This window comes from Podarcis gaigeae, assembly GCF_964106915.1.
Source record: "Podarcis gaigeae genome assembly, chromosome: 17".
NCBI lineage: Eukaryota > Metazoa > Chordata > Lepidosauria > Squamata > Lacertidae > Podarcis > Podarcis gaigeae.
In genome coordinates, this window is record NC_139694.1 from 31,038,236 (window position 1) to 31,181,719 (window position 143,484).

The 143,484-nt window shown below is 44.1% G+C and overlaps 4 protein-coding genes and 2 pseudogenes across 20 annotated transcripts in view; 3 read left to right on the forward strand and 3 right to left on the reverse strand.

Annotated features, from left to right (window-relative positions):
• Positions 1-510: 510 nt before the first annotated feature.
• Positions 511-15,446, reverse strand: LOC310835100 (protein HIDE1). The gene is made up of 8 exons (XM_083719847.1): positions 14,628-15,446; positions 11,791-12,114; positions 9,531-9,584; positions 9,188-9,280; positions 6,599-6,623; positions 5,860-5,903; positions 4,912-4,949; positions 511-4,613 (listed from the first exon to the last, which is right to left on the reverse strand). The coding sequence occupies exons 1-8, from the start codon at positions 14,674-14,676 to the stop codon at positions 4,491-4,493; spliced, it is 750 nt and encodes a 249-aa protein (XP_083575973.1). The 5' UTR covers positions 14,677-15,446; the 3' UTR covers positions 511-4,490.
• Positions 15,447-16,423: 977 nt separating this feature from the next.
• Positions 16,424-22,040, forward strand: TMED1 (transmembrane p24 trafficking protein 1). Its single transcript, XM_083719897.1, has 4 exons — positions 16,424-16,712; positions 17,740-17,837; positions 18,250-18,433; positions 20,145-22,040. Exons 1-4 carry the CDS (start codon positions 16,524-16,526, stop codon positions 20,361-20,363), a joined length of 690 nt encoding a protein of 229 aa, XP_083576023.1. The 5' UTR covers positions 16,424-16,523; the 3' UTR covers positions 20,364-22,040.
• Positions 22,041-25,659: 3,619 nt separating this feature from the next.
• DNM2 (dynamin 2) lies at positions 25,660-85,972 on the reverse strand. Of its 14 annotated transcripts, none has more exons than XM_083718746.1 (21): positions 85,658-85,971; positions 71,638-71,711; positions 69,995-70,144; positions 69,402-69,605; positions 68,759-68,857; positions 67,457-67,617; positions 66,319-66,461; positions 65,051-65,186; positions 62,961-63,028; positions 61,671-61,809; positions 58,283-58,369; positions 57,894-57,964; positions 53,270-53,321; positions 46,397-46,510; positions 39,059-39,168; positions 36,970-37,081; positions 35,991-36,155; positions 34,814-35,049; positions 34,124-34,378; positions 31,482-31,552; positions 25,660-27,832 (listed from the first exon to the last, which is right to left on the reverse strand). In XM_083718746.1, the coding sequence occupies exons 1-20, from the start codon at positions 85,816-85,818 to the stop codon at positions 31,519-31,521; spliced, it is 2,571 nt and encodes an 856-aa protein (XP_083574872.1). In that variant the 5' UTR covers positions 85,819-85,971; the 3' UTR covers positions 25,660-27,832; positions 31,482-31,518. The 14 variants fall into 14 exon arrangements, with proteins under 14 accessions (XP_083574872.1, XP_083574876.1, XP_083574871.1 ...); XM_083718750.1 differs by lacking the exon at positions 31,482-31,552 and adding an exon at positions 52,593-52,604; XM_083718745.1 differs by having other exon boundaries at positions 25,660-27,829; positions 53,258-53,321.
• Positions 85,973-94,040: 8,068 nt separating this feature from the next.
• Positions 94,041-105,549, forward strand: QTRT1 (queuine tRNA-ribosyltransferase catalytic subunit 1). Its single transcript, XM_083719476.1, has 10 exons — positions 94,041-94,412; positions 97,875-97,943; positions 98,614-98,752; positions 99,735-99,813; positions 100,406-100,521; positions 101,578-101,716; positions 102,267-102,342; positions 102,568-102,677; positions 104,548-104,632; positions 104,929-105,549. The coding sequence occupies exons 1-10, from the start codon at positions 94,194-94,196 to the stop codon at positions 105,079-105,081; spliced, it is 1,185 nt and encodes a 394-aa protein (XP_083575602.1). The 5' UTR covers positions 94,041-94,193; the 3' UTR covers positions 105,082-105,549.
• Positions 105,550-119,882: 14,333 nt separating this feature from the next.
• On the forward strand, positions 119,883-131,415 carry LOC310834942 (beta-1,3-galactosyltransferase 1 pseudogene; annotated as a pseudogene). Its single transcript, XR_014568624.1, has 2 exons — positions 119,883-120,164; positions 129,854-131,415. The product of XR_014568624.1 is annotated as a beta-1,3-galactosyltransferase 1 pseudogene (transcript).
• A 9,649-nt stretch (positions 131,416-141,064) lies between these two features.
• LOC310834959 (beta-1,3-galactosyltransferase 2 pseudogene) overlaps positions 141,065-143,484 on the reverse strand; it is a 6,038-nt pseudogene continuing 3,618 nt past the window's right edge. For both annotated transcript variants that reach the window (XR_014568625.1, XR_014568627.1), the window contains one exon: positions 141,065-143,069. The product of XR_014568625.1 is annotated as a beta-1,3-galactosyltransferase 2 pseudogene (transcript). The remainder of the gene's footprint in view (positions 143,070-143,484) is intronic.

Sequence of the window (143,484 nt, forward strand, 5' to 3'; positions counted from 1 at the left end):
GTAGATAAAATGGGAACAGCAAAAAACATAGAAAAGAAAACAACTATCATAAAAAAAGCTTTTAATCATTAATAAAATTAAAATCATATATAAATATAAAAAACTAGTCAAGCAAGTAGGAGCGCAGAAGAGGTTTCTTTCCCTTACAGTGCTTTTCAAATAAACTGCACTGCCATAAAGAAGTGGTGGCAGCAGCCAGGGGATTGAATAATAATAATAATAATAATAATAATAATAATAATAATAATATTTTCTTATTTACATGCCGCGCTTCTTGCCACAGCCACTCTAGGCGGCTCCCAACAGAATATTACAAACACAATGACACATTAAACAATAAAAACTTCCCTAAACAAGTTCTTTTGAGAAGTCTTGTCATTGACTAATCTCCAAGTTCAGAGGCCATATAAGGCAGATGCGCAAGGGACCGCTTTGCGTTTTGGTTTTCTTAATGTAATTATTCTATGCACTCTATAATAACAATAATAAAGTTCAACAAAAAAGATAGACAAAGATGTTATGTATGTATGTATGTATGTATGTATTTACTTACTGACTGACAAGGTCCACACTCCCCCCCCCCCCCCCGAAGAAGCTTAACAGAACGCAGAGGCAACAGGGGAGCTTTTCCCTCTAGAAGGAAGGGTGGGACAATCAAAATTTAAAAACAGTGTTGCCAGGAAGCTAAAACCAACCCCTTCTGACATGCTGCTTTGCCTGTATGCAATAGTCCCCTCCTCCTTGCCCCTGCAAGGAAGTGCTCACAAACATACAAATCTCCCACTGAAGTGGTACAGTTCCTGCGCAGCTTCATTCTGCAAAGTGGTTGATGTGGCCACCAAAGCTTCAAGGAGATGTTTGTAGCAGGACAAAGGAACCAAGTATGGTGTGAACAGAAATAAAGTTACACTGTGTGGAGGAGAGCAGTTCTGGAAATAGAGCAGAGAACTGAGAGCAGCAGCTGTTCTGAGACCAGGGAGGTTGAAGTCTGAATTGCCCAGTGTTGAGAAATATTGGTCATTCTCCATTAAACTCACTTCCTGTTGCATCATAGTTTGCAGCGCCAGAGCGGGGAAATCTGTAGTGGCTTAGAATGTGAGACATGGACTCATGGTTCAAATCCCAACTGCAATAAAACTCCCAGGGCAACCCTGACCAAGTCAGTTATCTCTCAGCCTAACCTGCCTCACAAGGCTGTTGTGAGAGGGGAAGCAGTATGCGTGCCACTTTGAGTTCTTTGGAGGAAGGGTAGGGTAAAAATAAAGGAAATAACAAGTAAAAGGGGATTGAGCCCATTTATCTGTGCAAATTAACTGACCAGCATCATTCTTGGTATCTGTCTCCATTCGTGGCCCTCACTTAGGCTTAATTTCAAGATAATTCCTCCTTGCACCATGAGCCCTGAAAGCCAAAATATAGGTAAATGGTAAAGGTATGGTAAAGGACCCCTGGATGGTTAAGTCCAGTCAAAGGCGACTATGGGGTTGTGGCACTCATCTCGCTTTCAGGCCGAGGGAGCCGGTGTTTGTCCACAGACAGCTTTCCAGGTCATGTGGCCAGCATGACTGAACCACTTCTGGTGCAACGGGACACCGTGATGGAAAGCAGCACAGAAACGCTGTTTACCTTCCCACCAAAGTGGTACCTGTTTATCTACTTGCACCGGCGTGCTTTCGAACTGCTAGGTTGGCAGGACCTGGGACAGAGCAATGGGAGCTCACCCCGTCACAGGGATTTGAACCGCTGACCTTCCAATCAGCAAGCCCAAGAGGCTCAGTGGTTTAGACCACAGCGCCACCCACATCCTGAAATACCAACTTATAACACCATAAAAAGGTAAAGGGACCCCTGACAGTTAAGTCCAGTTGCGAACGACGCTGGGGTTGCGGCGTTTGTCCGCTCCGCAGACAGTTTTTCTGGGTCATGTGGCCAGCATGACTAAGCCGCTTCTGGCAAAACCAGAGCAGTGCACGGAAACGCTGTTTACCTTCCCGCCAGAGTGGTATCTATTTATCTACTTGCACTTTTTGGCGTGCTTTTGAACTGCTAGGTTGGCAGGAGCAGGGACCGAGCTCACCCCATTGCGGGGATTTGAACCTTTTGATCAGCAAACCCTAGGCTTAGTGGTTTAGACCACAGCGCCACTCACATCCCATTATAACACCATAGTCACTCCTTAATGAGCTGGTACATTCCTTGCAGTGGTCAGTAGACTTTCCTCAAACATAGCTGCTTAAATAGAAAGGCTCAGTGTAACACACAGATGAGCTCAACTTTCTTTTTGGGGTGTTTTTGTGCGTTAGAATATGCTTCTCATTTTCACTGAGACAGAAAACGACTTCAAGAGATTATGCTGAAGCCAAATACATCTGCCAAGCTGCTTGGTCCATCTTCTACCCCAATACAGGTTAAAAAAGTAGGTTTTATGCTGGAAAGGGAATCTAAGATGCAGAGGAAGGAGCAGCACAGCTGAAGAATGCAGGGTCACCGCTGCTGTTGTCACCAGAGCCCAGAGCCCCCGTTCTTGGCATCAGATGTCCTAGACCTCGCTCACTTCCTAGCAAGGCAAACAAACAGAAGTTTAAATCCAGAAACACTCCAAAAGAATGGCACCTTCTATCTGGATTCAAAACTGGATGCTGCAGACTGCAAACTGGGAAAGAGAGGAATCTCCATGGTCCCTGCAGCCCAGATTTTGTGGAGCCCAGATTTTGCTTTAGGATGCTGCAATGTTGCGCTGCATCCTGAATTTTTTTTGCAGTTAGGTGTGTATGCCTCTCCATGTGACTCTCTCAAGAAGTGCGTGCTGTCTGAGAACATTTGCATTTATTTATTTAATATCCCACCCTTACTCCCAGAGGGGCCCTGGGCCCATCTAGCCCAGAGGCCAGCTGAATTAAGCCAAAGGCCCATCTAGCCCAGAACTCTTTTCACAGTGGCCAACCAGGTGCATACAGGAATCCTGCAAGCCAAATCTGCTCACAAGAGTACTCTCTCCAACTACAATTGCCAGCAACTGGCATTCAGAGGTGGGCTGCCTCCGATAGTGGAAGTAGAACACCGCAGTGGCGGCTGGTGAAAGGTAAAAAGGTAAAGGACCCCTGGATGGTTAAGTCCAGTCAAAGGCGACTATGGGTTTTGCGGTGCTCATCTCGCTTTCAGGCCGAGGGAGCTGGCGTTTGTCCACAGACAGCTTTCTGGGTCATGTGGCCAGCATGACTAAACCGCTTCTGGCGCAATGGGACACCGTGACGGAAACCAGAGTGCATGGAAACGCCGTTTACCTTCCCACCACAGCAGTACCTATTTATCTACTTGCACTGGCGTGCTTTCGAGCTGCTAGGTTGGCAGGAGCAACTGATAGCCACACCTTCCACAAATTTGTCCCCAGAGTTCCTTAGCCACTGCTGGCATTTCCTGTGTGCAGGGTGCACGAGGGTGGCCTTGGGTCCCCAGGGGCTGAGGGACTACAACTCCCATAACCCCTAGCTACCAGGACTAGGGAGGATGGGAGTTGTAGTCCAACAAAGTCTGGGGACCCAAGATTGAGAAAGGCTGCAGTAGGGTATGGCAGCAGATTGGCAGTAGGGGAAAGCATACTCTCCAACATTTTCTCACCCAAATCCAGAGCATACCCCACCCTGCTGCCACCCCACCCCATCCGCTGTAGTCACCCCACCCCACAGCGGTGTTCATGTTGTTGCCTGCTGAGGGAAGGCAACTGACTAATTTACATGTATGCAAGTGAAGGATCAGTAGTAACCATCTTAGCTGAACCAAAAGAGCAGCCTGCCTGATGGACCAGTTTCCCTGGCAAAGGAACAGTTGGAAAATATTATGCAAGCCACTGCAGATACCAGTTTCTTCTCAGCAAGAGCTTATGCCACAACAGATATGTTCATTAGTCTTTAAGGTGCCCCCAGAATGCACTATTGCTTTTGATCCTGGAAAGTTATTCTCAATTTCCCAGTGTTTTTAGAAGGCAAAGCAAAACACTTGGTTGCAGGCACTTAAAGAAAGTCTGAGGATATGCGATACAAATGCTGCTGTTTTCAGCAGAATAAAATAAAAACTGTTCTTTTTGTCTCAAACATGCAAATATGCAGGCAATTGCATTATTTTTGAAGGTTAAGTCACCCAGTTTTTATTCATCTCCTTCCAGTCTTGCCACAGCCCCAGAGCTGAAGAACTCTCAAAGTTCATCCTTATTGTTCCTACTTTTCCCAAATCAGGAATTCCAGAAATGGATGGAATCGGCAACATCTTCCCCACCTCCACATGACCCAAGTTCCGAATGTGTGATTGGCAGTGGAAGAGAACTTAGAAAGGCGAAGATGGAACTTTGTGATGGCAGGGACCAGGAGACTCTGGCCAAAAACACTCGATGAACTCTGTTTCTGTTGATGATCTGAGAGGAACAACTTGCAGGTTATGGATGTCAGGGAGGAAGATTATCAGAGAGATCCTGAGCCGTGTGATCAAGTGAAAGGTCATTCTGATCCTCTAAAAGTACAAAAATCTGGCTTTTCCACAGAGCAGCGGGATGAAAGTCTTGTACTTGTAGGTGATGAGATCCAAGCACCGTTGTTCTCTATAGTTTCCTGGTCCGTTTTCTTGCGAGATAAAAATGCCAAGATGGAGATAAATTAAGGAGACAAAAAAGACTAGAATGGGAAGAGCTAAACCATGGGAATGAGCTTTACATAACAGCCAAATCACCATTAAATTTCTCTCTCTCGTGATACATTGGATGCCATAACATATATCCTTGCTACCCAGCTCTTTTTGTGACTGCCTTAGGGTTATTCCTAGCAATGGAGAGACTGCTTTATAATAGCCCACAGAACTCTCTGATCTCAATTCCTAAAAGCAACTAGATTCCAACTTCTGGCTCCCGTGTTAACAACTTACCATTGTAATAGTGTACATGGAGTTATCAAAGGATGTCTCTGCGGAAGAAGCAGCGTGAACAAGGTTACTTGATAACTGAATAAACTTTCGTTACACAAATGTCATAACATCTAAAAGCAACCAAACAACACATTGATCATGTGGGATCGCACAGAATCAAGGAAGTTATGGTATGTAGTGGTAAGATTATCAACACCAACTCTAATTCTTTTTCATTGAACTGATGGGTGTAATCTTTGTTTTTTCAGTGAAAAAAAAAGGAAAGGGGGTGGAAAGCATTCAATACAAATGAATTTAAAAGTTATTCTGCTACTTTACTTTCTGTCCCTCCTTTCTCTCTGGACCTTTCCACTCACTGTCAGCACAGCAACATAACATAGGAACAAGGTTTCTCTTACAGTAGTCTAGAGATACCAATAATAGGAATGGAACACAGTATGTAATATGCCTGCATCTCCCCCTGTTTGTAGAGTATGGTTTTGGGCTGGAGAGAATTTGTTTTGCTAAGGCAAAGCTTTCTTTTTTCTGGGCATTGGGCCACCAACATGAGCAGTAGTCCTTTCCTCCTCTGTTCCTGGCTTTGTCTGCTTTTAACTGGGCCAGACTCATTTTTCACCTGTATTTCTTCAGTTCCTGATGTAAATAATACGTTGCCAATGATAAGCAAACCATCACTTGCAAAATCTGGGTTGTGATGCGAAGTGAATGGGCTCCTCTCTTTTGCATGCCAATGAATATAAAGTTGCAGAGCCCTGCTCAGGGATAAGAGCACAACCGATATCCTTGACCCCATTGCTGGGTCTTGTCCTAAGCTCAGCATTCAGGTGGTATTTGTGACCACTGATCTCTCTCGGCTGATGCTTCACCTGCCTCTGATACACAAATGCAAACAGAAGCAGCCACGGAAAATGTGCAGTCACACGTCCTTGGCACTTACATTTAACATACCTGTGGCGGGGTAGCTTGTTTCTGTCCAGCAGGAGTCCAGTACCCTAAGCAAATAAAAATATATATAACTAACGGGAATATCTTGCAATTCTGCAGTTCTTGTTAGCTCTCCCAAAGAAAGCTGCCTACATCAGTTTACCGCCAGGCTAATTTATCCTAATTTATCAGGTTTGATTTATCCTTTCAGGCACAGGGACAAGACCCCGTTTCCTGGGTCTGTTGTATAGACAAGTAGATTTCAACTAGAGTAAGCTCTGCCCTCTGCTGCATGGAGTGTGGTGATCGCTATAAGCAAGGCTGCTTGTTCGCCCTTCACCCTTTCTAGGACAAGCATCTAATATAACCCCTTTGTGTTCCGTGTTGCTTTTCTATTGTGCCTGGATAGCTCAGCTGGTTAGAGCATGGTGCTGATAATGCCAAGGTTGCAGGTTCAATCCCTGGACAGCTGCATATTCCTGCATTGCAGGGGGCTGGACTAGATGATCCTCGGCGTCCCTTCCAACTCTACAATTCTTTGATCGTCAGCCCTTAGCTGGGGAAAACTTTCTTCAAAGCAAGCCCCTCAGGAGAAACATCCACAAGGGGAAAAGCTACTCTCTGCCTCTGCCCAGATAACTCCATACTCTAGCCAGGCACAGGTCTGCTCCGCTGCACCCCCCGACTTTCAGGACACATCGGAAATATTTCACCTTGACCAAAGTTTTTTGAAACTGTATAAATGGGGGTGAGCCCCTCTCACCTTTGCTTCTTTCTTCTCTCTTTAACTAGTAAAATGGGAAGAAACAAGAGGGAAGTATCAGAAAAGGAAATGCAGTCGTGTCATTATTAGGCACTCTGAGGGTACAAAGTCCCTACTGCTTGTGTCCAGTTGAGGGCTGCAATTTTAACAACAACAACAACAACTTTATATGCTCCCCCCCCCATCTGACTGGGTTGTCCCAGCCACTCTGGGCAGCTCCAAACAAAAAATAGTAAAAGTACAACACAACATCACACACTAAAAACTTCCCTGAACAGGGCTGCCTTCAGATGACTTTAAAAAATCATGTAGCTGTTTATCTGTTTGACATCAGCTGAGAGGGCATTCCACAGAGTGGGTGCAACCACCCCAAAGGCCCTCTGCCTGGTTCCCTGTAACTCCGCTTCTTGCAGTGAGGGAACCGTCAGAAGGCCCTCAGAGCTGGACCTCAGTGTCCGGGCTGGACAGTGGGGGTGGAGATGCATGCCATGCTTATGGCATACGTCACCCAGCTTGTGACCCTCTAGGAGTTATAAACTTCCTGCCTTTTACCCCCATGCATAACAATGGCTTTTCTTACCGCCCTGCAGATACCTGGGCATACATTGCTCTGTCCTTGCGGGCCCCTTCATAGCCAGCTCTAGGCCTTATTCCTAACAGAGATCCGGGAGTTTCAAGAGCATGCACCCAACGAGAGGGGTTGTTGATGCGTGCAGCAGCCACGCTTCCCTGCCATCTGCACACGTTTTGGCAATCCACTTCACACACTGGCCAGATGTGGAAATGGCAAGGTGTGGGGATGGGGGCATTTTTACCTTGACAAGGATTAACTAACCGGAAACATAGCTGTCAACTTTTCCCTTTTCTTGCGAGGAATCCTATTCAGAATAAGGAAATTTCCCTTAAAAAAAAAAAGGGAAATGTTGACAGCTATGAACCGGAACTGGGTCAGCAATGTGAATACTAAGGTGAAACTACTCAGAGGTGGCGTGTGGTGAAATTTTTCATAGGAGAACAGATAGGGCCTCAGGCACCAGGGGGAGAAATGTCACACAGGTGAGCATCTTTCTGGGCTTGGGAAGGAGGAGCCACGCCTCTGACAGGATGCTGAAGACCTCCTGCCTCCTTCCCAAAATCAGTCAGGCTGTGGGAAGGTGGCAGGAGGGCTCTTGGACCCTGTCTGGAGCATCATGCCTCCCTCCCTAAGCAAGGTAGAAGCTTCCCAGGCTTTGGGAAGGAAGCACCAGACTTTAAGACTTAAATACTCTAATTTACCAGGAACATTTGGGGGACTGGCCTAGTCTGCCATGTTCACCGACTGCGCACCACCGCTAGTAAGAAAATGTACCTAGTGTTTCCTACAACACCATAGGACCCTTTAGCATTTATGAGGCATTGCTTTCCATAATCAGCTGGAAGTGGCTTTAAAATGGTGTTTCTACATGGCAATTAATAATATAACTTTATTATTTAGTAATGCTTAGCCCCATGGCCAGAATACTGCCATAATATTTACTCAGAAGTAAGTCCCATTCAGCAAAGGTCCTCTTCAGTTTCCCCTTTAACTAGAAGCTTCCTCTTTGCGTCTTCTGTCCCTATATTAGCCCCGTTCAGCTAAATTGTTCCTTAGTCAGTTCCTGTTCGCTGCTGGAGTGGGGGCTAATTACTGGTCTCCTCTCTGCAGCTAAAGTTTTTTTTAAATTGAAATTTGTTTTTAATTGAAACAAATATGGGGAAAATGCACAATAAAGAAAAAAGGATGCAAAAATAAGTATTCACATATTTTACACACATACACAGACATGGTAGCAGTGTTGGTCCATAAGAAAAAAACCTCAGAAATTTATAGTTGGATGATATCTTTATTAGGACCAACCAAAATGTCACAATCTTGTGGCAAGCTTTTAATCAGGAGAGATATTACAGGAAGCAAGGGATGAGGAGGATGATACTAGTATTCATTTTCTTTTTAAACACACAGTTGCAATTAGATGAAACAGTGTTTTTTTTTTAAAAAGGAGTTATTTATTTGGCTGCAAAGAGGAAACCAGTAATTAAAATATTCTGCCTCTCTGCATAAAAACAGTACGGTAACTGATTAATTCAAGGCGAATCTCACAGTGAATGGGAAGGAACTAACTACAGAGGTTACAAGGAGGAAACTTCTAATTAAAGACACAGTAGCCCTAGAAAGCCATAATAGTGCTGTTCCTGCTCATATTGTATATTACTAAAGAAAATTGGTCTGCAATGGGCTGATAATGATGTCATCTGGATTCTCCATTTAAGAAAGTAATTACCTTTCAGAGCAGAGAGAATATAAATCTTTCAGATATTTTACAGCTAAAGCTTGTCTAGTAGTATAACCCCCTTATCCAGATTTCCATCAGTGTCGCATATCGTGCACTCACGGTTAGGGACTGTTTTGGCAAAATCTTTGTCGTCAAGTAATATACCAAGAGGCCACAAAGTGAAACAGGGTCTGTAAGAAAGTCCTAGAGGTTTCCAACCTAGGCTAGGCATCATCCTTATTGGCCAGTGCCCTTAAACAGGAAGATTAGACATATTCATTTTCTGAATTCCACATACAGCGTCTCAATGCAACTGCAGCCACCAGCAGGATCACAGCCAGGAGCAGTACTCCAACTACACTCAGGACAACGGGGAGAACCCAGAAAGGACCTGGAAATGGAGGCAGCAAGTCAGCTACAGTTAATGCAAGAGAACAAAGCAAGAAAATACAAATCTACTTTTCTGGAGTGTGGATCAGTGTGTGTGTGTATTTGTCCTCTTTCTCTCCCCTATCCTGACCCAGGTAAGCTCCAAAAGGCCTTTCGGCTGCACTTCCGTGCATCTTTCCCCAAACATTTCCCCAGCAGCCCTCTGACACGTTTCCCAAACGCTCACTGCTTATCTTCCCTTTAGCGCCTACCTTTTGAATCAGATCTTGGCTGAGCTGTTGGAGGGAAAGTGGTCAAGCTGGATGCTGAAACAAAAAAGAAAAAGAAGAGATGACCGGGCAGCTTTTCCTTTTTGAGAGGAATGTATAAAATGTAAAAGAAATATTGGTTTGCTAAAATTAGTCGTCTCCCCACCCCTACAAGAGCCAAACAGGGTCTCCAGGGAAAGAAAAAAAGGTGCTTCCAGATAATTAAAAGATCCAATTTTTCTGTTGGCACATTTGGTACATCAGCTTCTACATATTCTGGCTTTTTTTCAGTCTTGGATTGCAATGATCTCAGGCAGGCAAGCAAGCCCTGATAAGAAGTAATGAGTCTCCAGCAGTTTTATGTATGTTTATTTACAAAAAAACACATCCAGAGCACGGCTTCTCACCTGCTCACATTGACGATAGTTGGTCAGTCTGAATCTTTGCTCCTCCCACAGCAGGAAGGAAGCCAAACTCCCGTCCTTCCCCTCTTGCCCTTCTGTTGTCTTCTGATCTTATTTTTCACTTGACTTTCACTTGATACACTCAGTCCTCTGCTTATCTGCTGATTGCCTAGCAACACTCTGGCTGCCTCTTAATTCTCCCGCTTCTTGAGAGCTAACAGTGTCTTCTTCTGGAAGCGGGAGTCAAACTGCCCCTTCTCGGCTCTGTCAGCCAGCTCTCATCTGCAGAGTCTGTCTCTCTCTCTCTCACTTAGCTCAATTTCTGAGCCTGACTCTTCCCCTGCGCTGTGGTGAGCCACGTTCCTGACATGGGTATTGATTGCTATTCCACTGCGCATGAGTCACACCAGTGGGCAGAGCTTGACAGAATGTCTCCAGGTTGCGTTTTCCTGCCCATCCTCAAAGTCAGTCCACCATGGACCTGCACTACCAATTAAAATTTATACAAAATTTATACATACACTGCTGTGGTGCAACGGTTAAAGTGTTGATCTAGGACCCATTCAGCCACAAAGCTCACTGGGTTTCATAGATCAATTTAATCTTTCATTATGGCTTGTTTGTGTTTCCTTTCTGTCCCATCACCTTCCAGGGAGAGAAATCATGATCCTCAGCATACTATCTAGACTGCCCAGCACTTCTAAGAATACCAGGCCAGGGTTTGTATGTTTTTAAGAGGAGGGCTTAGGAAATGAATCAGTGGTGGTCCCTTTTAGTGCTCCAACAGGTTTCCAAGTTTGTCAGCTGCTAATTGCAGGCCCTGACCAATATTGTGAAAACCCTGCCAGAGCAAGGGATATCCCTACCAAGGTATAGCTCAGTTGGTTGAGCATGAGACTCTTAATCTCTGGGTCATGGTTTTGAGACCATGAGTGAAAGATTCCTGCATTGCAGGGGGTTGGACTAGGTGACACTTATGGTCCCTTCCAACTCCATGAGTCTGTGATTCTGTGAACATATTCCCAACCCTTTCCCTATAGCAATGGTTCTCGAAGGTTGTGGCACGCAACACTGATGTGGCAGAAGAGGATGGCAAGTGTGGTGGGAAAGATTCCAGGATAATCAAAGAAGCATTTTAACACTTCAGTGCAGTGTAGTAACCAGGCATGTCCAAAAGTCTGTTTCGGGGGCTGGTCGGTTTAATCCGGCCTACCTATCGAGGTTATTTCCTGGGATAACATTGTAAAAAACCTCAACAAGTTCAATCCTAAAAGCACAACTTTGGTTGGCCCTCACGGCCCTTCACTTCATCAAATCTGGCTCTTTTTGAAAAAAGTTTGGACACCACTGGAACATATTTTTTATTATTTTAGTTGTGTTCTATGTTATAAATCAAGCATTGCTAGGAATTGTGTGCCCCCCCCCAGTGTATTTCATTCATATATATATTTGTTGTGGTGCGAGCAAATTTTTATTTTGAAAGTGTGACCCAGGGCGGGGGGGAAGTTTGGGAACCTCTGCCCTAGAATCCAAAAGTCAAGACTCTCACCATACTATGTAGATCAGGGTTTTCCAACCTTTTAATGCCGATGATACATTTTAGACATGCATCATTCAGTTTTCCTAGCAAACCGGAGGTTAAACTAACCCCTTTCCAGCCCCAGGAGGAGCACAGGAAGTGTTCACACAACACACCTAAACACTGCAGCTGACACACTAACATGTCAGTGTCACGACACACAGTTTGGAAAGCTCTGGTATAGCCTCTACAATGGGGCATGATGTGGATCATGGCTTGCAAGCGGTGCGGGTGCGACCAATCCCCCAAAAGGAGCTCATCTAGCTTTGGTAGCACTCACCTTCCACTGTAATCTCAAGGAGGTTGCTAAACTCAGACGGTTTCAATGCACTTCCATTGTAGATGCCAAACTGGCACTTGTACTGCCCTCCGTCACTGCGAGTGATGTTCTCCAGAAGGAAAATAACTTGGTGCTGTGCTTCTGCGGCATGCACAACCTGCAGCGGCTCCCCGTGGCTCACCTTGAACAAATAAAACAAGGCATCCTTGTACTGCCTGGGTGCCAAACAAGCAATCTTAATGGAGTCTCCTTCGTTGAGTATGTCGGAAAGCACATCCAGAAAAATAAGTGGAGAGGGAAGAAGGCTGGAAGCCACCAAAGAGCCTGAAACAGCACAATGGAAAGAGTGAGGTTTCAATAATAATAATAATAATAATAATAATAATAATAATAATAATAATGCAGTTTCATCAGTAACGAGGTGGTACTTTCAAAAGGCACAGCCAAGTGATTGTACGAATAGGAATCTGCTGAAGCAATGCTAGTCTTTCCTACAGCAGATGTGGTATAGATGTTCACCTTGTCTTGATCAGTTTTTGTGAGCTCTCAAATCATGAAAAAAAAACAACAAAAAACAGGCATAAGTATTATGGTCAAATTTTCAGAAAATTCAGAGTTGGTGTTCTTAGACTGGGTGGGTGGAGTGTTCTTTGGGTGCTTTCAGACTGGCTGTCTAGTTAAGGTTGTTTCCACCTTGGGCATTTACTGTGGAATAACCAGCCTTTTAAGAGGACATAACTTAATGATCAAAACACCCTGCCCCAATATTTTTCCTGTCAAGCTTCTGTTGTCACCCTGCTTCCAAGCTCAGAAAACCCAAAATTCATGTATCGATACAAACCTCCTTCTTTTCCCTTCTTGTTCAAATTATTTCACTTTATCTGTCCACTGAAAATTTTCAATAAAATATAAATGTTTGGAATTGCCTGCCACTCATGCCTTTTTCCTGCCCTTTGCTCTGAATGCTGTAACTTCCCCTTTCCAACAATTACTACATCAGAGGGGCCTGTTCTTGCCCTCCTTTTCTGCTCAGGTCTTCAAGTGAGAGAAGCAGTACAGCAAACCAATAGACCCCACCTGGAGTCCTGCGTCCAGTTCTGGCCACCACAATTTAAGCAGGATATTATCATGCTGGAATGTGTGCAGAGGAGGGCAACCAAGATGATGAAGGGCCTGGAAACCAAGCCTTATGAGAAACGGTTGAGGGAGTGGGTATGTTTAGCCTGGATAAGAGAAGACTGAGAGAAAAGAGGACAGCCATCTTCAAGGGCTGTCACGTGGAGGATGGAGCAAGCTTGTTTTCTCCTGCTCCAGATGGTAAGACTGGAACCAATAGCTTCAAGTTACAAGAAAGGGAATTCTGACCAAATATCAGGAAGAACTTTCTGGCGGTAAGAGCTGTCCGACAGCGGAAGGTGGTGGCCTCTCCTTCATGGGAGGTTTTTAAGGACAGTTTGGATGGCCATCTGTCAGGGATGCTTTAGCTGAGATTCCTGCATTACAGGGGGTTGGAATAGATGACCCAGAGAGCCTAGGGCTTGCCAATCAGAAGGTTGGCGGTTCTAATCCCCATGACGGGGTGAGCTCCCGTTGCTCGGTCCCTGCTCCTGCCAACCTAGCAGTTCGAAAGCACGTCAAAGCACAAGTAGATAAATAGGTACCACTCCGGCGGGAAGGTAAACAGCATTTCTGTGAGCTGTTCTGGTTCGCCAGAAGCGGCTTAGTCATGCTGACCACATGACCTAGAAGCTGTACGCTGGCTCCCTCGGCCAATAAAGCGAGATGAGCGCCGCAACCCCAGAGTCGTTCGCGACTGGACCTAACAGTCAGGGGTACCTTTACCTTTAGGGTCCCTTCCAATTCTACAAATATATGATTCTAACCATTCTATAATGTAACTGCACAGCAGAATCCATTCAGCTCCGCCACAAAATTGGCTACATATGATGTTGTTGGGCTCCTGGAGGCCAATTCATATTTCTTCCCCTTACGTTGCGAATGCCGCAGAGCAAAATTCACACTATGCTTGCAAGCTTCTCAGCTTCTGAATTGAGCAGTGAACCTACTTTGCCCTTCTTGTGCTTCTAACGTCGTTTTAAGAACCTATCCAAATTTTGGCCTATGGGAAAAGCTTTCCCTAAGGCTTTTTAATATTTATAAAATGCTTTAGTTATTTAGAAAGCTTTTTAACAATAAAAGAAAAAGTACTGATGTTTTGCATTAATGCTTGGGCAAAACATCATCATCAAAATTATCATCAAAATTATATAAACAGGAATCAGCTGTAATATATAAACAAGAATCATATGAAAAATGATAGAGATGGTGATGTTTGGTTTTGTGCTCTTGCACACACACCTTACAAAATTCCATGAAAGTGTGCAACAGGGCACTATCCCAAACTGAATATTATAGAACGCTATCAAAAATTCCAGCCTGCTTTGTTTATTTATGACCGCTTTCCTTGTCAGATATGAATTTGTTATTTAGGCCACAATTGTGATTACCCGTGTTTTCGCAAAGCCTCATTCCCTCTTCTAATCTTTTTTTTTATTTTCAATTGAGCATTGCAGGCTGTTTAACAACAAATAATATTTCCTCACCTTCAGCCCTCCTCTTTGTAACAGGTCTTCTTAGAATCCCATCCAATGGTTTAGTAAGGCCGAAGCCTACTCGAAGAGTCAACATCTCAGTGTAACATTGACAGTAAGTTGCCTACCGTACAAGCTAACACCTGGTTAGTTTTCCCTCCCTTCATTTTTTCCCCTCTCCCTTTGGGGTAGCTGTCAGAAAGTCCTTGCACAAAAGAAGGCATTAAAAAATAGCAGAAAACATACCAGCTAGCAGAAGAAAGAGAATTTTCAGATCCATGGTTTTGTGGAGCATTTTGTATCTTTTGTAAACAGAGATGGAAAAAGCCAACTGTTCATTGCAAATTCCTTGCAAGATGTGAAAGAACAAAAAAAGAGAAGGCAATTTGCTTAATGTGGAGTTTCGCCACCTAAGGAGGAAATTGCAATCTGTCCAAAGTTACAAGACCTTTCAACTTCCTGTTGCGAATATGACTTTATTGTTTCCCTCTCAAATCCATTGCCATAACAAATGCACAATCACTGGTTGCTTTGTAACTACTGTAAGAGCTTCCCTATTGTAAAGAGTGTCCTGTCTAGCCCTGCAGAACCCAGAGTGCTCCCCATGACAATGAAACAGGGTGCCATGGGCAGAGATCCAGCACTGTTTAGAATACGCAACTATACCTCCCACGTGGCATTAATGACAGGATTTGTAAGCCAAAAGACAATGGGAAGGCTTTCCCTATTTGCCTCCCTTACAGCAGAGGAATATTTCAGGTCATTGGGAGAGTCAAAATGACTTCAGGATGGCTCTCCTGTACTATTTCAGACACATGGGTTATATATTTAGATATGTGTGCATTTATGAATATTTGTGTGGGTTAAACCACAGAGCCTAGGACTTCCCGATCAGAAGGTTGGCGGTTTGAATCCCCGTGACAGGGTGAGCTGCTGTTGTTCAGTCCCAGCTCCTGCCAACCTAGCAGTTCAAAAGCACGCCAGTTCAAGTAGATAAATAGGTACCGCTCTGGGAGGAAGGTAAATGGCGTTTCCGTGCACTGCTCTGGTTTGGCAGAAGCGGCTTAGTCATGTGGCCACATGACCCGGCAGCTGTACGCTGGCTCCCTTGGACAATAAAGCGAGATGAGCGCCACAACCCCAGAGTCATCCGCAACGGGACCTAACAGTCAGGGGTACCTTTACCTTTATTCTGTATTGGAGACCTTTGAATTCTTCTAACACCTAGAACCAAGGAGATAAGTAACTATCTGAAGGCAGCCCTGTATAGGGAAGTTGTTTTAATGTTTTATTATGTCTTTATATATGTTGGAAGCCACTCATAGAATGGCTGGAGCAGGCCAGTCAGATGGTTGGGTTATAACAACAATGTATAGAGTAAGAGAACAAGGAGAACACACATTTAAAAAAGATTGGAAAATGTTTATTGAATATATGGGTGAAAATTGTGCACATTTAAAAACGCTGGCATCATTCAAGATAAATTCAACAGTGTAGATAAGTTTTGATGGATGTAAGAATGGAATACTGAATGGTTTAGTTTATGTAAAATATGCAGGGATTTATGGTATGTAAATTGAACCACGGAAAGAGAAGAAGGGAAGTCATTGATTTAAGGTTGTTTATATGAATATTCTAAAATGTAAAACAGAAAAAAATAAAAATTTAGCAAAGAAAGAAAGAGAAAGAAAGGAAGAAAAGAACGCCCCTATTCAATGTTGGAGGATATGCCTGAGGACAAGACCCCTTGTCGGGTCTCTTGCGCCCATGGCCAGTCAGGGGAACCAATTCTGCAATGGGCCAAGGACCCCGGAAATATTTTTGTAAGAGGATGGGCTCCATGCAGCGGATAACACGAGCCACGCTGCCTCCTTTACGCGCGGCTTTCTGCCCGCCGAGTTTGTCCGATCAGCCGCTTCGGCTTGCCCTGAGAAAGACAAAGCGATGGACAAATCGAATAAGGAATAAGCAGAAGGGAGGGAGAAAGAAAAATGCGGCCCCGGGCCCCGTCGGAGCGCGAGGCTGCAGCTGCTCTGTGCGCGCCCTCCGGCGCCGGCGTCCCGCCCGAGCGCGGCCGCCTCTTCCTCTCCAAGGAGGCGGCCCGGCCCCGCTCTCCTTCCGGCGCCAGGAAGGACCCCGACGATGGCGGCGGCCGCGGCCCTTGCGCTCGGGCTGCCGCTGCTGCTCCTGGGGGCGCCCCGAGGGGTCCCCGGCCAGGCCCACCCGCCGCCGCCGCAGGACGCCGAGTTCACCTTCCTGCTGCCGGCCGGGCGCCGGGAGTGCTTCTACCAGGGCGCGCCGGGCAACGGCTCCATGGAGCTGGAGTACCAGGTGAGGCTGGGTAGGGGTCCACAATCCGGCCCCCAAAACCAGGCGCATGGGGATTGGAGGGGGGCAACCGGCCCTCTTCTTCCTGCTCAGCCCCTGGTGCTGGTGGCAGAGGGGAGCGGGGGGGTAGACTGCCCCCGAAGGTGGAGTTCCCCCTTGGCTACCGCGACGGAGGCTGTGCGCGCACAGCGCTGCCCTTTGCTCCGCATCCAGGAGGACGTTAGTCGCGATCCGTATCACTTTCTTAGGAAACGCTGCTTTTGTATGCACTTCCCCTACACGCCCCCCCCCCCGCGCCACCACCAAACCAGCTTTGATCCGAACTGGGTGGGAATGAATGACCTGGCTGCGTTTTAAGCCAGCGGAACCATGGAGCCTTTAAGTATTGCGTTCTGTGTGGATTTATCAGCAGCCAGATGACTCGCATGTTTTTTCTTCTAGTAAAACAAAACCCTGTAACTTTTCGAGACAGTTTGAGCAGCCAATGTATCTGACAGATCCCTCTTAAAAGCCGTTTGCCATTGCCTTGCCAAGTTTTTATTGTTTCCTTAACTTAACTTTTATTTAAGTTAAGTGATGAATTAATATGTTTAATTTCATAATGTGAAGATCTAAGGATGTTAATGTTTAAGTTAAATTTTATAATAACTGTGATTTGGAAAACCGTTAAAAGGACCTGCAATGAAATTCAACCAAGGGGAAGCGAGGAAATTACTTAACAATGTTAATAAGTGTAATTTTTAATAAGGCTATGATTTATGTTTGTTTGTCTTATGTGTTTGTTGGTTTATAATGTTGTGAAAACTAATTAAAACAAATTCGGAGTTTTTATTGTTTCCTTCCTAGTTGCCCAGCATAGTTACCCTCAGAACAGTCTTGCAAAGCGGGCTGGGTTTTTAAAAAGTTGCTCAGCTCCAGCAGGTTGCCTGATATTCAAATAAAGATTTGTAGCCATTTGCCACTTCTCATTGGTGGCTTTTCTGGGCATAGTGGCTCTTTCCATCATGCAACTCTTGCTGTTGCCATTTAGGTTATTGGTGGAGCAGGACTGGACGTTGACTTCTCCTTGGAAAGTCCTTCAGGCACATTGCTGGTTGATGAATACCGGAGATCGGATGGGGTTCACACGTGAGTCATGCTGCTTTTATGCTTTGGAGTGAAGGATAATTAAGTGGCACTGAGTGGGGAGGGCCAGAGGGGCAGTGGCTCTGGGTGAATTTTTTTGGGGGTGCATTTTGCTCCTCGCCTCCCTGCCAGCCCTGTGCCACTGCTTGGCTCTGGTGGGCAGTGGGGGTCACTCCCACAGCATATGCGAGGGCTGGAAGTGGGCTCCATTCACCCTCCACGCCCCCCCCCAGGCGCGCATACCCGCTGGGATACTCATGAGAAAGCCATTGCTTGCCCATGGTCCAGGTGCTTTTACAAGTAGCAAAAATATGAAGAATTTGTGTATCTGATTATGATTGTTTAATGCACTTTGGCTAGTCCAGCTTTGCAGGATATATCTGCCTTCATCACCCTCTTTGTTGGTTTCTTTCAGCATTGAGCCTACGGAGGGAGGAGATTACAAGCTGTGCTTCGACAACTCCTTCAGCACTATATCGGAGAAGTTGGTGTTCTTTGAACTGATCTTTGACAGCGCCCAGGAAGATGAGGACTTGAACAATTGGGCAGAAGTGGCCGAACCAGAGGAGATGCTCGACATAAAGATAGAAGACATTAAGGTGGGCAAAGAGGCTACAGGAGAAATGCCTAGTGCTGAGATGTGGTGGAGTTAGGCAGAATAACAGTGGCATTCGATGGGAAAGAGACCAGGATAGCTCCACTCTTCTGCAACTGTGCACAGAGTAACCTTGCCAGACAAAGCAGATGGGGTCAGCTGCTGCCTGGGCTTCCAGGTATTTAGCTGATGCAGGAGGAATGCTCCACAATGGGAGCCTAACAATTAGTTCCTTTCCTGGATCTTCACTCCCCTTTTCCAAATGCCCCATGCCTGATGGGGATGGGTGGGAAAGAGTACCTGCATTTCTGAAGCGCTGGCCAAAGCCCTGCAAATCAACCCAAGTCCTATGTGTGGAATGGATCTTCCCATCATTACTGTCAGTACGTGGCTAGTGGCTTAATAAATTAGGATGTTCACATTTGTGGCTTTGCCCCTAAGAGACCTACCATTTAGGCTTTGCTGAAGAGGTGAACATGGTAATTGACACACTTGTGTGAATTAGTGTCTGTTTGTGTGTGTAACTTTGTATTAATGTAGCATTTTTATATGTAACACTGTAGTTTCGCGATCGTTTTTTAAAAAAATACCTGTTGTGCCTTCAGTTTTTTGTACACCACATAGATACATTTTTGATATATTAAGCAGTATAGAAATTAAATAATCCATCAACTACATAGGTACATAAATTTGAAATAGACTCATGAGTAATTTTGGGTTAATACTAGAGGTAGTTGTTAATCAAAGCCCTTCCACTGTGTTCCAGAAATTGTGTTCAGAAAGCAGCTCCCTGTTGTTTCAAGACCCATTTATTTTATTTTACAACATTACCTATATGGCAGAAATCTTTTCAGCTCCCCAAACCAGAGGGTGACTTGGTTCAAGGAAGGCTCCTGATTAATATTAACAGTGCAAGTTGGTCAACTAGCCAATTTCAAGTCATAAGGTTACAAAGCTGACTTGTTTAACTGAGTAGTATTTGTTTTAAACCAGGAATCTTGGTTTTTGTTGTTTTTTAAAAAAGGTACATCTAACAAAATTCCTCCTCAGCTGCACATCAGGGGAAAATACTGTGTCCAACTCATGGTGCGCAGGGTGTGGTCCGAAGGCACATGATGTGCAATCACCCTGCTGAAGCTAAGCAGCTCTGGGTCTCATTGTTGGTAGTGGCAGTACTTGCCAGGCACTTTGGTACACGTGGACTTTGAGACCAGAAATGCAGACAGCAGGTGTCTTCTTGTTACCGCCTTTGTGGCTTAGTACTCTGGTTAAAGAAGAAAATGAAACTAGCTGTTACTCTTAATAGGTTTTGGCAATCATTGCAAACCTGCATTTTCACTGCTTTGAAACAGTGCAAAGGCAACAGAAGGAGTAATTTTTTAATCCAGCCAGGAAAGGTTTTTCAATATCTTAGAATTATTTGGGTCAGCGTAAAGGGAAGGTACAGATCTGTCAGGAATATCTCTGGGGTTGTGGTACATGAATGCACAGTGATTCTTCATGGCGTTTTAATGGATGTTGAAATACTTGTGCTTAAGTTCTGATGGTCACGACAAAAAATTTTTTGGTTAACAATAATAGACATGGTGCCTGATCATTTGTTAGGTGAAGAATCTGACTCCATGTGATTTGAATTTGGCTACAATGGTTTCCTTTGCCCCAAAACACATCTTTGCTCCAAACACATCTATTCTCCTTTGTTCTCACCATTGTAGGAATCTATTGAAACGATGAAGAGCCGCTTGGAGAGAAGCATTCAGATGCAGGCCCTGCTGCGAGCCTTTGAAGCTCGAGACCGCAATTTACAGGAAAGCAACCTGAGCCGAGTCAACTTCTGGTCAGCTGTCAATCTCTCTGTGCTCCTGGTGGTGTCATTTCTCCAGGTGTACATGTTGAAAAGCCTCTTTGAGGACAAGAGGAGAGTCTGGACGTAGCAGGAGGAGAAATGGCACCCCCTTTTTACCTATACGGGGCAGGTGTCCAGAAGAATGCCAACACCCATATTGCCAAAGCTCAGTACTGTCCCAAGTGTAGCTGCCATTTCTGTCATGAGTCTCTTTACAGAAGGGGTTAAAATATCACAGCCAAGGTAAGGGAGGGATTTGGGGTGGGGACTGAACACCCCCACACCTTGTGCGATGGTGGCAACCTGTCGAAATTGAGAGCAGGATGAGGGAGTGCAAGAATTGGAGTTGTTAGGCAGTACACAACAAGCAAAAACAGCTGTTCTTCATACATTTCAATAGCTCCTCTGTTTACAATGAAGGGCCGGTGCTTCTCAATGTACTACAGCTTGCAGCGGAGTTTGCCTCTTGGCCTTAAAACTTTGATATTCTGCATCAGACGTCATCAACATGTGCCTTAGCAAAAGTCGCTGGTCTGGCTGGAAGCAGCTACGCCCCGGCCACTTTTGCTGTTGAGAGGCTCCTAGCCTCTGCTTTTTCCATGAAATCTCCCTGCCCTAAGAAGCCCCCAATACTTAAGGGCATTAAGAAAACTCTCCTAGTGGAATTGGTAATCTTTACCACCCAGGCTTCTGGGTTTGATTTTCCTCAGGCATGACTACATGAGGAGTATAATCACTGCTAAAGACTCCCATGGTCAGCAATCTGCAAAGGGTGAAAAGGCCTGGTTTTGCACTCATTTGGTGCTAGTGTGTCCCCGATCTAGCATTCCGATTTTCAGCAGAAAGCAAGCAGAATGTGGCGAATTTTATTCCCTTGGGAGGAAATTATTGCCTTTCCAAGACTCTTCAAGTATCTTTAAATGTTAGGAACTGTGAGCAAGTAAACTCCTGATTATAGAAGGCTGACCTGCAGAGCACATGAGCTCTTGAATACATCTGGTGGAATTCTTCTCTGTTTATCTTCTGCTCAGGACTTGAGCACCTTGGGAATTCCTTACTAGATTTAGGATATGAGAAATTTCACAAGTATAACTTGGGCCTAAATTACAAAATGGTGGCAGATTAGTGTTGTGTTCCATGCTGTGATGAAGCACATTTGCATTTCAAGTGGGCACGGGTGGTGCATCTTCTCTTCTTCCCGCCACAGTTACACCAGCAGACTGCTCAGCTCTGATATCAGTAGTGAGACAGGCTGGGAGAGGGCTGTGCAGAACAAGTGGGCAAAGGAAGAATTTAGCACTGCCCTGGCAGTTTACTTTGTGCCCTCACTATAGACATTATTGAGGGACTTCTGAAATACACTCCTGGTACTTTCACTGGAGATTAAAGTTGAACATTCAAGAGTAATAGAAACCCCCAACCCCAAATAGCCTTTCAGATGGGCTGCTGCATTTCACTTCACATTCTTAGTACGTTAAAATTTCCTTGGATGTGGCAGTGCATTAGCCCGAGCTAACTGTTCAACGCTATTCCACTGACTGCTCTTCAGGGCAGGATGCTGCCAGTTCCCATAGCTGCATCCCAGATCAGCTGGTTTCTGGCGGCAAGAAACAGCTGTGTGTGCGCTCACACTATAAAAAGACTTTGTTTGGGCTTCCTGATGTCAGAGAATGCCTGGCATAATGGGAGGCTGCTAGTGTTCACCCCTTTTCTAAGATTGTGTAGGCCATTGTCTTGTGGTTCAATAAATGGTCTTTGAATTGGAGCTTGTCCTCTCCTGAATCTGTCATTGGTCTTGGGTTACAAGAAGATTGGTAACATACTTTTCCTTTTGAGAGTGCTTCTTGTCTAGAGGTAGTAAGCACAGGAAGATGGGCCTGAACCATAGCTGTCAACTTTTCTCTTTTCTTTCGAGGAATCCTATTCGGAATAAGGGAATTTCCCTTAAAAAAAGGGAAGCATTGAAAGCTGTGCCCTGAACCCGTCCCACTTTTCATTTCATTTAAACTGTGATGCCAAATCACTCAGCCCATTTTTATTCTCCTGCCCCAAGCATCTCCGATTCCAAAGCATTTTGATGTCTTGCAGCACACCTACTGGTGGGAACGTCACTACAGGAGCGAATGTCTTATTTTTCTCTCATTCTTCAGGTTGCAATACAAAATCCATAGCATGAAATTTGAACCCTCATGCCACTTAGATACAAAAACCTTCTCTGAGCAGCACCAGCAGGATTGTGAAAGGTGCTTAAAGAGAGCCCCTGTCTCCAACTCTTAATATATGCCACCAATTATTGATGTAACCCGCAAAGAGGCATGAGCAAGGTCACAAGATGATCCCTGTAGCAAGAGAGTTGGGCTCAGATACTTCGCAAGTCAAAACAAGACAAGAAGAAGGTGGGACTGCTGGTCCCAGGCACCCCCCCTCCCAAAATGTCTTGATTTGGAGCTGAAGGACCAAGGAAAAATGTGGAGGCGTGGATGGAAAGTTGCAAGCAAGCACAATTTGACTTCAGGGTATACCTGTTATCAAGTCTCCACTTCTGGTATTTGAACTTTGTGGAGCATGAGCCAGTATATGAGAGCCTTAACTCTCATCTTAAATCAGGTTTTTTAAAATCATCAAATTTACAATTAGCTGACTAAACTATTTTTATAACCAAAAAATTGAATTGTCTCTAAATGGACTTGTATAGTAATAGAATGCTGTGCTGTGATTTACAGCCAAATTAGCGATGCTAACAAGACAGATGCACACAAAACAATCCATAAAAAGTGTAAATAACTTTTTTAAGAGACAGAATTGAAAAACGCATTTGTTGTAAAACAAAAATATGCTACTTAAGAGCTTCTGGAAGTCTGAGACATGCTGCCTGCAACAGTGAAGGTTGAACATAACTTTGTAGCTAGCAGGTAGTTTTGAAATTCATTCTTGAGGTGGACTGATGGTTGTTCATCCTTCGTTATTCTGCTCTTCATTTTTGCGAGAGATAACTCCAGAATTATAATAAAATGCAAGCTTTAAATTTTTTAAAGAAGTATAGTGGAAAATGTGAACATACTTGTAGTTATTCACCATTGCTATATAATGTAATCCTGGACACTGAGATCCAGTGCCGAGGGCCTTCTGGCGGTTCCCTCCCTGCGAGAAGCGAAGTTACAGGGAACCAGGCAGAGGACCTTCTCAGTAGTGGCGCCCGCCCTGTGGAACACCCTCCCATCAGATTTCAAGGAAATAAACCACTATCTGACTTTTAGAAGACATCTGAAGGCAGCCCTGTTTTGGGAAGCTTTTAATATTGGATGAATCATTGTATTTTAATATTTTGCTGGAAGCTGCCCAGAGTGGCTGGGGTAATAATAATAATAATAATAATAATAATAATAATAATAATAATTACTACTATATAATGAAAGTACTATGCATTTTGGTCAAATCTTATAGGTCATGCTAATTAGGTGCTTTATAAAGTATGGCGTATGTACCTTTCCTCAAGAAATGAAGTTGTCACAAGGCTGACAGCATGGATCTCCTTGCAAGTATTTCAGTATGAACGCATTCTTCATTGCTAGTCAACAAGATCTTCTAACTGGTACACTGTTTGTATTGAGACGTCCCCAGGTAGGTGCAATTGCTGAGCATGTAACAGCCCTTCTGAGTGCTTGATCACCGCTGTCCACAAGGTACATTTTTCTATAGGGACTGGCCATGATGAAACTACTATAGCAGGCAGCAGCTGCAAAAAGATGTCCCAATGTGCCCTGCAAAGGCTGTCTGCAAAAGCTTGCTCATTTGTATTTGGTTGTTCCATGATCACTTGTTTTAATTTGAGAGGGAGGAGAGCTATAGGGGTACCTGTCCTCTGGGTGAGGAGGCACTTAAAAACAACTGGGTTAATCCTTTTCTGCGAATGCTGTTCAATTGGTATGTGATCCCTCATGGTCTAGGACACCCTGTGTGACCAGTAATAGAACACATTGCCCCTACTGTAAACAGACTTCATTTACCCTTAGTGATACCAGCACACAGCCAAAACTGCCTGAGTATGAAGCACTGTGACGTTATCACATTGAGCATGATCACTTGAGAAAGGGGCAGGAAACAGCACCTATATGTAAGGAATCAGTGGCTGTAGGTAATCATAAACATATAAGATTAATATATTAGCCATAGCTAAATCTCCTTAAGCCTTATTAATTGGGGTTACCTTTACAGTGGTGCCTCGCAAGACGAAATTAATTCGTTCCGCAAGTTTTTTCGTCTTGCGAAGCACGGTTTCCCATAGGAATGCATTAAAAATCAATGCGTTCCTATGGAAACCGCCTTCAGACCAGGTCCGGGACAGTCTGTCCCCCGACCTCCTCTGAAGGCTTGGGGGGGGGGACAAGGGCTTTTCTTCCCACCCCCAGCATTTTAAAAAACCCCGGGACATCCGCTGTCCCAGGGTTTTTTTAAATGCTGGCGAGCGGGGGGCGAAAGTCTTTGCTCCCCCCCACCTGCCTTCAAAAGCCGTCCGGGACAGCGGAGAAACACGCTGCGTTTCTCCGCTCTCCCGGGAAGGCAGGCAGGGGGGAGCAAAGACTTTTGGCCCCCGCCAGCCTTCAGAAGAGGTCCTGGACCTCTTCTGAAGGCGGGCGGGGGACGAAAGTCTTTGCTCCCCCCCGCCTGCCTTCAAAAGCCGTCCGGGACAGCGGAGAAACATGCTGCGTTTCTCCGCTCTCCCGGGAAGGCAGGCAGGGGGGAGCAAAGACTTTTGCCCCCCACCAGCCTTCAGAAGAGGTCCTGGACCTCTTCTGAAGGCCGGCGGGGGGGCAAAAGTCTTTGCTCCCCCCGCCTGCCTTCAAAAGCCGTCCGTGATAGCGGGAAGCGCTTCCCTGCTATCCCGGACTGCTTTTAAAATGCTGGTGGTGGGGAGCAAAGCCTTTCGGCCCCCGCCGGCCTTCCTGGACCTCTTCTGAAGGCCGGAGGGGGGGAAAGGCTTTGCTCCCCACCGCCAGCATTTAAAAGAGGTCCCCGGAGATTTCCCTATGGGCTTTCTTCTTGCGAAGCAAGCCCATAGGGAAATTCGTCTTGCGAAGTGCCTCAAAAAACGGAAAACCCTTTCGTCTTGCGGGTTTTTCGTCTTGCGAGGCCTTCGTCTTTGCGGGGCACCACTGTAGCTTGTTTTATTGAGATATTGTGCAACTGCCTCCCATCCAAAAGTCAAACTGAACAGGGCCAAACAACCATTTGGGTTTAAGGCTGGTGCATAGAAGTGCCTCAAGGAAACTCAATTTGAGCTTTAGTTTCTTCTGCTCACTACCTCCTGAGTGTAGAAATTTTGAGAACCAATGAAAGACAACACACTCACACACAGAGACCCCAACACCACTGGCTGCCAGAGATTTTCCACCAGCAAAATTTCCCTTTATTTTAGTTTATTAATAGGATACATAATGGAGGCACTTATCTCAAACTGTTGGGATCTTTTTTTTCCATCTAAAGAAGAGGGAGAGAAGGTCCCACAGCCCCTTCACACATGGTAACAGGAAGAGTCAGGAGGAAGCAAATATGAACACAATGAATTAAAAGTAGAGGTCCATGCTACCAAGCAAATGCCAGCTTTCGGAGAAGTGACCAGTGGGCAGTAGGTGGCACGAGGTTATGAAATGCACTGCAAGAGAGGGTCAAAAGTCCATGATAGTGACGTTGGAAGTAGAGGGACATTTATAGGAAGGCAACACTGGTTATTAGGGCAGTCAGCATGTAATTCAAGCAGTAAAGGCACAAAATTAGCACCGTCTATGGAAGTGTCATATCCTCCAGGACACGAAGCAAGGAACTACTGCTGCAGGTAGGCAGAAAGGGAAAAAAACATTTAAGGCAGGTGGTGTATGTGTGGCTGTTCCTTTTATCTTATCTCAGGAAGGGCTGAGGTATCCCTGATAGCCTTGTATAATGAGGGCTGGGCTTAACTGATGATTTCTCTTTTAAAAAAATCTAGAATTTATACAAGTATTAATACAGTCTGTCTTTCATAAGAAATATATACAACCACAGCCCAGGGAGGGCAGAGTGCTTTACTACTGCTGTTGAGAAGGCTCCAGTGTTACTCCAAACTCCAAGGCTCTACAGATGGAGCAACCCAAACACACAAACACCCCACTCCGAAAGACCACAGATGCTAACAAGAGCTTCTGTGGGACCTTGTGGCACAAGTGTCGTAAGATCTATTATGGACACAGTTTGCCATGAAGAATCTGCCTCAGCCTAGAGGCACAGAGGTAAGCTGCAGTGCAGTTGATCTCAAGCACAGGGCATTTCTTTCACGGGACAAAGTCACTCTTCTGATTAGGGAGGGGAAGGCTTTCCAACAGAGACCACAATCCGTGCAGAGGATTACAATCCTGATAAAACACTTCGAAACCCTGGTACACACACACACGCACTTCTCCATATGGACTGGGCAGGTGACAAATGGTCATAGCCAATCAGGGAACAGCCAGTTGGTATTACAGCTCCAAGTGACTAAGACATCCGCCACCTGGATGCCTCCCTGGTATAGGAGGGACCAACAGTCATGCTTATCTAGGTTACAGCTGAGCTGCCTCTGTTTAAGCATGAACACTGGTTGTGCAGAGAGTGGCATGGCATTCAAATCAACTCTATACCTGAGGCTTAAAAGCAACCCAGTGCCACCTTCTTTCCAATTATTCTGCTTGGCAAAATCTTGCTCTAGTTCAGTGAACTTAATTTATAAGCAATTTGCTATCTGCAGTCCCATCATTTTGTTTTGGTTTTTACCCCTTCAAAGTTATAAAATGGAAATAAACTGATCAAATCTTGTATTGAAATTTATAGGGAGAAAGGAAAGGCAATCAAAGTGGGGAGGGGGGGGATTATATATATATATATATTATAATACAAATAAATCCATAGCCGGGTGGGGAGATTGAGGAGTTGGACAAACCCAATTAATGTGAATGGCGAAGGGAGATTCTACGTGTTGAATGCACAAGTGTTGGTGGAAATGCAAACTCGCCACTTTCACACATTCACAGGCAATCCCTTGCCAATCCCTCAACTAGGGGATCCTTTCTGTATTTTCAACAAAGTGCAAAACAACTCCACAAAACAGAATACTCCATGTTCCCATGTGGAATGGGTCTGGTGTGGCCACCAAGAGGAGGGTGAAGAAACTACCCCTCCCCTGCAATTTTCCAGAGAAGATTCAGGTCACCAAATCCCTCCCCAGCCAAGACCCAAGGACAGAGAGGGAACTACTACAAGGAATGCTTGGCCTCTCAGAGCTATTTACAAGTAATCAACCCACAGCACCCATCCCATGGTGGCTGCTACTGGAGGGAAGGAGACAGGAAGGAAGCGGGAAACGGGCCTTGGCTACAGTTGATCACAATTGCAAAGAGCTCTTTTACACAAGAGATTAGGCATGAGTTCTCTCCACAATATAGTTAACAAGCAACAGCTCTCCCTGGTAGTGGTTGTAGTTAATCTAATAAGGAGGGCTCAGCAGGCCTGATAATCGTGGGCCGGTTCGGTGCTGCAGGGGGTCTTCTGCTGTAGAGAGAACAAAACAGATGGAGAGAAATGAATACCGGAAAAGGGAGAACTGGACAGACGTCACTGTGAAATATTGTTAAGTGAAGCTAATGCCCACAACTATCATGCCCACTTCTCTATCCCACTTAAGCTGGGAAATTCTATGCCCAGAATAGTACATTTTGTGGCACATTTAGCCAACAAATATAAGTGGTAGAAGCCATCATTTATCACTATTCTTTAGACAGCTTAGAACCACTCAACCTTCCACTATTTCACCTGTCTGGATAAAAAAGTCTGCCTTTGGTATGACTAGTAGGGGTGACTTGGATAGACACCAAAATCCAATTTGCTTGACTCTGTAGGTGTGGTTCTGGGTGAACATTATGCAGGGTATGTGAGAGACTGGATTGTACAGCTCCTTCAGAGAACAGGTCAGCTCAATAACACAATGTCTAGTACCAGGGCACTGTATTCTGTCTGTCCCTGCCCCCCCCCCCCCAAACACCATATGATGTTGAGACTGCCCAATATACTGATAAAATGTTCAGGGTGTAATCTATTTCTATATTAAAAAATCCTGTGTGAAGATAAACTAAATTCTGCAACAAGAAACACTAACTTCTGCAAAGTGTGTAGATTTCTGTGTAGATTACCGTATTTTTCGTCCCACAGGACGCTCCGTCCCATAGGACGCACCTACTTTGTTGGGGGGAAAATAAAGGGAAAAAAATTTTCCTTTATTTTCCCCCCCAAAACCAGGTCGGGGAACAGTGGGATGGCGGTGCTGCGCCTCCCCGCTGTCCCCCGAGCTTGTGGGGCTGGCCCATGTCTGCCTGGCGCGAGGGGCGCTCTGCTTCAGGGCGCCCCGCGCGTTGGGCGGCAGGCTACAGTCCGCAGCATGGGGAACCCTCTGTTTCAGGGCGCCCCACGCGCCCCCCGGGTGCGCAAGGCTTGCCAACACCAGCGCGGAGCACGGGGCGTCCTCCGAAGGGCGCCCCGTGCTCCGCGCTGCAGGCTGCTGCCCGCAAGCCTTGCGCTCCCGGGGGGAGATCCCCTGGGTGCGCAAGACTTGCCAACACCAGCGCGGAGCACGGGGTGGCCTCCGAAGGGCGCCCCGTGATCCGTGCTGCCGGCTGCCGCCCGCAAGCCTTGCGCTCCCGGGGGGAGATCCCCCGGGTGCGCAAGGCTTGCCGACACCAGCGCGGAGCACGGGGCGTCCTCCGAAGGGCGCCCCGTGCTCCGCGCTGCAGGCTGCTGCCCGCAAGCCTTGCGCTCCCTCCCTCTGGAGGGCGCCCCGTGCTCCGCGCTGCAGGCTGCTGCCCGCAAGCCTTGCGCTCCCGGGGGGAGATCCCCTGGGTGCGCAAGACTTGCCAACACCAGCGCGGAGCACGGGGTGGCCTCCGAAGGGCGCCCCGTGATCCGTGCTGCCGGCTGCCGCCCGCAAGCCTTGCGCTCCCGGGGGGAGATCCCCCGGGTGCGCAAGGCTTGCCGACACCAGCGCGGAGCACGGGGCGTCTTCCGAAGGGCGCCCCATGCTCCGCGCTGCCAGCTGCCGCCCGCAAGCCTTGCGCTCTCGGAGGGAGATCCCCCGGGTGCACAAGGCTGGCCAACACCAGCGCGGAGCACGGGGCGGCCTCCGAAGGGCGTGCTCCGTGCTGCCGGCTTCCACCCGCAAGCCTTGCGCTCACGGGGGGGGGGGAGATCCCCCCGGGTGCGCAAGGCTGGCCAACACCAGCGCGGAGCACGGGGCGGCCTCCGAAGGGTGCCCCGTGCTCCCGGCTTCCGCCCGCAAGCCTTGCGCTCTCGGGGGGAGATCCCCCAGGTGCGCAAGGCTGGCCAACACCAGCGCGGAGCACGGGGCGTCCTCCAAAGGGCGCCCCGTGCTCCCGCCCGCAAGCCTTGCGCTCACGGGGGGGGGGATCCCCCGGGTGCGCAAGGCTTGCCGACACCAGCGCGGAGCACGGGGCGGCCTCCGAAGGGTGCCCCGTGCTCCACGCTGCCGCCCGCAAGCCTTCGGCTCCCGGGGGAGATCCCCGGTGCGCAAGGCTTGCGGACACCTGCGTGGAGCACAGGGCGTCCTCTGGAGGGCGCCCCGTGCTCCGCGCTGCAGGCTGCCGCCCGCAAGCCTTGCGCGCCTGGGGGGAGATCCCCCGGGTGCGCAAGGCTAGCGGACACCTGCGCGAAGCACTGGGCGTCCTCCGGAGGGCGCCCCGTGCTCCGCGCTGCAGGCTGCCGCCCGCAAGCCTTGCGCGCCTGGGGGGAGATCCCCCGGGTGCGCAAGGCTAGCGGACACCTGCGCGAAGCACTGGGCGTCCTCCGGAGGGCGCCCCGTGCTCCGCGCTGCAGGCTGCCGCCCGCAAGCCTTGCGCGCCCGGGGGAACTCCCTCCGGGCGTGCAAGGCTTGCGGATAGCTTCCTGGAGCCTGGAGAGCGAGAGACGTCGGTGCGCACCGACACCTCTCGCTCTCCAGGCTTCAGCGAAAGCCTGCATTCGCCCCATAGGACGCGCACACATATTCCCTTCATTTTTGGAGGGGAAAAAGTGCGTCTTATAGGGCGAAAAATACGGTAGTTTATTCTGCTTCTGCTAACTTTGTGGAGGTGGCTGGCTACACAGGGGGCTACAAGGCTTTCCTCCATCTTTCCTCTCTTTATTTTTTACACATATACACATCTCTGAAGTCGTAAGAGCTAGCAGTTTCAAGATGAAACTTGAAATTCTCAAGCAGCTAAATTCTGCTTCTTTTCTGTTGTTTTGAGAAATAAACACAGAACTGGCTACAGAAACCAGTCTGCTTGCTAGCACTGCTGTCTTAGATGAGTCTCTAATTCAAAACTAGACATATTCCCATAATACACTCCACTAAATCTCATACGAGCTTCGAAATGGAGAATGCTTCCTCCTCTGCAAAGCCTGCAACAGTGAAAGAAAAGAAATTCCACTCAAGGAAGAATATACAGTTTCAAGAAACATGACGACTCTTGAGCACCAAAGGAGAGGAAAAAATGGCGTAAGATTTATATGATCTGAGGTGAAACCAGAGAATATTAAAATGCTCCAGACACAATTTTCAATGATTATTAACCAAGAGATTGAATGAAAAATTAAGATATGAAAACATAGAAACTTTGAATTTGCAAATAAACCTGGCAAACTCTTAGCTTGGCAGTTAAAAACAACCAGAATGACAGGATAACAAATAAAATTAAAATTGGAGAAAAGATAACTGATGACCCAAAGGAAATTAATAGAAGCTTTGTAAATTTTTATAGAGAACTATACAGGGAAGGAACAGAAAATCATGATAAAATCGAAGAATACTTAGGGCAGAACAATTTATCAAAGATCTCAAAGGAGAGACTCAGTCTCTTACATTCTCCTATTTCTGCATTGGAAGTTCAACAGGCAATCAATAAAGCAAAATCAGGGAAGGCCCCGGACCTGGATGGCCTATCCGCAAATTATTATAAAAAGCTAGAAGAGCCGCTATTTGAACCACTGAAGGACACAATGAATGACATAGTAAAGACTGGGAAACTACCAGAATCATGGACAGAAAGCTTTATAACCTTAATTCCCAAGCAGGGAACTGATTTAACAATTGTTTCAAATTATCGGCCAATATCCCTTTTAAATAATGATTATAAATTATTTGCCGACATACTTTCAAAAAGATTAAAGACGATTCTTAAAGACATCATTCACGAAGACCAGGCCGGCTTTCTCCCTGGACGCCTAGTGCAAAATAACATCAGAAATATCATTAACGTGTTGGAATATTTAGAAATCAGAAGTGACAAACCAGCAGTACTAATGCTGGTGGATGCAGAGAAAGCCTTTGACAACATCTCGTGGAGATTTATGAAAAGAATGATGCAACAAATGGAGTCCGGTGAACAGTTTTGTAAAGGAATAGAGGCTATATACTCTGATCAACGGGCCAAGATCATCATCAATGGCAACATTACAGAAGACTGTGTAATAAGAAAAGGGACAAGGCAAGGATGTCCGCTATCCCCGCTAATATTAATTTTGGTAATGGAAGTGTTGAATAAAAAAATAAGGGAAGACAAAAACATAAAAGAAATAACACTAGGAGAGAAAGCTTATAAACGAAAGGCGTTTGCCGATGATCTTATTATTATGACAGAGAATACAAAAGGAAGTTTATTAAAGGTATTATAAATAAATAAGAACTTTGGGCAGGTAGTGGGATTCAAATTAAACCGTTCCAAAACAAAGCTCTTGGTCAATAATATGGATTATGCCGAAAAACATCAATTTATTCTAAGATAACTATGCTAAAACCTGGATTGACATTAAAAGAAATTTAAAAATATGGAGCAGATTAAATTTATCTTTTGTGGGGAGAATATCCACCATTTAAATGAATGTCTTACCAAAACTGCTTTTCCTATTTCAGACAATCCCTGGGATTGGAGTGACAGGCTGCCTCAAAAACTTGCAACGAGACATCTCTACATATTTGGCAGGGGGGAAAGCCCAGGATTACACATAAGCTGTTAACTGATATCAAAGAAAGAGGGGGGATTTTCCCTGCCAGATTTGACATTATATTACAAGGCAGCCTGTCTCTGCTGGATCAGGGAATGGTGTATACTACAGCACACAGGCCTTCTAGACCTGGAAGAACATGACAACTGGTATGGGTGGCATGTCTACTTAGGTTATGATAAAGTTAAGATCCACAAAAAAATTAAATCAAATTATAAGGAAATTTCTCTACGTGGTTTGGGCAAAATACAAAGATCTGGGCAAAGGTTTGGGCAAAATACAAAGATCGAACTCCATGGTGGATATCTCCCTTTGAAGCATTAGCAGTGAAGAAAAAAATATGAAAGGGAATTGGCCAATATACTAAGTATTATTAAAAGAGGAAGAAAACCAGTTGAAACTAAAAAATGTCAAATTAGACAAAAGAAATGGCTTTGCAACAGAACCCTCCAGATTAGAAAAAGAACTGATTAACTCTAAAGTGAAAACTCTTTCCTCATGGAGGAGGAGGTAAAATATATAATGGTCAAGTGGCCCCAAGATTTTGGCTATAGCATCCCAATGAGTGCCTGGGAAAATCTATGGAAGGTTAACATGAAACCACCACATGCTACACCTTGAAAGATAATTTGATGAAGATGCAATTCCGCTGGTATTTGACACCACTAAAACTATCTAAAATGTACAAGGACATGTCAAGTAAATGCTGGAGATATGGGGAAGTGGAAGGCTCAATGTTACCTATGTGATGGACATGTAAGAGAATAAAGGAATTTGGGGAGGTAATTTATAATGAGCTCAAAAGAATGATTAAGGTACCCTTCATAAAAAAAACCTGGAGGCTTTCCTCCTGGGGTTACTAGGCCCAGACATCCCTAAAAATGCGAGAGAAATATTCTTGTATGTCACGGTAGCTGCAAGAATATTAATCGCTATGAATTGGAAAGGACAGAAAATTCCATCAAAGCTGGAGTGGCAAAGTAAACTGTTGGAATACGCAGAGCTGGCAAAAATGACAGAAAAACTAAGAGGTCATACTGATCAAACATTTACTAGGAAATGGGACATGTATAAAAAAATATATCAAGGATTACTGTAATAACATGACGCCAGTGGCAGGTCTAGAATGACTTCTGTAGTATGATGGATAATTATAAGAGAATATTATATTGATGAAAATTAACAAAAGGAAACAAAAATAAACAGTGCGCTAGATAGAGTAAGTGGTAGCTACATAATGGGGTGATGGGAAGTTGCTAGAAACTCAGGAAGAACGTAAGGTGATGTGATGTAACAAATGTTACCATTTTTATTTCTCTTTTCTGGATAAACTTCTGTTTCTTACTTCTTTTTAAACTCAATAAAGCATATAATAAGAAAAGGTGAGAGAAAAATGCAGAAGCAGCTCTTTAGCCCTGAAGGGAAAGGTTACACCTGATCCTGCTTTCACATATTTCCTCTGTTCTAAGGCAGTTGTTTTAAGGCACTTGTACCACGCTAACATATTGCATGGTCCATGTTCCAGTTTTCAGGTCTGAATTCTCCCATTCCATTTTGATAATAGAGAAATTGTTATACAGGGTTAAAGAAATTAAGACTCATAAGCTCTAGAGTCCAGATGCTGCTGCACTCCGGTTCCCATCAGTCCCTGCCATCATGGCAAATTATCAGGGATGATGGGATCTACAGCCCAACAACTGGGCAGCAACAGGTTCATCATCCCAGCTCTAGAGCTGTTGCTACAGTATCTGCTCTAGCAGCAAAGAGAAGAGAACCTGAAGGATGCCTTACCTGGGCACACCTGGAGGGATGCCGGGTGGAACACGTGCTGGTCGTGAAGGAATCAGAGGAGGAGCTGAGAAAGGGTCATTATTAGCAACAAATGCACCTTGCGGTCCAGGGCGTGACGGAATGGGTGGTGCCACAAAAGAGGAAGGGCCTGCGGCTGGCATTGGGATCAAGGGGGGCCCTGGCATAGGGCCCCTCACTGCTGGCGGTCTCCCTGGTGGCAACACAGTCGAAGCAGGCCTGCGCTGTGGTGTCGGGCTGCCAAAGAGAGAAAAAGAAACCACCAGGACGGGGAAGGTAAGTTAGTGTCGTACAATACAGCAAAATGAAGCCAATGCAATCAGGTTCAACCCCAAACCCCATACTCTAAAGTATGAACTGTCTGCTTCACATTCTGTACAAGAGCTATTTTGTACAACCAGCCCCAGAACCAAACAATGTTATATGAAGACCCTGCAGAATGACAACCAAAGATTTAAGGCTACCAACAAGCATAGATCAAGGTTCAAGTTTGTCGTTAAGTATTGAAATCACATTGTTGGTGGGCCAAATACAGGTGCTTGGGCTCTTCCTGGAGTTCTGGCAGCAGGTCACTTGAAACTTCTGGCCTTGCTGGTTTCTATGCTTCCATTCCATGTGCCTAACAAAAAAATAAAGCACACCAGAAGCAGATAACCCACCACCCCAACTCACCTATGCCCACTACTCCCTGACTGCAGCCATGTGTCGTCCACAGGAGGAGGAACCGGTGTGGAAATGGTGCTGGTACTAATGTCTCCAATGATGTTCAAGGCCTCCTTCAGGGCGTGGTACATTCGCAGCATGTCGTCCCTGCGCTGCGCCTGGTCTGCAGACTCCTCCATCAAGCTGTTTTGGTCTGCGGAGGAGTACAGGTAGGCCAGCAGCTCCGAGTGGATGAAATCCTTGGTCTGTGAGGGTGGGGGAAGGAAAGCACAAAAAAGAGGTGACGCTGTCCAAATGCGAAGGGGCTGGAAATGGTATATTCAAGCTGGAGTAACACCGTGAGCCAGACTAGTTTCTTAACCCTGGTCATGAGTTTTACCTGCAGTGGGGTGGCAGGGGGGTGGGGAGACACCCTTGCCTCTGCCACTGCTGTACTGGACTCCACAATGTTTTTATGGGAAGGCATTGTCTAATATTGGCAGATGTTGGAGGTATACTGCCAAAAACAACTTTTTAAAGTGTTATAGCATGGGGATTAACAGCAGGGCAAGTGGACTTTGAAAGCCCTAATGCAGGCATAGGCAAACTCCGGCCCTCCAGATGTTTGGGACTACAATTCCCATCATCCCTGACCACTGGTCCTGTTAGCTAGGGATGATGGGAATTGTAGTCCCAAACATCTGGAGGGCCGGAGTTTGCCTATGCCTGCTCTAATGTTTGCTAAGAGACTTAGACTCAGCCTGGAAGGATAAATCTCCACCATTTATTACACAATGGTCTGACGACCTCACGACTCTGACCCTAGGTATCCACATAAAATTGACATCTATATGAAGATATTTCATATAGATGTCAATTTTATGTGGCTTCCTATTTTGGACATCTAGAGGGCTTATATTAACTTATAAGTTTAACTTAAGATGCATGCACTGCTGGCAAATTTATCCATTATGTGACCCGATGGTGTTCTTCTGTTACTATCAGTATTATTTTTACTTTATATTTATTATTTTATTTCTTAAACAATTCTTCTCCCCCCAATCTTCCTTCCCCTTACATTCTTTGTTAAGTTTGCAAAATAAAATAAAAATTAAAATTAAAATAATAATGGTGCATCAGCAGAGTGGTGGAACAATGTCTGCTTAGCCCCTGACAATAAACAAATAAATATCCAACTGCGACTCACATTGTTTATCATTAGGTGCATTATTGTCTTTGGCATAAGATCCCGGATCGACTTGTTGATGATCCCAACATATGAATCAACAAGATTGCGGATAGTTTCCACTTGGCGCTCTAGCTGAGGATCCATGGAAAAGGTGTTTTCCTGGGATCCCTCTTCATTCTCCACCTGCACAGAAGAAAATTGGACAGCATTAGGTGACCTATGGAAGAATCAGCACAGGGAGAGTACCAGTTCAGGCCCTCAAGTCATTATTGGATCTCTGCATTCCCAAATATCCCAGTAATCATAGCATGGGTTTAGTTTGGACTAACCCAGATCTGCAGTGCTTATTAGCTGACTGACATTTTAATGAGAATTATAAGTGTTCTCTCCCTCCCCTCCCCTGGCAATGAACAATTATTTCCTTATTATTGGGTTTAATTCTTGCACTGTATGGTTTGCTCTTGCTGATACAGCTAAAATCACAGCAGCCTCTTGCGCACCTGACCCAGGACCTCAAAATTTGTGCTTTGAATCAGCTTTCTCTTCCCTAGGCTGAGCATGCCCAGCTACCCTCACAAGTCTTTGGAGATGACCGTTTCCTGTATAGCTTTGGGAGAAGCACAAAGGGATTCCTGCGTTGCTCATTGGACTTTGGGCTCATCCTCTTGAATCCTTCACAGCTCTTACACAGATACTACCTTCCACATCTAGAATGGCACTGCCTTATCCACACAACTTCAGGAGGTGGGTATGGGTGGAAGACAGCTGAAGTTTCTACCAACTTTCTCTCTTTCTAAGAAAACCCTACCAAGACTTTGGACAGCAAACTACCGCCAATCAAAGGTACGGTGCCCAACTTGATGGAACCTCTAACTGGCGAGAGTAGCCAGCCAGAGGCAACAGCAGCTGCTAGGAGATCCTTGGTACAACAGTACCACTACTGGGCCTTCAGCACAACCCCACCCCCCTCTTCCTGCTGAAGGAACAAAATGTTTACTTGGTCTTTCTCAGGGTAAACACCAGCACGGAGGAAGGAGGCCTTCCAGCTGTCCACGTCTTCCTGGGAGTCACATGCAAGCTCAATCTGACGCAGGTCTTTGTACACATTCCTAGTTTAGGGGTGCAGGAGAAAAGAGAGGAGTGGAAGAAGGACAAATGTCATTGGGTTAGTGAAAGAAAGTCCACATCAGGCAACAGGAATCCTGTAATAGGAAGGTTATATATATATTCCTTTATTTTCTAAGTACCTTGAAGTTCTAATCTCTATTGCCACAATAGAATGTGAGACTGTAGGAACACCCAACAGATGGAATAGAGTGCTACTCTACTTAGCCAAATGGTGCCCATAATAGTTGCATGTACAGAGTGAAGTATGGTCTCCATTGGCTTTTTGCTTCCACTTAAATGTCTTGGCACACACTCCAAAGCAGACATGGGGAACCACTTTGGCTAGCAGGCCAGATGCAATTGTGGCCAATCCTCTGCTAGGGACATTTGACAGTTGCAGTTCTGAGCCCTGGCCAAAACTGTGGGCAGCACTAAGTTTCAGCAGCACCACATGCATGCTGTGCTTGAAAACAGAACACTCAAGAGGGCACTCTAAGACTGCCTATTCCTTTGCAAGCATGACTTTACTATCCCACACGTGACACCAGGTGAGTGGCAGGTGGGTGTGCCTAGGAAGAAACAGCCTTGCCGGTCAAATTAGGAGGCCCAACAGGCCTATTGTTGTCTGTGGGCCCAGGATTCCCTAACTGTGCTCAAGACCTTCATCACTTTGCTACTCCTCACCTCCCTTGGTTTACCTTTCTGCTGGACCTAGTAAGAGATGCCTGCCATATCTTTTCTTAAGTAACTTTTTTGACAAATCACATACTGAGCCAAGACAAGGAAGATACTTTACAATATCGTCTTTTAAAGAGCCAAGTCTTTCCGCCGCGATCCAGTCCCTTGAAAAATCCTAGCTCAGGCAGCTCCAACCCCATCACATAATGTGAACAGGAGAGTAAAGTCAAACTCTTTAAGCTTGAATACTTAGCAGGCAATGAGCAAAGACGTTAAAGATAACTGACAACAGTGCAGAAAGTGTCAGTCAATACTTTCTGTGTCAAGATCAAGTCTTTCTGAATAGGATGTGTGCAACAAGCAATTCACCCAAGTACCATCAACCTCTGGTGTACATGTGACCTCAGGACTTGCTAAGTCTGCACAGAACACGCAGCACACTTCTCATGTGTGTCAGAGAGAGAGGGGGAGAGGGAGAGAGAGAGAGAGAGAGAGAGAGAGAGAGAGAGTTTTATGAAATATACAAAGTCTCTCTCCTTCTGTGTGATCATGTCATGAACTGGCAGGATGATGGGGAGGAGAAAGAGGATCTCAGTGATGGGTGTAGCCAGGACTGCAACACACCAGGGCAAGCAGGGGATGGGGAAGAAAGTACTCATAGAGTGATGAAGGATGGCAAGGCGATGGGGGTCAGTGCACAGAAACCAGAGCAGCAGGACCCATCACCAGAGCCAGAGGGACCCCCGTTTCCCTGAACACGACAGGTTCTGAGGCATAGGGAGCAGTAGGAGGGGCACTCTAGGAGGCTGAGGCAGCCAAGGGCTCACAGCCCAGCTCACTAGCTGGCAAGGTGAGGCTCGCAAGCTCTGGGAGGTGTGTGATTCCTCAGCTGGAGTAGGCTTAGAACAGGTGAGGATCACATGCCTCATCAAGCTGCAATCAACATGCAAAGAACAAAAGGGAAGCAGAGCTGAGGTGCTGTGTCTGCCCAACTGCCTATGTTGGTAGACCTTGGCTTGGATGCTCCTGAATCGAGCTTTGGGTTTGATCCTGGGCAGTATCTTGACTGCTGGACTTCAGACTTGGCCTACTTGGATTGACCCTGGACTGCGTTTCTTAACCTTTGGACCTCAGACTTTCCTTGCATGGATTAAACTTCAGACTTGACATACTGACTTGTGGCCAGGCAGGCTAGTGGTTTAGGACAGATCAGCACAGCAATTTTACCAGATTTGAATTCAGCCTAAGGTCCTAAAATGGTTTCTCATGAATCAGAAAGCACTGAGACATACTTCTCTTACCTTTGTTCTGTGTTAAAGATACCAAAGACGTGCTTGTTGGACATGAAGCCTTTTTCCACATCTCTAATTTTTAGGTTGTCCAGAGGGAGCATGTATTTCTTCTCCTTTTCCTATGAGGATAAAGAAGGGAGAAAAGCCCAAAACGTCATAGATGTTGGTTTGTTCTGGCATTCAATAGTCCAGTAAGAAAATCTGATCTTACAATATTTGCTGACATCCAAAATGATGATTAAATGTAAACTGCTTTAGATTTGGCATGGCCACACCAGGCTTCAAGCTTCTAATTGAGGCCTAAAGAGTCTGGTTCAAAGTTCACACACTGTGCTCATATAAACCCTTAATAAGGGATTCCATCCACAAGTATGTTAACCCAGCATGCTTCATTCCATCATTAAATAACATTAGAAATGTTATTTAAAAGTCAGAGCTAGTCTCTTTTTTATAAGGCTCTTGCTACTGCCACTTACTGCAATCAGTTCTTGCTTGTTTTAAGTGTATAAATGTTAGAGTTCTGTCGTTCAAACATTTACTAGAAAAAGGACAGGGCTTTGCCAGTGGAAATCTATTGCAACCCCACATCCGCCATACAGGACTTTGGGAAGGAAGAGGTAGCAAAGAATAGACTTGAAAAAGCAAAAAGCAGGCTCCCTCAATCTTTTTGCTGTAGAACCCTGCTTTAACAAGTTGCAGGCTAGCACTGGTGAGGGGCCCCCATATGAGTCACACAGAGCAGCCTCTCTGCAAAAACCCCACATCTGGAATTGTTTATAGCTCCAGATGCTGCCTGCCTGCCTGCCTCCCTCCCTCCATGCACACGCAGAATCCCAAAAGTGACGTTTTCCTTTATACAGAGGCCACAAACCTCACACCCGCCCCCCCCTATGATTTCCTGAACAGCCCCAACCATTTTCCAGACTGGATTCAGCCGCAGACTTTGCCACGTCAGAGGAGACAAAGTAGGTTTTTTCCCCTGGAACTGCTCTACTTAACAAACCCTACAAAAGGAGAACAAAACGGGATTACATGGAAGAGAAGCTTCTGGATTCCAGCCCCGCCTGCCCAGTGTTCAGACTACCTGTTCAGGAAGCTATAAAGGTGTACAGTAGTCTGCACATTGGTTAGACTGGGTTTGGATAAGCATCACTTCAGGGGTGTTGGCTGTTCAGGTAAGCTTCTACTTTGGGGAAGAGACTTTATTCTGAGTTTTGCTGCTACTGAGATTCCAGACCTATAAAGAAGCTAGCTAATCGTGCATAAAGGGTTTATGTCCTCCTTCGACAGTCACAAGACAGGATGACTTGAGAGTCGGGCTTTAAATGCAGCTTGCGTTGATAACTAAACAAACTTCTTAATCCCCTGCTTATTTCAGGAATGTGTGCTTTAAAGATGAATTTTCTAGGGAAGTGGACAGATACAAATTCAACGAGCAGTTTAGTTTCCCAGGCTTTGTCTCTGCTGGAGAGCTTTGTTCATGCTGGGCCTGCCGGTTGTCACCTTCCAGACAAGAACTCTCCCAGAGAGGATTCTCACCCAGTAAATGGTTTGCCAGTGATTTGGAAGAGGGTTATTAAAAATTTATTATTATTTTTGTTTGCTCAACCTGTTTTACTTTTTATTTTAGGGAAACAGCCTCTGCTTGTGCAGCACCCCTGTTGAAGGTAATATCTGCCTGCAGCCTTGCTTGGAAGTTAAATGAGATATGGGTCTGGCTAGCTTTGAGGCGTGGGTGGCTGTGGACTGTGAGCACAAAAGAATACCTTGGCAGGGGAACAAAACGGCTCAAGAAATACATGTCTGTTTTGTACTGCAGTAGTTCAACTGAGCTTGCTGCCACCAGGTATTCAAAAGCACCAAGTTCTACCAGGCAAGCGGTCTTTAAAACTTGAAATATTCTCCCCAAGGGTAGGCTGCAATAGCAGAAAAGAACAAAATTGCAGGGGTGGAAATACTGACTTGCTTCCAAATGAGAATCCATTTCTAAAGACTGCATGTACACTAGTTGCAGTTAAACAAAAGCTAAGTATGGGCACCAAAACAAAAGACCGCCACACTTCTCCTTGTAATGTCTGCTCCTTGTAATGTCTGCCTTAAGATGCAGCCAGCTCTACACAAACTCATGAGGTTTATTGTTCTCAAGGAAAGATTGGGGGGGGGGCGGTTATTCCAAACACACCAACTTTTGCTGAGATTTGCTGAATGTAGCTGAACTCACGGTTGGCTGCTTTAAATATATAGCTTGCCTGTCAGTGATCAGTGCTCACATTGGCATTCTTTAAGATCCCTGACAAAAGAGAGCCAAAGCAAACCTTGTATTTAAGAAATGTATTAAAAATGCTTTATAGTTAAAATGTGTAAATGAATTCTTTCATATTTTTAAGTGGCAATACCACAATAGGTTCCACTGATCAATCTTCATTCCAGAAGACGCACCGTTGAATATTATCAATGTCACACCTAAGCAGTCAGACTATTAATTAATTTTCCAGGATTGAGAAACCTCTGGTTTGAAAAGAAAAGTTGAGATGTTTACAAATTCACTCATGCATCAAAACACACAGAAATTCTAAGTTAAGGTGTCCACCTTAACTTCTGCGCCACATAAGCTGTAAATATGTCCCACTCTCACACTTATTGTGCTAGCTCATGACTTATCTTCCATGCACCCCACACTTTCCTTTGGTTTTTCAGCCCCAGTCTTTTCCTCTGCAGCTCAAGGGAACACCAAAGCTCATGATACCATGGGGGCCATGGCCACTAAACCACCTGCATTCCCTATAAGTATTCATTTGAGTTCCAGGAAATTGTCTATGTTGGGCCTATGTGATGGGCTGCGTGTCACAGCATGGGGTGGGGTGGATGTGACACAAGACACCAGGATGACAGAAGAGTCTCCTAATGAATCAATGGTCAGTCCCCAGGGCAATCTGCAGGCAAAGAAGTGCCCACCTGGCAGACTAAGGCTTCTCTTCCCAGAAAGAGAACAAAAAGCATAGCCATATCTCAGGATCCAATGGGATGATGGGGCAGGAGGCTCTAGAGGCAATCAGAGAAGGGAGAATGTGGGCTGCTGCCAACCTGAGTGGAGCAACAGCCACAAGAGAGACCCAGAGTGGGGGAAATAAGTATGGGTCAGCAAAGTAAGTCTAACATACACATATCATGCCAGAGACCCCAATTAGTTCACATGCCTATTCCTGACACGGCATGCCACAATGCAAGGGAAGCAGCCCGTGCCCATGTTTCTCGCAGAACAACAGCTTATGCCCTGTTGCAGAGCACACCACCAGAGTTCTGGGCCACTGAATGGTGACAAGGGGGAAGATTGGTACATGTTAGCAGTGGACGGCTGCAAATGGGAGGGGTGGGGTAACAAGGGAGATGAAGAACACATGGAGGGGGACCTAAAATTGGGTGAAGTAGGCTATTGGGACAAATATCTGTATCACGAGAAGGCACACAAGCCAGCAAGCAAAAGGGGAAGGTTAAGCTCCACTTGTTGCTTTTACTTTTGGTTAAACATGCATAAGATTTGCAAATATTTCCTTAAGCTTTAGAGCACAGAGGCTGGCAGTCAGAATTAAAAGTTTAGCACTTCCAAACACGGACATACCACTGAGCCCATCTCCACTGCTGCCCCAATCTGCAGAAGAAGAAGAAAAGGATTGGGGCTGAAAGACCAAAGGGAAGTGGGTGAAAGCACAACACTGTATGTGAGACTGTAGAATATGTTCGCTATTTACACGGCACAGAAGATAAGGCGAGTGCTCTAACTTCGAATTTCCAAGCAGGTCTAAGAAAACCCCCGCACAAAAAATAAACAAATACATTTTTAGGCAAGCTCCTTCCGTCTTAATAAGGGGGTAGTTATCTGTTTTTTTCATGCCTCCAGAGTCTGCATTTCTCCAGCTAGGTACTCAGAAGGGCAGCTATGTTGGATGTTGCAGTACATTTGCTGATAGTTGAAGCTGACATGAAGTTTGAAAAAATTACAGAATGATACTTTGGGCTTCTATGTCCCCAGCTGAAGCAAGCCATCTAGCAGGGAATTTCCAAACTACAAAGGCTCATGTATGCACCAAGAGCAGGACGCGAACCGTTTAAAAGCAAATCAGAGAGTTCAGTAGTTAGGAAAAAGAAAACAAACCACCAAGGCAGATAGACTGGGTGAGGGGGGAGAACTCCTGCTTAACCAAATTGCCAAAAGCACTAAAATTTTAAAGCTGGCACATCAGTGGTAATCTACAATAACCAAGATGCAGAAAAAAAGCAAAAACGTAGCTACCTAGCAATTTTTAAAAATATCAACCTTTGTTTAACTGCACTACTCTGTTCTAGAGGATTTGGAGAGAGGTAGCCATGTCTATTGTTGCAAGAATAAAGAACAAAGTGCTCTTTGTCCATTTCTTCTCAGGTAGAGGCTAAGTCGCTGTCTGTATTTTTCTACATTTCATTTCCATCTCACCTCCCTGTATAGAATTCCCCTAAATCATATATGTATACTCAATATAACACTTCAAGCATCTGATGAAGTGAACTGTAGCTCACAAAAGCATATACCATAAATGTTTTACGCTTTAGAGTGCAACAAGATACTTCTTCTTCATCTCAGGCCACAGAAGGTGGAAAGAGGGTCCAGCAAGATGCTGCCAGAGAGTTGTTTACAAAGGTGATATAATTGCAGTCCAAGATTCCTTGAACTCAAACAACATGCCTCCAATGGTATATAGATCCCACAATCCCAATACAGTCGTACTGCAGAAGTTGAATAGAATCAGTTCCGGAAGTCCGTTTGACTTCCAAAAACGTGGCTTCTGATTGGCTACAGGAAGCTCCTGCAGCCAATCAGAAGCCACAGAAGCCCCGCCGGACGTTCGGCTTCCAAAAGAAAGTTTGAAAACCAGAACACTCACTTCCGGTTTTTGATCATTCAGGAGCTGGAACATTCCACTCCCAAGGTATTTGGGAGCTGAGGTACGAATGTATTTGCATCAACCTGGCCTACTAAATTGACTTCCACCAGAGCCTGCAATGTCACTTACCTGACTCTGGGTCCAACTGCACACAAGAAGTACCTGACAGTGCCCTAATTATGGGATGCTCTCTCCCTACAATCTTGCCTGGTGCACTCATTGTTTATATTAAGTAAAATGGAAGGTCTGTCATCAAGATATGCAAGGAATATGTAGATGTAGAGTTTAAATATTGAAAAGACCTGGCATGGAGATGGAGTGCACATGATTATCCCTGCCAGCAAAGACCAGCCCACCCAGTGTCAGGGATGGAAGGCAGGCTTTACTGAGGCTTCCAAGATATCCCAAATTGCAACTATTTTGCTTTCCGTAATATGACACTAGGGAAAGCTAAGAGATGCACTCGGGGATACCTTTGGAATATGGGATGGCCCCTACTCTCTACTCGAGTCACCTCCCGTTCATAAAGCATAATTCCAATTTGTAACACCCAGTGTTGAGTTTTGTTTCCAAGAAACCAAACTGTGAGGCACACACAACTGAGGGGGGGCAAGGATGGGGGGGGCAGTGCATCTCAACGTGCATACATATGTATCTGAAAGAGGAAGTGGTGTGGGCTTTTCTGAGTGAAGTGACTCCCTTCCCTCTTTTGCTTCTTTAATGACAAATGAACAGCCTCCATTCTGAATTCTGAGTGTTTCTTCCTGTTTGTGCCCGCTTCCATGGCTCAAATGGGTAGGGCATTTTGTTTTTATTTTCAAAAGTACTCTGCATGTTTATCAACTCAAATAATTTACTAGCGGAGGTGGTTTTGTGACTGACATAGGGGCCAAACAACCGACACTGTGCAAATCCACCTTCTGCTGAAAATCAGGAAGTTTTCCCCAAGCTTGAATGCATCCCTTCTTCCTTACTTGGGATCTAGCATTGGTAGAAAGAAACAGAAAGGAAAGCATTCCCTGAATCTGTGTCTGGAGGATGGTAGATGGAAAAGAAACAAAAAAATATATGGCCTCCCCCAAAGCTAAGAAAGATGAAGTTAGGCTTGCCATACTTCAGGGATTTTGGGGTCTTCCTAAAAAAAGTTCAACAACTTTGCGAGTGTCAGGAATTTTACTTTTTGAAATATGGCAACCCTAGATGAAGGAAATAGTCATGAAATGCACAACCTCTTTCCCTGCACCAAAACTAAGCAGGGACAAAGGGAGGCAAAGCATTCCTTCCTGTAGTCTGTGGCTCTCCAGTCTGGGTAGGGAATTCCAGAAAGCGTATCCTGTTGCCACTTTTTACAAAACAAGGCTCTTCAGCCACTAAATAGCTATGTGGGGGAAAAAACTGGCAGTAGAACCATGAGAAAAAAGGATCACTTGCTAGAGATTCTCCCTTCTGCACAAGTCATAACACACAAGCCAGTCCTATATGGAATCTGGTTGTGATAAACTTGGAGCCAAGACTCCTGGAACTTATTGCCAGCATCAAGGAAGACACTTCCTTGTTTCAAAATTGGTTCTCCTAACGGATAGGAAACAAATGTTGTAATGTGGATCACTCCTCTTTAAGAGTTCTAGCCAGCCAGTCATATCCTCTTTCACAATGCTGCACTACATTTCAACCACCCACATTCCTCAGTCAATTGGTATTTGCTGGCCACTGAACATGCTTAGTCCTCATTGGGCTGGGGAACCCCCCCCCCATTTTTTCCTGAATACTTTTTTAAAAAAAAACTTCTAACTTTGGAATTTCCCCAAGCCTGCTGATACCTACCCACTAGCTGCCCTTTTGGCAATGTAACTCACATACACCAGATAATGATAATGATCATCAGTTTAATTAATTTAATAATCTTCAGTTAATGATAACTTCATTTTCATCAGTCTCCCCCTATTCAGCCAACCTTTGCCCTGAGCTCAGTGGAGAAGGTAAAGGAGGTGAAAAGGAAAGTTAGCAGAGAGTTGGGAAGGGGAAGAGGGCAGAGGAGGCAAATGGACAGGTGGGAAGGAAGGGACAGGGGCAGAAAGGGAAGGACAACATATTTTCCTCCTCACCACCATTACAATGCATTGCAGCTCTTCCTTTGTCTCTGTGATCACACCCTTGATATATTATCGTGGTCCACACAAACCCTTGCCCACAGCAGCTCATGCCATAAACATGGACTGCTGCAAGGCACTTTGCTGTTAGGTTGTTAACAGAACAAGGCTTGTGCATGTGGGGAGTCATGGCATCCTTGCTGGTAAGTGGGCAGTTTTAGAGGTGTAGACAATACCCCATATTTCCATGTGTGTGATTTCAAGGACTCAATCTGAGTATCTACAACGCCACCCAGGTGACTTCTCACTGCGACAATATTGCATGAATAATTACCCACCTCTTCATCCTTGTACCAAGACAAACTTTCCGCCGTCAGGACGAACCAATACTCCTTGGAGCCTCCTTTCATGATGCTAATGTTGTTGATAGTCAGCCAGCCTCGCCGGATGACCTGGAGGAAATCAAGGAGTAGGTGAGGAAGGAAGAACAGGTTACAGGCTATCTTGGGGAACGTAAGATGGATGGGATTGCTTTATGTTCAAGAGATTTGGTGCAATGGCTTAAGATTCTAGCCCTCGTGGCAATCAGCAGGGGAGGAAGGCCTGCTTCCAAAGTTAGCAGCTTGGAGGGCCCAGTGGAGGATGATGGGTTCTGAAGATTCCCACCTACAGCATTACTGTTACACTTGGACTTTGATTGCCTCTGAAATAGCAGCCTGGCTCATGATTGCAAAATTCCACCGTGTGATCAATGTTAAGCAATGAACCATTCTCACCAATATGCAACCCTAAAGCACCCATTGACACTTAGTGTACCCAAAATTAAATCTAGAGAATGCTAGATACAAGTGATAAACCCGTAAAGCAGAATTTTAAACATGCCATGACTAGCGCTCTGCAGCAGCAGGTAAAATCAGGAAAGGAACTCTGTGTAGCAGTCCAATACTCACTGACAGATGAACGGGTATTGCCAGAAATAAAAACAGGACAGGAGCTCCTTCTCTTTACAGCAAAAACATTGCTTATAGATGTCTATGAGGTCCCTCATAAATATATAATGCTATAGTACATGGCAGTGAAACCCATCAGCTTATAGCTGCTTATAGCATTCACAAGAACCCCCTGAAAAGATGCAGGCAGGAGCCAGAGTACGTTGGTGGCAACCCTCAGGTATCCATGTCTGCAACTTACAAAGCAGCCACAGATCTAGTGAAACTTAATAGGATGAAAAAGGAGTCTCCTGAACAAAGCTACACTGATTTGTGCAGGCCACAACTCTGCTTGCAGCTAGTTGTTTCCAACCACCTTTACTCCTATTTGCAAGGAACCACTCAGTTACTCAGTTTGTCTTGCATTTCACACTAATGACATACTCTCAGTTTGCCTGAAGGGGCAGCTCCCCACCTGATGAAGTCACACCAGTCTCACAGGTGACTCCACCAGAGCTACAAAGAAAATGTTTTGGAGCCAGTTCTTTGCTACAGCCTGGCTAACCAAAAAGTCACAAAATGAAAATGTAAATGAGGTTAAGGGTTGAAATGGCAGTACTGATGCTCGTCTGCCTCTTGGTGGGATAATTTGTCCTCAAGACATTAGGCTCTAGGATGACGGCATTCCTTTATCCTGAAGGAAGCTCCAAGGCTTGGCTTTTCCAATTGGGCAACAACAAAAAATGTTTATGTTAATTAGTTACATTTGCATCCTATCCTCTCTCTAAAGTAGCGGTTTTCATTTAGTGTTGAAGGGAGTTCTGAAGTTTTTCAGAAGCTTTCCCTGATGAAAAGTGATGAACAGTGGTAGACAAACTACTTTGAAAGGCAGCTTGCCCATCACTTCCAGTCTTTCCTGCAATGGACAGCCAGACAAAGCATGCTTCAATAGCAACGAGGAAACCTAATAGGCCTATGATCTCTGTGCAAACACATAGCTAGGTGGTCTACTAGTAGATCTGAACCATTTACGGTACATCAGCAGTTTTCTGATTTCCAGTAGTTTTCACTATAATAAACAACAAACTTTTAGAAGACATCTGAAGGCAGCCATGTATAGGAAAGCTTTTAATGTTTGATGATTTACTGTGTTTTCATTTGTTGGAAGCCACCCAGCATTTTAATATCACCATCATCAACAACATCAACAACAACTACTACTACTACTACTATAGTAAGCAAAACTGCAAGTAAAAGTATCATTGGCATGGCTGGAAATCTCTCTCAGCCTCTATGTTCTTTTACCTAGAGCTGTTTGAACTGGCTTTAATACTATATTTTTATATTGCTGTGATCTGCACTGGGACCTTATAGTGAAGGGAATGTAAGAAATCAAATAAATAATAATGCAACATACATGTATTAACTGGTTGCTTTTAAATATGTCTTTGTGCAGCTCTGCTAGGACAGTGTTAGAGTAGTGTGTCAGAACCCTTGATCTGTTGTAACTCAGAGGCAGACAATGCAAGCTGTCCCAGTGAATGACTCACAGGGTGTAGTAGACAATTTGCTTCACCCACTGAGTCACTATTATGTATCAAACTCCAACTGCTCACTAGCTGCTACTCTGAACCTGAGCTCTGATTGGCAGACTACTGGGCTTCAGTAAAAAAGTAACAGTAGATCCCACAAGCCCACCCTTGCCTAGTATGTACCCTAGAATCTTCCATAGCACACTGGATCTCCTCAGACAAATGATGTAGAAAGGATGCCCTGGAGAAAGGAAGTCTGAAAACCACTGCTCTGAAGAGCTCAGAATAAAAGTATCCTGCAAACTCATTAAGTCAATACTTGCCCAAAGAGTACCATATTTTAAACAGTTGTTAACTTGAGTGAGTACTTCCACATTGGAATGTACTAGTCTAGCCACTGTGCCACGCTAGGAATTCTAATTGCCTGGCACAAGCCAAAAGCAACACCCAGCGTTGCCTGTGAGGCATCCCATAATCTGCCCAACAATCAAATCCCCAATGCTGGAAGGATTTTAGCCCTTCCACTGAATATGTTGGTAACAAGTCATTGAGCTCATTATAAATTTACTGGAATAAAAGCCAGCAAAGCAATTGGCGAGCCAGTCCCAGGTCCGGGGTCTAGCCCCCTGTTCAGCCCTGAGTTTCTACACCTCTGTTCACTAAGAGTGGCCAGGATCAATTCACTTCATAGGGCTTGCAAAGTATTAAGGATGAACCACTTGCCCTCAGAACTATGCTTTGAACATCTGAGTAGCTGTGTACATTTAAGCAAAGAAACAATCATTTACAGCCAAGCAACTGGACAGAACCGCTCTTAATTTCATGTGGGAATAGCCAAGACCTGTAGATTTTTTATGGTGGTCGATGGGCTGCTGAGAATATCCTGCAAGACTCACCAAGCCTGCAATAACCTTAAGCACGCTAGATAGTTCAACAAGCTGCTTTAATTTAAACCCAACACAAAACAGATGAGTTTTACTTTTTCTCTCTGCTAGGATGAAAAGTATCTCTTTAGGATACCTGATCAATACCCCACCTCCTGTGTGGGCCTTTGGAGGAAAGACACAGCAACAAACACACTTTGCTCTGTCATTTATTCATTTTTATGTCTGAACTATACTTTTCCTTTCAGAAGGAAAGCAAAACAGCAAAACATGTAAAACGTTTTCTACCCAAGTTAATACCACCATAAATATTAGTAATGAGCAGACTGGAAAGGAAGTAAGTCTATACGTTAAATCATTTAAATATAGCCAGGCTAAAGTATACTTTGGAGAAAGAGAGCAAACCTAATGGTGATGATTCAACTGTTAGATACGAAAGCTACAGATGTTAGAGGCAGGATTGCTGAGCAGCTCTGGAAAGGGACAGAGAATTTGGCTTGGCCTGTGCTTAAGTTTTCAAAACCAGCACTGAAAAAGCATGAGGGCAAAGAAATACATATCAATCAGGCATCCTCATCTTTTCAGACCTGCTCAGCTTCTTGCTAACATAAATACCAAGGCGGCAGACACACAGAAGGAGTGGAGCACTGGTGGGCATGGGCTGTTGCAAACTGTATTTTAATTCAAATTAACTTGGCAGAGAAATGGAAGGTGTTGTCAAGTCCAGACATAGGAAAAGGGAGTCAGGTCAGATTTCCTCTCTGTGAAGCATTTCTCTTAATTAAAAAGATTGAGGATCAGAAGTCAGTCACATTTTAAATACAATTAGCTTTTAAAAGAATGGAGGCAAAGAGTGGCCAGAAGGCAGTAGAGAAGGAGAGAGACCTTGAGACAAATGTGGAAGAAGAAACCAAAGAGCCCAAAAAAGACACACAGGGCTGTAACTGAGTTTGAGGAGCCCGTCAAGGGGCAACAGCCCAAGGGAAGCCAATTCTGCTGCCAATTTGAAAAAAGAGACTTGTCTAAATTGGTGTTTTTAAAGAGCTATGTTGAGTTAGAGGATAAGTTGGGGGCAAAAAGTGCACAGCAGGGCAAGTTTTGGGCAGTTTGGACAAAAAAAATGTTCCTGGAATCAATCTCCTTATTCTTTAGCCTGCTATTTTACCACCCCCACCCAGACAGGCCTACAAGAAGCTGAGGAAAGAAGTACATAATGTTAATTTAAAGCTCCAAACTGCCTCTCAAACGCAGGAGGATGAGTTCGATCCAAAGTGTTGCCTGAAAAGTAAGTTTCACCTTCTACTTTTAGTAAAATCAAACACAGCCCAGCCAGTCAGATCTCCACCTTCGTCTTACTGAAGCACAAACCACATTTTCAAAGCCAGGGATTGAAGATTGGGAATTGAAGACCAGGGATTGCATTGGAATTGGAGACATGGCAAATATGCAGACCCTCAGGAGGTATTATGGCAGTGTTTCTCAAACTCTTGCTAGGTTTGCCAAATTAAAATTTGGAGTGTAAGAGTAAGAATTAACTGCCTTCAAAGGAGCCCATCTAGAATGAGTTACTGTTCACAGGTTGCTTCCTGGTCAGAAACTGTAGCTCATGCAAGCACATGGGCAGCATTCTCCAGGGAAGGTTGATTTGAGTTCATATGAACCTCTAATTACTTTCAGCACACTATTTGAGAATTACTGTTCTGAGGTCTGCAGTTATCCTTAGAATATCATGAAAATGGATGCGTCAGCACTTTCAGACTCTTTGAAACACAGGATATAATGATGAGAACTGACAGGATGCCCGGGATTCCAGGGGAATGCTATGCCACTGATTTTAAACTCTCTCAGCATTCTAGTCCACTGGATCAGAATATGGAATTGAGAGGAGATTCCTTGCCCAGTAGAAATAGCACTTGAATAGGAAACCTCCCATACCTCCGATCTGAGCAAAGTTAACACATATGCATCAATGCTAGCATATGTGTCACATATGTACAATAGTACATAGTGCAATATTCTTGCACCAAGTACATGTGAAAATTATTTCCAGGACAGCATGAGAGGAGGAGCACCTCTGCATCTGTTTTATTAAGAATTGTTCTTCTCACTTACACCCAAAAGTTTCTGGCGATTCCATTTTCTTGTAGAGTAAGCAATGTAACCATTTGATTTCCAACTCCAAGATTCCCATCCACAACACATCCTTCAGGGACTATGAGTTCAAAGGGCTGTATCAGTTTGTTTAATCATGGAGCAACCGATCCACCCACATTTCTTAGAATCTAGTGCACTTAAAGGAAAAGCATAGAGCAACACTGGTCTCACCAGACAAGGGAAAGGGCCACGTAGTAATGATAGGGCAAACAAATCTCTCTGTGCCTCAATAATTATAGAGAAGGCAGCAGCAGCTGAGATTTTAGATGGAGATATGAACACATCAAGATGAAAACTAACATGGAATACGTTTGTGACAATTGCCGACCAAGCTGGGTGTATGGATGTAGAACATGGTACAATACATGATGCTGGCCGCTTGAGTCTCACCAGGTAGGAAGAACACAAGGTCTCAAGGGAGAAAATAACCAGGAATGCTAGCAGACGGAGCAGAAGCTCAGAATGCTGCAGTTACCAGTCAAGGTTCACTGGCACCTTTATCCTTCCATTGCGCTCTGTTAGTATGGTGGGTGTCATACCAAAGTCTGGCAGCCTCATGATTACTTTTATAGCTAAGACTCACAAGTCTCAGTTGCTTGAGTGTCACTGGACTCCAGCTTAGTGGATCTCCCTTCAGCCGTATATGTCAGCTTGAGGAAAAGGCATGAAGATGGGATATTAAATAAGGACAATGTCTCACCTGATTTCTGATCCAAGGAGGGTTGGGGCTAAAATCAAACCTCCTCAGGCTAAAATGAAGGGTTCAGAAAGCTACCATTTCTACTTACAGTTTCATTCATTGCCCACTTGGTAAGTCCAAGAATTCAACAGTAGCAACTAAATTTAGAAAGATGGTTCCCATGCCTGGATCTCCTGGAATGCCATTTGAAGTTACTTGCTTTTCTGTACAATTAAGTGCACTTTGTTTGAGGCAAAGAGGTTACCCAACTTGGGGGCCTTTACTTTTGCTGGGCAAGGAAGTCTCCATCACCAAAGTTTACATATCAGTCACTAGCACATTATACAGGTACTTACCAGTATCTCACCCTTTACAGGTTGGCAAAATTAGTGGTGCAGGTAAAATAAGGAAAAGCAGGATGAGGGGACAGAACAGTGAAGAAAATCAAATAATGAGAGTAGAAGGGGAAGGGAGAAGCAGGAAGCACAAAAATGGTTGGAAAAAAGGGAAAGCAGAAAAAAACAGTAAAAGAAAAAAGTTACATGCAATTAATTATAATTGTTCAGTGTTAATGTTCCATTACAGTCTTTCCAAACAAGAATTAACATACACAGATACATTATATAGAGACTAACTTTATGCACCAATTTTGTTTCCAGTCCTTTGCTCAAGTCTTGCTGCTCAGAAACAAAGGGGACTTAAGACTGAAAATGTTCCTTTATCGTTTCATTCTTCTGCCTTGAAGTTTCTCTCTTCTACTTGTGTTCATATTGGCATAGATTTGTAGTCACAACTGAAGGATAAGTGATTTATTTTGGTGGAGGCACTGTACTTTCTGCACCTTGTGGCCAGCTCCAAGTCCTTTTCTGTCTTCAAATGACATAAGGCAAGGGTGGCACCTCTTTTTATAAAACTATGCCATGCTCACAAGCCTGTTCAACTCTGTGCAACTACATAGTGTGCCCAACAGGCTGGACTTAGTATGCTGACACTATGTTCTACTTGGCTAAAGGAAGGAAACATGCATCAGTACCTGATTTGGGATTGCTCTTTTCTTATTTGCTTGGGTGCTCCTTTGCTGTGCGCTGAAAGAAAAGAGATGGTTTTACATTAAACATGCCTACTGGGTGTGAAAAAAGGTAAACTTGCATGTTAGATACACAGAATCACCAACACATTCATTCCTGTTCAAGTCAAGCAAAATTAGAGATGCAGATAGGGGAAAGTTTTCTTGAAGGAGAAAGTTTACCAACAATGGAGCTGAAGTGATACATGCCATACGACAGATTTTTCCACCACAAAGACACTCTATACATTCACAGCGGTTCTGAAACATCCCACTTCAGATCTAAACCAGAGGGAGACAGGGCCTTGAACCTGTGACTGCACACTACAGAGGCAAAAGACTTTAGGGAGGAAGTGGAAGACACTGCCTACTCCAGGCCCCAATGAATCTTTTCTTGAAAGAACCTGCCTGGTAGCATATGGGGAGAACACCCTAGTGTTTCAATCAATGGGATGTTAGACTGTCTTGCGGGATTGTCAATTTTCACAACTAATTAGTGGAATAATTCTGGGGTCCTCTGCTGGCTGGATGCAGCTTGCCTCCTACCAGTTACATGCACATGTACACAGAACATGCACATTTACTATGTGTCCCAAGGCTAGCCACTCATGTTGATATATCTTACTAGCCAACCATTACTATGCCTCTCTCCCCTCCCTAGTTGACTCAGACATGCAAAAGGCTTAGGAAAGGGAAAGGCTATTTCTGGATTGTGCCACCCAGAAAAACAAAATAATCTCTTCCACTCTTTTGAATTTCTTCTCAAAAGAAATTCCTCCTGTTGCATACTTTGTCTAATCTGCAGCACAAATGAAATTTCAAGTGAGAGGACCTACACACTACCGGCCACTCTGCTTGCCAGAGGGTGAGGGGCACTTGCCATTGGAGAGCAGATTTATGGGAACACGTCTCCACTGACCAATCCTCACCACAGTCTTCATACAGCCCCTTCAACAACTTCTCCAAAGGGTTAGGCAAGCTACACTCTAGACCTAATAAGGATAAACTCTCACAGGCAGATACGCACCCAGCCACCATGCGCTGCTCAGTGTAACAGCTGGGGAGATTTGGGAGAGGTTTGAGGCATCCAGAGGGAAGAGCAAGGTGAGTCAAAGAGAGAGAGAAACGTGAGATGAAGGAAAAAGAAGGAACTGTAAATTAAGTGTGAAAGGATACATAAATAGACTGCACACAAATTACACGAGAGGGAGAGAGAGAGAGATGGGGAATGGAAGGAGTATGTGAACAGGACACTATGCCTGAGCTGCTTGCTGGGCTGATGCCAAACAGCATTTCTTAAAATGCATTTACAGTGTTTCTAAGTCATCCAATAACAGAAGCTCTAAGAGCAGCATTACAGAATAAAAGGGAAACAAGTGGTAACGGTTCTGGGACCTCCTACTGAGATCATTTGGTCTTGATGTCTTGAAAATTCTGTTGACAGGCCCCTACAAAAAATATCAGGGGTACTTCATATATTACATTTATAAAATGAACTTATCAAAGGCTTTATGTGAAAAGAGAAAAAGTAGTATTTTATCTTACATTCATAATAATGTTACAAATGTGTTTAAAACACATGCTTGAAAGCTGGCACGTGAGTACAGGTTGTCCTAATTTTTGCACTAAGCATCATATATAGAAGTGTCCATTCTGTGCAGAGGCTGTGGGTGTGCACACTGCAATAAGTTTCTGAATCTTAAAGAACAAGCAGGTTTTTTAGCAGCTAGAACTACAGTGGTGAGCTTGAGGAACAGGAAAAGACTGACAAAGGCATCTAGTGGAGATTTCTAGGGATATAGTGGGAAAGGTCTCAATCCCATGATGGCTGTTCCTGTAATGGTGTAGGAAATTATAACCCTAAGGCACAAGGGCACCACACTGAAGAAATTAAACGCCATCCCACATAAATGTAGCCATAACTTTGTGTAACCCTAGGATATTTCTTGGGAGTCACTCATGGAAGATCTGATCATTTACAAGTACATCATTAAAGGTATACATAATTTGTAAATGGTATGTGCTGTTTTGTTACGAAGGCTATGAATACAAAGATATCTAGACAGACCACTATAAAGAAATCAGGAGTCAGCTAGAAGAATGGCACTGAGAAACAATCAAAAGATACTGGATCCTAGGATTTAGGTAAGCAGTAACTTCATGACCATCAAAACAGCTTTTTAAGAAACATTGACACCTCCAAGACAAGTAGAACTATAGGGAGAGACTACTAATCATTTCTAGGTGATATAATCTGCAGGAACATATTGGTCATTTCCCTAGTTGGTGAGGCTCATTTGACAACAAAATGGTTGTAAAGTAATGTTCACAATGGATACTGGCATTTTGATTTGGGATGATTCATTTATTAGACGTAATGCTATCAACACACTTACGTTCTCAACTAGTGGGAAAGTTATGAATGAGAATTTAAAAGACTAAAATGTATCACTAGGAAGGTCTGATTCTTTGGGGAGCTGGAGTTTATAATTGCTTTAAACAGGATCAATCCAAACATCCTGTATATTAGAAAGCACATAAACCTGTCAAAACTAGATGCCAACATGTCTAAAGAGTCAAGGAGGCTAGAAAAAGCAAGACACTTCCTTTAAAAACTGGAAGTGTCTGTCCAATCACAGAGGAAAAAGAGGCACAGGGGAACCAAATGTAAATGTACAATGAGGCAAGCCATGAAGAAACAAGTAAGATCTAATGGAAAAAAGCAGAAGCAGAAAGCTAACTAGAAAGGGTGTGCAACAGCTGGATAAAAATAGTACTGGGGAAAGTCAGGGTAACTGCAGACAACTGATATATATTGTCATCAGTGTTGAAGGGTACCCACCCTTGAGTCCTTTATCTAAAGACCTGTATGCATCAGAGGTGACAAGCTGAAAATTTTTAAAAAGTAATCACCAGAACCCAAGGGGCTTCTGAACTGGCTGCTGCATGTTGAAGTCCAGATTGTACTTCTAAGTCAAGCGTGCTTTCCACATGGGGAAAAATATGCACTCCCTTTTGCCATATTTAAATTCTGCAACCATTATTTTTGAATTTGAAAGCCTAAGATAAGATTACTGTGCTATATGAAGGGACTGCAATTGCTTACTTCAAACTTCATCACAGCAGTGATGGCAGACACCCTGAAAACAATGCATCAGTCCTCCATCATCTTCCATAACTCCCTATGTCCCTCAGAGCACCATGCAAAGTGTTTTTATCCTACAAAGCCCTGGAGCCCTACATGCCTACAAGCAATTCTCCTTTCCTATGTCCCAACACAACTTACAGTAGCTCACATGAGGTTACCCTCAATATTATTAGTGCAGAACGTCAGGCTACTCAATACACAGAGGTATCCCCATAGGCTGCATTGCACACTTTCCTGGGAGACTTGCCAAATAGTATTTCTGAAGTGGCGTAAGACCTTCCTATTTTGGCTGGCTTTTGCTAGTTAGACATGTCTTTGTGATAGGGCAGGTTAAAGTCGTTGTAAGTGATAAAGATCTAATAATTGTTTTCATTTAACTGGCTTTTTTTTTTTAAAAAAAGCACCCAAGTTGCTTGCTCCGAAAATAGGTCACAAAGGAAAGCCAAAAATAAGTTTTGTCCCTCCCTCTCTCACACACACATATCTCACTCATTGTTAACTTTTCATCAAGCATTTGATATTAAAGTTCATTAATGTCTCCAAAATGCAAGTTTGATCTCAACCACACATGACTAGTTTCAGCTTCTAGTTATTTGATTTCGGTTAACCCAAGTCATGAGATCTGTACTACCAGGCAGTCATCCAATCACAAGATGCTCTCTTCTGCTTGGCCCAAAAAAATTCTCCTCATTTCCTACATCAGCAGTACTATTTGGGCCATATCATGTTTCCCAGTGGCCTGATTCACATGCAATGTTAAACCATAATTAATACAGAAGCACCCATAAACCATAATTAATACAGATGCATAATTTAATTCAAACCCTGGTGGGAGAGAGCTGGAGAGTCCTCATGGCTCATGAGGAGACCCTCCCCAGAGCCCAGAGCCAGTGAGAGTGGAGGAAGCCCCAAAGAGATTGGAGGCACAGCAGGGCTTTGTTTACGCTGCTCAGCTTCCCTGCCTAACAGCTGATGCGAGTGGTAGCACAGAAGCAGCCAATTTCCTACACATCCTCCAGCCAGCCCCATAGATTCAATTCTAGTTGTGGATGTTTTGGGATATAGTAATTGTCATAAGGATAGGAGAGAGAGCAACAGAGAGGGAGCCTGAAGGGTGTTTAGAGAGTGCTCTCCAGTTACGCGATTTTCTCTTACGCACGTGGGGATTCAGAACAGAACCCCTGCTTAAGGGGTGGGGGCAACTCTAGTTAACTATGATTTGCAATGAATGAGCAGTGTACTAACGCATGCTGCTTTGCTTCTTCTTGACTCAATGCTAGGAACAACAAACTACAAGCTTGCTATTCACTAAGCAGTGACTTAGAATTGTATGTAACTCCACACTGCCCATTCACATTAGACCGTAGTTAAACATTTAACTGCAGTTTACTGTGACATGCGAGCCAAGCATCTCTTGGTGTTTATTTGGTAGCAGATACTCACTTGGCAAATCCAATGAAGTCTTCATGGTTAGTGTTGATGTAGGACAGCTCTATGTCAATCAGCAGGAGAATCTGGAAAGAAGACAAAACCTGCTCAGCTGCATGACAACATCATGAGAAAGAGCCCATTTAGACTACTCTTCTGCACACTGAAGCCTGTGAAAAGGACCTCGCCTTGATTATCTTCTTATGCATAGCCACACAAGAGCTTGGTACTTTCTGCACTGCTATAACAAGCAATTCCAGCTCAATGGAAACCCTGAGAAAGCTGAGCAAAGAAGGGGTTCACTTTGCTGTGATTGTCAGTTGAAAAAGTCATTGTAGATTCCAATTCTGCTATTCTCAGTCAGCCCAGAGGTTATTTGGTGAGTAAACAAAAAACCTGCTCACCTGGTCCTTAGTTTTCCCTTCTCGTTCTCTGATGTATGTTGTAACAATTCTCTCTGTTTCTTCTCGAAGCCTAGGGTAAGAACCAAGCTGAGGACAAGCAGAGAAGAGATCAGATCACTGCAGTCTTAAGCATCAATTATAGACACACATATAGAGAGCAGAAGAGAAGAGGCTGGGCTATTTCTCAATTTTACCACTGGGACAGGTCTAAAGCACAAAGTAAGAGGGATTTGGGATGGGTTTTCTTTTGCCAGTTCAATAAAGATACAAAACGTTTTTCTGGGTGTTTGATGTGCACCCTATGCTCCCCATGGCTTTTGTCTGGGAAACAGCCCAAGACCTCTGTGGAGTTTAGCAGAAGGAACACATGAGACTGGCTTCTTAGTGCCACAGGAAAAAGAACGAGAGCTGCCTACCCACAAGTCACTGTGGAAGGTGGTGATTACATATTACCAAGATACTCTTAGAACAGATAAATGCCAGAGCTCTTTTCATGCTTCAGCACTGAAACAAGCTTCTTTTGGCACAGAGCAGCTGAAAAACGTAGCCATGTATTACAGGAAGTGCTCCTGAGATTTAGCTACTTTTCAAAGCATGTTCGACTACAGCTGCTACGGTCCAAGCAACACCAGTGCAATGTCTCTGTAGGACCCTGCTGTGAAGCCAAACTGGACAATTCAACAGTCTGATGGGCATTCCTCAGAGAGGATGCAGCTGCCCCCCCAATTATTATTATTATTTATATTTGTATACAATTAAGTGATTTCTACTGAGATGTAAACTGCTTTGAGATTTCTTGAAACATAAAAGCAGTATTCAAATAAAGAAAAAAGAATGGCAGCTGCTGTGGCTCTGGCTCTGCTCAGGCACAGACTGCCCTCACTGAAAGCTTCAAACTTCCTTTTAGCTGGGCACCGCAAGTAGCCATATTCCAGGTGACAGGGAGATGGGGAGGGGAAATAAAAGAGTAGAGACTCATTACCTTCTCTGCACACTTTTTAATGACCATGGCCAGCTCTGAGACCACCAGATCAACACACTTCAAACTGGGCTCTTTGAGCTTTATAATCTGTTTTTTCACTATGGCTTCAAAAGCCATGTCAGGTGTGAAGAGCCCCGTCCTGCACCATGCAGAAAGCGCGAACAGAAAGGAGAGATTCCGAAGAAAAGCAGGAAAATAAAAAAAAGTGACAGAGAGGGGAAGAAAGAGATTCAAAAGGTTAGTAATGTGCAAAGGAAAAAGCAGCAGCACTTCCTCAGGAAGATCCTTCTTGCATTGCCAAACTCTTGACAAGGAACTACTCCCTTCCAGGAGCTGAGCTGCTCAGCAGGCTTCAAATTAGCTTCAAGTATTTCTGCAAAGGGACTATGTCCTGCCTGCCCCTTGCAGTATGAGTGTGCTTGGCAAAGTGGATAAAAACCTGTTTTTTTAAATGGCTCCCCAAAACTGAAAAAACAGGTCATGCTTGCTTCTTACTGTGCCCTGTTTGATTCTAGAGTATGAATGGCTAATCTATGGCAAGGATGCCGCAAGTAATTTGTTGCACTCCTAAAGTGAGGCAGAAAGGCCTCAGGGTAAGGCTGTGTCAAGTCAGGTATGCCCTGCCCACCTCTAGTGCTACTCTGCAGCCTGCTCGCCATCATGTTTGACTACAATCAAAACTCTCTCGGGCATGGGTTTGGGGGGCTACAGAATGACAGAACACAACTGGAGTGATCCCATTTGTGGCAAACTTGGCAAAAAGGTTGGCTACCATTGCACTAGAGTCTTCCATGTTCCGAAACAGTACTTGGGAGGCATCTGTTGGCAGATGGAAGGAGGGAGAAGAGCTGTATACTTACAGTATTTGGTGATGGTTGCTATTTTCAATTAACAAGTTATTGACCTCGCAACCTGATATAATTAGCACTTCTACTGAAGCTTTGAGCCTAAGATGCTAGAATTCCACACTGTGACTGTTGTAGTCAACTTGTGCCTGGAATGGGAATACTAGGAATGGGGCTCACATGAATCAATGTTCCTCCATACATAAAAACAGTATCTCTACTAACGTGTCAGGAAAACTGAAAGCCTAGCACCCTTCTCTCTAACATGCTACTTCTCTATAAGGGGAAAATGTTCTGTAATAAGGAGCATTCCATCATCTGAAGTGGTACAGTCAACAAAGACTGGTCATATCCATAAGAATGAGGCCTGCCCCAGCAATCAGCATTTAACCTTTCTTTTCTGATTCACTGGCTCATTTCGCCTGCAAGGAATGGTATTTCCCCTGGCAAGTGACCCTCAGGTCTTGATGGTGTCCAAAATTGCTCCGTTTCACAGTTCTGCCACTTCCCTGCCCCCAGCTTCATCAGTTGCTGTTCAGACTAGGAGCACTTCTTTGGGGAATGACTCCTGTACAAAATCCTTTGGAATCTGAATTCAAGAAAGCTGCCCAAACTCTACTCAGATACCTTGTGGGCCAGAAGACAGATTCTGCTGCATCAGGATAGTCGGGATTTGAAGGACCTTGGAGAGCAAGTGCTGGCTTCTTCACATAACAACAAAGGCACACAACTCCTTTGTCAGAAATGGACCCGGAGTCCTACAGCATACACCACTGTAACAAGCAAGCAATGTAAACCGCTCTTAAGAGCAGCACTTTCGCTACTCTGCTGAAGATCAAAATTCTTGTCCAGAGGGCACACAATTAGGCAGCATGATCCTGGAGCCTCAGTTTGTACACCCTGCTGTCGATTTCAGCAAATTAAGCAGGGGAGAAGCTAGCTCTTTGACAGGTCAGTTTTTCAATATGCATGTAGATGGGACAACCACACTGAAACAGTGAAATGAATTCCCAACAGATGGCCTTTAGACTGGAAATGGTTCATTATGCCAATCAGTGCATTTGAAGCTAATTTGCTCAAACAGCAGCATGACCTTCTAACAGCCATGACTTTGCAAAAAACCTGAGGGAGCGGTTTAAATGGCAGATCAAGAAGCCATGCACTTAGAGAAAGGCCAAGATCCAAGAAGAATCTACCCACAGACCTAGCCAACCTCCAGAGAGCTAACAGCAGCTTCTATTTGCAGGCAGAGGATAAAAGCAGGAGAAGCTTAAAGCACAGACCAATCCTGCTTGCAGTGAGCCACAATTTCAAGACTGCAATCTGGACCATGTTGTAAGACAGTTTAACATTTTTGTAAAAGCCTATGAAACTTGATAGTCTCCCCTGCAGAGTAAACCCCAATCCCATCTTAACACCAGCCAATTAGGATTTTAGAAGATGCTTGTAGCTCTTCCTGGAGGTTGTGTTAGGCAAGTTGAGCAGATTAGAACAGTGCAGTTTTGGCAGGTTTTCCCAGCCCACTCAGTAAGGGCTAGGCTGCCTCCAGCTAGTTCAATACCTTACTGGTACACTGTCTAAATGTATTGATTAACTCCTGAATAACCAGGTCGACACATTTCAGACAAGGCTCTTTCAGCTTCACCAACTGTTTTTTCACAATGGCCTCAAATGCCAAGTCTGGTGTGAACAGCCCCGTCCTAGTCATCCACACGCAGGAGAAAGGAAGGCAATGGCAGAGAAGAAAAACAAGGAGGGGGAAGAGAACAGGTTTAAAGACTGTCAACATTCTAGAACACAATTCCCTCCCACAACTATTAAAACCTTCCCTACATCCAGCCCTCTCCCATTTAAATAATAAAGTTCAAAAGGTAGAATAAGGGCATCAGAAAATGAAAAAAATGTTGATAAGACAAAAGAGGGGAATGAACTCTAGTCTTTGCTACAGAAAGACACTTTTGCAAACTGAATTCTAAACTGTAGGTGTTTACAGAGGGTTTCTTCTTTCTAAGAAGCTTTGTATTCTAGATCAAAATATGAGACAGGAGGCAGATAGGCAAGAAAGGAAATCGCGAGGATATGGGTTTTAGGGAAAATAACACACACACCCCAGATAATAATTAAGAAACCAAGGGCCTTGACAAGAAAAAGGACAGAATAAAAGCTGGCCAGGGCAAAGACATTACAGATAAAGGATAGTGGGAGGGGGAAGGAGATAAACAGAAGTTGATTACACTTGAAGCAATGGATCTTGAGTGCTATTGCCCCAAAAGGATAGTGTCTAAATGGAACTGTTCATTCCTCAACAGAACTACAGAAACTCCTAGCCTATACACCCTCTCCTGAGCCCATTTCATATGGGCATTAAAAGCCTTTGGTCCTAACAAGAGTTCAAGTTTGTCTCCCATTGCTGCATCTATAAACAAAATGAAATAAAGGGTGCTGAAACTGGAGGAGAGGGGAAGAAAAAGCCACCAATCAGAAATGCTGTGCTGTTTTGTCTGACAGATGAGCTGTGCTAGAAGTATTTGCAAATGGATGTATAGCCCTGGACTTTCGCTTTCATTGCCTCTCACTCAAATTCCTCCAAGCAGAGGAAGGGTCCTCCCTTTAGGCTTGGTAAAGTACCAGGCACAGTGACAGGGTGATCATCATTCTGTTTCCTTTCATCTTCTCGGTGACATTCTTTGTTTTGACTTGGGCAGAACGGGAACCACCATCAGTAGAAGGCATCTCAGACCAAATACCAGCTTGCCTTAGCATCCCAGATAGTTATCATTACATACTGTTTATCAGTGGAGAACAAGATAACACTGTGCTGCATTGAATCAGCTGCTGTTCCTATACTTGCCTTACACCATGGATGTTTTTGATTGCATAGCTGATTTCTCGTCTCAAATCCTTCTCATCAAACTCCATCTAGAAGACAAAAAGCCCCCAATGCTAAAGCTGGTAAAAACGGGTGAAACAAAATTGCTGGTTGATCACAAAGAGGGGCCTCCTTTCTTCTTCAGATGCTTGCTCCTTAGAGAAGCCATACTTACCAAACATCTTAAAGAGAACTTATGCAAAGATCCAGCATACAAATTATGTAGTAGCCAAGAACAGCATACTTGCCAAAGACCATTCTCCTCAATACAAGGAGTGCATTCTGGATCATGCATCCCCTGTGATTCAACCCCAAGGGCAAGCTTTGTCTTGGTCTAGTGCAAGTAGAGCCCCTGAATTTCACCCTGGGACAAAACTGACATCTGTGTGAACTGTCAATTGACTACTCACTGGTAAACAGAACACTCTGTCAACTGATGGATTGTGGGTGGGCAGGGTACTTAACATTTCCAGGAACTTACTGTTTTTTAACCTTAAGATTGCTATTCCTGCTAGTGTCTGTTGTTACATTTTTCCTACTACAGGGAGTAGTCAACTGTTCTCCAAACCTCAAACCTACAGGCAAGACAAGGCCATTTAACACACACCAGTAGTGACCGCCAGCACCAGAGCAGCTAAGCAACAGTTCTTGAAACCCTCTCCTGTTTGTAATGGCAGTTTTCACTGTGAAACTTGAACTGTATTTTGTGCTGTTTTATTTTGTTGTTCACATTGTATTGCTTTGAAAGTTTTGGGTGCCGACTAAGATGCCGACTAAAGCATCAGTTTTTCAGCAGAAATGTGCTGACATCAGAGCTGGTAATAGAGATGTAACACACTACAGCAGCCTTCAGGCTGGTACCCTCCAGGTGTTGTGGGCACCAGCCCACAAATACACAAAGCAACATAATATAATAACAAAAATCAACACATCATAGCAGATACACAACAATATACAGTGGTGCCCCGCAAGACGAATGCCTCACAAGACGAAAAACTTGCTAGATGAAAGGGTTTTTCGAGGTGCTTTGCAAGACGAATTTCCCTAAGGGGTTGCTTTGCAAGACAAAAACGTCTTGCGAGTTCTTGCGAGTTTTCCCCCTTCTTTTTCCTTTTTCTAAGTCGCTAAGCCGCTAATAGCCGTGCTTCGCAAGACAAAAAAACCGCAAGACAAAGAGACTCGCGGAACGAATTAATTTCGTCTTGCAAGGCACCACTGTAAAGTAATAGCTGAAATCTTTTTTCTGTTAGATGTGCTTTGGAAATAACACTCTGGCCAGGAGCAGGTCAACAGGCTATGTAAGTAAAACTAAACTTGCCTCTTGTTATCTTTTAAACATTGAGAATGGAGAAGAGGGCATTTGTTTGCCTTAGTACACCTCAAGGTCAGTACCAAATGGTCAGCTAACAAATGTGGGTGCAAAGTTAAGAGATTTTAACCTTAAGGACTGCCTTTTGCCATAAGACAAGGTATGTTCAGTAAGCCCCATTATGTGTCCTACACTTGAATGAAATAGGTCTGCAGGTGCATGATGCATGGCCTTCTTCCATATTGTTCTGTAAGGATAAAACTGCTTCTATGGGATGGGACCCCAATTGTGCCTCTTTAACTTTGGATGATTAGACAAGATCTTCCAAAGGGGTCTGGATCATCAGCCCAAAGCAGACACTTGTGGCTTTGCTCTTTCCTAGCAAGCAACAGAACACTGCTAAGAGGGGGAAATGTGTCTTACTGATTGTCAGCAGGGGGTTGAAAATACAAAGCACTCTCATATGCACAGTTATAGCCTGCATAAACACCAATACTTAATCACCAAACTCACAAACTGCACAAAGTAAACTTTAAAAAGGCTACAGATGAGAATACTTTTTTCAGAGAAAAGAAAGGTCCAACTGTCACCAACAGCAATCAGTCAGTCTCAAGAGAGGGATGACTCTTCCCCCAGGAGAGGTGGCAGAAGGGTTAAGGGGATCCTGACTGATCCTTCCAGCAGGGGGCATTGTCCCTATCAGGAATGTCCTCCAACAGCAGCTCGCAAATCACCCCAGGACATAAAATCCCATGTCTTTTACCTTGACAAGTTCAAAAGGGAACCTTTCGTGGAAGATGCGGTTTATTCGGGCTCCGCCTGATAGTTCTAACGTGTCTACTTGGTCCCCAGAGCCTTCAATCCGCTTCTCAAAGTCCACAGCAAACTGCTGTACCATCCTATGCAGATATAAATTTAAAACCAAGTTTATATAATGCCACAGTCTGTTGAGTGAGCAGAAGCCATTATCAGCCAATCAGGAATGTAGAGTGAAAGGTAACACTTTTTACTAGATCAACTTCTTTTGGCATGAACGTATGAAATCTAATTCTTTGCCAGGAAGCTTTCAAAAAACACATACTGTGGTATCTCTGGGTGCAAACGGGATCCTTTCCGGAGCCCCATTCGCATCCTGAAGAGAATGCAAGCAAGTCTGCGTGTGTGCGGGTTGTGATTTGCCGCTTCTGCGCATGACGTCATTTTGAACGTCTGCGCATGCGCGAGCAGCGAAACCTGGAAGTAACGCATTGCCACGGAGCGCAACCTGAAAACACTCAACCTGAAGCAACTTTAACCCGAGGTATGACTGTAGTAGGAGATGACTTTATTTGGTACACTACTTCGGCACACACTACGCTATCACTATCACAACAATAAAACTTTTTACGCTGACATCTGAAAACTGCTTAGAAAAATCAAAACATGCAGTTAGGCTGAAAAACAATAGATTTGATCATAATAATTATAAAAATTATAAAATTGTAAGATGTTAAAAATACTCAAACTTTAGCCACCAATCTTGTCAAGGTGATCAAGTTCAAACTATGGACAATGTTTCGAAAAGGATTTGCTGTTCTACAACCATGCTACACAAAAATATTGCTCCACATGCACTTTACGACCAAATGTGGAATGTAAAAGAATGCAAAAGTCACATTTAATTTGTGCATCCTATACATCCAGAAGGATGCTCTCTAGTATGCATACTTTTTCCCTTATGCAACATTGAAAACTGCAACTTACACATAAATGATGCCGCAGAAGTAAAAAAATGAGCAGAGGAAGCACACTGGATGTTTGCCACAACACAGATATTCAACTAAGTTTTAACCGGGGTAAACTCACTGAAATTAATAAGCATGACTAGTTAGGTCAATTAATTTCAACAGGTCTGCTCTGAGTAAAACTTAGTTGGATACCACCCTACGTTTTCATGCTTCTCAAGATGAAAGCTAGCCTCTGAAAGCACAACACAACAAAGGAAGGAAGCTCCCCTTGTGAGAGGCACAGCTAAATGTAGATTTGACCTACTGGAGCAAGGCTTTCGTTTTCCGCGTAGGGTCATCAGGGCGGAAGTTCTTGTATTCCTCCACTTCTTTTTCAAGGGACAAAAGCTGGCTCTGGAGTTTGCTACGCAGTGATGGCAGAGTCTCCCGGATATGGTTTGTCAATTGCTATGGAAAAAAGAGAGCAATCATTTTATATCAACATCATTATAAGTAGTGTTGCTTAGTGCTGAATAAAAGCAGCTTTCCCTTTCAAGTCAGCTAAGTCGAGGGCTGTCTCTTTAGCTCTTGATCAGGGGTGAGTTGTGGTGTGATGGAACTGTTGTTTTTTGCCAATTATTTTTATTGATTTTCCAAATCATTGCCAAATCAATTCAATTTAATACAATTTTCCAAAACCAGCTTCCCACATATATGATATGTCCAAGATGAATCCCTATTGCTTTTTGTTCTCTCTAGTTAACATCCTCCAGTATTTACCAAAATTCTTATCCATCAGCTGCCCCTTTGTGGTGTGATGGAACTCTAAACTGGAGTAGGCTGTGATTCTTTGGTATATGACCCAAGAATGCCTAAATCCCCATCTCAGCCTAACAAAGCTGCAAGCCCACCACCTAGGTGAACACCTTATCCTTCTTTCTAGCACCAAAATCCTTTCTTGGTTGCCCTTGCTGGGGATGAACAAAGTTAAAAGAAAACTTGGCTGCTCCCAGCATAGCCCTTTCAACACTTCCAAAACAGGTACTGGCTTATGGAAATCATCTACAGGTCTTTTCCTGCTACAACAAGTTTAATCCATATTCATTTGGAATAATTCCACGGAGAAAACTGTGTATGATGGGAGATTAGCAGGACTACATACTTATTTCATGTCAGCAACAAGCTGATACCTGAAAAATAAATAAGCTAAAAACCAAAGACCCTTATTTCTGCTCTCCCCTGTTTTTTTCCCAAATGTTTAAACCAGCTATAAAATGAAGAATAGCAGATTATTATTTTTTCGGTAAGAAAAAGTGAGGGGGGAGAATCACATTTGGGGTGAGAGGTACCAGCCACCTTCCTCCATACTGTAACATCTCCACAAGGTTTATGGGGAAACAGTGATGTTCAGCCAACTTTAAAGAGCCAGGCAAAAGAGCCAGGATGCCAGAGGAACAGCCTACCTGGTTGAGCAGCTTCTGCAAGTGGGGGGTTCCCATGCGGTCTGCCATGTGTCTGTAAGCAGGATGGGAAAGGAAGAACTTGCGCTCAGCTGCCAATGCTGCTCTGATGTCCTTCTTACCATCAATATCCTTCTGGCTCCGGTTCACAACTCCAATGTAGCCTATGAGTGGACAGCTCCATATATTAGTTTTTGCCTTATAGTTTTGCACAGGACCCCAGTACAAATGCAGGGAAAGCAGATAGGACACAACAGGGCAACCCCTGCAGAAAGCCACATAGTTGCAACGGTACAAAAGAAGTGGGGAATCCTAGCTTCTACAACAATCCACACTTAAAATTAAGAAGGGCCTATTGCTCCTATTTTAATTAAAAAGACAAGAAGCCATGAAGTGGGACATTCAACAGCCACTGGCTGGAATTTTTACACTCGGCATAGTTCTTTCCCATGGAACTTGGCCTCACACCCTGATGTCACAAGTTGTCTTCCTTAGTACATGAAAGCACTGTGACTCAGAAATTTACAGAAATCCAAGTGGTACAGCCCAAATAAAAAGGATGAAAATGTGTCTATTTTGCACTGTTTATTTCAAATGCCGAACTGTGATATTGAGCAGTATAGCAAGCATATTTATTGAAGGGGTAATCAAAAACCCACCCTTGTCAGACTCTGAGCTCATACTGGTGAGATGAGTCATCTCCTATTATACAGTATACAGAGATCAAATCTGAACAAAGCTAATCAAGTTAAAAGCTACACAAGAGCCAGAGTAATTCATCAGGATCACAAATTGGCTCTAAATGCACAACACTCAGCTAGGATCATCACTAAGGTCCCTTCTACTGTGCAAACTGGAAGTTTCCAACAAGTATACGAAAATATATGGCTCCAACCACTGACTACTTCCTGCCAAAAGAGTGGGTGGAAGAAAGAATCTGATAACTTCATGTCAAATATACTGGGCTTTGTCATGAAGCTTGGTTGCAGATCATGTCCCATATGCACCCTGCTGACATTTTGCACCCAAAGATGCTAGGAAGAAAAGAAAGCTAATTGCCAGAAGCCCTGTACATCTGGGTGCTTTAGGAATGCTCTGGATGACAAAGGGACAAGATAAACAGCAAGCAGACTTGAAAACTAGCTACTTTCATTTGCTCCTTCATACCCAGAGTGCACATTAAATGCACATTGCATGATGGTTTGGAGCCCAGGTACTTCCTTCCCTCAAGCCTGATTAGCAAACACTCATTTTATTCAAGTCTATGAATCTGACCATCAGTTATAAGTTGTAATAGCTTTCTACCTCTCCGCAAAGGTAAAAGTTTGTTCTCCAGAACATCTCTTGCATCAGTGCCTTCATCCATCAGGTCTAGTTTGGTTATTACCCCAATTGTCCGTAAGCCTGATGGGGAAAAACAGAACGGCTGATCAACAGGTGATCCAAATATTGAGGTGAGAGATTAAACAAGTTCTCAGGAACTATAATACATATTACAATAAATGATAAGCTTAGGATAGCAATTTTGCACATCAGTGTGATTAGGGCTTTCGTACAGCTCTTGATTTCTTTATTTTACTTCATAATGCACAGAACTAATTATTGCCACCAAGGGCATGAATTATTCCATCTTGTCCTGCCCTGCAATTTTAAGTTCCAGTTGTCCTAACCTTATGCTTTCTGCTACTATCATTCTGTTCCCAGGGTCCTCTAGAAAATTCCTTTCAAAGACCAGCATTTTAGCAGAGAAATGTATCTGGCACAGGACCATAGAAAAAGCACATTGGCACTGGACTATTCTACCTAGAATGATTTGGGGCTTCCCAATTATTTTAGCTGAGAAGCTCAGAGTGAGATTTTGGAGACCCTACAGTATTCTGCCATGGAACTGTGTGGAATTTATCAGTGCAACAGGTGAAAGAGAAAAAAAATCGGGATTTTTTTTTACCTTGTGGGTCAACTTCTTTGGCCATTTTGAGAGCATCTGAGTTGGCCAAATCCATGTTGGCTGGAGTCACAGCAAGAATCAGGCTACTCTCTCTGCTGATGAATTGCAAAATCATATCTTTTATCTGGTACTCAATGTCCTGGGGTTGGTCACCGACTGGCACCTTAGTGATACCCGGAAGGTCAATCAAAGTCAGATTCAATACTGAAAAGAAAAGTGAGCACAATGTTAAGAACTTCCTTTTGAGAAGGTCATCAAGTTTTGCTTTGTGACCTCAAGGAACTTTGCCAAAGTCTTTTCATACAAGGATGGAGGGAAGCCATTAGGGAGATCTAGCTAGTTATTCTCACGACAATAAGACCCTAAAGCCTTTTTTAACCATGATAATGCATCTAATGCCTTCACATCCTCCTACAGCTTCATCTATATATAGACTTTTACTCCCAAAGTACCAAAGAAAGATATAGCTTTCCATTTTACTGAATATTTCCAGTCCAGGGTACTTGAGTAGTCCAGTAGCACTCAAATATATGTATTCAGTTCAGTAATATGTGCTTTTAAAATGTTCATCCAGAGCACAAAACCATACCTACCATGTGGTGAATACACCCTCAGGTTAATGGGAACAGGAGAGATGCCTTTATTTGTTCCTGTAACCCTGTCTGTTTCCGCTTCAATCTCCTGTCGGACTTCATCAAAATCTGTAAACTTCTTAGATTTGCAGTGCAAAAATTCTGCATATTCTGAAAGAGAGAAATCACTTTGTCAGATTGGAATTCACACCTCTGGAAAAGCTTTTGAGGGCTCAATCAGGAGCTGTCACCGAAAACCACTTTTAACTATACCAAATGCTTTATACTGCATGCCTGATTTAGTAGGGCTGTACAGCATTGCTCAGCAGTTTCATTTTGTGAGATGAAAATATGAGGGGAGGGGAAGACACACTGTATTTCCAAAATTATGCAAATATCCATTGTCCATTTACCGTGTTGTGTTATGTTACCAAAGTGCTGCTGCTTTGGTCCCAAGGGATGTGCCCAGAGAGGTCTTCCACGGTGCCCACATGGTCCCTTCCCCTTATCCTTTCCCTGCTGAAACTGGGCTTGAAAGAAGCATTATACTGAAGCCCGTACAATAGGCTGTGGAGTGTGCTTGCTTGTGGGATGTGCAAGATGCCCACAGCAATTTGCCCAGTTTGCAAATGTGTGCCCAAAAGCCCCAAATGGTTGGCAACTCCCGGATGGTTGGTCAGATGCTAAAAATCATACTCTCAGGAGAGCCTATCACCACCCCATGGCACATGACGTTCTGCTATCCAATGTGTCTGCCTGCCATAACCATAAGAAAGCTCTTTAAAAACCCGACAGAAAGCCTTCAATAGACCGCCACAGTTGCTCCTGTGCACCTCCACCAAACTAGGCAGTCAGTGCACAGTGCACAAGAAAGGGGAGGCTGCTACAGCTGTGCTGCAAGTTGGTTTTTGCTTAGCACACTGGCTCAGGTAAGTGGTGCCAAGGTGTTGAGTGCAGTTCCTGTGAATGATGAACTGAGCAGCCAACCCTGGGCAGCATGAGGAGAGATGCTATCATAGTCGTGCTATGCACTGTTTGTTGGGCACAGTGACCAACAAACTGTTGTTGCTGTTTGTCTTAGGTCAATCCCTTAGAACAGGGTGGCCCAGGCAGCAGCTTAGTCTTGACTGCTGCATGACATCCCCAGGTTACTTCGTCACCCCACTGCCCCCTAATATTCATTCAGAGGAAGTGCAATCCCATCTAGAATAGGCAAAGTTCCTAATTCTTAGACCTCACTCACAATTTCTGTCTTAGGAAGATTCAATTTCAGCTTATTGGCCCACAAGGGCAGCAGGGCCTTGGTTCAACTTGTACACAGTCTCCCCTCACTCAGATTTAAGAATATAATTCTAATACTCTACAAAACTGATTGATTCATTATCCCTATTTGTTTTACAATCAAGTCAACGTATTCAGAAAAAGCATGTCCATGTTTTTTACCAAAGTATAGTAAATTACTTAATAAAGACACTGGCTTGGAAACATGTTAAGAACATTGAAATATAGTCCCACAAAGACATAAACAATGCTAGTTTACCAGAGCAAATAAAGATTTCTGCATTCTAGAGTAGTCACAGTCAAAGAAGAAACTGCACACGGACATATCAGCATTCACACAAGGACTTGGGTCACTCTTCAAATACAATGAAAAAACCACATACCTGTTTTAGAAAAGATAAGCTGAAGAATGAGGGGACGCCTGGTAACAATTCCAGATCCACGGGGCAGGAAATCTCTGCAGAGTATTTTTACAAGATAATGTTACTTCAATGGCATAAAAAAAGATACTGCAATTATGAGGATTGACAAACAATACTTTTAAAATCCTATTCTGGAACAGCGCACTGTTCCAAAATTATGTCCATAGGATCTAATGGCCACCTTAATGAGAAAGCTGGCACATTTTGTAACAGCATACAAAGGAAGACAATGACAGTTTTATGAAGTAGTCAATGTGGTGTCCTCCATATGTTGGTGAACTACAAGTCCCATAATCATTGAATATCAATCATGCTGGCTGGGGTTGATCAGAAGTGGAGTCCAAAAGTATCTCAAGAACATCAATATGGCCACCCTGATGTATGGGAATGATAATGTTAAATACTGTACAGTTCAACATGTTGTTCATGGTTTCCACTGTTAATGACAGATTGTGCTTAGATTTATATTTTAAATTAGCAAATATTAAGAGTTGGTGCAATTACTGCTGCTTCCTTAACTATATAGCTAGTACATGGAGGCTCAGAAGCATAAAGAGCTTTCTTGGATGAAGCAAGTGGATCTGGGAGGTCTAAATAAGACCTTGAGATATCTGATAGACATGGAAAGACTTTCAGAAGTCTCTGCTAGCAACTGAGAATTCCTAGCAACTTTACCAAATTAGATACATACAGATTTTTAAATGGATGCTGGTACAGAATTTTGGACAAGTCTTCAATCGTTTGTAAACATACAAAAAAGGCAGTAGTGTACAAACATCAGGCTTTCTATTTCCTGCCTTCCTTTTGTGGTATGCAAACTCAATTTTCTCCTGCCACCTCAGCCAACTGGTGTCCCTATATACAGGAGTCAGAGAAATACTTCCCAAACACCTGTGATACTATTAAAACATTATCATAAATCCATCTTTTTTTCCTACACTGGAATTAAGCTCTTAATATGTTAATAAAATAGATTTGATACTCTTGGAGTGGGGGGAGAGACTAAGAATCCATGTGTTTATCAAGAAGTACATGCCCCAAAGCTCTGGAAATGTTTGTCTTCCTAGCTAGCAGAACGCTACTTTCACAATGCTTTGAAAAGAATTTCCCAGTCTTAAAACCTCTTGCTTTTTGGGTAACTACAGCTCAGTTGAAGCCTTCCAAAATCCACACAAACTCAAAACCAGAAGAGGTTTTTAAAAATTCAGGATAAAGAAATAAAAAACATTTGATTTTAGTCATTATTCCCTGCTGGTCTTTTGTTTCCTAGTAAAGCAGTGTTTTTAAATTATGTTGCACCTATTAGCCACCATGCACTTAAGAATGCAGAAAACATAGGCTATAATAGCCCTGTACAAATAAATGAATGCTGAATGGACCACTGCAGTTTCCTTGTTGTTGTTACACCCATGAATTCAGAACACAGAACTGGGTAAGGCCCCATGAAAGCATATTTTGCTCTAGACCCCAAAGTGTTTTGAGACATTTCCCCAAGAGAATAGAATCTCCAATTACAAAAACAAGAACAAAGCACTTGGCAACTTGCCTTGAGAGTCACTCCCAATCCTCTCCCACTGAGTGCATGGTGTCCTATGCAGATCCATTGTGTGAGACTTTGTTACCTAGAAAGACATGTTCCTGTTGCTTTCTAGTCATGCTGATGAGACTACCGTATTCATAGGAAACAGGAACCAAGACTGAAAAGGTTCTATGATGTATGATCTTCATTTGACCATGAGCATTGGATCCTAGTTAGTGAAGGCACTTTTTTAAATGCATCATTTCCTAAAATTACTCGGCAGCAATGAATGGATATAAATGGATATAAATTTGCTCAGTCTGCACATCAAAGTAAGTGCAAAATAAATGCACAAAGCACTCCCACTTAGATCCTCCCCTAGCATGAGCGGGTGCAACAAACCATGAGCCTTGGCTTAGCATTACTTCTGAACTAAGGATCATGGTTTGTTTCATTTCAAACAAAACACAATTGGAAACCCAAGAACAATCATGGTTTGTTTGTAGCAAAACAAACTGTGATTCCCAGATGAAGCACTAGTCATGGGTTGTGTTTTTTTGCTCTATTTACATATTCATGGTAATTAAAGTTTACTGAGACATGAAAGCACAGCCACCATCAAACTGGTGAACTAGAATGGACACAATAATAACAGTTTAAATCAAGGCTGTAATTAATTTCTCAGATGGCTATCCCCAGGAAGCTGATTTTTTCAGGTGCATAGCAATTCAGGCATCCTAAAATTTTATTTAAATCTAAAGGTAAAGGAAGTAAGATGCTACAGAGTTGTCATTTCTCCAAATATTTTCAAGGAATCCAATAAAAAATTCTAAGTAATGCTATATGTTTGAATATAACATTTAAATCACACTAAGTACACCTTACTAATTTCCCCCTTAATATATTTTAGGTTTCTTTATTAAGTGTTTTATTTTAGTATTTTAACATTTGTATGTTTAAGTATGGCTGTGAATTTTTCTCAGTTTTACTATTTTATCGTTTGTAAGCTGCTTTGAGGTCGCTGTTTTTTCAATCAAGCAGTGTATAAAATTTACACTAATCAAAATAAATCTTTAAACATTTACAAGTAAACAGTAATTCAATAAACTTGGTAAATCAGATCTCAATTAATTTGCAGCTACAGAAAAGTTTCCAATTCTTTTCTTCTTCTTCTAGAAATCCAACATAACCAACTTGGTGATGGCTGTGGTAAGTCATCTTCTTGGAAAAACAAACCACAAGCACTGGTTTATAATGTTAAGCTGGCATTCCAGTTCGTTTTCTCCCCACTTGGGAGGGGGAAAGGAACAGGGTGGGCACAATATTAGCATTTGTGTTTGTTCATGATAAACCATAGCCTGGCTTGCCACAAGGTGCAAACCACAATACTATTATACTGACTGGGCAATGTTCCTTTGTCAGTAAATCCCAAGTAATCCAAACTTAAATTAGGTTTTTGTGGAATGTTCTGATAGTTCTTGGTTTCATTCAAGTTAAAAGAAAAATGCTTATTGATGGCCAGGAATGTCTGGCAATGTTTTATTTTTTTTTTATAATATTTATTAAAAAAAAATTAAACAATAGAAAAAAGAAACATACATAATAACATAGTCTTTTCCAACATCTACCTTTCAATCTCATCTTTGGACTTCCTCACATCTCTTGTTCCTGCCTTCTGAACTCATAAATTTTGCTAGCAAATTATTAACTTGTTTCAATTCATATAATATAATTTTCCAATATTAAATCTCAAATTTTAGAATTTAAATCACTCTTTTAGAAACTTAATTATAACATACTATTTATCCAAAATTTGTCTTTTCTTTCAATTGCATTCAGATTTGTATTCCTTATAAGTTTATATGTTTTATTTAATGGTGACAAATGGCTGGGAAATATACAGAGATCTCTCTGGGATGTCTGGAAGAAGAAACCCATCAAAGATTGGAAAAGATGATACACCTCTGCTACCTAAAGGGAGGGGGCTGATGGTGTGTGTAGGTAAGAAATGGAAATTTTGTAAAGGACCCCTGGATGGTTAAATCCAGTCCAATTCAAGTATGGGGTGTGGCGTTCATCTCCACTTTCAAGCTGAGGGAGCCAGCATTTGTCCACAGATAGCTTTCCAGGTTATGTGGCCAGCATAACTAAACTGCTTCTGGCACAACAAGACACTATGACAGAAGCCAGAGCTCACAGATCTGCAGTCTGAAGAACTAGTACCAAGCAGACCCTCCAACGAGCCACCCTGTTATCAGGATATAAAACTTTAGAGCAGCTTTATACAAGCCTTCTCTATGAGAACGACTACATACTTAACTGCAGTCTGCACAGAAATCAATTATTTCAACATTATGTACAGGGAAAAACATCTTAGTTGCTTCAGTCACAACAGTGGTCTTCTTCAGTCACTTGGAAACTCTCAACCAAGGCTCTCATTTAGGTAGATTGGGAAAGCTGCATGGGGGGATGAAAAAAGGAAGACTGTCATCCCTTGCATTCATCTATTTTAGCAGAAGGCAGTACCTTGGTTTTATTTCTTATTTCCACCAAGTGAACCTGCAGAGACTCCCAAAAAGCATAGGGGAAGTTTTTAATGTTTGATGTTTGACTGTTTTTTTAATATTTGTTCGGAGCCACAGAATGACTAGGGCAACCTAGTCAGATGAGTTTCATATAAATAATACAATTATATTATTACTACTACTACTACTATTATTTTTATTATTATTATTATTATCATTATCATCATCATCATTGCCGCTGAGAAAAGGAGACTGGCCAAGTGTGCTTCCAAACTAGAATCAATGAGCCACTGTCTCAACGAGATGTTTCTCTGGGCAACCACAGTGGAGCCCATGGACCAGGTGCCATACTGAAAAGCATCCAACAGAGCATCTGCCACAACAGCAGAAGCAGTTCTTTTTAAAACCATTCTCTGACAGCCTAGGACACATACATCCCTTGTACCAAGCTCCTCTGAAAAAAACCCGAAGTAGTTGTTGCTGTCCTAAAAACATGATTTCCACAACAGTTCACAGTCCTTCTGGTAAAAACTACATCCATTTAAAACAAGAGCAGGCTCAGCACGACTCTCTTAGTCTCAGGGTTGTGGGTTTGAGCCCCACGCTGGGCCAAAAGATTCCTTCATTGAAAGGGGTTGGACTAGGCGCTGTGGAAGGTGGGGCCAGGACAAGAATCTCCCTTCCACCCTACACACTTAAACACATTCATTCATACTCACAAACACCTGTTCTTCCTTCCCCATTCAACTTTAATTGATTGATCTGCTAATTAAAACTTGAAGTCCTACTGGAAACCATTTGATAAAAAGAGACAAGCTTTTAGCAAGCGGACACCAAAGGACATACATTACAAGACAGGAAGTACAACCACAGTGAGTCAGAGAAAGAGGCCCAGAGTCCTCTGTTGCATAATGCCAAAACAATTGAGCCTTACAACATTACTGACAGACAACTTCAATGGAGGTCAAAGGGAAACTTGGTTTGGTCATGAAGGAGAATGCTGAAATACATATGTATTAAACAAAGCTTCAAAGCACATTATGCAGTGGCTTTAACAAGTGGCTATTTCATGGAGATAGAAGGAAGCACGCTGCAAATAAGAAATAAACAAAGCTGTATGTAGCACTGAAGCCAGGCTGTCCCTACAGTAAACACAAATGGCAGTGTTGACAAGCCAAGGGCGTTTCTACCATTGCTTCAGTCCAGGCACTCATATCTCACTCAGAGCACCAAACAGGAGTGTTATCCTATAACAAACTCATTCTCTGAGCCTGGCACCTTACATAGCCAAAAATGTCACCATCCATGCAGATAAGGAAGGTTTCAATACACTTAATGGGCTTAAGAAACCCCAAGACACTCAAAAGCATAAAAGAAACTTGGGGGAGAAAAACAAAAAGTATTGATGGTGGAGAAAAGCAAAAGTTAGGCCCAACAAGGATATAATATACTCAGCGGGCACAGAATGCTTACCGACTGGTGATGGGGACATGCTGGGGGGAGAGAAATGAAAATCAGAAGAGGTGCAATGGAAGAGGACATAGTTGGCTGGCCTCCTAAATGTGTTTGCAATTTGTTGCAGGTTCCACTTATCCCTAGAAAACTTCAGTTGAGCAAACTTGTCAAAAGGTCATTTCCTCACCCAAAGTTCCACTACTGAAATGGCTCCATGAGGCAAGCACATACAAAGCAATTGAATATTTGTAGTGGCACCTTTCAAAATAATTAGGACCACCAGCTAATCTAGCTGTTGTTACCAAAGATTCATTCACATGTTCCCCATAACTGACCCTGGCCATAAACCTTTCTGCAGAATTCTTAATCAGCTGTTGTTTCCAAATACAAAGGCAAGCCCCACACAGTCTGTGTTGCAGTGATCCAAATAAGATGAACCCACGGTGTACATGCCATGATCTGATGCCTCCAAGAACCAACATAGTTGGCATCCCAGCCTCAACCCAGCAAAGTATCTTTAGTCACTACCAAAACCTGGGTACAAAAGTCTGAGAGATTCTAGATGTACCACATACACACCCCAAATCATAAAATTAGAAGGGACCCAGGGGTCATCTAGTCCAATGCAGGCATGATTTGTAGACTCTTGAGAATTCACTACTTCAGGGATCCTTGGTGGGGATTTGTACCCTTCCTAGACAAGAAGACAGACCAGGGAAGCAGTAACCCTCCATGTGACCATGCAGTTTGGTTGAAAGATTACAGCTGATCCCGAGGCACTGGGTGTTGTGATGCAAACAGAACTTGGGCCCAGGTGTCAGACCTGGCTCCAGGAAAGGTGGTAAGACAAAACAGTGGCAGAGACAGCCTGTAGCCAGAAAGACCTGGTCTCCTAGCTATCCTTTTCTTCAGCCAGAGCTAGAAGGTGGCCCACAAATAACCCAGAGATGCCCCACAAACAACCCAGAGATGCATTTGAAATAAAAGCACACATTCTACCCATATAAAAAAACGCTGATTCCTGGACCGTCCACAGGCCAGATTGAGAAAGCGATTGGGCTGGATGTGGCCCCTGGGTTCTTAGTTTTCCTACCCATGGAATAAAATAATACAAAAGAACCATGAAGAGCCAAACTGACTGAAATTGAAACTTAGATTATCCCTACTTACATTGACCTAGGTAAGCTTCTTCAAAGGTTAACCAAAGCTTTGACTCAAATCCCTTGGACCAGGCCCACTGTCTGTTCCTATCCAAGGATGGGCAGAGGCATCTTCTTGTGGTGCACAAATGTGCTGTAGAGGTCTCTGCTGGTGGGCTGTGCATCATTGTGCTCAGCAGGCAGTCACTAGCCATAGTAAAGTCATTCTGGGAAGTACAGTGATACCTCGGGTTAAGTACTTAATTCGTTCCGGAGGTGTACAGTAATGTTTGCCAAAAACTCAAACATTCATCTTTTTTGGAACCATTATTCTGTAACTGTTGATGCTTTACCACAAGTTTATTTCTCTCTCACCTGGTTACTGCTTCTTACTTCTTAGTTTAGCTACCTGGCAATCCTAGCCAAATCATGAAATAGTTTTTATAAGATGATATCACAACACTCTGCAGCCTATCAGGTGTAGGTACATTTGATGTTATGAGAGCTGGCACACTAATTGAAAGAACAGAGCAAGAGTGGCAATGTAAATAAACAGGTGAACTTTCTCATACAAATAGACAAAAGGGAACATCTGGCACTGGCAAAAATGTTCTGAAGGACAGTGATCAGTTTTTCTCAGCCCTAAGAATTCCTGACTAGTCTGCCCTAGCAGCACTTGCCACCCTATCACACACAATTATTGCTTATTATGCAGTTCCATTTCCTAGAGGAAGTGACCAATCCTCTTAAGAAAGGCAGACTTTCAGGAAATCGAACATACGAAGCTGCCTTATGCAGAGTCATACCAATGATGTATCCACGACCTAAGAAACATGAATTACTAACAGCTCTTGTATAGTCACCAAAGCATGAACACAAACACGATTTACAAGTTTTATCTGTAGCAACTAGGCTCTTAAAAGATTACAAATGAAGGTGTCAAGTATTAAGAAGTAATCATCTGCTAAAGCGTTATCAAGTAATAGCACTGCTGACTGTGTACAGCATGAGTGGTTCACTGTTTTCAGCTCAAAGTCACAGTGAAGTTTAGTTAACCCTCTAAAAGCTGCATAGCAGTGTGGATGTGACCAAGTGCAGCACTGCAAATAAAAAGCAAAACTCTCAACTTATGCTTCAAAATCACCTCTTCTTCCTCAGGCATGGCACCACTGCTAGTAGACAAAAGACCTTCATGCAATGCCACCATGTCAGAAAATGACAACATGGTTTTTGCAGGGTACGTTGAGAGGGAAAGAAAGGGATGTCTCATTAGGGAAAGGGTTGGTGAGTCAATGGAAGCAGTTGTAAATTTGCCACCCCTGATTTAAAGAAAATGTGCACTGTCTCAAAATGGCAATTACCATAATTGTACCATTAATCTTATGCCCCAGCCACTAGTTACAGCCTCTGAAAGCATCATTGATTCAATGATTCATCACTGGCCCATGCAACAGGGGCACTTTCTGAACACTGTTATGTAGATATATAAAGATACTGCTTTACATTAGAAATCTATGGACTGCTACACATGCTTCCCGCTTCCACCAAGAACACACCATAAAATCTACTATCTACAGGAGGGGTGGAGGACCTCAGATGTAAGGGCCACATGTGGCCCTCCAGGCCTCTCTATTTGGATCTCAAAAGTCTCCCCAAATCACAGCCATCATTGGCTGGAATGTGTCCTTGAACTCTGAAAATGCCTCTTGTCTGGGTGAAATGTTAGGAGAGTGTGAAGAAGCCTAGAGTAAAAACGATTCACATTTGTTGTTTTGTCTACTTTGGCCTGCCACTATCAGTACATGGCCCTTGGAAGGCTGCCCAGCAGGGAATACGGCCCTGGGCAGAAAAGGGTTCCACCACCTGGTCTACAGCCAAGTCCTAAGGTAAAACTACATAAAGATTTATATTTCTTACCCAGTCAATTAAGTAAAAAAGCAAACCAACAACATCAGTCTGTTATCAAGGAACAATTTTCTACATGATAGACAAAAAGAAAGGAAGTGACGAAACACTTCTCAACAGTAGCTTCCAGATAAAACCATTACAAAACCTGCTGGAAAAAACCTGAGCTCTGACACTTTTAAGATGAAGATTCTACGAAGACATTCTCTTTGAAAATTCAAAACATTTGCTATGTATTTGTTGTCCAATGCATTCAGCATCCAACAACACAAATTACATTCTACAAAATGGAAAAGCTTCATGGAGGCTGAAAGCCAGTTAGTGCACAAGGCCAAGCTTCCCACCCTCCCGGCTACCATTTTACTTTAAACAACCAACCACAGAATAGCAGGGCACTTAAAATACAAAAGAATGATTTTCCATTGTTGACAGTTATATCAACAATGCTACTTACTAGTAATGACCTGCTTCCTGGAATAAGATACTCTTGTTGACCCTATTCAATTGTTTTATTGTGTTTTCCCATTGTTTTTAATTTGTATGTCACAAGCTGTATTGAACTTTTGGGAAAACCTCCAGCAAAATGGTCACTAGCAAGGAGTAATAGGAATAAGAACTTGTGCGGCAAGAATATAAACAAAAAAATGTTACATAAATTTAGCGCACACTTAAAATTGGATTCAGATACGTATGGGGAAAGCACTATAGAGCCCTCAAAGTATCCCGTACCATGTAATAGTCCCTTTATGCAATACATTTTCCCAGATCTCTAACTGTGTTGCATCAGATCAACTGAAAGCAGAAGAGGCTCTCCTGTTTGTCAGCACTCTGACAATGACACCTATTCATGGAAACATCAAAGACAACCCAAGCCTGCAACCATCAGAAATTTCCATAGATACAACATGTGTTATAAACATGCTTAGGTAAAGGATAACCTAAGCTAGCACATACAATAGCTTTAGTAAACTGAAATGTTTTATTGCAGGAGAGGGAAGACATATCTGATTAGATGTACTTTTTCAAATGCAGGTGGGGATTTGAGGCTTTGTTCTACTTCTTTGACTTCATGCTCCACCTTCATGAGTCTGACTGCAGTTTAGTTATTGCAGTTTTTAGCATTGCTGTTGAAATACAGCATTAATAAATGCAATCTCACTCATTAGGCTGCATCCCTCACAACTGTTCACAGAAGAGTACATGTGATGAACTCTGTGATAAAAATTCACACCAAGCTGGTTTTCTAAAGACTCAGGTAGGTTCAGATGCTTGCTCCACATCTTCCAGAAAACCAGATACTGGTCTCATGTCAATATAAAATGTTTTACGTGCAATGATTATGGCAAGGAATTCACTACTGGATCAAAATATACACCCAGGATTATAGCTGTTTAGTCATTGGTAGTGATTGATGTACAGTATATTAGAACACCAATTCCACTGAAAAATGCTTAAAATAGTTTGATCACTGCATTTCCTTATGGGCAAAATGCAGAAGTAGGAGGGCAATGCATGTAATTTTTACAGTATGCTACACTCCATCCATACTAAAGCCAGGTTTCTACACATGCACCTAAATCAAGGCAAACAAGAGTAATTATCATACTTCGAGGACACATTCTAGACAGCAAAACACTCAAGGAAAATGCATAACAGCACTAGTGAGCAGACTGGAGACATGGATTGGGGAGAGAGACGGCCTAGGAGGGAAAGTTCAATCTGGCTAGAGAAGCCTGGAGGACCTGGGTGGAAGTTCCCCACCATCACTTAAGGCTGTTCAAATCAGTGTTCACCAAGCACATTCAGACCAATGTGTGCTCCCTTTTTGTCACAATCACATTTCAGTAACATTTTCTACATATTCAGGTAGGTAGCCATGTTGGTGTGATGCAGTTGAAATAAATAAATAAATAAATAAATAAATAAATAAATAAATAAAGTCCAGTAGCACCTTAGAGACCAACTAAGAAGTGTGCTTGCAGGTATCTGAAGAAGTGTGCATGCACACGGAAAGCTTATACCCAGAACATACTTAGTTGGTCTCTAAGGTGCTACTGGACGTTTTTTTCTCTACATATGAATGGGAGCGAGGGGAAAACAATCCCTGAGATACAGCTCCCTAATCACACTTTAAAGCAATTCCTAAATGGCAAATTGTGAAGACAAAGCAAATGAAAAGCAGCTAAAAAACCCCAAGGCAGAAAAAAATTTAGCATAAAGTTTCAAAGGTAGAATCCTCCAAGGTGTGAGACGGGTTATCTCTGGGTTCTCAGGTAGATACTGCACATTAAAATTAGTTGCAGGACAAAACAAATCACAATCATTACTATTGGTATCATCATATGAGAAGGTATATCTCATCTTATTTGTTACAGAAATGCTATTGAGCAAAAATATACACTATGAATTTGTACATAGAGCTATCAGTCACTAAAATGCAAGCAAAACACCCATTATATGTTGGGCGGGGTAGCAAAGACAAGCATAAAAAACTCTTTCTTAGCATAGGCTGCTCTGCTGCTTATCAAGGGTTAAAAGCAGACTAGTTACAGGTAGGTAGCCGTGTTGGTCTGCCATAGTCGAAACAAAACAAAAATTCCTTCCAGTAGCACCTTAGAGACCAACTAAGTGTGTTTCTTCAGATTTCTGAAGAAGTGTGCATGCACACAAAAGCTCATACCAATAACAAACTTAGTTGGTCTCTAAGATGCTACTGGAAGGAATTTTTTTATTTTGTTTCGACTAAAAGCAGACTGTCATTGTCATTGCTAATCCTCATGTACCATGGAAACATGTTTCAAAGATAAGTAAAAATGTCTAGAGTAGAATATTACAGTGGTACCTCGGGTTAGATACGCTTCAGGTTACAGACTCCGCTAACCCAGAAATAGTACCTCGGGTTAAGAACTTTGGGGGGTTAAGAATGGCAGCGGGAAGCCCCATTAGCTAAAGTGGTGCTTCAGGTTAAGAACAGTTTCAGGTTAAGAATGGACCTCCAGAACAAATTAAGTACTTAACCCGAGGTACCACTGTACATCACAATAGACCTGTTTGTGTTTTGTGGTACATTGAAAATGGTGTTGCTTGCTGCAACAGACTAACAAGTCTATTGCTTAGAGGTGATTTTGTTTAGATCATTTTGTGTAACAGACTGTCTGGCACAGTAGTTTATTTGACAGCACAATGCCATACCATGCCATGCCACATCCATAGGGTGTGCAATTGGCAGTGGATTAATCAATGCTCAGGGACATGGAAGAAGTAATCAGCTGTCAAAAAATTGTTTTTGATGACGTTTTATTTTTCCTATTTCATTTTATATTTTATATTACAGATTACTCTGCTTTTAAGGAAAAGTGGCATATTGAGCAAAGTAATCCTGTTCTTCAAATAACTATCCTATCGACAGAGCTCAGGACAGAACATTTAACCCAATGGCACGGCTCTGTGCAACCTAAGGTACAGAGTATATGGCTTTGCTAAAATATATCCATTACATCCCAGTCCATAGCAGGCTTACTATGTAATGGCTTAGCTAGTGGTTAATAAGATATTGTGCATTTATTTCTGAAATTGTGGATCACTTTTATGTATCTTGCACACAAAAATAAGGAACAGCGTTCATGTTCTGAAGTCCAAATGTATTATACAAGAACAAAAGAGGGAAACTTGTTAGCTATGTGTAAAACTAAGCAACAGCTGAAAGCAAAAGTGTGTCTGCAAGACTTATTGCTAACTGTTCTTTATGGCACAAAAGTGCACAGGTGGAAGGTCGACATAATACTGTGTTACATCCTTATCTGTAAGACCATTACACAGAAAGCAGAAAGACAGGTGTAACCTCCCCCACCCTTGCTAATCATAAGCTGTCTAGCAGCTTGAGATTTTTTACATTTAGCAATACCCGCAAAGAAACCTGGAATCTGATGGGTTTTCATACAAGAGGGGCTGATGTATGTTACAAACCAGGCAAAGATTTCCTAGGAAAGATGCTAAGTTGTAAATTTGTTGCTATTGTTTTTAAAACTTATTTTATTATCTTGTATTTATGTAACCAGCCCTCTGATCCTATGAAGGGCAGGTAAACAATAATAATTACAATGGCAACAAAAGCAGAATCACCGATTGTTCCGCCCATTTCAAGTACCACCCTGCAGTTTATTTTATTATTTTATTTATTAAACTTATATACCACCCTTCATCCAAAGATCAGAGGGCAGTGTGTGTGTATATATTTACAAACACACACACACACACACATATAACATAGTAACAAACAAAAGCAATACCTCCCACCCACAGTTTAAAAGGCCATAGATTGTTTAAATAGCAAGAGGCTTGGTAGAAAAAGAAAGTTTTTGCCCGGCACCTAAAATATGTAACAATGGTGCCAGGCAAGCTTCCTTGGAGACATCATTCCATAAATGGGGAGCCACTGCAAAAAAGGCCCATTCTCGCGTTGGAAGGCACACAAAGAATGGCTTCATGATTGCAGGGTACATGTGGGGAGAGGTGGTCCTTGAGGTATTGCATTCTTGAATCGTTTCAGGCTTCATAGGTCAAAACCAGCACTTTGAATTGGTAAACTAACTGGCAGCCGGTGCAGTTGGGCCAGGATCGATGTAATACTCTCAAACAGTCTTGCCCTGATGAGCAACCTGGCCGCCGATTTCTGCACCAGCTGAAGTTTCCAGACAGTCTTCATTGGCAGCCCTACGTGGGACGCATTGCAGTAATCTAACCTGGAGGTTACCACAGATTAAACGATAGAAGTTAGGCTATCCCTGTCCAGATCCAGGGGCACTGAGACCACCTGAGTCTCAATCGACAGCAAAGGACCCAGAAAACCCCCCGAGCTGTGTACCTGCTCCTTTAGAGAGAGTGTAACCCCATTAAGAGCAGGCAAGCTTCCCCATAGAGGTCACCGGAGCACAGGCGACAGAGTTTACCCGGGACAACCCGGAAAGGTGTGTAGGGCGAAGGGCAGCGCGAGGCCTCGCGGGTCTGACCCCTCCCCACACTCGCCCAGCAGAGCGGGAGGCGAGAAGGCAGGTGGCCCACACGCCGGCCATGGCGCCAGTCGCAAAGCCACCTTTCACGAGGGCCAGTCCCGCGCGCGACCCCTTTCGGCTCCATGGGGCAGAGAGGGGTCTCGGAGCGGGGAAGAGACCCTTTCCTCTCCGCTTCCCCTCACCAGCGGAGAGGGGCTTGTTTTTGGCGGGCGGGCGGCGGCGGCTCTTCCCGGGCCGAGGCCGCCTCTACGGCAACAGCGAGCTGAGGAGAGCGCGAGCCCGGCATTCTCGGAACTCATTTCCGCAAACTGCGCCGCGCGCCGCTGGTCTGCCTTAGGGAGCCTCCCTTGCGCAGTTTGCGTTTCCCTCTCTTCCTCCCCGCAAAGCCCCCCTCCCCCCACACGCACGATTCACTGACTGACTGACCGGCCGACGAAGTTCTCGAGGACGGAGCTCTTGCCCGCGCTCTGGCCGCCCACCACGGCGATCTGCGGCAGGTCGAGGTGGCAGCTCTGCCCGATAGAGCTGAAGGCGTCCTGCAGCTTGTTCACCAGCGGGATGAGCTCCTCCATTCCTCGGTTGCCCATAGCAACGGCCTAAGGTGGGAGGGGGACAGATCCCCTCCTCCTCCCCCCGGCGCGCGCACCTCCCCGCTTCCTCTCACAACCCCAGGCAACAACCACCAAAACTTCCCCCCTCGGATTCTCCTCATCCGGCCTCGGCGAGGCGACGCCCCGCCCCGCCCTATTTCTGCCGGCCATTGCCGGCTATTGCTCGGAGGGCCTGTCATTCATCGGTCAGGACCAATAAGAAAAGCAAAACCGTCGCCCGCGGGCAGTGGTAGGGGCAGCGTTGGCCCGCTCCGCCCATTTCCGGTCGGTGTTCTAACTGGTAGCCTTCCCTGTCATTCGGCGCCCGCCTCTGCTCTCCTCACAACCAATGGTGACCTGAGGAGCTCGGTCCCGCCCCGCAGCTTATTAGTTGCTTTTTTTTTTTACTGGTCACGTTTTCTGTCCATCACGTAAAGAAACAAATAAGCTGTCAAAAGAACCGGGCCACCCGCCTCACTACATTCGCTTTTTATTGGCCAGTGTTTGCGTCACACTCTGTGAATAAGCCAATCGCACCTGTAAAGAGAACTTTTCTTCTTCCTTTTAAGGGGCATGAACAATGAAATGAAATGTGTATTTTTCCACCTCGGTGCTTCTTTCGCCGCTAAACAATTATTGGTCCCTGCTCATATTCATTCATTCATTTTGTAGTAAAATGTATATACCGCTTGAATGAAGAAAACCTCAAAAGCGGATAAAACAATAAAGCCAAGGGGGAAATGTTTTGCAGCCATACTTTAAAACATACAAAAATTAAAATACTAAAACAGATCGAAAGGTACCTCAGCTGACGAGGGCATCTTGCGAGGAATTTGTGCATTTTCATTTGCAATACTTTTTTAAAAAACAGAAAACATGAATTTCCCAGATTTTCTTTTCTTATTTTAAAAAGTATTCTTGTCAATTCAAAATATTCTGTGATTCAGAAAGTTTCCATTCAGCTATGAACATTAAAGGCTGCAATATTGTAGAATAATTGTAGAGAATAATCAGATTCAGTGCAATTCTATTCTTATTTAAAGGTAAAGGGACCCCTGACCATTAGATCCAGTTGTGGCCGACTCTGGGGTTGCACCGCTCATCTCGCTTTATTGGCCGAGGGAGCAGGCGTACAGCTTCCAGGTCATGTGTCCAGCATGACTAAGCTGCTTCTGGTGAACCAGAGCAGCGCACAGAAACGCCGTTTACCTTCCCGCTGGAGCGGTACCTATTTATCTACTTGCACTTTGACGTGATTTCAAACTGTTAGGTTGGCAGGAGCAGGGACCGAGCAAGGGGAGCTCACCGTGTTGCGGGGATTCGAACAGCCGACCTTCTGATCGGCAAGCCCTAGGCTCTGTGGTTTAACCCACAGCGCCACCCGCGTACTCGGTAGTAAATTCCACTGTGTTGCTATTGCTACATACAGTGGTGCCCCGCAAGACGAATGCCTCGCAAGACGAAAAACCCGCAAGACGAAAGGGTTTTCCGTTTTTTGAGGCACTTCGCAAGACGAATTTCCCTATGGGCTTGCTTCGCAAGAAGAAAGCCCATAGGGAAATCTCCGGGGACCTCTTTTAAATGCTGGCGATGGGGAGCAAAGCCTTTCCCCCCCTCCGGCCTTCAGAAGAGGTCCAGGAAGGCCGGCGGGGGCCGAAAGGCTTTGCTCCCCACCACCAGCATTTTAAAAGCAGTCCGGGATAGCAGGGAAGCGCTTCCCGCTATCCTGGATGGCTTTTTAAGGCAGGCGGGGGGAGCAAAGACTTTTGCTCCCCCGCCGGCCTTCAGAAGAGTCCAGGACCTCTTCTGAAGGCGGGCGGGGGTGAAAGTCTTTGCTCCCCCCTGCCTGCCTTCCCGGGAGAGCGGAGAAAAGCAGCGTGTTTCTCCGCTGTCCTGGACGGCTTTTGAAGGCAGACGGGGGGAGCAAAGACCTCTGAAGGCTGGCGGGGGGCAAAAGTCTTTGTCCCCCCCTGCCTGCCTTCCCGGGGGCTTTTAAATCACCCCGGGACAGCGGAGAAGTCCTCCGCTGTCCCGGGGCGATTTTTAAATGCTGGCGGGCGGCAGCGAAGCCTTCGCTGCCGCCCGCCAGCATTTTAAAATGCTGTCCCGGGGTTTTTTAAAATGCTGGGGGTGGGAAGAAAAGCCCTTGTCCCCCCCCCCTCAGCCTTCAGAAGAGGTCGGGGGACAGACTGTCCCGGACCTGGTCTGAAGGCGGTTTCCATAGGAACGCATTAATTGATTTTTAATGCATTCCTATGGGAAACCGTGCTTCGCAAGACGAAAAACTCGCAAGACGAAAAAACTTGCGGAACGAATTAATTTCGTCTTGCGAGGCACCACTGTATTTATTTGCCCCATGTTGGGCAAATAATTCCTACATTGCAGGGGTTGGACCAGATGACGCCCCCCCAGCTTCCTTCCCACTCTACAATTTTTGATTCTGTGTATACCAGGCATGTCCAACTCCCAAAAGACTGCAATCTACTCCCACTATTAAAAAACTGGCAGTGATCTACCAAAAGTTGTTGAGCTTTTTTTGGGGGGCGGAGATCAACCAGGATCACACGGTCGACAGGGATCAACCAGGGACACCACACGATTGCCAGTAGATCATGATCAACCGTTTGGACATGGCTGATATATACCCTTTGTTGTTGTTGTTGTTTAGTCGTTTAGTCGTGTCCGACTCTTCGTGACCCCATGGACCAGAGAACCCCAGGCACCTCTGTCCTCCACTGCCTCCCGCAGTTTGGTCAAACTCATGCTGGTAACCTCGAAAACACTATCGATATATACCCTAACACCTATTAAAAAACATGCAGATAATTACAATAAAAACAGTGTGGCACCAGGGAGTAGGCCTTACTCCTATGTTAGTGTGCATAGGAGTGTACTGTCCACTCAAGTGCTATAGGCACACTCACCAGGAAGTGAGTACTGTGATCAATACTTGATGGCAGCAGGGATGGGGGATAAAATCAAGAGTTCCAAATAAGTGCAGTGCTTCCACTCCTCACGAGCAGTCACAGGTTCAGGCAGTGGCGTAGCGTGGGGGGTGCAGGGGGGCCGGCCGCACCAGGCGCAACATTTGGGGGGGGGCGTGCACTCGCACTCGCAGCTCTCTGCCCCCACCTGGCTCACTCACTCTCTCTCACTGCAGTGCTGGCTGTGTGAATCCAATCCGCCGGGTCGCCGCCCACTGTGGAGGGGGTGGGTGCCAGGCTTGCGGTGCGGAGAGAGAGCGAGAGACTATCTGGGGGAGGGACAGCGCAGTGGCCGCCCAGCGCAGCGCTGAGCGCGGGAGAGAACCACACCGGACCAGACCAGGCAGCAGCAAGAATAAGCTGGCAGCAGCGCAGGTTAGGGGTTAGGGGGCGCAAATTACTTGCCTTGCCCCGGGTGCTGACAACCCACGCTACACCACTGGGTCAGGACCAGGAAAGCATTCCCATCCAGTTGCACTTTAACCCATATGTGTTCCTATGCAACTTGCCACTGAAATAATTTGTTCTATTTTAGTGCTGCAAATTTTGTAACATATTAAAAGTCAGTTTAAAACTGTACAATTCTTACTACAAGCTATCTCAAAATTGCTACTAAACAGTTTCGATTTTTTGCTGTTATTTTACATTTCTCCCTGATACAAAAACTTGTTCTTTAAAAAATGTTACATTACCTAATAAGTTGTCTTATCACTCTGCCTTCATATGGTCACAAGAATCCAATTATCCACAACCTCTGAATTCTCACTTCAGTAATTTAATTTATTCTGTCTGCACCTGCTGTAGGCATATCAGCATTCTTAGGGTATTTTTAATACATATTTTACTGTTCTACAGATCTCCGTCGTTTCTCTAGACCAGTGGTTCCCAATTAGGGGTCCAGGGACAAATGCAATCACACTGGGGCTGCTTCTATCCCCAGGATAACAGGTCTTTTTGCTGCACAATATAGAGGAGAGGAGCAAGGTGTATGTACATTTTTTTATCAGCTGTGGTTTTAGCAATGGTACTGAGATACATGGTCTGCTTCTTCAACATTTCCCTATTAAAAGTTGTTTCTTATCACCACCCTGGCTACCCACCAATATCCTACAGTGCCTTCATAAGATGCTACAATTGAACATTTTCAAAATAATGCACTGCACAGCTGTACCACAGCACGGGGTGGAGGGTAGTGGGATAAAAATATTGAAAGTACTGTACTCTGTCGTACAGTACTTGACAATTGCATGGCAACACAACTATACATCTTTGCTTCTGCATTTATGCATTTTGCAATGGGTCATGCTATAAATGCTTGCCTTTTCCCCTGCTTGCTGATGGCCACAAAATGGAGAATCAGGAATGAGACTGATGGATCCAAGAAGCCACTTCTGCTGGTGAAAGTTTACAGTAAAGGATAGCAAACTTGCAAAAATTTGGACGTTTTATGACCGTGATACTACTGTGAAGCTACAAAATAGTACAAGCAGTAGTACATAGCACAATAACAAAATGTGTATCATCATCACCTTTAAAAAAAATACATGAAAAAAACACAGAACAAACAGGTACAAAATATGGGGCTGGTGTGGTATGTGGAAAATGTGGAACATGTGGAACATATGCATTCTAGTAATGGCTGCAACATCTCAAGTAGATTTATTCAGACTCCTCTTTACAGTATAACATATTATGAACTGAGAAAAGAATGGTCCTGATACAGTGCGAGCAAAGTCCATTTCTTTGCAAGCATTTTGAAATTGAATGAGCAGATGAAAGGGTGCGGATACTTGCTCTCTTGTAAAAACCCCATATAAATATAGTTTTGCTGTGTTCAGTTACTGATTTACTTGTGACTACCTGAGACAAAAGCATTTACATATATCATTTATCAGAATCAACCACAAAACCATTCCCAGTTTCTGTGACAATCTTTTGTAAGTATCATGAGGCATGTGTTTTTGTTTCTTTGATTGATTGTTTGTTTGTTTCTAAAAGTTTGACATCCAATACATGGCAGCACAAAAAGCCTTCAAGCTGAGCATACATTTCTGGCAAATCAAGAAGTTTCCAAGCTTTCTTTTATATTGCTCTGTGTTGACTCTTGTGCAGGGTGCTAAGTGAGCTGAATGCAACCAAGACATTGCGCAAGGAGGACAAGTTCTTTTTTTTTATAATATTTTTTATTAGTTTTATGAAATACAGAAAAAAGAACAAAGAGCATATTATAAAAGCAAAAAAAGAAAGTTACAAGTTTTCTTGTTCTTTTTTCCAAATCTACTGGACTTCCCCGCGTCCTCCCAACCCTGCATTCTCTGTGATACATAACATCTGCAATTTGTTAACTTGTTTCAATACTTATTGTATCTTCCATTTTATCATGTTACCCAATTTCAAATATATTATGACCCAAATCATGTACGTTTTCATTTTAACACAATAAAGTTGTTTCATTATTCTATCTCTGACTTCTTGTACCTTAATTTCCATTTCTTTAATTTAACATTACTGAAGCTAGATTTTCCTAAAAGGTGCGTTTTTTAAGATTCACACAACTTATAATATTTTTCCAAATAGATTTTAAATTTTTTCCAGTCCTCCTCAATTGTTTCTTCTCCCAAGTCTCGGATTCTGCCAGTCATTTCGGCCAGTTCCATGTAGTCCATCAACTGCGTGTGCCATTCCTCCAGTGTGGGTAAATCTTGTGGGTAAAGTTCTGCTTGCGTAATAGAAACTCCCCAGTCACTGGGCACCACCCACACCCACCAAATCTGCCACAAAGTGGGGATGACCCCAGAGCTGATTTTGGGCATGATGCACAGGTGGGATAAATTCCCCTGCACTAGTGGAAGTTGTTACAGTTGCACAGTTATGTTGTTGGATACAGCTGAGTCATTATTTCCTTCTTATTTTCCATTATGTACACTTACCAAGCAGTCCTATATGCCAATTATAATGGGAGTGGAGATGCATAGCTGCTATGCAGATGGAACAGCTACCATATGTATTTCCCACTCGGTCAAGGTGGGTGGGAGAGAGAGAAGAGAAACACACGACACAGAAGTAGTAATACAGTGGTACCTCGGGTTAAGTACTTAATTCGTTCCGGAGGCCTGTACTTAAGCTGAAACTGTTCTTAACCTGAAGCACCACTTTAGCTAATGGGGCCTCCTGCTGCCGCCGCGCTGCCAGAGCACAATTTCTGTTCTCATCCTGAAGCAAAGTTCTTAACCTGAAGCACTATTTTTGGGTTAGCGGAGTCTGTAACCTGAAGCGTATGTAACCTTAAGCGTATGTAACCCTAGGTACCACTGTACAGAGAAACAAACAAACAAAAACACAGAATAGTCACAAAGATGGAGGGGGAAAGTGTTAATGTTCAAAGATCCTAAGGCCGTTCAACAACAACAAAATGAGAAGACAAAATACATCATAAAACAACGAAACAAACCAATAACCCCACCCCCCGACACCATTCCAAGTTTTTGGAAACCAATTCTGTATTACCACAACATCTGCATAACGTTTGACGTACTTTTGTGCACTTTGCTAAAAATTTACCCTCTCCAAAACATTAGGTGAAATCAGTGTTCTTACGTTAAAGCAGCAATGAAATGGATAGCAGAGCAGTTCACTTTCCGTGAAACTGATGTTTTGTTATTTGGGCTTAGCCTTCCTCTGTCTGATATTCAGTTTCATGGGAAAATGACTTGTCTTTTAGCCTCACCTGTCTCCCTTGTGTGGAATAAGGGCTCTGTCACAGTAGTAAATTTTGTAATTGGCCACAGCCCCACAGCAGCCATTTTGTGACTACTGTTGCCTGCATAGCAGCAATGTTGTGGTGTTGCCTACAATTCTTTCTCAAGATTTCAGATGTTCCCACTGTTCAGAAAAGTTTGGGGGGTCCTATTCTACATGTCACTTTCACAAGGTCACTCAGATGGTTGGATTCTTATAAATCAGGGGTGGTGACCTCAGGGCTGGTGAGTGGGGAATGTGGCCCTTCATGCCTCTACTTGGCCCTCGGGACTCTTCCCAGGCACACCTCTCACCAGTCCTGCTTTACACTCTTCTCAAGTGATTTCCCTCCTGTCTGAAATGTAACTCTTGAGTGCCTCTTGCTTGCCTTAGATGAAAAACTGTGCATACAGAACATGGTAATAAAAATTATTATTATTATTATTATTATGAGGGGCACACTCTTAGTTGGATGGCTTGTGTGCTCTATTTTCCAGTTCTCTCTTTGAAAAACAATCCTCTGTTTGAAGAGCTGTTCAGTTTAAGTTTGGTTTAAAGGTAAAGAAGCTTAAACAAGGAGAGCGGAGGCCTTGAAATTGCTCATCACCAGCGGCTAGATGGCAGACTAAGCAGGCATTTTGGCAGACTAAGCAGGCATTTATGTTTGCCATATGTCCTCTTTTTCCAGGACACGTCCTCTTTTTAATGGGTACATAAAATGAGAGTTGTCATAGCGATCCATAGTTAAAAGTAAAAGTCGGCAAATGTGTCCTCTTTCTTGCTGTTCAAAATATAAGTCAGCTGTTCACATCTCCCTCTGAGTTAGTGAGATGTAGGGTATTTCCATGTAAATTATAGTAATGTATCAATATGCGTAAATAAGGAAATTTTATGCAAATTGATTGATTGATTCGATTTCTGTGCCGCTTTTCGTGCTTACAAATTTGCATCCTCTTTTGTCACCTTTGAAAGGGCTGATGCCGTTGTGATTTCATTCTAATTCTTTGTATGGTTTGAGTACAAACCCAGTCAGATGGGCGGGGTATAAATAATAAAATTATTATTACTATTACTATTATTATTGATTATGCATATATTTTTAAACATATAATATAATTAATAAAATCAATTAACTAATAATATAATTTAATAGATTTTAATATTATACTGTATGTTTTAAGCGATTATTATTATAACGATAGTAAGACACACATACACACACATATATATATACTGTACAGTCTATGTTTTTAGCGGTTCTTATTTTTGTTCCTCTTATTTATATGTTTGTATACCACAAATCTTTGCCAATCTAAAGATATCAATCGGGCCTGCTCGTTGTTGTTTTTTGCTGCCCCTGGTTCCTACAGAGTCGCCTCCGCAGTTATCCACCTCTACCCTCTGAGTTTTCGTATCTCTAGGGGCATTAATGCAGGCGCGGCCAATAACGTTCCGGCGTCAAGGGGCGGGCGCTGGAACTAGTCCAATGAACAGCGTCGGGCCCCTCAGAACCGGAGATCCTTTGTATCTCTATAGGTGGACGTCGGGGTATGTAGAAGAGTTAAAAATCCATCCTTTAGCCCCGCCCCTCACAACGCCGCGTCACGTGACAGGCCGCGTTGGCGCGGGGGAGAGGGCGGCTTGGTTGCTATGGCGGCGGCGCCGGCCCTGTCGCTGCGCGTGGTGGCGGAATGCGGGCGAAGCAAGGCCCGCGCGTGCGAGCTGCGGCTGCCGCACGGCTCCGTCAACTGCCCGGTCTTCATGCCAGTCGGTACTCAGGGAACCATGAAGGGCCTCACCGCGACGCAGCTGGACGCGCTCGGGTGCCGCCTGTGCTTGGGGAACACCTACCATCTGGGCATGCGCCCCGTGAGTAAGACGACCCCCCCCAACACCCCCCCCCTCAAACCTTGACCTGCCATTTACAGTGCTACCTTGGGCTACATACGCTTCAGGTTACAGACTCCGCTAACCCAGAAATATTGCTTCAGGTTAAGAACTTTGCTTCAGGATGAGAACAGAAACTGCACAGTGGCGGTGGGGCGGCAGCAGGAGGCCCCATTAGCTAAAGTGGTGCTTCAAGTTAAGAACAGTTTCAGGTTAAGTACGGACCTCCGGAACGAATTAAGTACTTAACCCGAGGTACCACTGTATTTCTACTAAAGACTGCGAAGACGTTTCCTACTCTCAGTGGAATTCTCCTCCCCCCCCATCCTATTTTCAGGGGGGGGACACCCAATATTCAGTTCAATTACAACAACAAGAAAATGTTTATTCGGCTTTACGCCCATCATGAAACACAACAAAACAAATCAAATCAGTTCAATTACAGTGATTGCAGTATTTGGGGGTTTTTTAATTTAAAAAATAGATACTTTTTATTATTTATTTTTATTATTATTGATTGAATTTATATACCGCCCTATACAGTGGTACCTCGGGTTACAGACACTTCAGGTTACAGACTCCGCTAACCCAGAAATAGTACCTCAGGTTAAGAACTTTGCTTCAGGATGAGAACAGAAATTGTGCTCCGGTGGCGCAGTGGCAGCAGGAGGCCCCATTAGCTAAAGTGGTGCTTCAGGTCAAGAACAGTTTCAGGTTAAGAACGGTCCTCCGGAACAAATTAAGTACTTAACCCGAGGTACCACTGTACCCAGAGGTCTCAGGGTGGCTCACAGAAAATATCACAGTACAGTATATAAAATAAAAATAAAAACAATAACCCAATAACACCCTCCCAAAAAAGAGCCACATTTTAAAAGGGTATAGGTTGTCCATCAGGTCAACCAAAGGCCTGGTTAGAAAGCAACGTTTTTGCCTGGCGCCTAAAGGTGTATAATGAAAGCGTTAGATGAACTTCCCTGGGGAGAGCATTCCACAGACAGGGAGCCACTGCAAAAAAGGCCCGTTCTCGTGTTGCCACCCTCTGGACCTCTTGAGAAGGAGGCATATGAAGGAGGGCCTCAGAAGATGATCTCAGGTTCTGGGTAGGTTCATATGGAAAGAGGCCGTCCTTCAGATACTGTGGTCCTGAGCCGTTTATTAGAATTAAGAGTTTCAAAACAAATATTTTGTAAGTGCAAAACACAAGGCCGTAACAGTTGCTGATAATAGAGAATCGTGGAATTGTAGAGTTGGAAGAGACCCCAAGGGTCCTCTATTTCAATCCCCTGCAATACAGGAATCTTAGCTTAATCATACAAGACAGGTGCCAATCCAGTTTCTGCTTAAAAACCTCCAAAGAATGCAAGTCCACTACCCCCTGCAGGAGTCCATTCCACTGTCAACCACTGTTCGGTCAGAATCTCCTTTCTTATAATTTGAAACCACTGGTTTGGGTTTTAGTCTCCAGAGCAGAAGAAAACAAGCTTGCTCTATCTTCCATAGGACAGCCCTTTAGGCGGTTGAAGCTGGTTTTCATAACTCCACTCGGTCTCCACTAAACATACTCCTTCAACCCATCCCCATAAGGCTTGGTTTCCACACCCTGTTTATCATCTTGTTTGCCCTCCTTTGCATACATTCCAGCTTGTCAATATCCTTCTTAAACTGTGGCACCCAGAACTGGACTCAGTACTCCAGATGTAGTCTGGCAAAGGTAGAATAGAAAGGTACTATTACTTCCCTTGATCGTGACACTATACTTCTGTTGATGAAGCCTTACAATAGCATTAGCATTTTTTTCTGTGGCATCACACTTTTGACTCATGTTAAGCTTGTGTTCTACTAAGAGCCTTAGGTCCTTTCAGTACTGGCAAGCCAGGTGTCCCCCATCTTATATTTGTGCAGCAGCTGGTTCTTGTTGCCTAAGTATTGAACCTTACATTTGTCACTATTGAAATTCATTTTATTAGTTGCTATTCTATGCTGTTATAGAAATGATTGGAATGTTTTAAGTTATAAGTAACAAAAGTCGAGGGTCAAATGGGCCGAGATGAATATTTAAAAAGTTACTTGTCCCAGAGATTTACAGCTGCCAGAGGGAAAAGTGGATGTTTTTAAATCTGCAAATGTTTTTGAGCCTGCAAATTCCCACCAGACTGAACAGAGAAGCCTGGAAGTTTTAAGTAGGTTGGCCGTTCCTAAAGCCTGAGAGGTGTTTTTTGTTTGGGAAGTTTTTGGCTTCAGAATCCAAACCAGCCTTGTACATGCCCAGCTTTGATTTGCAATGTTGATATAAACATGGGACTATATTGCAGGGTTGTTGTGAACCATTGAACTTCAGCTCCCCACAGCCTTGCAATAATGCATGAGCATTGGAAATCTGCATAGGTAGGGTTGTTTTTTAGATGTTTAAATTAAAAAGCTTCACACAGAAGAATACTTGGATTAAAAAGAGCATGAATTTCTCTACTGCTGCCTTTTATATGGGGACAGACGTGCTGGTGTCTAGCCACAGCTTTATTGAAGTCTTTTATTTCTATGAGTAGTTATCATTTCTAAGCTATTCCAAATTCAAAAATGGTTTTTATCTGAACCAATAAATCTGGTCAATAGAATCCAACAGGACTGTGAGATACCCTCTCATTTTTTCTTACATCTTTGACACACTCTGTTAATCAGCGGACACAATGCTTCGTTCAATACAGGAATAGCTCTGAGCATGTCTTTCTCTTAGTATTAAGTAATCAGAGCCCCAAAGGACAAACCTTTTGCATAAGCTTGGCCACGGTACCGGTTTTTAAGAAATCTAGTACAGAGTACAGGCCTATACTGAGGGATGTTTGCTGAGGTGGTTCCTGCTCTCCTTGGAAGCCAGGCAAGTGAGATTCCAGGGTTGGAACAAGCCAAAGGATACCCTTTTCTCAGCTCTCTTTTCAGATACTCCTTTTTCACACTCCAGCCAAAAGCAAAACGGAGAAGGTCTTGCAGAACAAATGAGAAGGAAGATAATTAATGTTTACATGGTATTTTAGGTTTTAAAAATACTTCACACACTTGGTCTTATTGTATTCCTTCGACAGCCCTGTTAGGTGATATCTACACATTGCAGATGGGTAGCTACAAAGAGAGAAAGAAAAGCAGATGTGAGATTCCAACCAAGCACTTTCTGTTTCATGGTGTAGTCTGATAGCCAATTTATTGCAGCATCTCTCCTGTATTTTGGTTTGTTCTCCCCTATGTGCCCTTTTGTTGGGAGCATCCTGCTCTGAATATTGCTGCAGGCACAGTGTCTGAATGTTAAGGGTCTGACCTTGTGCTGTTGCTGTTTTTAGCTTGGTCATATGCCAGATTATGAGAGGAAAGTTTTGATGCCTGGCATCAGTGGTGGGGGTCTTTGGCACTAGCTATGTTAGGCACTGATTATAACCTTTTATCCTTCTCTAGGGACCAGAGCTTATCCAAAAAGCCAATGGGCTCCATGGCTTTATGAACTGGTCACGAAACCTGCTCACGGTGAGTATTGAAGGGACTAATTAAAGCACTTGCCACTGGAAAACCAACCATCGTCTGTTGGCAAAAATAAGAAGCCATGGCTAATGAGAGATGGCAGGAATCTAGGCATTGTGGCAGCCGGGGCACATGTCTTACAGAAACACTTCAAGCACTTGGGAGACTCACTGCTCAGTTGAATGTTAGTTTAGAACACGCTCAGTTGAATGTTAGTTTAGAACACGCAAAGCAGATACACTTTCAAACTGAATATTTTCCATAGCTGGAGAGATTGAGAGAAAAGGAATGTTCTTCACTTATTCATTCTTCTAGTGAGCAATATATGCTGCTGCCTGAGCTTCTTGTTGGGAGAAAGCAGTGACTCTTTTTCTGCCACAGATTCTCTGTGTGGTTTTGCACAAATTGTTTTGAACTGTTCACCTCACCAGGAATAGAAGTGAGTGTACCAGTTGCTGCTGGAGTGTTGAAAGGATGTGTTCAAACACAGAAGTTCAGAACACTAAATAACTATAGCTGAAGCACAAATGGTTTTTCTTTAATTCATCCCAATTCTTCTCAGGCCTTTGTAGTCAAATGAATGCCTTGCTCTTCTGGCAATTATGGGAGCAGAGCACCAGAACAGAATAATTTTGCTTATTTCAGGTCTGTTCATAGTGTCACTGTTTTCCTGCAGGATAGCGGTGGGTTCCAGATGGTCTCTCTGGTGGAGCTGTCTAAGGTGACAGAGGAGGGAGTGTGCTTCCGTTCTCCTTATGATGGCAAGGAGATTCTGCTGACTCCAGAGAAATCCATTGAAATACAAAATGCTCTTGGTAACTATTCTGTCTTGCATAATGCCACCTGCTGAATTGACTGGTGCTTCATACTACAGACATTCTTCTCCTGCCACAGCTGTTTCCCTGCTTTGAAATTCCACATAGACATAGAACTTCAGAGGGAGGCAACCAGTCACTCTGGTGGTGACCCTTCTGTTTGAGTTAATGGTGAATCTTCACTGAAGATCTCAAATGAGGCACCAGTGAGATGAAAGCATTTTGTAACCTGAGTAACTTTGGGTAATAATCCACAATGGGCTATTAAAATTCACCTAAAGAGCCCAGAAATCAGAAATCATAAGTAGTAAATAATGAGATGATTCTGAGCGCCTTCTTTAGCTCCATCCTGGCATTTACTACTGGGTGGAGGTCAGAAAGTGGAGCAGGGATCTCAAAAAAACTATTATGGTTAACTTCATCCCAGTTCTATAGAACAGCACCATACCATATCAAGGGTTTTTTTAAAATGCTGTTGGGAGAGAGAGAGGCAGGGAGGCTTTTCAGTTAGCAAAATGTAGAGCCGCTTGTACTGATTTTCAGAATTTTAACATCTACTTAAGACTTTTCTGAAATAGAAGTAGATGAAAAAAGACCCTAAATTCCTGAATTATTTTTAAATTCATTGAAATTAAAAAAACCAATTTGTATGCAATTGGCTTTCCTAAAAGAAAAGTACCTTAGTTTCTTTGAGTATTAAGAAGTGTTTGAGTTTACAGTATTACGAAATTTTCACTAATATCTTAGAGATGCCTGCCTCTGCTCAGTGTTAACTGAGATAAGCTTGCTTATTTTTAGTAAAAGTACAGTGGGACAGCCGGTTGGACAATTGGCTCTATGCTACTTCTGTGTTAAATATTTTAATTAGCCTTTAGGACAAAAATTGAGAGAATGTCTTGTTTTAAATTAATAAATTTGAAATCTGTGGTGTGGACTGATCTCATTTGCTTTTGCTGACATACATTGCATTTTTCTTCCTTAGGCTCTGACATCATGATGCAGTTAGATGATGTGGTCAGCAGCACAGTTAGCGGCCCCCGGGTAGAAGAAGCCATGTTCAGGTTTGCTTTGTGTGTTGTGTCGATCTGCCTGTTCATCCCAACTCAGCTTCTCTGTGCCACTGACTTCTGTGGTGCTTACTCACACAGTCTTTTGGCCTGCCTTGCTTGTCTAGGCATGGAATCTTTGTTTACTACATCTCAATTCTGTATGTTAAGCATGAGCAGATGAAATTATACAAATGTCATATGACTGTAAAAGCTCCTTTGATTTGTTTTAAACACAAACTTCATTCTGCGCTGGTAGAAGTCACCTGAGTTAATGTCAAATTTGTGCTAGGTTAAGCCCTGTATCCCCCTCCCCAAACTCCCCCCAAAATCAGCTCCTGCACTTATCCAAGGATAAGACTACAAGTCCAGATTGTGAGATTTCAAGTCAGCATGGCTCATTGCCTGTCTGCTGAGCTGCCAACTTGGAGTGCATGCTTGAGGGGTGGTAAGAAGCAATGAGCTGTGGTGCCTCCTCTAGAATGACTAATGCTGGACGTTTGATGCACCTACATTTGCAACTCCCTGAGTAACGTAATGTCTGACTGTGGAATGATATGACAAATGCTACCTTTTCTTAACTGACCAGGAGATCTGTCTGTTGCAGGTCCATTCGCTGGCTGGACAGATGTATTGCAGCACATACCAAGCCTGGCCAGCAGAATTTATTTGCTATTATCCAGGGTGGACTGGATCCTTCCCTCCGATCTAAGTGTCTGGAAGGTAATTTTTTTTTTTATGGGCTTTGTCCACAAACAACTTCTGGTCCCAGTTTGAAGCTATTCATATTTGAGGGCAAGACCAAAGAGAGTTTTGCTGAAATTCATATCCACAGGGAGTCTCATGAGGGCAGTCACCTTCTGTTGATCTCAGTTTCCCAGCCCTGAGGTGTTTCAGTTTCTGGCCACAAGTCTACCAATTCAAGAAAAGCTTCAGTCACTGATTGCTAAAGTTGCAAACCAGAGTTGCAGACATTAATTGATCGGCTAATTAGGTAAAGTTTCACTTGCAGTGGTGAAATTTTTACCCAGAGAGATTGTAAATTCATGACAAAATTGCTCACATGCTGTTTAGGCTATTTTGGTTCTGGTGTGATGTTAACAGTAAGAAATGGAAGAGGAAATATTAAATATGGCCTTTCCTCCTAAGAATGATCAGTTGCTTTGTTTATAAAAGCCTAAAAAGACACCAGGGGAATTGCAGAAGGGTTCTTATGTAGTATTCCTTATTCCTATTATAACTTATGTAGTGTTCTAGGAGCCTCAGGCTAGGATAATTTTCTACAAATACAACAATTCCAAGAACCGCTTTTATATTTTCGTCATTCATTTGGAAAAGGAAGAAGATGGTGGATTTGTGGCTTATTTCCCAAGCTGAGAATCTACTATATATTTTGGAAAGTTGTTCTTCTGTTCACTGTACGTTTGGGTACCTTCTCAGACATTGTAACTTGATTTTGCATCATGGTCTTGAGACCAAGGAACAGGTTTTTGTCGATGTTTCGATACAATATGAGACCATTTTGAATCAAGATGGTGGATTGAACTTTTAAAAATGGTACAGAATTCCTGAGCAACACTGGGTTCGAGGTTGCTAGTAAATAAATAGTACTTCAAACATTCACAGCAGCAACTGTGGAGGGGGTGGTCTGTTGGCATTCTTGTCTGAGTTTCCTTAGGATGATGCTTCCCTAGAAGTAGAAGTTCACAATTCTTACAGCTACCTCCCTTTCCCCTCTCTCTGTCTCTCTGTTTCTCTCTTCTCCTCCCTCTCGGCTAGAAATGACTAAACGAGACGTGCCGGGCTTTGCCATTGGGGGCCTGAGTGGTGGCGAGGCCAAAGATCACTTCTGGAGGATGGTAGATCTCAGTACGAATCATCTCCCCAGGAACAAGCCTCGCTATCTCATGGGAGTGGGGTAGGAGCAAGTGACACACTTCAGGCAAAGCATATTGGTGCCTGGGACATAATTGTCCTTTAGACTCCAGCAGGAACATGTCAAAATGGATTTCTGCTGGTAATGTGACCAGCTAGAGGAAACGACCAATTAACATGCACCTGAATGATGCACAATTGCATTCATGGCTCCAAACCTGAAAGTGATCCATAAACATCACTAAACACGTCACTAAAAGGGTGGAACAGGGGTGGGGGCGCTTATATGTGCTCTGCCAACACACTGGGAACTGATCCCCTTTGCAAAATGGTTGTTGCCTGTACTATATTCTCAAACCATTACAACCATCCCTCTTTCTCCTTCAACCAGAATGACTTGACCGTTTCAAGTCAGTCCCCTTGGCAGTTGTGCTCACCCTGACAATTTCTGGGCACAAGCTTACCACGAAAATGTTCCCATCTCTGCCATTAGAAGGCTGCGCATTCTTGATTGGGCCAGGCTGTGTCATAGACGGTGGGTACACTTGCAGCATCTTCATCACCTGATGTGTCTCTCTCCATTTCTCATGAAGTTATGCTACTGACCTGGTGGTGTGTGTGGCTCTGGGCTGCGATATGTTTGACTGTGTCTTCCCTACGAGGACTGCAGTAAGTAGCTGTGTTGGCTGCAGGGGAAACTGGTAGTGGGCCCACTGGCAAGGGGGGGGGGAGGAGGGCCACTTCACTACACGGTGGAAGAACATATAACCTGGGATGGCAGCACTATTCAAAGCAGTGAAGTGTTTTGAAACCCCATCAGTAAAGACTGATGAGTGCTGTTTGTGTTCCCCTGAATCTCCTGGCTGCTGACATTTTTGCACTTTCAACTTCCAGCGCTTTGGTTCAGCCTTGGTCCCCTGGGGCTCCCTGCAGCTGAAGAACAAGCAATATGCCAAGGATTTTCGGCCCATTGATGAGAACTGTGATTGTCCCACATGCCAGAGGTTGGTGAGCTTCAGGGATGGTGGTTGTTTTTTTAAAAAACTCAGATTTGCCCTTTGCAAAGACTGATTCCTTTGTTGGAAGGCAGACCATTTTTCATCTATTGCTGAGGGCCTGAGGTATACTTTTAAAGGTGGAATCAGGGAAGCAGAGTCGTAGAAAATATATCTGTGCTGCAGCTTTCTTGCTGAGTTTTGTCAGTGCAACTCTGAGCAGAGCAATCATCCTCAGGCATTGGGTTGACAGGGATGGGAGGAATGGGTGCGGGAATCACAATATATTGGCCCATGACCAGTTATGTAAGTAAACCAGTACAGCCAATATAAGATTATATCATTTGGGAAGACAGGCGAACTAATGCCAGTGTATTGGAAGAAGCAAAGATCACCAGCGTCAAAACAATGATTCTTCAACATCAACTTCATTGGACTGATCATGTTGTGTGGATGCCTGATTATCATCTTCCAAAGCAACTACTCTATTCCAAACTTAACAGTGGAAAGCGTAATGCTAGTGGTCAACAAAAGAGGTTTAAAGGCACATCTTTAAAAATGTAGTATAAAAACAGACAACTGGGAAACACTGGCTTGTGAGTGCTCCAATTAGTGAACAGCCTTTACCAAAGGTGTCATGGGCTTTGAAGACGTTTGAACTCAGGACAAAAGGGAGAAATATGCTAAGAGGAAGGCATGCTTGGCAAACCCTCATTATGATCAACTCCCACCCGGAAACCTATGTCCCCACTGTGGAAGGATGTGCGGATCCAGAATAAGAAGATACCTCCTCTGATACATTTTAAGAAGTTTGTGTCAGATCCCTTTCATAGCATATACCCAAGATAATAGCATGGACCAATGACATCTGGGCACACCTTAACCACCTTTTAGTGCTTTCAAAGAAGAAAATATTTGAGTATGGTATCTTCGTCTACTTCAGTGTTACTTAACTATGGAAAGAAAGAGAAGCAGTAGTTTTATTCCATGCTCATTCCTGAACACTTCCTGTATCGTAGTTGGGGGATCAGATTAGATCCAGGGCAACTTAAGTTCAGATCCTCACTCAGCTCGGATACATTAATTGTGTTTCTTAGGCCACCCCACAGGGAGGATAAAATGGTCTGGAGAAAATTGGGTAGACCATTCCTGAAGGAGACTGAATAGATAATTGGGCATAATTTGTCTGTACCGTAGAATGCAGAGGCAGCCTAATTTCTAATAGTTGCTATGTTAGAATTATTGCAGAAGTCTCATATGAAGCTGATGAGCTAGATACACTTTCTTGAGACAAGGAGGCTCTGATTGTTCTCAGGGAGGTGAAGGTTGTCAGGGGAAGTGTGAACTGCTCCCTTGCCTCTTTCAAAGGATCTTAACAAGGCTGAGCTAACATTCTCCAGGAGGTTTCTCACATCAAGGCCCTTGCCCATGAGCTTCATGCTACACATATTTGTCTGTCTTTAAAGTACCGTAGGCCTTTTATTGTTCTCTACCTGAGTGTTTCTTTGATTTCTCCCTGGCCTACTCCAATATTTACGTGCCCCCCACTTCTGATGAACTGTTGAATCCAGAAGTACTGCTCAACAATCTCCTTTGTAGACATCAAGGCTTTTATAGAAGAAGGGATTGTGGGACCTAGGAAAACTATCTCCCTAGCACAACAATGCTGGCAGCTATTTCCAAAAGATTAGTGTTCAGAGAGAAATTCCCAGTGCTGCTTTTGTTGTCCTGTGGTAAAGTGGGTAGCTGTTAGCGTTTACTTTGGTAGGAAAGATTTGGTGATTTCCTCTTATTCTTCCTAGCATTGGTGTGTAGATTACCTTCCTTAGGTCTTGGCTCACAAGAGCATTCTCTTGTTCCTTATTTTGTCTCTTGACAGGTACAGCCGAGCGTTCTTGAATGCTCTCTTCCGGAGTGACACAGCTGCCATGCACCATGTTACTGTGCATAATATTGCATACCAGGTTGGTCCATCTTGTGCACCTTTTGTAGCCTTAAGGCTTTCTTCTATTAGGCAGTAAAGCCTGGCACCATTTTTGGTGGTGGGAAAGATTCTCGTAAGACGCTGGGAAAACTAGGCTGTTCGGTAGCTCTTCAGTCTTCAGTCTCGTGAGTTTACAATGTCATCTTTGTTGTATGTTTTCCCCTGTTGATTGTGGTTGGGCCTTCCATGGGACTAGTTGTGCCGACGTTTACATGCATGGTGTTTGAAGCGCATCTGCTAAAGAGATGGCATCTCTGTCTTTCCCCCTCTTTTCAGCTGAACCTGATGCATTCAATCCGGGAGAGTATCATTGAACAGAGGTTCCCACAGTTTGTTCAGGACTTCATGAAGACCATGTATGGCAACATCAGCAGCTACCCACAGTGGGCCATAGATGCCCTGGCCTCTGTTGGAATTATCCTGGAGTGAGAGGGATACAGTTGTCCTGCCAGCATCACCGAGCAAGCAAAATCCAACTTGGAGCCCAGCACCTGTGAACCAGCATGTGTCCCCTGGATCCAGGTCTCTCAATCATTGGTTGCCTTACTTGCATAGCTGTGCCAGTTTTCTTTCCAGAACAGTACTCTAGGTATTTGCAGCACCAAATACCTCTTTCTATTCAATGAGTGCTTGGGAAGAATCAGAGGAGCTGACGGTTTTTATTGCAATGGTCATTCTTGTCTTCATGGTTAAACTGGAGCTACCTTGAAAGTTTCTTATTTTTATATTTTTAGTATGTAAAAAAATCCTATTTTTTATTTGCATTTTTACATGATTTCTCTGAACCGAGAAAATATGTTTGTGGAGCTGGCAGATTGAGCAGAGCTGTCCACATTATGCAGATTCTTGGAGAAGCAATTCCTGTTCTGTGCACAAATAAAAGTCTACAACTGAAAACTGTGTGCATCCTTTAAGTTTTTATTCTCTGTTTGTAGGTGCTTGTTTGTTTGTTTGTTTGTTTGTTTGACAATGAACAGTATTATCTCCTTTCCTAGACTGATGGAGCTGGAACTTGGCAAGGTTGACTAGCCTTGCTTGTGCAGGCACTTCTGAAAGTCCAAGTGTGGCAGTATTAATACCTTACCCCCAGTGTTTCAAATTTTAATCACAGGTGATTTAGGCCATGCTATTATTTAAAACTGCTTTACCTGGGGACATTCTCTGCCATCAGCTGTGCTTTGGGGCCTCAACTGTGTCAGAAGCTTGATCATTCTTCGTTTGTTTCCTACATGTTTTTGTACAACCCAAAATCCGGGTCTCCTTGTTTTGAAAACTGAAGGCAGCTGGATGATTTATGTTAATTCAACTCAATTTTGTTGTTATTGTTGTTGCGACAATCATCATTTTGACCATAACTAAAAAAGAAACATACGTCCTATCCATACTATACAAAAAGTGTATAGATTCACCTTTAAAAGACAGTGTTAACCAATATGTATACATACATATCTTAAAATACAAATGGAAACATGTCAGTTTCTTTATTTCATCGTGGACCGTCTCTTTACAGTCCACCATATTATCTTTAATGAACGTTCTTCTCCGTTTTGGGGCAGGGGCTGCAAATCTTGCAATATTATTTGCCACAAATATGTTAAAGCCAAACAGCAGGGTGACGTATGTACAAATGAGACATTAACAATCAGGTTATCCCCCATTTAATTGTAATGATTAACATATTGTCTATACTAGGAGGTTAATGCGGTCCCATGCCAGCCTGCATAGTGAGACAGCCTGCATTGGGCAGTATATTTTTGGGGTGCTCTTCTAGGATAGCAAATAGCTAATTATTGTCAAGGGGCTAGTATTGGCTTATCACGGGTGGGAAGTGAAACACCATTTGCATTTCCTGCTTAGCCACCAAATACTCCCGGATCATCCAGCCAAGCCACCTTTTGGAGCAGCTCTATTGCTTGGCTTGTGGCTCAGCTTATAAGTGAGTGTGGAGATGATCCCAGGGGAAGTGACGGAGTTTATCCTTGGGAGTGCTGCTGGGCATTTGATTCTGGACCCTAAACGTTAGATGAATGGGAATGTCCAAATTGCAATGGAGATGATTCCATGGTCACTGGCCTTGGCAGATGCTTTCCTTTGCATGCCAGCAGAGGTCAGTAGATGCTGAATTTGTGTTCACTGAAGCCGAGGGTGGCTATGACATGGTCTGCAACAAATTCTACATAGGAGGTATCTTATGGGTTAGTAGTAGTAACTTTGGTCTGTAGGGTCCATAACAAAAGGATATAATCTGAAGCTAGTTTTTTTTTAAAAAAAAGAATTGGGTTATTTATAACAGAATGGGGATATGTGAAAGGAAACCAAGCTTGGGTAATTATAATCCTATAAAACATTTAATAGTAACTTTATTTCAACATAAAAGAGTCTTCTTGTGCAACCTTAAAAACCAAAACAACAAGAAACCTACAATTAATAAAAGAAGATAGTATAAACCCCAGAAAACAGGTGGACCAGCAAATTCTCCGGTGGTGGTGATGATAGAAGACTTCCCAGTAAATTTGAAAAAGGAAATTGAAAAAGAAGCGAAAAAGAAGGAAATACTTAAAATAAAGGATTGGGTGGAGATAATGAGAAGCCAAGAACAAATAAGGGAAGATCTAACAGGAAGTGGAATAACTTGGTTTAACTGTACAGTGGTACCTCGGGTTACATACGCTTCAGGTTACATACACTTCAGGTTACACACTCCGCTAACCCAGAAATAGTGCTTCAGGTTAAGAACTTTGCTTCAGGATGAGAACAGAAATCGGGCTCCGGTGGCACGGTGGCAGCAGGAGGTCCCATTAGCTAAGGTGGTGCTTCAGGTTAAGAACAGTTTCAGGTTAAGAACGGACCTCCGGAACGAATTAAGTACTTAACCCGAGGTTCCACTGTATACAATTGGAGCAATGGACAAAGAAGCGGTTAAAGGGAAACAAGAACTGCAAAGAATATACAAAATTTGAAAAAATGATTATAAAAGGGGGAGATAAAGAAAAAAAATAGTTATAAAAGTGGAAACCAGTGAAATGTATAAAATAGTAGAAATGGAGGATCAAGAAGATCAATTAAAAGAGGTGTGGGAAAAGGAGACAATAAGACAGATAGTCAAAGCTGGGGGAAAATATGGGAGTATCATACACTGAAAATGTCTATAAGAATAAAAGAAAATTATTATAAATTAGTTTGGAGATACCGGTAGTATTTAAAACCAGTCCGATTAAATCAAATGAACAGGAAATATTCCGTGTTATGTTGGAGTGGATGCCAGGAAACCGGGAATTACGTTCACGTGTTGGGGTTGTAAATATGTACAATTTTACTGGCAAAGGGTGTTTAAGGAGATAACGGAAATAACTGAATTAAACCTGACCGAAAGTCCAGAGGTAGCATTATTATCAATTTACAATGGGGTGGAAGATTATGAAGGACTCACTTGCAAATTTATTGACAGCTGCAGGAGTTCTAGCTAGGAAGTGGAAGGGGCAAGGTGAATATAAAATGGGAGAATGGTATAAAGAGGTGTGAGATATAGCTATTAATGATAAATTGACATGTGCCATTAAAGTAAGATGGGGAATACGCAGGAGAAGTGATTTTGAGGAGATATGGAAGGTGTTTGTAGAATTTGTACTGTTAAGACAATGGAATGGTCTCAGCGGGTGGGATGCACATTTTTATTATTGTTACTTGTCAAAACAAAAAATGGAGGGGGGGGGGACGAAAACAATCATTATGGCGTAAGTTTTTGTGACCTTGGCTGCAGTCCAGAACCCCTGCTGTTGTCTGGTGAGGCTTAACAGAGCAGTGGGACAATTCCTGCATCTGCAACCCTCTTGCGCATGGCAGGGGGAGAAAATCGCTATGCCAGCCTGAAGCTGCCACAGAGTCCAAATGGTGACAGTCTGCTGCCCTGCCTCAGGAATCCTCATGTCACAGAAAATTGGGTTTCAGGTGGAGAAATCAAAATTGGAAACAGAATTGTTAGATCCTAAAACTAAGAATTTGTCAAGAATGTATAACTTGCTGTTGAAATGGAATACTCAGGATGAAACGGTGAAATCAGCTATGATCAAATGGGCTCAAGATGTTGGACATAACATTATGATGGCTGACTGGGAACAGTTATGGACCACAGGTATTAAGTTTACGGCATGTAATGCCTTAAGGGAGAATATAATGAAAATGATATACAGGTGGTACATAACACCAGTCAAGCTTGCAAAAATCTACCATTTACCCGATAACAAATGTTGGAAATGTAAAGAGACTGAAGGTACATTCTTTCACCTTTGGTGGACATGCCCAAGGATTAAGACTTTCTGGGAGATGATCTACAATGAAATGAAAAAGGTATTTAAATATACCTTCCTGAAGAAACCAGAGGCCTTTCTCCTGGGCATGGTTGGCCAACTGGTGCCAAAGAAGGATAGAACTTTTTTTATGTATGCAACAACAGCAGCAAGGATACTCATCGCAAAGTATTGGAAGACACAAGATTTACCCACCCGGGAAGAATGGCAGATGAAAGTGATGGACTATATGGAACTGGCGGAGATGACTGGAAGAATCCGAGATCAAGGTGAAGAGTTGGTGGAAGAAGATTGGGAAAAAAATAAAGTTTATCTACAGAAACATTGTAAAATTCAGGAATGTTAGAAGGATGTTGGAATGAAGTAATGCGGTATTAGCAGAAATGATATAAAAGAATAGGTAAAAATTGATTTTTTAATTGTTGAAAGATCAGAATGTAATATTATATTATATTAGGATAAACTAGTAGGATAAAAACCAAGTTGGAAAGGATTTGCTGGAATACTTAAGTGAACTAGAATACAAAAAAGGGAGGTGTGAGGAGGTCAGGGAAATAAGTTAATGAAAGATAAGACATGGAAAGAGGGAAATGTTTTTAACTGCTTTTAATTTTTCTGTATTTTGTATCCTTTTTTTCTTTTTTCTTTTTTCTTTTCTTTTTTCTTTTTGTAACTTTTTTGAAACTTTAATAAATATATATATATATTTTTAAAGGAATCCTCATGCCACGTCTGGTGACGATAACATGCGAGGTGGTCCTGTTTGGATGCTGGGGGCCGTTTTGAATCAAGGCGGCAGACCAAAAGGTCACTTTGGCGTGATGTTGGACATCTTTTGAGAGATCCGTCCCACACTTTGGATATCACCAAATTTGGCCTGAGGGTGGACGGGGGTGCAGCAGTCTTAATCGCTGCTTGGTCTTCAGACCCCATTTGGAAACAAGATGTTGGACGAAAACGTGACTTTATTGTGACGTCACCCAGTATTTGGCATGGTGGGTCCAAAGTTCCAAATTACATCATCCATTTAAAGAACATGCAATATGCTTTGGTTTTTGTGTTCCTGTTGTCAGGGGCCTTTTTCTTTTTGTTTTCAGGACTATGGATAACCAAGGATTTGCTTTATTTCCAGCATGGGATACAGATTGTTGCAAGCCACCCCTAACTCCAAGCGGTGCAAGATACCAGGGGTACAGGCACTTTTCTAGGATTCGTGTTTCCTTTTGGAAATGAGGCACAGTGGATATTGTGGTGTCTTTATGCTATATGGTTTATATATACCACGTGAACCTACAAGGGCTTCACAGCATTAATACCTCACAAGGGTCCTAACTGCAGCCTTGGATTCCAACAGAAATTGGGCATGGCTCTCGCTCGCGCTCTCTCTCTCTCTCTCTCTCTCTCTCTCTCTCTGGCTTCTGGAGATGTGTGCATGCACACGAAAGCTTATACCCAGAACAAACTTAGTTGGTCTCTAAGCGTGGCGCTGTGGGTTAAACCACAGAGCCTAGGACTTGCCGATCAGAAGGTTGGCGGTTCGAATCCCCGTGACGGGGTGAGCTCCTGTTGCTCGGTCCCTGCTCCTGCCAACCTAGCAGTTCAAAAGCACGTCAAAGTGCAAGTAGATAAATACGTACCACTCCGGCGGCAAGGCGTTTCCGTGCACTGCTCTGGTTCGCCAGAAGCGGCTTAGTCATGCTGCCCACATGACCCGGAAGCTGTACGTCTGCTCCCTCAGCCAATAAAGCGAGATGAGCGCCGCAACCCCAGAGTCGGCCACAACTGGACCTAATGGTCAGGGGTCCCTTTACCTCTACCTAAGGTGCTACTGGACAATTTTTTAATTTATTTCAACTGCGTCAGAACAACACGGCTACCTATCTGAATCTGGTTTCCCAGACTTCAGCTTTGCTTCTTGCTCACAGACACACAACTCTCAACTCTGTCTTTTATCTTTCTAACGACCAACAAACTGAGGTGGGGGGGCACCCATCTGCCTTCTGGCACCAAGCCACTTCCTTTATTTACCTTAACAACCCATATTTAGATAGCCATTATCACACCAGGAAGCTAGCTTGTTTATTCCAGGAATTTGGATCCTTCCTTAGATCTTCACTCTTGCTTGACCCAAGAGTTAGAAGGATCTTGGCATATAGCCCAGTCCCCCCCCCCAAACTGGTAGAACTATAGTAAGGACTGAAAGTAAGGGGGCGGGGAGAGATTTGATGTAAAGTTAACTCAGGGGTCAGCAAACTTTTTCAGGAGGGGGCCTGTCCACTGTCTCTCAGACCTTGTGGGGGGTGGACTATATATTTTTTTGGGGTGGGATGAACAAATTCCTATGCCCCACAAATAACCCAGAGATGCATTTTAAATAAAAGGACACATTCTACTCATGTAAAAACACGCTGATTCCTGGACCATCCGTGGGCTGGATTTAGAAGGCGATAGGGACGCGGGTGGCACTGTGGGTTAAACCACAAGCCTAGGACTTGACGATCAGAATGTTGGCGGTTCGAATCCCCGCAATGGGGTGAGCTCCCTTTGCTTGGTCCTTGCTTCTGCCAACCTAGCAGTTTGAAAGCACGCTGAAAAGTGCAAGTAGATAAATAGGTACCGCTCCGGCGGGAAGGTAAACGGCATTTCCATGTGCTGCTCTGGTTCACCAGAAGCGGCTTAGTCATGCTGGCCACATGACCTGGAAGCTGTACGCCGGCTCCCTCGGCCAGTAAAGCGAGATGAACGCTGCAACCCCAGAGTCAACCACGACTGGACCTAATGGTCAGGGGTCCCTTTAGCTTTACCTGGGCCGCATCTGGCCTCTGGGCCTTAGGTTGCCTACCCATGAGTTAACTGTTCTACTGTGGCAGTGTCCCAACTGAAGCAGTGAGTCAAGCTGCTGTGCCAAACTTACTTTTTACAAGACAGCTGTTCCTTGGTTAAGCAATCATTTTGGCCTGACTTCATCTCTGAAATAACCTGGCATAGGTTCAGGTTTATTTTAAATCAAACACGGAGTTTAGGAACGTCACTCACTTTCCCAACTCTTACAGCCTGTGCTGTTTCCTTATTAATATCATTGAAGAATATCAGTGGTTTTGAGATACAGGTAAAGTCTACAAAATGATGTTAGCAGATGACGTAGCACTGCTACTACTGGGCAAATATTTGGAATGCTGCAGTACTCATATAAAATACTTTTGTTCAGCAGCACTTCAATTCCTACAGTTCAAGTAAAGTTCAGCGCTTAGGCAGGAAGAAACAGATGCACAAATATAAGATGGGGGACACCTGGCTTACTAGCAGTAAGTATCTAGGGGTCTTAGTGGACTACAAGCTTAACATGAGTCCACAGTGTGATGCAGCAGCAAAAAAAAAAAAATAAAGCTGAAGTTGCATCAAAGATGCATAGGGTCCCAATCAAATAAAGTAATAATAGCACTCTGTTCTGCCTTGTTCAAACCATGCCTGGAATATTGTGCTCAATTCTAAGCACTACAATTTAAGAAGGATGTTGACAAGCTGGAACGTGTGCAGAGGAGGGTCTAGAAACCAAGCCTTATGAGGAATGGTTGAAGGATTTGGGTATGTTTAGTCTGAAAAACAGGAGACTGAGAGGATAGATTATAGGCACCTTCAAATATCTAAAAGGCTGTCACATGGAGGGTGGAGCAAGCTTGTTTTCTCCTGCTCTGGAGGGCAGGACCCGAACCCATGGCTTCAAGTTACAAGAAAGGAGATTGCGCCGGAACATCAGAAATAGCTTTCTGACAGTGAGAGCTGTTTGACAGTGGAAAGGTTGTAGACTCTCTTTCATTGGAGGTTTTCAAGCAGAGGTTGGCTATCCATCTGTTGAGATCAGTTGAGATTCCAGCATTGCAGGGGGTTAGACTAGAAGACCCTTGGGGTCCCTTTCAACTCTACAATTCTATATTGTTGCATGCCACCCCAGTCTCTGAGCAGTGTGAGAGTCCAGGGATTCCAGGCATGCTTACCTAAGGTTCGCCTTTCCTTGTGGAAAAGAGGAGACTGTGGTTTCTTTGGGATATATTATTTATTTACACATATATACAACCTGAGCCTGCGATGTTCACAGTATTAATACCCCCAAAAGGTCTTGTTTCTCCCATGGCAGCAGCCTTGCATTCAAACAGAAATCAAGCATTGCTCTCACCCTCTCTCTCTAGCTTGCCACTTTCCATGCCCAGTTGCAGACCCCTCCATAGCTGTCAACTTTCAAATTTGAAAATAAGGGATCAGCAGCCTCGAAAATAAGGGATCAGCAGCCTCACCTGTGCCGGGGACAGTCTAACAATCCAGGATAGTAGTGGGAAACAGCGCTGGAATAAGGGAATTTCCCGCAAAAAATGTAAAGTTGACAGCTATGGACCCCTCGCCCTCGCGAGTCAGGCCCATATAAAACAAGATACAACACAGTAGTTATGGAATTAAAAGTAGGCCACAACTTCTTTAAAGTTCAGAGGTAGGAAACCTTGCCTTAGGCATTGGGCGTGTATCCCTCCCAGACCCCAACTGGGTACTGAGGCTGAGCAGGGGCAAGTAGGCAATATGGGGGACACTGCAAAATGGATGTTTACACAGCTGCCCCCCCCCACTCCTTCAGTTCTGGGAGTTTTGTTGCCAATTTGGATCTTGCCAATCATTTGGATCTTGCCAATGAGACACACGAGACTGAGAGGAGAGTCCATCATTTATTAGTTTGTGCAAACTAACTGATTTAGCGGGATATTTCATAAAAGCTGAATGTCAGAGTTGAGGGCTTCTCTCTTCACCACAATCACCACGGGAGCCTCTTGACATTTTTATAGTCTGCTTACAGTTTTTACAGCGGGTCATAAGCACATCGTATCATCCATCAGAGTCACTCAGTTCAGATCTCTGCTGAGGCCTGGGTTTGCCCTTCCAACAACTCATAAAATGACAAATCCCGGCTCACCAGCCCTTTCTGCCTCCTGCTCTTGGCTTATTCCAACTGCTCTCTCCTTTCTCTCTCTCTTTCTCTCTCCCCCTCGGGCAGCTCATCCACTTCTTGCCCAAGGGGACTTGAAACCTCTGGTTCGTCCCTGACACTGAACCCCAGGTGTTGTCCACTAAGACTTTTTATAGGGTATACAAAACAAAGAATACACGCAGTCCAATTGGAAGCTCCAAAACATCTGCAGAGGGTTGTTGGCGAACGCCCATTGGACACAGTCCTTCCGTAGTCCTTCCCAACTGCCGTACAATCTTTTCTTCAGTGTCTCCAGCAACAAAGCAGCAACTTGGCTGTTTGTGTCTTTTATGAACAAAAGGGAGCCTTTGTGAGCCAAGGGTTATAACAGAACCCCAGTGTCTCATTCAAAGAGGCTCCTACAGACCCCCAGATCTCCCACAGTGCCTCAGTTTGACCATACACCAAACACTCATGGCCAGTGTCTCACAGCAAAACCTCTCTAACGGGGCCCTGCTAACATGGCCGCGCAATGGGTGCGTAACCACGCTACTCCTCCATTCTGCTGATGGACTAAAGAATACAGCCCCAAGCCTAAAACTGCCAAAGCTGTGCCAACTGCTATGGGGAAGGCAAAACCTGCAGAGCAAGGGATTTTCTTCCCGGCTCTAGGAAACAGCAACCATCGTGCGACGCCCGCAGACCTGAAAAGCAAAAGATTAACCTGCAACAACCATAAACAATTAGAGCAAGGGTTGGGTGGGTGATGCTCCAAAAACGACTGCAAGGGCTTTGTCGGCAGGAGCATCCTTACCTGGCCCCGGCTCCGCCCCCAGGCCGCCGCCGATTGGCTGATTCAAACCAGGGCCGGCCGGGAGCCCTGTAGCCTCGGCGGCCATCCCAGGGGACGGAGCAACGGCCAGCCAGTCAAGGCTTGTCTCTGGGCCCGGGAAGCCATTTTTACCATAGTTTTTCATACATCACAAGCATTATTCAAATCCTGCCAAATTTTTTAGCTGTTTACAGTGTTCTCTTAAATGCATTTAATTCCCCCCCCCCCCATTATTTCTTAAAGTTCTTCTCTTCCTGGTTTCTGATTTTCCTGGTCATTTTTGCCATTTCGGCGTGGTCCACCATCTTCATCAGCCATTCATCTCTGGTCGCCTTTGTCTTTTTCTAACTACCACCCAGTCCCACAAGACAGCTGAGAGAAGGTGCCCCACTCATTTCCTGTCTCACACGGATCAACTTTCCTTTGTTTCCCTTAATGGTTCATCAACCTCAACACAGAAAGCGAGCCTGGCTTAGATTATAACACTTGCTGGATCCAGGAGTCAGGAGGGTCTTGCCATGGAGCCAACTTCCCCAGTGGCGTAGCGTGGGTTGTCAGCACCTGGGGCAAGGCAAGTAATTTGCACCCCCTAACCCATGGATTTGCGCCCCCTAACCCTAACCCCCAGATGTTGCGCCCAGTGCGGCCAGCCCCCCCTGCACCCCCCACGCTACGCCACTGGACTTCCCCACCCCAAGGTCATAACAGTCTGAATGCTCTGAGATGAAGCCACTCAGGGATGTTGCCCTCTAAGAATACAGCAAGAGCAGCAGTCCTATAGAGACTTATGCTGTAACAGGGCAGAGCTGAATGTGTAAAGGCTTTGGTAGTAGAACATAATAGTGGTAGGTGGTTTATTGACACAGTTTTTCATCAGTATGAACTTCTTTTCTTTTTCTTTTTTGGCTAAAGTATAAATGAAAAGGGTGACTAGGAATGAAGCAAGGTTATCCACTGTTATTTGCTCTTTCCATTGAACCCTTAACAGCATAAATAAAACACAATGTGAAGTTTTGGAGTGTTGATATACACTTTGTTCTCACATGAAATTGTGCTTTTATTGTCTAACCCAGAGGAAATGATGCCTGAAGTTTGGGGAGAATGAGAGGGATATGGAAATGTGGCTGGTCTGAAGACGAATGAAGCAAAATCTGATTTGCAACTTAGCTAGCTTCAACGTTTCCCCTTGATAACTAAAATATTTGGGCACGTGTATCTGTAAAGAAAATAAATTTTGCTCTGTTACTCTGGCAGAGCAAAAATAAATTGAAAACTAGGGGGAATCTAAATCTCTCATGCCTTGGATGCATCACCACAGTGAAGATGTCAATTCTTGCAAGGTTTCTTCCTTCTTATTCCACGTTTTACCAATTGTGATTGCTCCTGAGTGACAGGGTCCAATTCAGAAGTACCCTCAAGCTGTAGACCTGCTCCCTTCCAGCAGTTTATGAACATTTTGCATAGCATAGAGAAAGCAGATTGACAAACCTTTTCTCCCTCTCTAATAACACTTGAACTTGTGGGTGTTCAGTGAAGCTGAATGTTGGAAGATTTAGGACAGATAAAAGAAAGTACCGTATTTCTTCACTTCAAACTGTGGAACTCTCACCCCATTATGAGGCAGGAATCGTAATTGCTTCCTTTTGCGTTGGAGACTCCTGCCCAAAAGAAGCTCAACAATTCCCCCTCCCCCCGTTTTTGTTTCGGGCCAAAATTTTGTTGTTGTTGTTTAGTTGTTTCTTCGTGACCCCCTGGGCCAGAGCACGCCAGGCACTCCTGTCTTCCACTGTCTCCACAGTTTGGTCAAACTCATGCTGGTAGCTTCGAGAACACTGTCCAACCATCTCGTCCTCTGTCGTCCCCTTCTCCTTGTGATCTGAAGAGTCTCCTCCAGCCAAAAAAATAGGGGTTGTCTTATACATGGGGCATGTTATACACGGAAAAATACAATAGCCTATGTAGCCTGCCAATTGGGTCAAGTATGGGAAGCAAAAACAAATGTTTTATTATATGTTTATTTCCTTTTTATTGCCTTGAATGTGGAATCTGCATAATAAACCTCACGTTGGTAAACCAATGTGTTCTGGTCCAGAATTATTATATGTTTAAATTAATTTCATCTTACTTCATCTCACATTAGTGTTTTTATTCTTTCAGCCAAGCCACAGAGAAAGTGTACCCTAACTCTTGTGGGGGTGACTAGAGGTTGAAAACTGGCAGAAACCATACCCTCCAACATTTCTCTGATGAAAATAGGGAGGTCCCATTTCATAACGATAATTTTACTATTTATATCCTACACATCTTACTGGGTTGCCCCAGCCACTATGGGCAGCTTCCAATGTATATAAAAACATAATAATACATTAAACATTTTTTAAAAAACCTTCCCTATACAGGATTGCCTTCAGATGGCTCTGGGGTCGGATAACTCCATACCCTCCAAATAGGGACATCCTGAGGAAAAGTGGGACATTCCAGGATGAAATCAGAAAGTGGGATGGCTTCTCTAAATCAGGGACGTCCCTGAAACATAGGGACACTTGGAGGGTCTGAGAAACTCAGGTGATGCTCCAGTTTCTCCAATTGATATAGTCTCTCAATATTTAAAAGCTGGGCAGCTCTTTGTTCCGGAAAGTGGTGGCAAATTGATTTTTAGTGTGCTTCAAGGTAGGGTTGGTTTCAGCTGAATCCTCATCCAACCCATTTTTACCAAGTGACCTCTGAGGTGCCAGAGCACTTAGAGGAATACCCTCCAAAGGTCTCTAAGAATGCTGCAATGTTTTGCAGACAAGTACAGATTCAAAAAATAATTGAGAAAGGTGTGCAAAATAGGCCTGGGCTGTGTGATGGATGAGCCCCAATGTATTTCAAGCCAGAATAAGCCCTAAATGAGGGGGGAGGGATTTGGTTCACAACAAACCTCTTATGAAGTAAAGTTCCCCATTATAAAGAACTTATTCTAGCTGGAAGTTGGTGGGCTTGAATTTGTGATATCTGGGTTTGTGGACCAAATAAAATATTGTTTTATAAGTGGAATAGTTGGATGTTACCTTGGAGTGCATGTTTTGAATATTTTTTTATATATAGCTGACAGATGAAGAATCAGAATCCCCTTCTTTTTTTTCTTCTTCTTTCTTGTTCCTTTATTTTTGTTTTTTCATGCTTTTTTGCATTGTAAAAAGTTATTTTGCAGTTGATATTAACATTTGTATATGTTCTTTTAAGCTTTAATAAAATCTACTGTGGGGGGAAATAAATGGGTGGGCTTATTTACGTATCCCTTTGTTGTATGTGGGACGCAGGTGGCGCTGTGGGTTAAAGCCTCAGCGCCTAGGACTTGCCGATCGAAAGGTCGGCGGTTCGAATCCCTGCGGCGGGGTGCGCTCCCGCTGCTCGGTCCCAGCGCCTGCCAACCTAGCAGTTCGAAAGCACCTCCGGGTGCAAGTAGATAAATAGGGACCGCTTACCAGCGGGAAGGTAAACGGCGTTTCCGTGTGCGGCTCTGGCTCACCAGAGCAGCGATGTCACGCTGGCCACGTGACCCGGAAGTGTCTCCGGACAGCTCTGGCCCCTGGCCTCTTGAGTGAGATGGGCGCACAACCCCAGAGTCTGTCAAGACTGGCCCGTACGGGCAGGGGTACCTTTACCTTTACCTTTACCTTGTTGTATATTGCACATCTGACTCAAGAGTAAGGCCGGCCCTGCCATGAGGAAAGAGTGAGGCAGCTGCCTCAGGCGGAAATATGGAGGGTCTGTTAGTGGAGAAAGTTCTCTGTGTTTCTATGCTGGGCAGCCTGTCCTGCACCCACTAAACTGGGCCACTGACCTCAAGGTGCAATGGAGGATGTGTAAATCAGATTCAATGGTCTGCTGAGCTTTTATACATGAAGTGGAAGATGGCATCTTCTTGCCCTTTGCTTCAGGTAGAAAAGCCCCTTGACTTTCATGGAAATTTTTCATTGCTTGGATAACGTCATATTTGTTTTGCTGCTGGGTAATGGGCACCACCAATTCTATTACCTATCCTGGTCTTTTCAAGCACAACTTGTTTGGAATGTATATTTCATATTATGATTGCTTTGGGATACAGCATTATGCAGACCCTCAGCTATGTTCATATTTTCCAGGGACATTCCCGGATTTACAGAAGCCATCCTGGTTTCTGATTTGATCTTGGAATGTCCCCCTTTTCCTTAAGACATCCCTATTTTCATCAGAGAAATGTTGGAGGGTATGGAGTTATGCGACCCCTAAGCCAAGGAGATAAGTACAGTGGTAGTTCAGTTGTTGAACGCAATCCATTTCGGAAGACCGTTCAACTTCTGAAACGTTTGACAACTGAGGTGCTAAGGTTGCAGAATTTGCAGCCTGCAAAGTCAATGGAGAAAATTTAAAAAACACAATGGAAGCCGTTTAACTTCCAAGGCACGTTCAAAAACGGAAGCATTTACTTCTGAGTTTTCGGCGTTCGAAAACCGAAACGTTCTGCTTCCGAGACACTCAAAAACCAAGGTACCACTGTAACTGACAACCTTTAGAAGACATCTGAAGGCAGCTAAGTATACGGAAGTTTTTAAATGTTTAATGTTATATTATTATTATTTTTATATGTTGGAAACCACCCAGAGCAGGATATAAATATAATAATAATAATAGTAGTAGTAGTAGTAGTAGTAGTAGTAGTAGTAAATAAATACATAAATGAACAGGGCATCCCCTATTTGGAGAAATGATGGATGGGTATGCATTATGTTAACACCTATTGGCACATGTATCTAATTTATATAAACAGTCCCCTGACGGTTAGGTCCAGTCGCGGACAACTCTGGGCTTGTGGCGCTCATCTTGCTTTTTTGGCCGAGGGAGCCAGCGTACAGCTTCCAGGTCATGTGGCCAGCATGACTAAGCCACCTCTGGCAAAACCAGAGCAGCGCACGGAAACATCATTTACCTTCCCACCGGAGTGGTACCTATTTATCTACTTGCACTTTGACATGCTTTTGAACTGCTAGGTTGGCAGAATGGCCGACCTTCTGATCAGCAAGCCCTAGGCTCTGTGGTTTAGACCACAGCGCCACCCACATCCCTTTATATAAATTTATCCCTTTCATCTTGTTCTTGTGTTTGGCTTTGGGTTCTGAGGGACTGTTCTTCTTTTTTGGTGTGTGAGAGAGAGATTCAGCATGGGATTGGCATGCAGGTGTTGAGTCCTTCCAGGTGCCTCAATGGTCCTGGAAAAAAGACTCTCCTAGAAGCAGAGTCCCTGCTCCCTCCCATCTGTGTTAGCTGGATGACGTAGGTGTTGTCCCTTCCCCTTGTGCCACACCCTCCCCGGGGAAAGGTAAATTGCAGCTGACATGCAGCCGGAGTATTCTGTCAAAGGCAGGCGGCAACCTTGAGTGAACAGCACCTCGGGCAGGTAAGTGCTCACCTGAGATGCCGCAAAAGGCACCTCAGAGAAGAGAATGGGAGAGGGGTAGAAAGGGCCCTCAAGGAGGGAGAGAACAAATACCTGGAGCACTGAATGAGATTTCCTTGAAATAGATGATGGCAAAGGTGTTTCATAGAGCAGGCATGTATTTATTTAACCATCTGCTTGGTCACCAAAGGTGACAAGGAGATGTATGCAGGTGAGTGGGCTGGCCCCGGGGGGAAGGTTACCATTGGCGTAATCAAAGTCCGGTCCTGGGTCACTAGCCTGGAAACAGTTCACAAGGAGCGGGGCAAGGTCCGAAGCCGGAAGCCGGGCGGGGACAGGAACACTGGAGGGTCAGGTCTGGGTCCGGGCAGGATCAGGTACTCAACAACGACGTTGCTCCCACAACCTGGGACCGGGCTGACTGGTCTTTATCTTCTCTGAGGCCAGGGGCGGTCCCGGCCCCCAGGAGACCCGCCTCTCCTGGCCTTAAGGCAAGCACTCCTCCTGGGAGAAACCAGTTCCCTTCGCCTCTCTGCCCTGAGCCTCTGCAGTTCAGGAGAGGCCGAAGGGTTACTGGGCCCAGGGGGAGACTCACCTGTAGGCACTGAGTCCTCAACCACCTCTGGAGCCAGAGTGGACTCACCTGCTGCCTGCTCCTGAGGATCCGGCACAGGTGCAGGCGCTTCAGAATCAAGGCCCTGCCCCAGTTCAGCCGGCCCTGGAGGCGGGGACTCCTGTGCAGGCTGGGATTCCTCCGGTTCAGCCTCTGAATCGGATTCCCAGGCCATCACAGTGAGTGAGCTGGGGGCCGCTGGGGGCTGAGCACTCTGCCCCTCATGTGGCAGGCCCTTGTGTTTTTATACTGTCTCTGGAGGAGACCTAGTCTAAGGTTGCCATATTTCAAACAGTGAAAGTCAGGACACAAAAGTTGCTGAAGTGTTTTTTTTTTGGGGGGGGGCAGTTGTTGAATTTTTTGGGGAGGGCAAAGTTGTTGAGTTTTTGGAGGGGAAAGTTGTTTGTTGAGTTTTTTGGCAAAATTGCAAAAAACCGATGTTTTTGAGCTTTTTTTAAAGCAAAATCAACAAAAATGACACTGCCAACATGGGTTGTCATACGCCTGAATTTTACATTTCTGCCTGGACACTGCTTCCAACTGCAGTATTCTGAGTATGTCTGGGAAATTTCGGATGTATGGCAACCCTGTTCTGGTTGCTAACCAGATTTTTACTCAGGTTTGGTACAGATGGGATGAAATGCTTCATTTGTCCCGCTCCCCTCCAAGTAAAAAGCCAGCCTAGCAATGTATGTGTTTATTATGTTACCTAGTAACTTTGGGAGGCTGTTAACTAATTCATGGTGCATAAGAAGCAAATGCAAAGGTACCTGCCCCAAGGAACTCACAGTGTAAAAGTATGCACAGGGGAAAACTGCAAATAGATGGAAGCTGGGGGCCAAGCTAGCCTTTTCCACTCCCTGAAGTGCTGACTGTTGTGTCTTCCTTCTCCCTCTCATATGCAAAACACAACAGTGCAAACTGCAGGACCCAGAAGGAAGGGGTCTTATGGTGCGGTGATGCCACACGATGGAAGCAGCAAGAAGGGTCAGGTGGTGTGTAGGATTCGGGCAAAGAAATATCAATAGCAACTGGCAGTGCTGATACATTTTAAGAGCCTGGTCAGCTAAACAGAGGTGTAGTGTGGGGGGAGGCAGGGGGGCATGGCCCTGGCAGCACAATTTTGAGGGGGCACAAACCAGGCATCCCCATTCAGGGATCCCTGTCTCACCCTGCCTGCTGCTGGGGGTCTCTGGGCTCCTAATTCCAGGATGGTCTCACTGTCACATCCCTGGCCCCCTCGCTGAATGGCTGCCCGGCCAGTGCTCACCCACTCCTTGCTTGGACAGTGAGCTGGCACAGGCATAGACAAAGGGAGGTGGGCAAGGGGTGACCCCAGAGTGGCCTGGTCTGGCACTCCTCTCCACGGGCATCAGGGGAATTTGCCCATCAAGGGCTGCATCGATCGGCTGGGCTCCCCCCTGCACAGGCAGGGAGGCAGGCAGTGCAGCACAGTCCCACTTGGTGCTGCTGGTGAGGGCTGGGCTGGCACAACAGGCTCCGTTCATCCTCCGTGGCCCCGGGCCCCAGCAAACGCTGCTACACCACTGCAGCTAAAGTCCACTTTGGAAGAACAATAGAGCCTCTTTTCAAAACACTTGCTCCTGTATCTTCATTGTTAAAAAAACCCCTGCCCTTTCCTTTGTTGAATAGTTTATGAGTCTATTTTATTTGTCACTGAACCTTTCTTCCTGTGACCCTTTTCAAATGAGCATCCTAGCTTTGAACTCCTAGTTTTCAGTTTCTTTCTGCTAATCCTTTCCTCATCCCGTTAAACTGGTTTTTTCAATTGGTATTGAAAATTGGTATTTTGGGTGCCGTGAACATGACATTTCCCCCATCCAACTGGCAGCCAATGGATTTTCAACAAGGAAAATCCCAAAATGGGAAGTAAATCCAATACAAAAATCGCATTGTGGGGGTGGGTTTTGGTGCCATTTCTATGATCCCATCTATCCCTACACACACACACACCCTTTCCATTTTGCTTCTGTTAGCCAATAGAAAAGGATGCAGGTTCCTGGAAATTTACAAATAATTTTTAAAACAGCTCACTTGTGCAGAGGAAATCTTCCACAAGGCAGCTGTATTTAATAATTATAATATAAGTTTGCCCTTGCAGGCACACAAAACAGGGAAGGAAAGGGCGGAAAGCAAGTGATTCCACATTGTTGCCTATCTCAGAGGGTGTGAGGCTTGTGCTAGGGAGGGTTTCTGCACATATCGGGGATTCAGCTGTCGGGGACAGCGTCCTGGCAGAAATCCCTGAAATGTCCAGGGAAATCTGCACATATGGCAACCCCTATCAGAAGTGGCTCAACAACTCAACAACTTTTGTGTCCGAATTTTCACTTTCTGAAATACGTGCAGAGATTTCATTCCGGGGCTCCCTGCTCTGTTACTTGGCTAAAATCAGATTTTTCACCATTCTGCTTCAGTGCAAGGTGGGACCACCCAAAACAAGCACAATAGGTGTGCCTGGACCATTTCTCCACATTCAGCAGAAAGCTGCAGCAACAGAAGGGAAATACGATGAGGCCTGATGGGGCAGGTGGTTGTCGGCTTAGATTTGTTGTCCAGCTGTTGCTTCTTCTGCAGTAAAGGCAAGCCAGCTAGCTCAAGTTGTACTGGAGCCAGGATTGAAGTGTGGAAAAGGGCAAAGGTAGCAAAAAAAAAAATCTCAGCAAAATGCTCTCAAGTAATTAAGACCTATAAAGAGATCGTTTATCAAAAACTATATTTAACAATAGGGTGAACAAGTTTCTAAAGCAAGAGGAGATCCTTTTAAACAAATAACAGAATCACTGTGAATCTGAAAGCAATACAGGCACACCTATTGGTCCATAGCGGCCCACGAGATAAAACCCAAAGAGCAACAGCAGCAAAGCTCCTTTATTAAGATGGATTGAAAGTAATGAGCAAGCTTCTAAGTTCATCAGAATTCTTGTTCAGGGTGGACGCTAACCAAAAAGAAAAGGGAAATGGTGTGTGTGTGATTGAACTGTTACTAGGCCAGCGGCAGATTTAGAGGTTCGGCCACCCTGGGCATGGAGCCTCGAGAAGCAGGGGACACCAAACTGGCATCACACAGGGCACCGCGGAAATTTGAGACCCCCAAATCTACCATTGACTAGGCAATAGTCCTAAAAGGGAACAGAGGATGTTTTCTTCACACTTGATTTGGTTAGGCTGCGCACTTTGCAAAAAGCCCTCAGAGGTTGCAGTAGAATAATAGTCTCAGAGAACTGTAGAGGTGGAAGGGATCATGACTGCTTTCCCTTTGAAATAATAAAAGCCTACAGTTCCTGAGGTAGGGACGCAGGTGGCGCTGTGGGTTAAACCACAGAGCCTAGGATTTGCTGATCAGAAGGTCGGCGGATCAAATCCCCGCGAGGGGGTGAGCTCCCGTTGCTCGGTCCCTGCTCCTGCCAACCTAGCAGTTTGAAAGCACGTCAAAGTGCAAGTAGATAAATAGGTACCGCTCCGGCGGGAAGGTAAACAGCATTTCCGTGTGCTGCTCTGGTTCGCCAGAAGAGGCTTAGTCATGATGGCCACATGACCCAGAAGCTGTACGCCGGCTCCCTCGGCCAAGATGAGCGCCGCAACCCCAGAGTCGGTCACGACTGGACCTAATGGTCAGGGGTCCCTTTACCTTTACCTTTACCTTTACCTTTACAGAGATCCAGCTTAATGGGAAAGAAGAATGGGGCAAGATGGTAACTCTGAGGTACCTCCCAGCCCTATCGTTGGCCAGTCCAGCAATGCGAATTGAACCAGAAGTCAGATACCAGAGAATCTAGGGCTCCTGTTGCCCATATAAACATCCTGGCTGATTATTCTGGGCAGCCCAAAGTGAAGCATATGGTAGCCAATTTGCCCTCACATGGCCTGAATATGAAGGGCCAGGAGGGTTTACTGAATGCATCTTGGACCAAGACCCCTTCTCCACATCTCCTCTTCTCTCTCCTCTGCCCAGGTGGGTGGGTGCCAGGTTAGATGATCAATGCCACGGGTCAGATCACAGGCCACGCCAAACACGTATAGCGCAAACGGGGCAAATGAAAAGGGGAAAGCTTTGGGCAAGAAGAGAGTGATGAACCACGCCTACATGTCCTTTCCCCAAAAAAGCTACCATCGCCCTGCTGCTTTTTTATGGTGGCTTCTGGGTCCCAACCAGAGGAAAATCAGGCCAAGGAAAGGGGTGCTTGGGGAAATGATGTTGACCAGGAAAACCAAGCAGGTGTCAAGTGAGAGGATACAGGCAGTTTCATGCAGCCAGTGGGTGGGGATGCTGAACCAGTCTCAAGGTTGTGGGTTTGAGCCCCACGCTGGGCAAAAAGATTCCTGCATTGCAGGGAGTTGGACTAGATGACCCTTGTGGTCCCTTCCAGCTCCGTGAGTCTATTATTTTAACTGGACCGCATGAAAATGCCTGTACCTGTTTGGTTTTGGGAACAGGTTTGACATGCAACAGTTTAAATATCCTCCCCCAAATCTCGGCCAGGGACTCTTTGCTTCCATCTATAGCTGATGCTCTTAAATAGTGGGATAGATGCATAACCTCCCTCCAGGATGAATATAATTCCAGAGTGAGACAGGATCCTTCCCTTACCAACTAGGACATATGAAGGTTAAAGGCCCTCTAATGGAGGATCCCCTTTGGTTCATATTGGGTTTACTAGGGATGGCTACTCTCCTGGCTTGACCAATCTGGGAAGAGCAGATGTCAAAGCGATAAATAACTACCTGACATTCAGAAGACATCTTAAGGCAGCCCTGTTCAGGGAAGTTTTTAATCTGTGATATTTTACTGTATTTTTGGTTTCTATGGAAGCCGCCCAGAGTGGCTGGGGAAACCCAGCCAGATGGGCGGGGTACAAATAATAAATTATTATTAAATTATTAAAATTATTAGCAGTCGCTTGGTTCCAATGGTGTTTCCCTGGGTGCAGTTCTAGGAGGAGTCACAAATGTGTGGGAATCCTCATTTGCAGCAGTGGAGTCAAGGTTCTTAGTGGGCATCTCTGCCTGCAACATACTTAAACAGAGCTGCAGTGGTTTGGAGAAGCCAAGAAGAAGAAGAAGAAGCCAAGTGTTATTCCCCACCCCCACCCCCTCGCCTATTTTGTTGTTGCCTTGGCTCTTCTTCAAGGTGCCTGTCCACTTAAGTTCCCATGGGCTCTGAGGCAAAGTGGCATAGCCTCCCCTCTCCCGAGGTCATCAATTCCTGTGTCCCCTGGTTGGTCTTCTACGTCCCTGGGGCTGTGCCGTGATTGGTGCTTGCGTTAGACTCCTGTCCTCCAATGGAGATAGAGAGGAGAGCAGCCCATTGATTTCAAAGGGAATGTTCCAATGGGTACCAGACCTTTTGTAGCTTTATGCCAACAAGGTAGGGGGAGGGAGCACATTTTGAGCAAGCATAACTCCGTGGACATACTCTGCTCCAACCCCACCATGTCTCCACCTCCACCCCTTTGAGCCACCAACATAGGGGCTCCACCAGCACAACGATGGTAGAACCACTGCGCTAATACATTTTCAGGCTCTGCCGGCCCAAGTGGAATTAAGAATGGTCCTATTCCCACTTAGAAGGTGTATGTCAAGAGAACGATTGTACAAGAAGAGATATTGGGTTATGTCCCTCATCCAGCAGGGATAATAATAATAATAATAATAATAATAATAATAATAATTTATTATTTATACCCCACACATATTAAAAACACGACAAAACATCAAACATTAAAAACTTCCCTAAACAGGGCTGCCTTCAAATGTCTTCTAAATAAGTCAGATAGTTGTTTATTTCCTTGACATCTGATGGGAGGGCGTTCTACAGGGCAGGCTCCACTATTGAGAAGGCCCTCTGCCTGGTTCCCTGTAGCTTCATTTATCAAAGTGAGGGAACCACCAGAAGGCCCTCGGAGCTGGACCTCAGTATCCAGGCAGAACAATGGGGGTGGAGACGCTACTTCAGGTGTACTGGACCGAGGCCGTTTAGGGCTTTAAAGGTCAGCACCAACACTTTGAATTGTGCTCAGAGGGGGGCATTCCATGTTTGTGTAGAGGGACAGGCACCGGTTCTAGTTTGCTTAAAGTCCCCTCTGGGCTTCCTTTCCTCTTGCCCTGCCATGCGTAGACCTATTACGTGGCTCCTGTAAGTGACATTGGCAGTGATCCACTGTACACAATTTCTGCGTAACCATGACTGATTTGTGGTTTTCATTCATTCTTAAATTCTTCATCACCAAATTCCAGATCTTTACCCTATAGGTGCCTTTCTCTTCCTTGGGTAAATACCTATGACGAGGTTATCTTGGGCTGGTCACTTTCCTCCAGGGTCATTCATTTTCCTTGAGGAAATACCAGACCGCTACTATTGTGATTGCGGCTTGCCATTGGCAGTCAAAGTACTTATTAATGGAGACTGAGTAAGTGACGGGAAAAAGAAGAAAAGGATCTGTCCCCACCTGATTCTGCCGGAATCTTGGTTTCCTGTAACTGCAGGGCAGGAGAGGTCAAAGATTCTGCAGCTGCTTCAGCTTCCTTAGTTATCTCTGGTGTTCCAGGATCCTGGCTCAGAACTCCAGGATCCTGTGGTTGCTGAGTCAGTCGTTGCACTATGAACATTGCACTTACGGTTTAGTGAAAAGGTGATGGCAGCAGTGCAACAGAGCTTTTATATTTATCTTATACTACTGAGATAAAGCTACTGGACATGATAAGAGAACAAATATTAATATTGGTGCGCGCGCACAAACACACACACACACACACACACACTCCTTTTCCCATTCCAGGGTCACCTAGGCCCAGGTTAAATTTGAGATTTGTACTAGTTGTCATGCAAATTAATTTACTTATGCTTGCAAATACAGTGGTACCTCGGGTTAAGTACTTAATTCATTCCAGAGGTCCGTTCTTAACCTGAAACTGTTCTTAACCTGAAGCACCACTTTAGCTAATGGGGCCTCCTGCTGCCGCCGCGCTGCCGGAGCACGATTTCTGTTCTCATCCTGAAGCAAAGTTCTTAACCCGAGGTACTATTTCTGGGTTAGTGGAGTCTGTAACCTGAGGCGTATGTAACCCGAGGTACCACTGTACTCTATATTTTAATTAGCCACTGAAGGGTAAAAGGGCATATTCTTTTGTTATCAGGGCTTTGTAGTTAATATTTCCCCTCTGCTTTTTTAAAATTTCTCCAGAAACTCCCCAAAATACATTGTGGAAACCTGTATTCCCATACATACACCACAGTTTCCGGAAGGAGACATACAACCACCTTAGGGACTCCAGTTGGGATTTGTATAGGGGTTACTCTTTAGCCTTTTCTTCTCCTAAAGATATCCCACAATGCAGTGGAGGTTTAGGATCAGAGTTTTCCTTCTCCTAGATGGGCTGCCTGTCTTCACATGCAAGGAAAGTACTTAAGTCACCGAGGGTTTGAGACCCATCGACAACCCTCACCCGGTTTAGCCAGCAATCAAAGTATTTTCCTGGGGTGTGGCTGCTGTCACATGCTGATAGCTTCTAGGAACCCACCCTGAATGGAGGGTGGGGACCAATGGTGGACAAACTATTCCAGAAGGAGCATGACGTGGTACTACCCCTGCCCTAACAACCCATACATCTAACTTATAAACATCTGTAAAACACATTATTATTATTAAGTGATATTATTAAGTTAGTATAAACCTTTGGAATTGATCTTTGGTTTTCTGGAAAACTCTTAAATGAAATGAAGCACCACCAGTCTCCCACAAAGGTATCTTTGTTCTTTGTTCTTCCCAGCCTTCATTTGTGAGTCAAATTTTCCATAAGGGCAATATGCCATACTCTCTTGTACAACTGAGGTTTATAGCTTAACCAACAACAACATACCCAAAACAGAGCTCCTTCTCCCTATAAATTTCAACAACATTAGGGTTGTGTTCAACAAAGTTCAACATAGAGTATACCCACTGAAATGAATGGGCCTAAGATAGTCACGTCCATTAATTAAAATGAGTCTACACCGAGTATTACTAAGGTTGGATCCAACCCATCCTCTGAGAGAGACACAAAAGCTGTCATAGGATTCTGAGATAGAATTTAGCAGTCATTAAACAATTCCACCAAACGTGTATAAAGTCTGCCATTTTAGCATCACATGTACACCATGTAAGCTATTCCGGTTTCAGAAGAATAACTTAGCGCTCTAAAGGTGTTGAGACTACCTGTATTGCTCAATTTGCCTCCTGCACCTGCTGAATTTTTGTTTGTGCTGCTGCTCTTTCGGTGCATTCAAACTTTTTTATGGCCTAATTTGGAAATACAGGGAGGAATTCCATGTAGCACAATGGCAATTGTTCCAGCTTACCAGACACCCTGGCACACACCCAGCTGAGCACTTTACCCAGAGTTTGTGTTTCCTTTTGGAAGTGAGCCTATGATGGAGAGGGCTGGAGCATAATCACCCCAAGAAGTTATTGTTTCTCCCGTAGCCCCAGCTGTGGATCCCAGCAGAAATCAAACATCATGTTCTGCCTCTGTGCCTTTCCAGCCTGCAACTTTCCCTCTAGTTCACACCACAGTCCCCCAAACTTTAACTTTGTCTTTCTAGCTGGGGGTGGCTGGGGGAGGGGCCCCACCCATTTTCTGTCTCAGACAGAGCCCCTTCCCTTTCTTTTCCTTTAATGGCTCATCACCCAGGTGATTACCTCATCAGGAAGCTGGTCTGGCTTATATTTTAACACTTACTGGATCCAGGAATTCAGGAGTCTGGCACCCACAAACTCATCTAACACTTTATTCGGATTCCAATGGATCTGTAAATAGATGGGTTGAGTGAATAATGCCAATCCCTGAGAGTGCATATTTTCCTTCCAGAAACAGATTGCAAGGGCAAGAAGGCAGGTGTTATGAGCAGGGTTTGAGTGTGTCGGCAGTTGGCAGACTGATTCTCCGTGTGACCAGGATTATGCCAAAAGCTTCCCTTGTGTGTGTGCATGCACGCGCGCGCGCGCGCACACACACACACACACACACACACACAGAACAGAATTCATCTCCCTTTCACTGGGTTTCTCTTTTGCAGATTGTCTTTGGAAGCAGCATAGAGGTGGCCAGGATCTCTCCCCAACCCACATACAGTCTGCCATTGCCCTCCTTCTGCCCACCAAAAGTATGGAAGGTGCCAGGAAGATGTTCATGACCCAGCTGCAGAATTTGCCCACTGTGGTCCTCTTCATTTCCTGCTCTGCTTTCCTTTTCCTACTTGTTGCGAAGAATGAATGGGAGTCGCTTGAGACGCTTTCCACGCCACACGACATCAAGCTCAAGGGCAGCGCAGATTCCGCAGGCGATCGTAAGAGTGCCATGGTATTTGAATGGGAATCTGCACTGGAGAGGACAAAGGAGACAAAGCCCTCTGGTCTGATTTCCCCACCACAACCAGTGGCCAAGCGGCATCCCTTGGAGGTTGTCTATTCCACTGATTATAAGTTCCTTCTCAACGAGCCAAAGAAATGCCGGGAGAGGAGCCCTTTCTTGATCCTGCTGGTGATAACTGAGCCCCAGGATTTTGCCACAAGGCAGGCCATCCGGCAGACATGGGGCAACGAGAGCTCGGTGCCTGGGATTTCCATTCTTCGTCTTTTTCTGACGGGTGTACACCCAAAATTTGGATACCCGCTCCAGGCTCTTTTGGAAGAGGAGAGTTCCATCCACAAAGACATTATTCAGCAGGACTTCCTGGATACTTACAACAACCTTACCCTGAAGACTCTGATGGGCATGGAGTGGATAAGCAAGTTCTGCCCCAATGCCACCTACGTGGTGAAGGCAGACAGTGACATCTTTCTCAATGTGAACTACATGGTGTCCCACCTGCTGCAGCCTCACCTGCCACCCAAGAAGAACTACATGACAGGGTACATCTACTGGAAAACAAAGCCACTGCGTGACAAGGCCTACAAGTGGTATGTGCCACGGGCGGTGTACCCCAATGAGACCTACCCACCCTACTGCGCAGGCCCAGGGTATGTGTTCTCTGCGGATCTGGCCAAGAAGATCTACCAGGTAGCAAAGACCATCAGGGTCATTAACATGGAAGATGCCTTCACGGGAATCTGCCTGCATGAGCTGGGCATCAGTGTGACAAATAGCCCCTGGGGTCTCTTCAACGTGTACAAAGTCAAGTATGAGAAGTGCAAGTTCTCCAAGTTGGTGGTGGTGCATCACTACGGGCCAGAGGAGCTGCTGCAGATTTGGCCTGGCTTTCAGGACCAGAACCAGACTTGCAAGAGTTAAAAGGGAGGGAGGTGAACAGACACACAGCCTCTTGTGGAGAAGTTGGCACAGAGGACTGGCAACATGCGGGCATGTTCCTGTACAATGGACAAATCCAAGCCAACAAATTGCAATGAGGAAAGGGAAGGATGGCTCAGAGAAGAAGGGAGATTCTGTGCTTGTCAAAATCGGTATTTATGCCCTCAGAAGCGAGCTGGTCCCACATAACATGCTCATCGTGCCATGTGGTTCGTTACCATTCACACTGCTCTCCTCCCCATAGGATCTCTGCAGCTGCCCATAGCAACTTGTTTGTTCTGCTCTGAACTGACCACTGTGCTACTAATGTGCCAAATTGACAACCTCAGGGTTTTGATTTTTTTTAATGAATATTTATTGGTATTTTCAGCATACATATAAAAATCGAAAACAAAAATAAACAAAATAAAAACAACACAAAAATACAAAAGATTCAAAACTTAACAATTAAAAACACATGAAGTTTCAATTACTTATTTTCTTTTACCTTATTTCTCAGACCTCCTCACACCTCCCCTTCTTGTATTCCAATTTAGATTGTCAGTTCAGCAAGTCCTTAACTTATTTCTCCACTTTGACTTAATAATTTGTTCTAACCTGCTGTTATTTTACTTTTCTTCTTTCTTCCATTTCCTCAATTTATTTTTGCAAACCTTATTTCTATTTGATATAAAAACCAATTTTAACTTATCCAAATTTATACACCAATACTTATACCTCATCAATTATTCTTAAACCTTTTTCCTAAAGTCGACCAAAATTTCCCTTCCACGGTTTTTCCAATTTCCAACAACCTCAGGGTTTTGAGATCATCGCAGCCACCACCTCACCTACTGGAAGAGAGCCACCCTCCTGCCATGCAGGTGTGGCACTAGGCATAGGGTTGCCATACGTCCAGGAATTCCTGGAAATATCCTCTTTTTGGGTCCTACATGCCCATCCAGGGGCAATTTTACATTTTAAAGCAATTGTTCGGGATTTTGGGTTTTTAAATATATATAATTTTTTTGTGTGCAAGCAGTTCTGTATGTTACCTCTTGAAATATGGCAACTAAAACAATTTTTGTGTCTGCAAACCCTACACTAGGGCAATGCAGAGTTCACCTGTTCCAACATGTTGAAATGCAACCTGGTCATCTTCAGAATAATTTAAAGCAGATCAGTAGACGTTTCCTTCACAGTAAGAAGCCATACTCCACTTTAGGACCTGCCTCTTTGGGTTGTTGCCAGTTGTGCAAAAGACTTATTTGTCATCTTCTGTTGCTTTTTCATATATATATATATATATATATATATATATATATATGCACACACACATACACTGTCTGTTTTCAAAGAGCTTCTCCCAAGACACAACGCAGCATTATTTATACATGAATCACCATAAAGACGTTAACCCAGCCATTCCCTGTTCTCTTTGAAGGCTGAGATAAGGTTGAAAAGGAGGGAAAAGGTGAATCCTCAACCAGGGAAGGGCATTCAGAAAAAGTACCATATTTTTCGCTCTATAAGATGCACCAGACTATAATATGCACCTAATTTTTGGAGGAGGAAGAACTGGGAATGCCCAGAACCCCCCCAACCCTAAAACACCTACACCCCGCAAAACAAATAAAAAGCATTAGAAAGCAGGCAGCACATATCAGCCAACCTTCCCCTAAGCCAAAAGACCCTAGTTCGTTGTTAAAAATTGGTAGGGGCTGGGGGTCTTAATGGGTCTTGTAGCGCCCTTGGAGCTACGTTGGTGATCCCAAGAACAGACTTGATTTTTTTTACTGAATGCCTTTTTCACTTGTCTTATAATGTTGGCCAGAGACTTAAATGCCTGTGTAGGAAAAACCCCGTTGTTCCCTATTTAATTCATATAATCTATGTCTTTTGTTTTATTGTGATTTTATTAAACTGATTTATTTATATATTTGTATCTTGTTTTTTTAGTATTGTTTGTGTTTCTTTATTGTAAGTTGCTTTGCGGGCCGCTAAGTGGGAGAAAAGTAGAGTCTAAAATAATGCTGTGATTACAATCTGATAAGGGTTTTACTAGCTCATAATATATAAGAAGCCACTTGCCAGGTTTCTCGTATACCCTGAGGCCACCCCAGAATAGACTCTGGGTGGGAATATGTTCCAGGTCACAGATACAATGAAATCGTCAGTCTCCAACAACATTTTCACTTACTGAAACTTCTTTCGGCTTCTGCCAGTTATTGTTGTTGCCCAAAAAACCATAACACATGTTGCTGATTTTTGTTAGTAAGAACCCAAATGAACCTTTTGGGAGGAAAATGATGAGAAAGCTCATCAGAAACAGCTGCGAACTGCATTTACAGCATGCCATGGCAGCGTGGGTGTGAAGTAGACCTCTAACATATATTTTGGGCCTGTAAAGCGGCAGCCCTGTCTTCTACTGTGCCCCTGGGATCAGTTTCACCAGCCTTTCACTGACGGTTCCTCCATGCAGCCTATTATGCACAAGGAACTCTGGGGTTGGTTGTTCTTGAGAAAGCAAGACTCATAGGCAAGCACAAATCTCTCTGTATCTCAAGCTTCAGGTCCTCATTTAACTGCACAATCTCTCTCTGTTCTGCTGCACTGCCTGGAGTTGCCTTCTGGAACGTCTCCCCATCCTTGGAAGATGTCACACTGCCCAAATTGGCCTGGGAAAGGTTGCCCCAGCCTGTGCAGCACCGAGAGACACCAACAAAAGTTTACAGATAAAAATAAGGACAGCTGAAAACATGGGGGGGGGGGGACCACAATCATTAAAATACAATCCAACACTGATAGAATTAGAACGTTGTCGATCCTCTTAATTGAAGCATCATGTTTTATGCCCTTGCAAGGGCCATCCATGCCAACAAAATTTTGAAAGAAGCAATTATAAAATAATAATAACATTATATAATAATAATTTATTATTTATACCCCACCCATCTGACTGAGTTTCCCCAGCCACTCTGGGCAGCTCTCAACAGAATATTAAAAACACAATAAAACATCAGACATTAAGAACTTCCCTAAACAGGGAAATACACAGTAAAAATTTCAGAATCCTCAGTTCAGCAAAACTTTAATTTGGGACAAACCCAAATACTACCCAAGTGGCAAGTGTTTAAGTTCTCCAGGCAAGATTTCAAATAAGGTATTTGGGGCGGGGGGTAGGAGAACAAGGAAAATAATAAATACAAAAATTACAGCAACCAGCTACAAGAATTTCTAAATAGGCCAATGTAAATCTGCTGCTACAGAACAATCAGAGCCACCTTTTTGAATATCCTTTTTCTGTTGGCAAGTGAAAATGCAAGGTTTTTGGTGTTGTTGATCAGTTGATCAGTAGCCTGGTGCAAGCAAAATGTGGAGGGAGAGATGGACCAGCATCTTGGCCCCCGTAGCTAGGACGATGTGGATCAGGGGTCAGCAATTTTTTTCAGCAGGGGGCCGGTCCACCGTCCCTCAGACCTTGTGGGGGGCTTGACTATATTTTTTTAAAAAAGAAAAAGAAGCACTTCCTATGCCCCACAAATAACCCAGAGATGCATTTTAAATAAAAGGACACATTCTACTCATGTAAAAACACGCTGATTCCTGGACCGTCCGTGGGCCAGATTTAGAAGGCAATTGGGCCGGATCCGGCCCCCGGGCCTTAGTTTGCCTACCCATGATGTGGATGATATCAAGGGGAAGGGATTTTGAGTTAAGTAAATCCTTGCTATTAGAAAAAGAAGCTTAGAGATACTTTTATGATAATATCTGAATGCCTGCACCAGTAGCATACTGGAGTAGATTTGGAAAGTATTTGGAGCTAATCTTAGGGTAAGATTTCCTTTCTTAAACATTTTCGCTTCCTCACGTATTGTCAGAGCATTCTGAAATAAAAAAATTAAGGTCTTATATTATATAATAAATGTTCATAAATGTAACAACCAAGCATGTACATAGATATGTGGACCACATGTCTGGAGCAGCACAGGAAGACATCCTGAAACCATTTTGACTCCCAAACTGACCAAATGTTTTCTCTGCAAGGGGGGGGGGGGTGAGGGAACCTTCCCATTGTCTCAGGAATTGGGTGATCAACATCTCAAAGTAATGGCCAGACTACCGGGAAAGGCAATCAGATAAGGCATTATCAGGTAACCTGACAGACAGGAAAAACAACAACATTCAAATTTCTGTTGTAGACCGCCTTTTCTGTGATATAGGTATGATGTTTGTGGGGGGTGGTCTTGGGTTACACCCCTTCTGTGATGTATGTATGATGTATGGAGGGGTGGTCTTGAGTTCCAGGGCAGGGAATTTAAAATGTCTATATAAGGGCAGGCACACCTTCATTCTTAGTCCTCCTCTTTTCCTGCATGTGAGTCAGTGGCGTAGTGTGTGGGGTGCAGGGGGGGCCGGCCGCACCGGGCGCAACATCTGGGGGTTAGGGTTAGGAGGCACAAATCCATGGGTTAGGGGGCGCAAATCCACGGGTTAGGGGGTGCAAATTACTTGCCTTGCCCCGGGTGCTGACAACCCACGCTACGCCACTGATGTGAGGGGAGCACCCTGTTGCAACAGTTCAATAAAGATTAGGCTTACTAGCTGCTTTGCTTCTCAATATTCTCTGGTTGGCCTCCGTTATTTTTTCCTACTGATGGAGAACCTATAAAGAACTCTATAAGGGCTCTTGTGCTCCCCATAAGGGCATAAGGGCAGATTTTGTTTACAACGATTCCTGGGAGGTAAGCTGTTAAATCCAGTGATCAACTCATCAGGGAAGTCATCAATAGGACTAAGCCTGTGTGAAACAGGGAGGGGTGAGGCTCCTCCTTAATATGTGTGTTAGTTGGCAGGGAAAGAAAAGGTTTAGGGTTTCAGCTTGGGTGACATAGACGGAAGGAAAACTGTTTTTGTTTTTATTACAAGTGCACAGAGTAAGAGGAGACACACAAAAAAGAAGAAACAAGAAATAATACCCATGTCGAAAGCAAAAGAGATCAACAACAAGAAGATATTGTGTATATTTAAAAGGGGAGGGAGATTGTTGTAGTAGTTAACCATACATTAATCTAATATGGTATTTGTTATGTACTGAAGTTCTCACCCTGGGCCAGCAGGGGGATACTGTAGATAGCGCGGATCTTGGATGTGGTCGGGTGGAGTTCCTGGGCTATCTTATCGACACCTCCGGCCTTCACCCGACCACATCCAAGATCCGCGCTATCTACAGTATCCCCCTGCTGGCCCAGGGTGAGAACTTCAGTACATAACAAATACCATACCAAGATGCTGCTGGCCCAGGGTGAGAACTTCAGTACATAACAAATACCATACCAAGATGCTGCTGGCCCAGGGTGAGAACTTCAGTACATAACAAATACCATACCAAGATGCTGCTGGCCCAGGGTGAGAACTTCAGTACATAACAGTATTTATAAAAAATGAACTTCAAGTGTCCTTGAATTGGTCTGTGGGAGGGTTACCTGCCTTGGTTGGGTCCCATGAAGCGCTTCAGATAAATTGGGATTAAGGAGAGAGAGAGAGAGAGAGAGAGAGAGAGAGAGAGAGAGAGAGAGAGAGAGAAGGGGGGTCTGGGCCAATGGACTCAGAAGAAGGTGCCCCCTGACAGGACTGGGGGCAGGACTCTGATCTGTGGTTTGGGGCTGTGAATGGACTGGGTCAGGATGTAGAAAGATGGAGAGGACCCCCAGCAGCCCCTCCAAGTGTCCTTATTTACCAGGGACAGTCCCAGATTTACAGAAGCCATCCCGGTTTTTTATTTGATCCAGGAATATCATGCTTTTCCTTAGGACGTCCCTATCTTCATCGAAGAAATATTGGAGGGTATGGAGTTATGCAACCCCCGAGCCAAGGAGATAAGTAACTACAGTGGTACCTCAGGTTACATACGCTTCAGGTTACAGACTCTGCTAACCCAGAAATAGTACCTCGGGTTAAGAACTTTGCTTCAGGATGAGAACAGAAATCGTGCTCCAGCAGCACAGTGGCAGCAGGAGGCTCCATTAGCTAAACTGGTGCTTCAGGTTAAGAACAGTTTCAGGTTAAGTACGGACTTCCAGAATGAATTAAGTACTTAACCTGAGGTACCACTGTATACAGTACAACCTTTAGAAGACATTTGAAGGCAGCCCAGTATGGGGATGTTTTTAAATGTTTGTTTTATTATGTTTTTATATATGCTGTAAGCTGCCCAGAGTGGCTGGGCCAACCCAGTCAGATGGGCAGGGTATAAATAATAAAATCATTATTATGGAATACGACGTCACGTCTCTATTTTCAATAGAGAAATGCTGGAGGGTGTGCTAGTGAGAAAGCAAATTTGATCCTGGAATTGTGTCTTGATGTGGCTGCAGAGATTGTTTCGGGACTGGGATGTGAGTTTAGAGCTTCTGACCCACAACCAGAGGGGAGGCCAAAGGAAAACAGATGAGGTCCAGGAAGATTAATTTACTTGGACCGAGAAATTAGTGACGATACCAAGACAAGGAACTCTGTGGGGGGTCCCAGGACAAAATACCATGCAAGCAGCTGCCCACCGGGGGAGCAGGGCAGAGGTTTGAGTCTGTTATCTGAGACTCTTTACTTTTCCTGCTGGCCTTAGCAATGGATTTTGTAGCACAGTGCTTTTTTGCATGTTTATGATTTTTTACTATTTAATGTGATTTTTAAAAAAAGAATTGCTCTGGTAACTGTTGGTGTGTTTGAAAGCTACCTTTGAGATGCAGCTCTGACTGAACTATGCACAAAGAAGGAGGAAGGAGGAAGCCTGGAGAATTCCTGAGGAACTGGAAACTGCCGGGTTGGGCTAAAAGTATTATATTATCTGCTTTGATTTCTTCTAAATGCCTCTACATACATTTTCTGTTATTTTATTTTACAGCAAAGTTGTGTACTTTTCCTTTCTGTCGGCACATCTGGGTGAAATGTGTGCCTTGGGAGGAGGTTGATGTTATGGGGTTGTGGGTGCCCTGTTTGATCAGTATTTTTGAGAATTATTTATTTACGTATATATGCAACTTGAGTCTACATTGGAGGGATTCCCAGCATTCACATATCAGGAGGGACTTGCTTGCTTGCTACAGAAGCCCAGCACTGGATTCAGTGGCAGCCAAACAGTCCTCTCTGTGTCTCTTCAAAAACAGCTTGAAGAAAACAATTCTGCATCAGCCTACATCATCCAACCTTTTCTTTTCCTCAACCTTTTCTTTTCCTGCCCACTAACACGCATAAGCTGGAGAAACCACTCCTCTCTGTCAATTGATGACTTCCCTGATGCGTTGAAGACTAGGCTTAAGGGCTTATCTCCCCAGGATGCCCAGGTCCAAAAAAACCAGGTTGGTGCACATTTTTACACTGCTGAATCAAATGTCTGTCAGCTCATCTTAATAGTCCGAAAGGGAGCACAGACCCTGTGTACAGCATGCCAAGATCCCTGGACTCTGAGATTGGGGTGGCCTGTTATTTTTCTCTGAACAATAGAATCTTACGATTTACAGTAAGGGATTTTTGTGCTTTTTTTAAAAATAAAGACATTCTGGAATACTTAGATGCAACTGTGAAACAGGAGAATTCCATGTTGTGGATCATTAGGAAAGGAGATGAAAACTAAAATGCGAATATCATAATATTGTTATACGAATTTCTGTTGCAACAACCACTTGGAATACTGCATACAGTACTGGTTGCCTCACCTTATAGAATCATAGAGTTGGAAGGGACCTCAAGAGTCATCTAGTCCAATCCCCTGCAATGCAGGACTCTCAGTATAAAGCATACAGTGGTACCTTGGGTTACATATGCTTCAGGTTACATATGCTTCCGGATACACACTCCACTAACCCAGAAATAGTGCTTCAGGTTAAGAACTTTGTTTCAGGATAAGAACAGAAATTGGGATCAGGCGGTGCGGCAGCAGCAGGAGACCCCATTAGCTAAAGTGGTGCTACAGGTTAAGAACAGTTTCAGGTTAAGAACAGACCTCCGGAACGAATTAAGTACTTAACCCGAGGTACCACTGTACTGCAGAGCTGGGAGGTGGGGAGGGAATCAGAAATGGACAACCCAAATGAGCAAGGAATTGGAGCGACTTCCCTATGAGAAAAGGTTACAACACTGGGGGCTTTTTACTTCTGTGCAGATGGGAGGTTGCAAAACCCCTTGGTGGCATTTTTCCTGGAACAAATGTTTGTCCAGATCGCTTCCAGCACTTCATTCTGCACTCACATCCACCCCAAGCGTGATAATCGGACCCCACAAATTTGTGGAGGATACTAGGCATGGGGCTATGTATTGCCCACAACAAGCCTCTAAACCAGCAAGCCTCTACAACACCCATCATCCCTAGCTAGCAGGACCAGTGGCCAGGGATTGATGGGAGATGTAGTCCAAAAACAGCTGGAGACCCAAGTTTGGGAAACACTGGTCTAAAACATTACAGTTTTGGTGAGGAGCATTCATGTCACGCATGTGGGGTGACCTAACCTTAGTTAAATCAGATTGTCCTGATTTAGTAACTTATCCTCTATTATTCCAGCTTGATGCCATAGAGTCTTCCACAGGACAAACAAAAGTTCTCTCACCCTGGCAACGCTGGGCTACCGACAAACAGGACCAGTCTAATGTATGAGGGCAGGAAGGAGAGGGGAGGCGACACTTGGATCTCATATTATTGTGACCAAGGGGGCGGGGATGCCAACTTGAATAAAATATTGGGGGTGCGGAGCGAGGTAAGCCTATCCCTTTGATATACAATGGATAATGGAGCTCATGAGACAGAACAGACATTGGACTGTTCCAATATATTTGTTGCAGAGGAGTCTAAATCTGTGTATGACAATACCATCTCCATTCAATACTGTATTGAGAGATAGCAACACTGTCAAGATAAATAAATAAAACCTATAAATATAGGTTTGTTTGATGGTGGTGGTGGTGACTATTTTACACCTCTTCAGCTCAGTGCAGGGATACTGCTCATGCTGCCCTAAATCCGGCGCTGCAGTTAGCATTACCGTATTAGCCAGTGATTGACCTGGTATGCACTGGCATGGATTGGATCCTCAGTTTAAGTTATGAGCACAAAGCTTGGACTTCCCTGTGCCTTTTGCCTCTTCTTCCTCCTGAGAGTGAGGGGAGGCTACTGAAAGCTTCTGCTTTTGTTTATGAATAATTCAAGCTTCCCAATTACAGTGGTACCTTGGGTCTCAAACTTAATCCATTCCGGAAGTCTGTTCAAAAACCAAAGTGCTCCTAAACCAAGGCAAGCTTTCCCATAGAAAGTAATGCAAAATGGATTGATCCATTCCAGACTTTTAAAAACAACCCCTAAAACAGCAATTTACCATGAATTTTGCTATCTAACAAGACCATGAATCCATAAAATGAAAGCAATAAGAAATGTACATTGGTACCTTGGGTTACAGACGCTTCAGGTACATACGCTTCAGGTTAAAGACTTTGCTAATCCAGAAATAGTACCTTGGGTTAAGAACTTTGCTTCAGGATGAGAACAGAAATCGTGCTCCGGGGGTGCGGCAGCAGCAGGAGGCCCCATTAGCTAAAGTGGTGCTTCAGATTAAGAACAGTTTCAGGTTAAGAATGGACCTCCGGAACGAATTAAGTACTTAACCCGAGGCACCACTGTACTGCACTAGAAAATACCGCATTTTTCGCTCTATAAGATGCACTTTTTCCCTCCTAAAAAGGGGAAATATGTGTGCGTCTTATGGTCTGGTGCGTCTTATAGAGCGAAAAATACAGTGCTTTTTCTAGATGTTCTTCCCTGGTTGAGGATTCACCTTTTCCCTCCTTTTCAACCTTATCTCATCCTTCAAAGAGAACAGGGAATGGCTGGGTTAACGTCTTTATGGTGATTCTTGTATAAATAATGCTGCGTTGTGTCTTGGGAGAAGCTCTTTGAAAACAGACAGGTATGTTTGTGTGCATATATATTTTATATATATTAAAAAGCAAGAGAGGTTGACAAATAAGTATTTTGCACAACTGGCAACAACCTAAAGAGGCATATCCTATGTGGAGTAGGGCTTTCTACTCTGAAGGAAACTTCTACTGATCTGCTTTAAATTATTCTGAAGATGACCAAGCTGCATTTCAACATGTTGGAATAGGTGAATTCTGCATTGCCCTAGTGTAGGGTTTGCAGACACAAAAATTGTTGAGCTTTTTTTGGTTTCCATATTTCAAGAGGTAAACATACAGAACTGCTTGCACACAAAAAATGTATATATATTAAAAAACCCAAAATCCCGAACAATTGCTTTAAAATGTAAAATTCCCCCAGATGGGCATTTAGGGCCGCCAAAAGAGGAATTCCTGGACGTATGGCTATCCTATGTAGTGCCAATCCTACGCATGGCTACGTAATGCCACACCTGCATGGCCTGAGGGTTGCTCTCTTCCAGTAGGTGAGGTGGTGGCTGTGATGATTTCAAAACCCTGAGGTTGTCAATTTGGCACATTAGTAGCACAGTGGTCAGTTCAGAGCAGAACAAACAAGTTGCTATGGGCAGCTGCAGAGATTCTACGGGGAGGAGAGCAGTGTGAATGGCAACGAACCACATGGCACGATGAGCATGTTATGTGGGACCAGCTCGCTTCTGAGTGCATAAATACCGATTTTGATAAGCACAGAATCTTCCTTCTTCTCTGAGCCATCCTTCCCTTTCCTCATTGCAATTTGTTGGCATGGATTTGTCCATTGTACAGAAACATGCCCACATGTTGCCAGTCCTCTGTGCCAACTTCTCCACAAGAGGCTGTGTGTCTGTTCACCTCCCTCCCTTTTAACTCTTGCAAGTCTGGTTCTGGTCCTGAAAGCCAGGCCAAATCTGCAGCAGCTCCTCTGGCCCGTAGTGATGCACCACCACCACCTTGGAGAACTTGCACTTCTCATACTTGACTTTGTACACGTTGAAGAGATCCAAGGAGCTGTTTGTCATGCTGATGCCCAGCTCATACAGGCAGATTCCCATGAAGGCATCTTCCATGTTAATGACCCTGATGGTCTTTGCTACCTGGTAGATCTTCTTGGCCAGATCCCCAGAGAACACATACCCTGGGCCTGCGCAGTAGGGTGGGTAGGTTTCATTGGGGTACACCTCCCGTGGCACATACCACTTGTTGGCCTTTTCACGCATAGGCTTTGCATTCCTATAGATGTGACCTGTCATGTAGTTCTTCTTGGGTGGCAGGTGAGGCTGCAGCAGGTGGGACACCATGTAGTTCACATTGAGAAAGATGTCACTGTCTGCCTTCACCACGTAGGTGGCATTGGGGCAGAACGTGCTTATCCATTCCATGCCCATCAGAGACTTCAAGGTAAGGTTGTTGTAGGTATCCAGGAAGTCCTGCTGAATAATATCTTTGTGGATGGAACTCTCCTCTTCCAAAAGGTCCTGGAGCAAGTGTCCAAATTTTGGGTGGACACCCGTCAGAAAGAGACGAAGAATGGAAACCCCAGGCACCGAGCTCTCGTTGCCCCATGTCTGCCGGATGGCCTGCCTTGTGGCAAAATCCTGGGGCTCAGTTATCACCAGCAGGATCAAGAAAGGGCTCCTCTCCCGGCATTTCTTTGGCTCGTTGAGAAGGAAATTATAATCAGTGGAATAGACAACCTCCAAGGGATGCCGCTTGGCCACTGGTGGTGGTGGGGAAATCAGACCAGAGTGCTTGGCCTCCTTTGTCCTCTCTAGTGCAGATTCCCATTCAAATACCATGGCACTTTTACGATCGCCTGCAAAATTTGGGCTGCCTTTGAGCTTGATGTCGGGCGGCGAGGAAATCATCACAAGAGACTCCCATTTGTTCTTCGCAACAATTAGGAAAAGTAAAATAGAGCAGAAGAGGACCACAGTGGGCAAATTCTGCAGCTTGGTCACGACCATCTTCCTGGCACCTTCACCTGCAGACTATGTGGGTGGGGGAGAGATCCTGGCCACCTCTATCCTGTTTCCAAAGGCAACCTGCAAAAGAGAAGCCCAGTAAAAGGGAGATGAATTCTCTCTCTCTCTCTCTCTCGTGTGTGTGTGTGTGTGTGTGTGTGTGTGTGTGTGTGCACGCACACAAGGGGAGCTTTGGGGATCAGGCTGGGCGCACATAGAATCAGTCTGCCAACTGCCAACACACTCAAACCCTGCTCATAACACATGCCTTCTTGCCCTTGCAATCTGTTTCTGGAAGGAAAATATGCACTCTCGGGGATTGGCATTATTCACTCAACCCATCTATTTACAGATCCATTGGAAGCCGAATAAAGTGTTAGATGAGTTTGTGGGTATCAGACTCCTGAATTCCTGGATCCAGTAAATGTTAAACTATAAGCCAGACCTGCTTCCTGATGAGGTAATCACCTGGGTGATGAACCATTAAAGGAAAACA

Bases quoted from the DNA above. Each gene is read 5' to 3' on its own strand.
- LOC310835100 (XM_083719847.1), bottom strand. From the start codon at position 14,676: ATGCTCCACAAAACCATGGATCTGAAAATTCTCTTTCTTCTGCTAGCT. The intron at 9,585-11,790 runs GTGAGTGCTACC...TTTTTGTTTCAG, and splicing joins CCTTGAGATTACAGTGGAAG to CATCCAGCTTGACCACTTTC. The intron at 9,281-9,530 runs GTAGGCGCTAAA...CTCCATTTCCAG, and splicing joins GCCAAGATCTGATTCAAAAG to GTCCTTTCTGGGTTCTCCCC.
- TMED1 (XM_083719897.1), top strand. From the start codon at position 16,524: ATGGCGGCGGCCGCGGCCCTTGCGCTCGGGCTGCCGCTGCTGCTCCTG. The intron at 16,713-17,739 runs GTGAGGCTGGGT...GTTGCCATTTAG, and splicing joins CCATGGAGCTGGAGTACCAG to GTTATTGGTGGAGCAGGACT. The intron at 18,434-20,144 runs GTGGGCAAAGAG...TCACCATTGTAG, and splicing joins TAAAGATAGAAGACATTAAG to GAATCTATTGAAACGATGAA.
- DNM2 (XM_083718751.1), bottom strand. From the start codon at position 85,818: ATGGGCAACCGAGGAATGGAGGAGCTCATCCCGCTGGTGAACAAGCTG. The intron at 57,965-58,282 runs GTGAGCAGGTTT...TCTTCTTTCCAG, and splicing joins AAGGGAAAACTAAGGACCAG to ATTCTCCTGCTGATTGACAT. The intron at 35,050-35,990 runs GTGAGTCGCAGT...CCACCCTCACAG, and splicing joins TGCACCTAATGATAAACAAT to ACCAAGGATTTCATCCACTC.
- QTRT1 (XM_083719476.1), top strand. From the start codon at position 94,194: ATGGCGGCGGCGCCGGCCCTGTCGCTGCGCGTGGTGGCGGAATGCGGG. The intron at 97,944-98,613 runs GTGAGTATTGAA...GTTTTCCTGCAG, and splicing joins GGTCACGAAACCTGCTCACG to GATAGCGGTGGGTTCCAGAT. The intron at 104,633-104,928 runs GTTGGTCCATCT...CCCTCTTTTCAG, and splicing joins TGCATAATATTGCATACCAG to CTGAACCTGATGCATTCAAT.